Source organism: Somniosus microcephalus, unplaced genomic scaffold (genome assembly GCF_052327205.1).
Source record: "Somniosus microcephalus isolate GS21.2 unplaced genomic scaffold, FLI_Smic_1.0 unresolved_chr1, whole genome shotgun sequence".
NCBI lineage: Eukaryota > Metazoa > Chordata > Chondrichthyes > Squaliformes > Somniosidae > Somniosus > Somniosus microcephalus.
Window position 1 is genome coordinate 143169230 of NW_028225179.1, and position 143794 is coordinate 143313023.

At 50.6% G+C, this 143794-nt stretch overlaps 1 protein-coding gene across 1 annotated transcript; it reads left to right on the forward strand.

The window, feature by feature from the left end:
• Positions 1-32431: 32431 nt before the first annotated feature.
• Positions 32432-103034, forward strand: LOC147096121 (von Willebrand factor A domain-containing protein 7-like). The gene is made up of 18 exons (XM_085975025.1): positions 32432-32711; positions 51493-51615; positions 58372-58554; positions 60965-61040; positions 62709-62806; positions 70737-70901; positions 72549-72758; positions 73745-73883; positions 78292-78431; positions 80756-81037; positions 82088-82306; positions 88008-88180; positions 90895-91009; positions 91816-92017; positions 94149-94230; positions 98246-98475; positions 100620-100707; positions 102832-103034. The coding sequence occupies exons 1-18, from the start codon at positions 32462-32464 to the stop codon at positions 102949-102951; spliced, it is 2895 nt and encodes a 964-aa protein (XP_085831151.1). The 5' UTR covers positions 32432-32461; the 3' UTR covers positions 102952-103034.
• The last annotated feature ends 40760 nt before the right edge of the window (positions 103035-143794 follow it).

Below are 143794 nucleotides of genomic sequence, written 5' to 3' on the forward strand. Positions count from 1 at the left end.
TGTGTCCTGAAACTTACGTAGTTCCTCTTTAGAGTAACCGGGAAGTGTTGGTGTGTTACCCTGCAACTCACTACGCTCAGTACTTTCTTCTGCGTCCGAAACACGGATCTGTCTGACTTTACAGCACTTGACTCCTGCTGTCACTAAGTCTGGTCCTAGAGCTGTTCCCTTGTGAGTGACATTACATATGGCCACACAACCATCATAGTCTGCATCCCCACTGTCTGACTCGGGCTCCCCTGCTAACGGCTGCCTAGAGAGGGCATCTGCTGCTGCATTACAGCGGCCTGGGCGGTACTTGACGTCAAAGTCAAAAACAGCTAACTGAGCCACCCATCTTTGCTCAACAGCACCTAACTTAGCTGTAGAAAGGTGACACAGGGGGTTGTTATCTGTTATGACAGTGAACTTGGAACCTAGAAGGTAACCTCGAAATTTCTCTGAAACAGCCCATTTGAGGGCGAGGAGCTCTAGTTTCATACTGCTGTAGTTTCTGTCATTTCTTTCAGCATTCCGGAGCCTCCTACTGGCATATGCTATCACTCTCTTCCTATCTCCCTGCTGCTGGTGGAGGATGGCACCTAATCCTAGGTTACTGGCATCCGTCTCTACAATAAAAGGCTGAGTGAAATCTGCGTAACCTAACACTGGAGCACTGATCAGCTTTTCTTTCAGCTGTTCGAAAGCAGCTTGGCACGCAGCTGTCCATGAACCTTCAAACAACCGTTTTGCTTTTGCTGGGCTGTCTTCCCTAAGGCATGCATTGACTACGTCATGGAGAGGACCAGCTCGTTTAGAAAAATCCTCAATGAACCTCCTGTAATAACTACAGAAACCAAGAAATGACCTCAGATCTTTGACTGTACTGGGGACCGGCCACTTCTTTACGGCGGCAATTTTCTCTGGATCTGTCCCTATACCCTCCCCTGAAATTTGATGCCCAAGGAACCTGACTTCCTGCCGCAGGAAGTGACACTTTTCAAGCTTTACTTTCAAACCTGTCTCTTTCAGTCGTCTTAGAGCTGTCTCAAGCCTCTCTAAATGGTCCGGGAAGGTCTGAGAGAACACAAGGATGTCATCTAAATACACTAATAGGATGTGGAACACTAAGTCGCTCATAGTCGCTTGCATAAGTCGTTGAAAAGTCGCAGGTCCATTACAGACACCAAAAGGCATTCTGAGGTACTCAAAAAGGCCAAAAGGAGTTGTAAAAGCAGCCTTAGGCCTGTCACTTTCACGAACAGCAACCTGGTGGTACCCACTTGCAAGATCAATGGTCGAGAAGAACTTTGCACCATGAAGGGCATCAAAACTCTCGTCAATGCGGGGCAAAGGAAATGCGTCACGTCTGGTTTTTGAGTTTAGTTTCCTAAAGTCAACACATAGTCGTATGTCTCCATCAGTCTTACGAACTACCACTATGGGTGAAGCGTATGAACTATTGCTCTCCTGGATGACACGCTTTCTTAAAAGCTTAGTGATGTGGTCCCTCACCTCTTTGTACAGTGTAGGTGGGATACGACGGTATGGCTCTGTAACTGGTGCGTCATCTACCAAGTTAATCTCGTGCTCAACTTTATCAGTGTAGCCTAGGTCCTCATCCTTAAAAGCAAATACTTCCGAATACCTGGCTAAAAGTGCACCTAACTGCTTGTTGGCCCTGTGTGCCACCTATGTGTAGTTTGTCCAAAAGCAACTGAATGTCTTGGTCTGTCATCTGTCCTTCTTTTCTGCCAACAGTTACTTCCTCTGTCAGCGGAGATGCGTTGAAATCGCACCTCACAGGAGTCCTTGTCTACACACTCTGCCTGAGTTGGAATACCAAGCCTGGTCCTGGGGCTTAACCACACATCCTCCTCAGAGAAATTTACCACCTGCACTGGAAATAAATGTCCCTTTGATTCAACTAGAGTGGGGACAACTACCAGGCCACCTGGCAATGGTGTGTTACCTGGCTCCAACAGCATTTTAGTGCTGCCACCTGACTGAGTTTTAAGTCCCTTTACATAGACTGTAGCTATGGAAGACGCAGGCACATGTACAGCACCCCTACCAGCTACACGGACAGAAGATGACTTTGGAGTGATGTTACACTGTTGTACTTGCTGAAATGCTTCCCTCCAATCTGAATCCAACTTTCCCCCTAGAGTAGTGTCAAACTCAGCATGAACTAGTTGTCTGCATCGGCTGATGATGTTCATACCAATAAGACCTGGTGCTGCAGGCTGTGACTGCTGATGCTCTTTGACTACCAGGAAACCACATTCGGGTAAGGTTATGCCCATAGTTTCAACGTCTAACTCAAGGTAGCCCAAGTAGGGAATGTCCAACCCGTTGGCGGCAGTGATCTTAAGCCACCCGGTTGTAGGCAGCATATCCTCATCCCTCCCAAGTAAGTGCTCTCTGGAAAAAAAACTTCAGTAATAGTGCTGACTTGGCTCCCGGTATCCAGTAAACAGTTAGCAGTAACCCCCCCAATCTTGAGATCTACTACTGGACATTTACCTACTGCACGGTCAAGAAATCTGTCACGAATACCAGTACTGTTCTGAGAGCCTGCAGGTTTTCCTCGCATTGCCCGGCTCATGGCAATCGAGGGAGTTAGTTTTCCTGCACCCCAGCCAGCATTGGTGGATGTGTTTGCTACCTCGTGCTTCTGAGGACACTGTTTGGCAATGTGCCCCGCCCCGTTGCACTTAAAGCAAATAGGCTGACCTTCATCAGTGAACTTTGGCTTGGCTCTAGGTTTCCCAACCTTGTCATTACCCGTGTTTTCCTTCTGTAGAGCAAGACCCCGTACTGCCTCTGTTAGTTCCCCGATAGCTTTACCCTGTTCCGCCACCACTTTAAGAACATCCTGTAAAGTGACAGCCTGGCTGCCTGGTACCCCAATGGCAGAACACTGAAGATCCCTCCCCGTACTGTCACACACTACATTCTTGCTCTTTGCAACTTTAGTGCTACAGGGCTGGTCTTCTAAGGACCATAAGACAGCTTCCTCACGTACATCGAACAGGGTAGACTGGGGGTTGTCTCGTACAAACTTGCGCAACTCTCTCCGGAGTGAGGGATCTCTAACACCATCAACAAATCTGTTTCTGACAACCCGTTTTGTGTCCGGCACAGCATCAGGTGATTGCTTTACCAAAGTTCTAATAATCTGAGAGAGTGCATGTGAGTATTCTTGGAAACCTTCACCCTCTTCTTGCTTGCGTCCATAGAAAGTTTCTAACAGCTGGGACTCACTGTGTTTTTCGGTGAAAGCCCCCCTTAGGTAACTGAACAGGTCACTGGGCTGCTTAGACTCTCCACCCAACCGTAACCTAATTTCCTGTAGGGCTGCCCCCCTCAACAAAGATCGAATGAAATCTACCTGCTCTGCAGGAGTCTGATCTCTAGCTCGTAGTACACTTTCAACCTCTTCAATGAACTCATCAACTGAACGACTATCTTTGGATACCTCACCACTGAATGGTTGGACCTGACGCTCTCTGGGTACATACACATATGACTTGGTTGCCCCATTACCTAGAGTGGCAATAATTTCCATTGCTTGGTCATGGTTTTTTTTCAACTCTGAAATCTGTGCCTTGAGTTGATCTATCTGGTTGCCCTCACCCACACTAGAGGTACTGTCCTCACCATCCGAATTGTGAGCTCCACCCGCCTCCTCAGGAGGGTCTAACATTTTGACTCAGTTCACAAGTCCCTGACAGTCACTGAATGGGATGGCCGCTGCGACGATTCTTCTCCAATGGTGTCCCTCCTCGGTGCCTTGATGGGTCCTCTCCCAGATTGGTCCTGGCGCCCTCTGGATCCCGTCTGTCTGGTCTGGTCCTCCTTAGCAACCCCAGGCAGCACTCTCCGTCCGTCTCCAGGTCCACTTGGCACCACACCACTCTTCCCCAACTGCCGTATTTTATGTAACTTTCCCAAGCCTGAGAAACTCCAAGCTAACAGATCCCACTTTTGACACCAAAATGTGTAGCCTGGCGAAATGGAGCAGCACAGGACACGAACTTTCGTTTTTTGGGGTTTTTTATTCTGTATTAATAACTTGGGTCTAGGTTTAGGATGAAATTGTAAATACATAAAACACAGTTGATAAAATACGGCAGTGGCTTGCTGTAAAACAGAACATGAGGTAAACCACAGGTGCAGGTAGTTAATTAGCTAACAATCATTATACAAAACAAAACATATCATACCATACATTCGTATGTCCCGTTATCACTTGTTACCTCTTACAAGCAAACAGAAAGTATTAAACTCGTTCGAAACGTAGCCCCAAGGACTCAACAACAATTTTAACAAAGGTTAACACCAGCACATGGTGGGACAATCTGCAAGCATCCCCGTGATATCGAGTGATTTGGGAAACAATATCACTTTAAAATTATGTCTGGCTGCACAAATGCTGTTTTAGTTGTACTTTACGCAGACTAAGTTCATTTCAAAAGTCATATTCACCCCAACTCTCCTCAGAGCACATCCCTCACGCTGGATCTAGAAAATGGAGGCTGTGAAGAAAGGGGAGGTTCCTTTGGCATCACATGGCCCTACCCCTAATCCTGTTCTCCTTTTTTCAAATTCGAAAGGGGAAAATGAACCGCGCCATCTAGTGGACTTAAATATTCACTGCATTTTTCCACTTGGCTACATGTATGTAACTCTGATATACTAACAGAATAACAACACAAACTAAACAACCAGGCACTCAACTCTTCTAATTGATTTATTGCTGTAATAAGCTCTCCATTGCATAAACAGAAGTGAACTGATCCCTGACCTGATAGGCACATCGGTCAGCACTCTGATCTGTGGAGATACATTTTGCTTTAAAATCCCCTTGCCAATTTACAATCCATGCTCAGCAGAAAGCTGTTTTAACTTTTAACTCATTGTGTGCTGGTCTCACAGATGGCGCAGAAATAGCGAGGTACCCAAGTAGGGTGAACCCTCGTTTCCACACCTTGCACCGGAGCACATTGTGGTGTTATAAAGGCTCTGCCCCACCTCCAGCTAAATAGCTGTACACACAAGTTTCCTGCAATTGTGCTGGTTCAAAATGGGTGTAAAATTAAGCCCCTTTGAATGATTCAAAATATAAATTATCCTCACTGAGACCTGCACTGTGTTTTCTGTTTCTTTGAACAGATTTTTATGGTATCGGTGAAAGTCGCGTTAAAAAATGAAAAGCTTCCACGATTGCATGTCTTAAACATGCTGTACCTGATGTGCCCGAATGATAGTTCGATGGCTTGAAACTTTAATTTTCATAAGTTACACCTCACTTAGATCACCCTTCAATCTTCTATTTTCAAGGGACTACAAGCCTAATCTATGGAACCTGTCCTCATATTTAAACCCTTTTAGTCCTGGTATTATGCTGGTGAACCTGTGCTGCACCCCCTCCAAGGACCAGTGCATCCTTCCTGAGGCGCTGTGCACAGAACTGAATGCAATACTCCAGATGGGGTCTAACCAGAGCTAAAATGCTGGACATTAACCGTTTGTCAGCTGGCTTTAACTTCAAAAAGTTACATTGAGTCTACAGCACATAAACAGGCCATTCAGCCCAACTAGTACATGCCAGAATTTATGCTCCACACAAGCCTTCCCCCACCCCTCTTCATGTAACCCTATCAGCATGTCCTTCTATTCCTTTCTCCCTCATATGCTTATCCAGCTTCCCCTTAAAGGCATCTATACTATTCTCTTCAACCACTCCATCTGGTAGCGCCTTCCGCATTCTCCCCACTCTCAGGGTAAAGAAGCTTCCCCTGAATTCCCTATTACAAAAGCAAAATACTGCGGATGCTGGAAATCTGAAATAAAAACAGAAAACTCTAAATACTCAGCAGGTCAGGCGGCATCTGTGGAGACAGAAACAGAGTTAATGTTTCAGGTCGATGACCTTTCGTCAGAACTGGAAAAAGTTAGAGATGTAACAGATTTTAAGCAAGGGCATAGAAAGGGGGGGGAGGGGAGGGGAGGAAAGAACAAAACGGAAGGTGTGATTGGGTGGAAGGCAGGAGTGATTAAGTGAAAAAAGGTATGATGGTAAAAAGCAAAAGGAGATGGTAATGGGACAAGTAAAGAAACAAAAGATAAGTCTCTAAGAGGTGTCAATGGGAATGGCAGAATCATCAACAGCTGTCATGTGAAAAAAGAGGCAGAGGTTATGGCCTGAAATTGTTGAACTCGACGTTGAGTGCAGAAGGCTGTAAAGTACCTAATCGAAAGATGAGGTGCTGTTCCTTGAGCTTACATTGAACTTTGTTGGAACGGTGTTGGAGTGGAGTGGAGAATTAAAGTGACAGGCGATCGGAAGCTCGGGGTCACGCTTATGGACTGGATGGAGGTGTTCCGCAAAGCGGTCACCCAATCTGCGCTAGGTCTCCCCAATGTAGCGGCGACCCCATTGTGAGCAGCGAATAGAGCATACTAAATTGCAAGAAGGGCAAGTAGATCGCTGTTTCACCTTGGAAGGAGTGTTTGGGGGCCCTGGATGGTGAGAAGGGAGGAGGTAAACGGGCGGGCGTTGTGTCTCCTGCTCTTGCACGAGAAGGTGCCGCGGGAAGGGGGAAGTTGTGGGTGCTGGCGCGGGGGGGGGGGGGGAACAATCGAAGGAGTGGACATAGAAACATAGAAGATAGGAGCAGGAGTGGGCCATTCGGCCCCTCGAGCCTGCTCCGCCATTCAATGAGATCATGGCTGATCATCCAAATTCAGTACCCTGTCCCTGCCTTCTCTCCATAGCCCTTGATCCCTTTAGCCTTAAAAAATATATCTAACTCCTTCTTGAATATATTTAATAAGTTGGCCTCAACTGCCTTCTGTGGTAGAGAATTCCACAGCTTCACCACTCTCTTGGTGAAGAAATTCCTCCTCATCTCTGTCCTAAATGGCTTACCCCTTATCCTTAGACTGTCACCCCTGGTTCTGGACTCCCCTGTCATCGGGAACATCCTTCCTGCATCTAGTCTGTCCAGTCCTGTTGGAATTTTATAAGTTTCAATGAGATCCCCTCTCATTCTTCTAAACTCTAGCGAATATAAACCTATTCGACCTAATCTCTCTTCATACGACCCAATCCCTCGTCATACGAGTCGGGAGCCCGTTTCACATTTCTCCTGATTGACTTCAATGGAAATAAAACTCAGGAGAGATCACCCGTTACAAGTGACTGCACTTCAAAAGTACTGCATTGGCTGTAAAGCGTTGAGATGTCCGGTGGTCGTGAAAGGCGCTATAGAAATGCAAGTCTTTCTTTCTTTCAGATGGATCATTAGTAGCTAAATTGACATGTTATTGAGTGCACCAAATTTTGGCAAAGGATCATATCCATTCAGCAAGTTTGAACTTATCTGGAAACAACTGAGATGTATCCATACCATTCGAAACCTGCAAGCTCAAGAAGTACATTGAAGAATTAATTCTGCACTTTCAATGGAGTTTGTCACTTAATATGGAGTCCAATTTTTCACCCCACAGCTTCAACACCTCAGCCTTCGTTCAGCTGAAAGACTTGCATTTATATAGCGCTGTTCACGATCTCAGGACATCCCAAAGCGTTTTGCGACCAATGAAGTACTTTTTGAAATAACAACAGAAAATGCTGGAAAAACTCAGCAGGTCAGGCAACATCCGTGGAGAGAAATTTGAGTTGACGTTTCGGGTTTGACCCTTCTTCAAAACTGGAGAGAAAAGGAACTAGATCGAAGGCAGGGCTGCGATCGGACAAAAGAATAAAAGAACCAAAAGAAGTAAAAGAGATTAGAAGCTAGACGAGATGGTAATAGGCTGGGATTAGGTGTAAAGTGTACTGGCAGGGCAAAAGATAGCTGCCAGGTGTGAGAGAGAAACAAAAGGAAAGGGGGGGGGGGGAGGAAAGGAGTGGAAAAATATAAGTAAAAATGAAATAGGGGCCGAGGTTATGATCTGAAATTGTTGAACTCGATATTGAGACCGGAAGGCTGCAGAGTGCCTAATCGGAAGATGAGGTGCTGTTCCTCGAGTTTACGTTGAGCTTCCGTGGAACAGTACAAGAGTACTTTTTGAAGTGTGGTCACTGTTGTAATGTAGGAAACGCGCACCGCAAGCTCCCACAAACCACAAACGTGACAATGACCAGATAATCTGTTTTCGTTATGTTGATTGAGGGATAAATATTGGCCCAGGACAGTTGGTAGTACTCTAGCCTCTAAGTCAGGTTGTGGGTTCAAGCACCACTCCAGACTTGAGCACATAATCTAGGCTCACTCTCCAGTGCAGTACTGAGGGAGTGCTGCACTGTCGGGGGCGCCGTCTTTCAGATGAAATGCTTCCGTCTGCCCCCTTCAGGTGGACGCAAAGGATCCCACGGCCAACTATTTCGAAGAGCAGGGGGAAGTTCTCCCCGGTGTCCTGGGCTAATATTTGTCCCTCAGCCAACATCACTAAAACAGATGATCTGGTCATTATCACACTGCTGTTTGTGGGATCTTGCTGTGCGTAAATTGGCTGCTGCATTTCCCACATTACAACAGTGACTACCTTTTGAAAAAAACACAACTACCTGTAAAGTGCTTTGGGATGTCCTGAGGTCGTGAAAGGCGCTATATAAATGCAAGTTATTTTAAATATGTATAAATGTATGATTTTTGCCATTCCCATTTGCAACATTTTATCTTTCCTGCCTCTTACAAAAGTACAGGATGTTCTTTCAATTCCTTCCTCCCCTCCTAAACCCCTCCCCCCATCTCTGCACCTGCTTAATATGTTACATCTCCACCAGCTTTTTCCAGTTCTGATGAAGGGTCCCAGACCTGAAAAGTTAACTGTTTCTCCCTCCACAGATCCTCTTCCAGCATTTTCTGTTATTTCAGATTTCCAGCATCCGCAATATTCTGCTATTGTATATTAAATATATATTGTGTATTTCCAATTATCCAGTTTCCTGTGTTTGGCTGAATTAGCCCTTATTTTAATGAGCCTTTGAATTTGGGATTAGAGGTCTTTTTTCCCTCTCCTTCTGTGGGGGGGTGGGGGGGGCGGAGAAGAGAGAGAGAGGCGGGGTTCCTCTTGGCTTTGACGAAACGCCTGACGCCCTTGGCCCCCTTTATTCAATTTGACGTTTTTTTTCTTGCTCGGCCGCCTGGCATTCGCCCTTCTCGGGCTGCGGCTCGACGCTTCTCCTGGTCACTGATATACCTGGTCACTGATATACCTATCAATTCATCCAATGAAAAGCGACGAGTTAAGAAAGTAACTATAGGTTTTTATTGGCTAAATAACAGAGCCCACCCTCGTGGGTGATCGGATCCAACAAGGAGGAATACCAGCCAGTCGACCACCTTTATACCTGGGCAGGTAGGTGGAGCCATGGGCGGAGTCAGCAGTGGTCAGCCCAGGTATAACAGCGTGACAAGAGGCGACCTCGTGTAGTGATACAACAGTGTAAACAGTGATAACCATAGTGTAACGATAGTGAACGATAAAAGTGGTTTACCACATTCACCCCTTGTTTAGATTTGAGTCCGGCGGGGTGAAGTGTACTACCAGTTCGGGTATGTCAGTCTGTCCGGAGGCCTCGTAAGCCTTTCTGATCGTCGCAGCAGCGGCGGCGGTGATGCAGTATCCGACGTTAATGCTGGTGTCTGCATGGTCGGCGAAGGCTCATGGGGTTCCGGCATGCCGTCTACCTGGGCTGGATCTGGGGGAGTGGTGGGGGGTAATGGTGGTGTCTCAGGGGTGCCCGAGGGTGCAAGGTCTCGTAAGGAGACTGTGTCCTCCCGCCCGTCTGGGTATGCCACATAGGCGTACTGGGGGTTGGCGTGCAGGAGGCCCACCCTCTCGACCAGGAGGTCCGTTTTATGGGCCCTCACGTGCTTTCGCAGCAAGACGGGCCCCGGAGAGGTCAGCCAAGTAGGTAGCGTGGTTCCCGTAGTCGACTTCCTGGGGAAAACAAACATTCGTTCATGGGGGGTGGCGTTAATGGCAGTGCAAAGCAGTGACCGGATGGAGTGCAGTGCTGCCGGGAGGACTTCCTGCCAGCGAGAGGTTGGGAGGCCCTTAGACTTTAAGGCTAAGAGAACGGCCTTCCAGACAGTCGCGTTCTCTCTTTCCACCTGGCCGTTCCCCCGGGGGTTGTAGCTGGTGGTCCTGCTTGCAGCAATACCTCTCGCTAGTAGGAACTGGCGAAGTTCCTCGCTCATGAAGGAGGAGCCCCGGTCGCTATGTATATAGTTCGGGAACCCGAACAAGGCGAAGAGGTCGTTCAGGCATCTGATGACCGTGGTACTGGTCATGTCTGGGCAGGGGAAGGCAAAGGGGAAACGGGAGTACTCATCAATAATGTTGAGGAAGTACACATTACGGTCAGAGGACGGGAGGGGCCCCTTAAAATCGATGCTCAAGCGCTCGAAGGGGCGGGTGGCCTTGATCAGGCTTGCTCTGTCCGGCCTAAAGAAATGCGGTTTGCATTCGGCACAGGTTTGGCAGTTCCTGGTCATGGTCCTGACCTCCTCGATGGAGTAGGGCAGGTTGCGGGCCTTAATGAAGTGGTAAAGTCTGGTGACCCCGGGGTGGCAGAGGTCGTTGTGGAGGGTCTGCAGTCTATCACTTTGCACGCTGGCGCATGTACTTCATGATAGAGCATCTGGGGGTTCGTTCAGTTTACCAGGCCGGTACAAGATATCATAATCATAGGTGGAGAGCTCGATTCTCCACCTCAAGATCTTGTCGTTCTTGATTTTGCCCCTCAGCTTGTTGTTAAACATAAAGGCGACCGAACGTTGGTCGGTGAGGAGGGTAAATCGTTTGCCTGCCAGGTAATGCCTCCAGCGTCGTACAGCCTCCACGATCGCCTGGGCCTCCTTCTCGACCGAAGAGTGTCGGATCTCAGGGCCCTGGAGGGTCCTTGAGAAGAAGGCCACTGGTCTCCCCTCCTGGTTAAGGGTTGCGGCCAGGGCGAAGTCGGATGCATCGCTCTCCACTTGGAAAGGGATAGACTCATCCACCGCGTGCATTGTGGCCTTAGCAATGTCTCCCTTAATGAGGGAGAAGGCTGCGCACGCTTCTGCCGTCAGGGGGAAGGAGGTGGACTTCATGAGGGGTCTGGCTTTGTCCGCATAATTGGGCACCCATTGGGCATAGTAGGCGAAGAGCCCCAGGGTTCTCCTCAGCGCCTTTGGACAGTGGGGGAGGGGAAGCTCCATGAGGGGGCGCATTCTTTCGGGGTCGGGGCCGATGACTCCGTTCTCTACTACGCAGCCGAGGATGGCAAGGCGCGAGGTGTTAAACACACATTTCTCCTTATTGTAGGTGAGGTTCAGCCGCTGGGCCGTACGGAGGAATCTCTCCAGATTAGCATCGTGGTCCTGCCGGTCGCGGCCGCAGATGGTGACGTTATCTAGATAGGGGAACGTGGCTTGCAGCCCGTTCTGGTCAACCATCCGGTCCATCTCCCTTTGGAAGACCGAAACCCCGTTGGTGACGCCGAAGGGAACCCTCAGGAAGTGGTAGAGGTGGCCATTCGCCTCGAAGGCGGTATACTGGCGGTCCTCAGGGCGGATAGGGAGTTGGTGATAGGCCGACTTAAGGTCAATGGTAGAGAATACGCGGTACTGTGCAATCTGATTGACCATATCAGATATGCGGGGAAGGGGGTATGCGTCCAGCTGGGTGTACCGGTTTATGGTTTGGCTGTAGTCGATGACTAGGCGGTTTTTATCGCCGGTCTTGACGACTACGACCTGAGCGCGCCAGGGGCTGTTGCTCCTCTCGATGATGCCCTCCTTCAGGAGGCGCTGCACTTCAGAGCTAATAAAAGCTCTGCCCCCGGCGCTGTACCGCTTGCTCTTGGTGGCGACGGGTTTACAGTCGCGGGTGAGGTTGGCGAACAGGGAGGGAGGCGGGACCCTGAGGGTGGATAGGCCGCAGGTGGTACGCGGTGGGCGGTTTAAAGGCTGCTGGTTGTCGACTGAGTGGGGGGAGGGGTCCACCGTATGCTAGAGTGACACTTTGAAGGTGGGATTGGAAATCCAACCCTAGTAGGACGGCAGCGCAGAGTTGGGGCAGGACGAGAAGTTTAAAATTTTTATACTCCGTGCCCCTAACCGACAGGGTCACAACACAGTAGCCGCTGATGGCTGTAGAGTGGGACCTAGACGCCATCGAGACCCGGTTGCGCGTTGGCCAGACAGTGAGGGAGTAGTGGCTCACCGTGTCTGGATGGATGAAGCTCTCCGTGCTTCCGCTGTCGAACAGGCAGGTCGTGGCGTGGCCGTTTACTTCGATGTCCATCATGGACTTGGACAGGTGATGCGGGCGAGCTTGGTCCAGTGTGACGGAGGCTAGTGTATGGCTGAGCGAGCTGCTGTAGTCTGCGGGTGAGGCGGTGGTCGGGTCTGGAGGCGAGGTGGCGGTCGAGTGTGGTGGGTAAAATGGCGGCGCCCACGAGGTGGGGTAAGATGGCGGAGAAGATGGCTGCCCCCACAACTCACATGTGGCACTGCTGGTGTTGGTGGTCTTGATCAAAGATGGCCGCCCCCACGACTCACACGAGGGGATACTGGCATCTGTGGCCTTGATGAAAGATGGCCGCCCCCACAGCTCGCATGAGGCACTGCTGGTGTCTGTGGCTCTCCCTCTGCAGGCCTTAGCGAAGTGGCCTTCTGGCAACTGGAGCAAGTCGCGTTTCTCGCAGGGCAGCGCGACCTCGGGTGTTTCGCCTGGCCGCAGAAGAAGCAGCCGGCGGCCCGATCACGGGGGCCCGATGTCGCAGCCGGTACCTGGGGTGGCGGTCCCGATCGGGTCCGGGACGCCGACACTGAGGTGGGTCCGGGACGCCGACACTGAGGTAGGTCCCAGGGGCGGCGCTGCGAGGGGTATTGCGGTCGGGGTCGGTCCCGAGTCCCAGGGTCGCGAATTACAGTACCTGGAGTACGCCTCGAGGTCCCGATGGGCCACTTCTAGGGAGCGAGGGAGGGCTGCAGCTGTGTTCAGGTCGAGGTCCTTTGCTTCAAGCAGTCTTTGCCGTGAGTAGTCGGACCGCAGGCCTTTCACGAAGGCATCGCGGATATTATCTTCAGTATTTTCTGCTGCCGTTACCGCTTTAAAGTCACAGTCCCTGCCGAGTGTTTGTAGCGCCCGTAAAAATTCATCTACAGACTCTCCTGGCTGTTGCGGGCGGGATCTTAGGAGATGTCTGGCATACATGGAATTTACCGGGCTCCGGTACTGTTGTTTCAGTAGGTTGATGGCGGCCTCGTATGTAGTAAGGTCCCGGATGAGTGCGAATACTTTAGGGCTCACTTGGGCGGTCAGAACTCTTAGCTTGGATCTCTGAGGCACGCCGGATTCTCCCAGGTAGGATTCGAAACAGCTCAGCCAGTGTTCGAAGTCGAGGGCTGAGTTTGCTGCCTGTGGGTTTAGATCCAGGTACGGTGGTCGGAGGGCTCGCAGCCAGGCCGGCTGCTGTGGCTGTTGTAGCTGGGCGTCTGACTGGCCGTTTGGCTGCTCCGTTGACTGGTCGTTTGGCTGCTCAGGTAACGACATTTTAAAATTTAGCCAATAAAATTGATATACCTATCAATTCATCCAATGAAAAGCGACGAGTTAAGAAAGTAACTATAGGTTTTTATTGGCTAAATAACAGAGCCCACCCTCGTGGGTGATCGGATCCAACAAGGAGGAATACCAGCCAGTCGACCACCTTTATACCTGGGCAGGTAGGTGGAGCCATGGGCGGAGTCAGCAGTGGTCAGCCCAGGTATAACAGCGTGACAAGAGGCGACCTCGTGTAGTGATACAACAGTGTAAACAGTGATAACCATAGTGTAACGATAGTGAACGATAAAAGTGGTTTACCACAGTCACCCACCGCCCCGCTTGGCCATGTTGAAGGCCTGCCCGACCCGGGCGCTAATCCTGTCCACCTCGTAGCCGCCGGCCGAGCGGGCATTGCGGGCCGGGGCGGCTCCGACCCAGCCGGCGCGTCCGTGGCACCTTTCCCGTGGATGGTATTAGCTCTGCGGACAACCTGGTTTCTAACCCCCCCGACCCCGCTCTACCTCCACCCCAGCTCCCTGCATCTCGGCAAGCGGCGGAGAAGTGAACGGCTCAGCTGCCGGGAAGCGGCATTTATAGGCGCAAGGCGGACCGTGCAGGGCGAAGACCTCCGCCAGGTTCCAACTCCTCCAACCAATGGGCTTTCTCGGTTGCATCTGCCACGCTTCCTTTCCAAAAGCATGCGGTTTGAGCATTTCTTGTGTGTGCGGGGGGTGGGTTGCGGATTACTTCAACCTAGCTCGAGTGAGATTCGGTGCCTGGGTTCTAAACTCTGCAATTCCCTCCCTAAAACTCTCTCTCCTCCTTTTAAGGAGAAGTTAGATATATTGCTTAAGGCTACAGGGATCAAGGGATATGGGGAGAAGGCAGGGACAGGGTACTGAATTTGGATGATTAGCCATGATCTCGTTGAATGGCGGAGCAGGCTCGAGGGGCCGAATCTCCTGCTCCTATCTCCTATGTTTCTATGTTAAGACGCTCCTTAAACTCTTTGACCAAGCTTTTTGGATCACCTGCCCTAATTTCTCCTCATGTGACTCGGTGTTGAATTTGGTTTGATGATCGCTCCTGTGAAGCGCCTTGGGACGTTGCACTACATTAAAGGCGCTGTATAAATGCAAGTTGTTGTTGAGACCGCACAGTGAGTAGCAAGTGCCGTCCACTAGACTGAAGGGGGTACAGATAAATCACTGTCTCACCCGCAGTCTCCCACAGTGGGGCAGGGGTCACTCGGATGCCGCTGCTCGCAATTCGGGAGATCTCCGCGCTTTAAATTTCCTCTTTAACCAACCTTTTGGTCTCCTGTCCTAATATCTCCTTATGTGGTTCGGTGTCAAATTTTGCTTGATAATTGCAGTCTCCAACACAATGAATTTGGTTGCTTTACAAAATGATTTGAAGAAAATCTAGAGGAAATGTTTAAAGAGCTTTATTTGCATAAAATTTATAGTGATTTTAAAGAGTGTGTTTATGTCAGTAGAATACAGGCAGCATATTAAGCCAAGAGAGAGTCCATCCTCATCCTAATTTGAGTTTAAAAACTGAATTGCATTTCAAAAACAAGCAAAACCTCTAATTATTTCTGATTATCACCTGTGCTTATTAATAATAAGAAAAAATAAATATTCTAATTACTGACACCTATTCGACAGGGAGAGGGGCAGGGATATAGCCAGAGAGAGAGAGAGGCAGACACAGAGAGATACAGCAGAAGACAGGTTTGTAGATGCACTTTCAGGATCCAATCATAGAACAACAATTTATTGTCTGCAGAGATTGCCTACAAAGTTTCAAAGCAGTATAGCCAGACCTAAAATACCACCACCCCACCCCAATGCCACTTCACCCTTCCTCCTCCCCTCACTGCTGACAGACACTTGTGGAATCTACCCATGAAGCAAACCTAACATTCTGCCCATTAGTTCTGCCAAATCTCTGGTTCCTCCTCCACAACTTCACTGACCCACAGGCTCCTCCTCCAACAGTAATTTCATAGCAAAGTATCCCCAAACTGCAAAAACTCTTAGCAGCCCTACTATCAATCCCCAGGACCCCCAGACCAGATGTGCTAAAGCCCAGGACACACCATGTGCTACCAAAGCGTAAGGGGCACCCGGGTGCCATGAAGCTCCATTACTCCTACCAAGCAGCGCTTAATAGCAGCAACCTAACTCCAATTGCTCCACCTTGAGTCATTTGGTCACTATATCAGTACCTCGATGTTACCTCTACAATATACAAACATTCCTCGCTGCCTCGCACTGAGCAATGCCACGGGACATCGGCTAGTTTACATATAAATTCAAAGAGTTCATTGTGGATCATAGAATCATAGAAAGTTACAGCACGGAAGGAGGCCATTTCGATCCATCGTGTTCGCGCCGGCCAACAAAGAGCTATCCAGCCTAATCCCACGTCCCAGCTCTTGGTCCGTAGCCCTGCAGGTTGGAGCATCCCAAGTGCACGTCCAAGTACTTTTTAAATGTGGTTAGGGTTCCTGCCTCTACCACCCTGTCAGGCAGTGAGTTCCAGACCCCCACAACCCTCTGGGTGAAGAAATTTCCACTCAAATCCCCTCTAAACCTTCCCCCAATTACTTTAAATCTGTGCCCCCTGGTTATTGACCCCTCTGCTAAGGGAAATAGGTCCTTTCTATCCACTTTATCTAGGCCCCTCATAATTTTATACACCTCAATTAGGTCTCCCCTCAGCCTCCTCTGTTCCAAGGAAAACAGACCCAGCCTATCCAGTCTTTCCTCAGAGCTAAGATTCTCTACTCCCGGCAACATCTTTGTAAATCTCTTCTGTACCCTCTCTAGTGCAATCGCATCTTTCCTGTAATGTGGTGACCAGAACTGCACGCAGTACTCTAGCTGAGGCCTAACTAGTGTTTTATACAGTTGAAGCATAACCCCCCTGCTCTTGTATTCTATGCCACAGCTAATAAAGGCAAGCATTCCGTATGCCTTCTTAACCACCTTATCTACCTGGCCTGCTACCTTCAGGGATCTGTGGACATGCACTCCAAGGTCCTTTTGTTCCTCTACAGTACTCAGTGTCCTACCATTTAATGTGTATTCCCTTTCCTTGTTAGCCCTCCCCAAATGCATTACCTCACACTTCTCCGGATTGAATTCCATTTGTCACTGTTCTGCCCACCTGACCAATTCATTGATATATTCCTGCAGTCTACAGCTCCCTTCTTCAGTATCAACCACACAGCCGATTTTAGTATCATCTGAAACTTCTTAATCATACCCCCTATATTCAAGTCTAGATCATTATACCACAAAAAGCAAGGGACCTAGTACTGAGCCCTGCGGAACCCCACTGGAAACAGCCTTCAAGTCACAAAAACACCTATCAACCATTACCCTCTGCTTCCTGTCTCCGAGCCAGATTTGAATCCAACTTGACACTTTGCCCTGGATCCCATGAGCTTTTAACTTCGTGACCAGTCTGCCATGTGGAACCTTATCCAAAGCCTTGCTAAAGTCCATATACACTACATCAAATGCACTACCCTCCTTGTTACCTCCTCAAAAAATTCAATCAAGTTTGTCAGACACGACCTTCCCTTAACAAATCCGTGCTGACTATCCTTGATTAATCTGTGTCTTTCTAAATGAAGATTTATTCTGTCCTTCAGAATTCTTTCCAATAATTTTCCCACCACCGGGGTTAGGCTGACTGGCCTGTAACTACTCAGTCTGTCCTTTTCTCCCTTTTTAAACAAGGTTACCACATTGGCAGTCCTCCAGTCCTCCGGCACCACACCTGAAGCCAGAGAGGATTGAAAAATGATGGTCAGGGCCTCTGCTATTTCCTCTTTTGCTTCGCTTAACAGCCTGGGATACATTTCATCTCGGCCTGGGGATTTATCCACTTTTAAAGCTGCTAAATCCCTTAATACTTCTTCTCTCACTATGTTTATTTCATCTAATATTTCACACTACTCCCCCCTGATAGCAATGCCTGCTTCACCCTCTCCTTTGTGAAAACAGACGCAAAGTATTCATTAAGAACCCTACTGACGTCTCCTGCCTCCACACACAGATTACACTCATGATCTCTAATAGGCCCTACCCTTTCTTTAGTTATCCTCTTACTCTTAATATATTTATAAAACATTTTGGGGTTTTCCTTGATTTTACTTGCCAAGAATTTTTCATGCTCTGTCTTTGCTTTCCTAATATCCTTTTTAATGGCACCCCTGCACTTTCTGTACTCCTCTAAAGATTCTGGAGTATTTAGCCCTTGGTATCTGTCATACGCCTCCCTTTTTTTCTTTATCCTACCCTGTATGCCCCTAGACATCCAGGGGGCTCTAGATTTGTTAGTCCCACCTTTTTCTTTAAGGGCACATATTTGGTCTGCACCCCCTGGATCTCCTCCTTGAATGCCTCCCACTGCTCTGACACTGATTTACCTTCAAGTAGCTGTTTCCAGTCCACTATGGCTAAATCCCCTCTCAGCTTAGCAAAATTTGCTATGCCCCAATTTAGAATTTTTATTCCTGGTCTATCCTTGTCTTTTTCCATAATTACCTTAAATCTAACAGAATTATGGTCACTAGCACCAAAATGCTCCCCCACTGATACGCCTTCTACCTGCCCAGCTTCATTCCCTAAAACTAAGTCCAGAACCGTCCCCTCCCTTGTTGGGCAATACTTGTGATGGGTGGAGAAATAGAAACATAGAAGATAGGAGCAGGAGTAGGCCATTCGGCCCCTCGAGCCTGCTCTGCCATTCAATGCGATCATGGCTGATCATCTAAATTCAGTACCCTGTCCCTGCTCCCTCCCCATACCCCTTGATCCCTTTAGCCTTAAGAAATATATCCAACTCCTTCTTGAATATATTTAATGAATTGGCCTCTACTGCCTTCTGTGGTAGAGAATTCCACAGGTTCACCACTCTCTGGGTGAAGAAATTCCTCCTCATTTCTGTCCTAAATGGCTTATCCTTAGACTGTGACCCCTGGTTCTCAGACTCCCCGACCATCGGGAACATCCTTCCTGCGTCTAGTCTGTCTAGTTCTGTCAGAATTTTATAAGTTTCAATGAGATAGTGTATTTAAGTACTTCACTGTTGTAGGAATGTTCTGATCTAGAGTAAGGTTATTATTAATAATTTCACAATATATTAAATGATCAGAACTGAAAAAAATTGAGTTTTTCACCCAAGAAATAGATATGGTGGGGCTAACCCTTGATGTATTGAAGTTTAAAAATAGCCTACCCTTCCAAACCGCCTATCATTTCCTTACTGTGATTCTGGAACTAATAGCTGTTTATTCCTTTGTCACTTGATATTGTCTCGCATCAACTGTCCTGAATTCAATATGCAAATTCTACCTATTCATTTCATGTTAATTGTATTAATGTGCCAATAGTTACAAGGCATTTAAAAGTGCATCATTCGAATGAAAACATGCAGGCCTAGAAATTCATCTCGCAAAATGGGCGGTATCGGATCGGGCGGCTGTTATACACAGCAGTTCCAATTGCAGCCAATGGAACTGAATGTCAGGCGATGTGTATAACGGGCGGGCGATCCGGTACCGCCCTTTTTGCGAATTTCTGGGCCACATTACTTTGGAATCGGATACGTTAGCCACTTTAATTCTGCAACAAATGGGCTTGCCAATAACGTGATCAATATTACAGTTCTGGACTGCATGTAACAAAGCAATGAATGACATTTGAAATCAGTGGGTTATCTTACGGGACCCGCACCAATTGCTGAGTGATTTACCAAACTTTTTATTCAGCTCTAAAAATAGAAAATGCTGTAAACGCTCATCAGGTCAGGCAGCATCTGCGGAGGGAGAAATGTAGGGTCAACGTTTCAAGTCGACGGCCTTTCGTCAGCACTCAGTCATTGACCTAAAACGTTAACTCTGTTTATCTCTCTCCGCAGATGTTACCTGACCTGCTGAGTGTTTCCAGTATTTGTATTTTTATTTTCAGATTTCCAGTGTCTGCGTTATTTTTATTTTGTGCGACTTGTAACACTCTTTGGGCTATTTAAGATCATAGAACCAGAATTAGTTTGATATTAAAGCAGGAATTTTCCCCTTCGAAACGATAGACATTGTACAGTTGCAGGATAAGCAGGAAATAAGACCTGCTTCATAGAATGATGTAGCACAGAAGGAGGCCATTTGGCCCATAGTGCCTGTGGCCTCTGTTGCATTTTTTTAAAGTTCTATTTCTCTAGAAATGAACTCTGAGTAAATTTGTTTGCACTCTTTATGACCTTATCAAGACGTGTTAAGGATTTCTGTAGTGTCATTTGTTACTTCTAGACTTGACTATTCCAACGCACTCCTGGTTGGCCTCTGTTATGTATTGTGTTCTCCTCCCACCTGTGGTGGCGCTGTCACAGGAGATAAATGGTTGGGTGTTCTCTGTTAAGTTTTAGCTCTCTTTGTTCGGAACTTTCCAGAACTTCCTTTCCTTCCAATAAAGCACTTCATGTTTGAATCTGAGTTCTGAGTCCTAAATTGTGTCTAGGTAGAAAGGTACCGACACAACAAGTGGCAACGAGGAGCGGATGAATCTGCGTACGTTACGGGTGCAGTGAGTAAACAGAAAATTTAATTTGCAACGTGAGATGGCTACTATATTAGGAAACATCGGTGATTTTGATGAAAATGTGGAGCAATGGAGCGCATATACGGAACGTTTTGACTATTTTGTATTGGCGAATGCGGTGGCAAATGAAAAGGTCGTGCCTACCTTTTTGAGTGTAATCAGGCCGAAGACTTTCAATTTACTTCGCAGCCTCGTGCAGCCAGATAAGCCAGGAACTAAAACATATAAGCAACTAGTGGAAATTCTTGGAGCACATTTTTCACCAAAACCTCTGGTTATTGCTGAGAGATTTAGATTTCACAAACGGAATCAAGAGGAGGGGGAATCAGTGACGATGTTTATTGCTGCTTTAAAAAGGTTGTCGGAACACTGCCAGTTAAAGGAGGTGCTGAATGACACCATTAGAGACAGACTTGTGTGTGGTCTGCAAAATGCAGCCACACAGAAGTGCCTTCTTACTGAGGACAACCTTACTCTTGAAAAGGCCATTGAAGTTAGTGTCTCCATGGAGATGGCGGAAAAGGAGGCTCACCAGTTGAGTTCAACAGGGAGAGTTCACAAGGTGTCGTCTGAGCCTAAAGGTGCGCGGAACGGCACATGTTACCGTTGTGGGAAAACGGGCCATCACGCTAATGACTGCTGGTGTACGGAGCTGGAATGCCGAAATTGTGGCAAAAAGGGTCACATTGAACGCACCTGTAGAGGTAAAAAAAGAACAGACAGAGCTGGGAAGCATGGAAGCAAAATGTCTATTTGGACAAGAGAGGAAAAAGTGTTCATTCAGTGCAGTATGATGGAACAAGCAAAACAGGGGAGCGACACCTCTGAGGAGGAAGAGGTGCACATACTGACGGTTGCAGGTGGTTCAAATGGCTACTGGGTGTCACCACTGGTGGAGGGACAATCAGTGCGGATGGAGGTGGACACAGGCGCGGCTGTGTCCCTTGTTTCAGACACTGTCTACAACAAAATGCTAAAGCATCTTACCCTTCAGCCAACAAACATTGTGCTAAAGACGTATACCGGCGAACCTGTGGCCATGAGAGGCGTCATTGAGGTGACCGTTAAATTGAATGGACAGACTGCAAAACTGCCACTATATGTGGTAAAGGGAAATTACCCATCGTTACTGGGATGTGCATGGCTAGAGAAAATCACGCTGGACTGGCCTGCAGTCCGCATGATGTCAAAAGGGGAGTCAGGTCTGACTGCAGTGTTAGACAAACATGCAGAACTCTTCAATGGGGAACTTGGGAGCATGAAAAAGATCAGCGTGAGACTGGACATTAAACCTGACAGCAAGCCGAAGTTTCACAAAGCCCGACCTGTACCCTATGCAATTAGGCCAAAAGTTGAGGCTAACTTGGAGGCCTTAGTCGAGAATGGAGTCCTGGAGCCTGTGAGCGTGAGCAAATGGGCCACACCCATTGTTCCTGTCCTGAAAAAGGATGGATCTGTTCGAATCTGCGGGGATTTTAAAGTGACTATTAACCCGGTGCTGTCTGTGGAACAGTACCCTCTTCCCCTCATTGATGATCTTTTTACGGGCCTGGCCGGAGGGCAAATGTTCAGCAAAATAGACTTATGCCAGGCTTATCTACAAAAGCATATCGATGACAAATCAAAGGAGCTGCTGACAATTGTGACACACAAGGGGCTATACAGGTACTGCCGCCTTCCGTTTGGAATTACGTCGGCCCCTGCTCTATTCCAAAGGGCAATGGATCAGATTTTGAGTGGACTGCCAGGAGTCCAGTGCTACCTGGACGACATCCTTGTCACTGGGACAAATGAGGAGGATCATCTTCTGAACTTGGATGCGACACTACAACGACTGAAAGAGTACGGACTCAGAGTTCATAAGGACAAATGTGAATTCTTTCAGTCTTCAGTTGAGTACCTGGGGCATGTGATTGACGCTACTGGCCTGCATAAGGCGCCGCCAAAGGTCAAGGCGATCGTGGAGGCCCCAGCACCCCAGAATGTGAGCCAGTTATGTTCATTTCTGGGGCTACTTAACTACTATGGGAAGTTTATTCCAGACTTAGCAACATTGCTGAAGCCGTTACATCAGTTGCTATGTCAAGGCAAAACATGGAAATGGACTGAACTGTGCAACGAAGCTTTCGCCCAAGCAAAGAAAGCATTGCTGAAATCGGAGGTCCTGACACACTTCAACCCAAAGCTACCCGTGCAGCTAGCATGTGATTCATCACCATATAGTGTGGGAGCAGTCATATCCCACATCATGCCTTCGGGTGAAGAGAAACCTATCTCCTTCGCATCACGCACCTTGAACAAGGCCGAGAGTAACTATGCGCAGATCGAACGCGAGGCCTTGGGAATCGTTTTTGGAATTCGAAAATTTCATCAGTACCTGTTTGGGAGAAGGTTCACACTCCTGACGGACCACCGTCCATTGACTTCAATCTTCGGGCCCCACACCGGAATTCCATCTCTCGCTGCAAGCAGGATGCAAAGGTGGGCTTTACTGTTGTCAGGACACACATACGACATCAAATATCGCAAATCAGACTTGCACGGCAACGCAGACGGTCTCTCGAGGCTACCCTTGCCTGTTACTCCCCCAGAGCCTCGTCAGATAGACATCTTCTACTTTAGACAAGTGGAGGGAGCACCTGTCACTGCAGTTCAGGTGCGAAGGTACACCCACAACGATCCAGTCCTGTCTGAGGTAATGGACGATGTCATTCGAGGGAGAGCGATAGGAGATTCTCCTAGTTTGAAACCTTGCGTTTCAAAAAGAAATGAGCTCTCCGTCCAGGCAGGTTGTCTTCTTTGGGGATGCCGTGTCATCATTCCGCCACCCCTGAGGGAACCTATACTGCAACAACTTCATACAGGCCACAGTGGGATGGTTCGGATGAAGGAAATGGCAAGAAGCTACTTCTGGTGGCCAGGTCTCGATGGGAATATTGAGAAGAAAGCCAAAACATGTTCCCCATGTCAAAGGGTCTGGAATGTTCCACAGCTGGCAACCCGACACCCCTGGGATTGGACTGCAGAAGTGTGGCAGCGAGTACATGTGGACTTTGCCGGTCCTTTCGAAGGAAAGATGTTTATGGTGGTTGTGGACGCTCGTAGCAAGTGGCCGGAGGTCGCTGTGATGAGCTCTACCACGGCAGAGAAAACAATTGAGAAACTTGGTGAGATGTTCAGCCGTTATGGCTCACCAGAACAACTCGTAAGTGACAACGGTCCACAATTTGTATCACAGGAGTTTGCAACCTTCCTGCATGTGAATGGTGTCCAACACATCAGGTCTGCGCCCTATCATCCCTCTACTAACGGCCAGGTAGAAAGGTTTGAGCAAACTTTGAAGCACGCCTTGAAGGCATCGCAAGTCCACCAGCGTCTGAACAGCTTCCTGTTGTCCTACAGGAACGAGCCGCATGCCACAACCAAAACTTCCCCCGCTTCGCTCATGATGAAGAGGCAGTTGCGGACAAGTTTTGACTTACTCAAACCTCCAAGGGCAGAACAGGTTGTCCATTGTCAACAACAAGCTCAAGTTGAAAAGAGCCAAGGAGAGACGGTTTCATCCAGGAGAGCACGTCCTAGCTCGAAACTACAGCACTGGACCGAAATGGGTTCCTGTTACGGTGATCGCGCAGACGGGCCCTGTGTCTTACACGGTTGAGACTGCTGAGGACGTCGTCTGGAGAAGACACACAGATCAACTGTTGCTAGGAGCAGAGACAGCCACAGAGGCTCCAACGGTTGGTTGGCCTGAACTGTTTCCGGATGATACCGCAAACCAGCATCCTTTGCCACAGTGCTCTTCTCCAACACAGGAAGTCAGAGACTGTTCCACCTGTGCAAACTCCTGACTTTCAACTGACACAGGCACCTTCTCCATCCAGGCCTGTGTCAATGCCTACTGCTGTGGAAGCCAGCGATGACTGCCGGTATCCTGTCAGAGAGCGGCGGCCTCCAAGACGCTTGGATCTGTAGGCTTAGTGACTTACCCACAAGACTGGGGCAGAATAAACCCCAGGGTAAAGTCAGGGTTTGAGGCAGTCTACCTCTACCCTAGGTTTGTTGAGTGCATTGAAAGTAACTTACCTGTTGAGGAATAATGTGGACCTTCCATTTAAGAGGGGAGGAAATGTTATGTATTGTGTGTTCTCCTCCCACCTGTGGTGGCGCTGTCACAGGAGATAAATGGTTGGGTGTTCTCTGTTAAGTTTTAGCTCTCTTTGTTCGGAACCTTCCAGAACTTCCTTTCCTTCCAATAAAGCAGCTCATGTTTGAATCTCTGAGTTCTGAGTCCTAAATTGTGTCTAGGTAGAAAGGTACCGACACAACAGCCTCCCACGTTCTACCCTTCGTAAACTTGAGGTCATTCAAAACTCTGCTACCCGTGTCCTAACTCACACCACGTCCCATTCACCCATCGCCCCCTGTGCTTGCTGACTTCCTTTGGCTCCCGGTTAAGCAATGCCTCGATTTTAAACTTCTCATCCTTGTTTTCAAATCCCTCCATGGCTTCACCCCTCCTTATCTCTCTAATGTTCCCCAGCCCCACAACCCTCAGAGATATCTGCGCGCCTCAAATTCTGCCCTCTTGAGCATCCCGATTGTAATCACTCCAGCATTGGCGGCCGTGCCTTCAGCTGCCGAGGCCCTAAGCTCTGGAATTCCCTCCCTAAACCTCTCCGCCTCTCTCGCTCCTCCTTTCAGACGCTCCTTAAAACCTACTACTTTGACCAAGCTTTTGGGTCACCTGTCCTAATATCTCCTTATAACATTTATAAAACACTGGTTCGGCCTCAACTGGAGTATTGTCCAATTCCGGGCACCGCACTTTAGGAAGGATGTGACGGCTTTAAAGAGGGTGCAGAAAAGATTTACAAGAATGGTTCCAGGGATGAGGGACTTCAGTTATGTGGATAGACTGGAGAAGCTGGCTAACATGCAAGTGGGACCAGCCGAAGACACTTGCAAGAGAACCCCAGCTTCTCCAGTCTAGCCATGTAACTGAAGTCCCTTAATCCCTGGAACCATTCTTGTAAATCTTTTCTGCACCCTTCACATCCTTCCTAAAGTGCGGTGCCCAGAATTGGACACAATACTCCAAGTGAGGCCGAACCAGTGTTTTTATAAAGGCCTCCTTCTGTGCTGTAACTGTTCTATGTGGCCGGATGTCCAATTTTGTTTGATAATTACATTCCCCCCCCCCCCCCCAGGAGGTGAAGCGCCTTGGGGCGTGAAAGGCGCTGTGGAAATGCATGCTTTTGTTGTTGCTGTTGCTATCATTTGTAACAGAGAGGAGCGAGAGGGGGTGGGGCCAAGTGGCAGGTTCACTCGATCTCGTCCGCCTTCTGCCCTTATAAACAAAGTCGCCGCCGCGGCTCTGCCACAAGTTTGCGCGACGCCCGTTGGCGCGGACTTGCCCAATGGCCGAGACCATCCCTGTTCAAGCGGATGTCCCCGCACCCGCTCCTCCCGATGCCGCCGCCAAGAAGAAGGCCGCCTACCGGCAGCAGAAAGGAGGCGGCGCTGCCACGGTGGCCGAGCAGACCCTGGAGGCGGTGGCCACCACCAAAGAGCGCCAGGCGGCCCCCAAGCTGGGCGCCCTGAAGAAAACCATCTCGGCCTCCAGCTACGAGCCAGAGAAAGGCGCCGCCGTCCGGCCCAACCAGTCGGCCAGCACCTTGGCCAACAAGGGCTCGCCGGTGGAGAGCGGCGCCGGCACCTCCTTGGCCTCCCTGCACCCGGACCGGGAGGAGGAGGGCAAGGAAGGAGAGGCCGAGGACAGGGCCGAAGGAGGTGCCAAGAGGAAACCGGCCGCCAAGAAACCGGCCCACAAGAGGGCGGCGGCGGCCAAACCTGCTGCCCACAAACGCGCCAAGAAATCGGCGGCGGCCAAGAGCACCCGGAAGGCCAAGCCCAGAAAAGCCTCCAAGCGGCCCGCAGCCTCCCGGACTGCGGGGCCTAAGCGACGAGCCCCGAAGAGGAGGTAGACGGGGCAGGAGCAGCGAACCGTCTCAACACTAAATAAAAGGCTCTTTTCAGAGCCACTCACAGATTCACAAACTAAGGAGCTAAAGACCATTGTTGTCAAATAGGACTTTGTGCAATGTTGTAGAACGGGCAATAGCGGATCCGCAGCCCAATTATTTGCAACTCCGAAATTTAATTTCTATTAATTCAAATAGTAGTGTTGGTGAAAAATAAATTCACTCGCGTCTGTCTTAAAAAAAAAAAAAAAAGTACACAGTTTAATAACAGAACGCTCTGGGAGAAGGTCATAGACCCCGTGGTCTAGTGACACCCTTCTCGTTCTCTTTTGGTTGGTACAGCTTTTTCTATTTTCATCCAATCCCATTGTATTACAATAATCACCTGATCACATTGTATTACAATAATCACCTGATCACATATGGCTTATTTATTCTTTTCAGTATTAGTAAAGGTTAGTTACATCTTACTATGCCTTTGGTCATCTAACCCATATGTATATGTGTGGGTCTGGTTTCGTTCTCTCAGAAACGGCTTCCAGAACTTGCTGTGGGTTGAATTCACAAAGCTGTCTGAGGATTCGCAGGAACCATTTTAAAGTGTCCCAATAAGCTGGTCACGTGGTATGGCGGCCATTTTGTATGCCTCTTTTTCTGGGCTTCTTTAAAAACAGTCTTTAAAATCACGGCCTCTTCTGCCACTTGACCCTTATTAATACAAAGTCCAATTTTGCGAATCCTACAGAATGTAGTGCTAAGTAAACACGGAGACTGTCGGGGACATGGAGTTTGGTAATGTGATGGAAAAGAGGTAGGAGTTGGAGCCTTCATTTTAGAAACAGCAGAATAGACAAAACTGTTTAGAAAACACCTTAAGGATTTTCTGTAAAGTGAAGTTCTTAGATAAGGGTATCTTGTTATGCAAAGAAATAGGCTTAACAGAACTAACGAGGTCAGAAGATGATTGATAAGAAAAGGGGAGGGAATCTTGTGAAGGTCAGAATGGTGAGAAAGCCCAAGCAGTTGCAAGTTGCTATGTATTTCGACAGGAAAAAAAAGGTATAAAGGAACAGCTATTGAACACTGAAAGCAGTGCGAAACCAGAGGATGAGAAGCTTCAGTCAACAGAACACAGCAAGAGAATAAAGATACCACGCCACAGTCACTCGGAAGGAACGCCGGGGTTGAATGAACAGACTGTGACTATCTCCTTCTTAAGTATTACTTCTTTGTACTGGGTGTTTAATGCTTAATAAACCTGTTTTACTTCTACACAATATACCTGTACCCAGAGTAGTTTGTGTAGTCACGGACAAATTATTCTAAAGAGATTTTGAAAGCTACACCAACGTCCTAAAATGGGCACTGCCTGGAGAGGAAAATAAGAACATAAGAAATAGGAGCAGGAGTAGGCCAATCGGCCCCTCGAGCCTGCTCCGCCATTCAATAAGATCATGGCTGATCTGATCCTAACCGCCAATCTACTATCACAGAACCATCTCCTGAATCTAACAGAATTAGACACACGAAATAGGAGCAGGATCAGGCTACACGGCCCTTGGGCCCACTCCGCTACCTACAGGGCCATGTCCGATCCGAACCTAGACTCATGTCCAAATTCCTGCCCGCTCCCCGTAACCCTTAATTCCCTTTACTTCTAGGAAACTGTCTATTTCTGTTTTAAATTTATGTAATGATGTAGCTTCTACAGCTTTTTGGGGCAGCATATTCCATGGACCTACCACCCTCTGAGTGAAGTAGTTCCTCCTCATCTCAGTTTTGAAAGAGCAGCCCCTTATTCTAAGACTATGCCCCCTAGTTCTAGTTTCACCCATCATCGGGAACATCCTCCCCGCATCCACCCGATCAAGCCCCTTCACAATCTTATATGTTTCAATAAGATCGCCTCTCATTCTTCTGAACTCCAATGAGTCGAGTCCCAATCTACTCAACCTCTCCTCATATGTCCATCCCCGGGATTAACCGAGTGAACCTTCTTTGTACTGACTCGAGGGCAAGTATGTCTTTTCTTTTAAGTGTGGACACCAAAACTGTATGCATTATTCCAGGTGCGGTCTCACCAATACCTTGTACAACTGAAGCAATACCTCCCTATTTTTATACTCTATCCCCCTAGCAATGAAAGCCAACATTCCATTGGCCTTCTTAATCACTTGCTGCACCTGCATACTAACCTTTTGAGTTTCGTGCACCAGGACCCCCAGATCCCTTTGTACTTCAGTACTTTCCAGTTTCTTGCCATTAAGATAATAACTTGCTCTACGATTTTTCCTGCCAACGTGCATAACCTCACACTTTCCAGTATTGTATTCCATCTGCCAAATCTCTGCCCACTTACTTAGCCTGTCTATGTCCCCTTGCAGGTTTGTTATGTCCTCCTCACTCACTACTTTCCCTCCCATCTTAGTATCATCTGCAAACTTTGATATGTTACACTCGGTCCCCTCCTCCAAATCGTTAATATAGATTGTAAAGAGTTGGGGACCCAGCACTGACCCCTGTGGAACACCACTAGTTACTGATTGCCAGTCTGAGAATGAACCATTTATCCCAACTCTCTGCCTTCTGTTAGATAGCCAATCCTCTATCCATGCCAGAATATTACCCCCATCCCGTGATTTTTTAACTTAAGCAATAATCTTTTGTGTGGCACCTTGTCAAATGCCTTTTGGAAGTCCAAATACACTACGTCCACTGGTTCCCCTTTATCCACCCTATATGTTACTTCCTCAAAGAACTCCAGTCGCGGAAGGCCTCGAGCGTGCGGCGGACACCACGTGCTCCATCTCCAGCGCCCAACCCCCTCAGCCGCCCGCTGCCTGGACCTGTTTATGGCTACCTTCGCCAGGTACAGGAGCAGTCCTATGAGGTCCTCCGATCTGCCCACTCCCCTCCACATTGGGTGACCAAAGATCAGGAGCGTGAGACTGAAGTGCAGCCATAAATCGAGGAGCAGCCTCTTCAAATAGTGGAACAGGGGCTGCAACCTCTCACATTCCGTATAAATGTGGAACACGACTCTTCTTGGCCACAGAAAAGGCAGGCAGCCTGGGAGTCCATGAACCTGTTTAAAAGCTTATGGCATGGGACTGCTCCGTGCAACACCCTCCAGGCCAAGTCCCCAATAGATAAAGGGAGGACTCCCGCATAGAGAGACCCCATTGGGGATCTCCGCCTCTGCCGGATGGCAAGATGGCACGTGTCCGGACACGTGCCGACGAAGATGGCAAAGTGGCGAGTGTGCAGGAGCAGCCCGTACAGGAAACCCCTCCGTGTGGAGCTAAAAGGCACGGAGGGCATTTCCCCGAGACGGCTCAAGTTGTGAGGCGCCGGCTCCTGAGAGGGGTTTCGGGGCCGGGCACCGATGAAGAATTCTGTCCGAACGGGGGTCAGTTCGGACGGGATTGCCCCTCGTGTTTGAGCCTCCTCGATACACCTGTTGGAATAGGGACCCAGTGCCACTTTCGGTGACTCAATGGCTTTGGCCACGAGCTGGATGTTGGCCCAGGACAGACGCTGCGCCAGCTCCTCTGCCATCGAGCAGGTCCCCGACTCTGGTCACCGGCCGAGTGGTCTTGGTGGAATCCAAACTGGGCATCAGTGAGTACGTTATTGGTGAGTGCCGCTTGATAGCACTGTCGATGACACCTTCTATCACTTTGCTGATGATTGAGAGTAGACTGATGGGGCAGTAATTGGCCGGGTTGTATTTGTCCTGCGTTTTGTCGACAGGACACACCTGGGCAGTTTTCCACATTGTTGGATAGATGCCAGTGTTTTAGCTGTACTGGAACAGCATGGCTAGAGGCGTGACTAGTTCTAGAGCACAAGTCTTCAGCACGACAGCCGGGATGTTGTCAGAGAACTTCCCAATGTCTAATAATTAAAATCATAACTAAAATAAATCATAATTTATGGTACTTGGTTCCAAATCTGGTACTGATTTCTTCCAGTGAATCATCTTTAACCTACTACTCTATGAAACTTTACAGGGACAATGTAATCATAATGTGGGAATATTCTTTTAAAAAGTGAGTTTGGAATATTGGGCACTGCTGCAAGATTATTGACTTATAATCACGGGAAATTAACCCTTTTTGTTCAAATTTTCAAACATCCTCCAGCATGAAATGGATCCATTAAAAAAAATTTGTTCATCCCAGTTTGGCATAAAAATAAAACAAAAAAGGTGACTCAACCGTGGCTAACGAGGGAAATTAGGGATAGCATAAGATCCAAGGAGATGACATAAAAATTGGCCAGAAAAAGCAGTAAACCTGAGGATTGGGAGCAGTTTCAGATTCAACAAAGGAGGACAAAGGGATTAATTAAGAAAGGGAAAATAGAATATGAGAGTAAGCTTGCAGGAAACATAAAAACTGACTGCAAAAGCTTTTATAGATATGTGAAGAGAAAAAGATTGGTGAAGTCAAGCGTAGGTCCCTTGCAGTCAGAATCAGGGGAATTTATAATGGGGAACAAAGAAATGGGAGACCAATTAGTTCCAGCATAAGAGATTAGCGTGTAAAGCTAAGGCACATGGGATTGGGGGCAAGGTATTGACTTGGATAGAAAACTGGTTGGCAGACAGGAAGCAAAGAGTTGGAATAAATGGGTCTTTTTCCGAGTGGAAGGCAGTGACTAATGGGGTACCGCAGGGATCGGTGCTAGGACCCCAGTTATTCACAATATGTATTAATGATCTAGGCGAGGGAACTAGATGTTATATCTCCAAGTTTGCAGACAACACAAAGCTGGGTGGGTGTGTGTGCTGTGAGGAGGATGCAGAGAAACTCCAGTATGATTTGGACAGGTTGGGCGATATGGCAGATGCAGTATAATGTGAATAAATGCGAGGTTATCCACTTTGGTAGCAAAAACAGGAAGGCAGATTATTATCTGAACGGAAATAGATTGGGAAAAAGGGAAGTGCAACGAGACCTGGGTGTCCTTGTGCACCAGTCGCTGAAGGTAAGCATGCAGGTGCAGCAGGCGGTTAAGAAGGCAAATGGTATGCTGGCCTTCATAGCGAGAGGATTCGAGTACAGGAGCAAGAATGTCTTGCTGCAGCTGTACAGGGCCTTGGTGAGACCACACCTTGAGTATTGTGTGCAGTTTTGATCGCCTTATCTGAGGAAGGATGTTCTTGCAATGGAGGGAGTGCAGCGAAGATTCACCAGACTGATACCTGGGATGGCAGGAATGACGTATGAAGAGAGATTGGGTCGATTGGGCTTACATTCGCTTGAGTTTAGAAGAATGAGAGGGGATCTCTTTGAAACATATAAAATTCTAACAGGACTAGACAGACTAGATGCAGGAAGGCTGTTCCCGATGGCGGGGGAGTCCAGAACCAGGGGTCACAGTCTAATGATAAGGGGTAAGCCATTTAGGACTGAGATGAGGAGGAATTTCTTCACCCAGAGAGTGGTGAACCTGTGGAATTCCCTACCACAGAAGACAGTTGAGGCCAATTCACTAAATATATTCAAGAAGGAGTTAGATATATTTCTTAAGGCTAAAGGGATCAAGGGATATGGGGAGAAAGCAGGGACAGGGTACTGAATTTGGATGATCAGCCATGATCGCATTGAATGACGGAGCAGGCTCGAGGGGCCAAATGGCCTCCTCCTGCTCCTATCGTCTATGTTTCTATGTTAACATCTTACTATTTCTTACTCTAGTGCTCTCCGTCTCTCCCAATCCTTTGTGCCCTTTGTTTCTCCTTTCTAATGCTATATCCTGGTGCCCAACCCCTTGCCAACTTAGTACGGAGTGAGCGCTGCACTGTCGGAGGGGCTGTACTGAGGAAGTGCTGCACTCTCGGAGGTGCCGTCTTTCGGATGAGACTTTAAACCGAGGCCTCGCCTGCCCTCTCAGGTGGACAGAAAAGAAAACATGGCCACTCCCTCAAAGAAGAGCATGGGGAGCTCTCCCCGGTGTCCTGGCCAATATTTAGCCCGACACTAAAAACAGCTCCATCTGCACTGCCCCTCTGAGAGTGCAGTGCTCCCTCAGTATTATCACATTTCTCTTTGTTGACACAAATTGGCTGACTGCAGCAATAAGTACTTAATTGTCTGTAAGGCACTTTGGCACATCCTACGAGAGTTATATAAGTCTTGCTATCAAAAGGCAGTGAAAATCATGTGGTCTTACTGACGGATGACTCATGCAAATCATTTCAGCTCACACACCCTTCCTCTGTGGAGCTGAGTTAGCTGGAGCACTAATTGCCACTCAGGATTCCTGTATATATTTTCCCCTTTTTGTATCTGGCAGCCTCTCTCGACATCAGCGCAGATGCAGCTCTCAGTGTTGCTCTCACTCCTGATGGTCCCGCTGGCACGAGCTTTTTACCCAAACCCAGAATCTGGGGATCCGGGATGGAAAGACTACACGGACGCCGACATCACCAAGGCCGGCATCCTCCAGGCAGTGGCCACGTTCATGGAGAGGAAACTGCTGCATGGGAGACCGGCCGTGAGCCCCGGGCAGCTGCTGAACCTCACACCACTGACGCCGACCACTCTGTTCAAGGCATACTACGGAGGTAAGGGCTCTCCCTGCGCTGAATCTGCTCTCTTCCCTGTTGTAGAGTCATAGGGGGAGAAATTTGGTTGATAGCGCCACCGATTAACGCCTAAAGAGGCCGAGAAGTGGGGCGCTAGCCAATTTCCGGGTGGGCGCAAGGCGCCTAGCACATCGCCCCATATTGAGCATGCATTTAGCGCCGGCGCTAAATCTTAGCGCCCGCTCATGGGCGCAGGCTGATTATGACGTCATTTGAGCGTGCAACCCCTTTTGGGCGCCCCGGACCGGAAATTCAGTGGCACCCCCCTCCGTAGCGCCTGGCGCTAATAGTGACAGCTTACCTGGGCCTTACCAAGTCGCTCTCGGGCTAGAGGAGCGTTATTTAAAGGGGACTGGTGTGGTTTAAAAGCGGCAGCCATTTTTGGATCACAACTCCCTCGAGAGCTACAAAGAGTTGCTGAGCTGCACACTGAGAGCCATTTGACCACTGAGCCAGCGCAGGCAGACGATCTTCAGCCTTCTGGCCATCACCTTGCTGTTGGTGAGCCTTGATAACGGGGAACCTTCCTGTGGGCGCTTATTATGGGGGCTGCATTGGAGGGGAACGTCCTGCTGCTGAATCATCTGGAAAGGGCACTGAGATGCTGGGCGAGGGGGGCGGACATGGCCAGACAGAGGAGGGCCAACAGACGTCGCCACAGCAGACCTTACGCTGGCAGGGTTTTCCGACAGCAGTTTTCCTACATGAAGATGCCAGAGGAGCAGTGTGTCAGAAGGCTGCGATTTAGAAAGGAGGTGGTGACTGAGCTGTGCCAGCTGCTCCAGCCAGATCTGCAGCCTCAGATAAGGTGCAGGACATCTCTGTCGGCGGCTGAGAAGATGGCTGCTGGCCTGAACTTCTACGCGAGCGGCTCTTCTCAGGCTGCGCGTCAGAGGCTGATCAGAAGTAGCTTCTAGGCCCCTCTCACGGAATGCTTGCTGCCATTCCAAGAACAGGAATGGAACCGGTCTGATACCCCCAAGCCTGTGAAGGGCAAGATGCATGTAAATAGCAGGCATGGCCATTGTAAATGAAGAAAGTGTTTCATTACACAAAATGTGGTTCCTTCAATCATGAGAAAGCTATGGCAACAGAAAGCAAAACTAATACACTGACACATAACTGCCTCTCACACCCGGGAGACTGTCCAAAACATAAATCACATTCCGACCATCTTCCTTGGCCTTGATTGCACTGCGCCAACCAAAGCATCCAATGCCTCATCAGTGAGGCGTTCCGCCCTCTGCCTCACCCTTTTCATGTCTTGCTAGGCTGGTGCGCCACAGGTAGGCTCCCACCGCTTTGAAGGCCTACAAGGCAGTGAGTGTGTCTGGTGATACCAATTGACCTGCCCCTTTAAGAGCTGGCTGGCGCCACTGTGTCTCAGGGAAAGTGATTATTGACAGCACCCTCGCTGCGACCCGCCGCCGCGAAATTGGGTTGCGCCGCTGGGTTAGCGCCTTAAGAGTAGCATGCACCGCCTGATTTAGCGCCACAATCAACTTTAGGGGCGCTGCAACCCAATATCGCGCTAGGTGGCGCTAAATTGCGCCTGGCGCTAAACTTTGCGCATCGCCAGGACTAGCGCCCCAAACGCAGCTATGCCGAATTTCTAGGCCATAGAGTCATAGAGTTATACAGCACAGAAAGAGGTCCTTCGGCCCATCGTGTCTGTGCCGGCCATCAAGCCCTGTCTATTCTAATCTCATTTTCCAGCACTTGGTCCGTAGCCTTGTATGCTATGGCGTTTCAAGTGCCCATCTAAATGCTTCTTGAATGTTGTGAGGGTTCCTGCCTCTGCCACCCTTTCAGGCAGTGAGTTCCAGATTCCAACCACCGTCTGGGTGAAAAAGTTTTTCCTCAAATCCCCTCTAAACCTCATGTCCCTTACCTTGAAACTATGCCCCCTGGTTATTGACCCCTCTACTAAGGGGAAACGTTCTTTCTATCTACCCTATCTATGCCCCATATCATTTTGTACACCTCAATCAGGTCCCCCCTCAGCCTTCTCTGCTCGAAGGAAAACAACCCCAGCCTGTCCAGTCTCTCTTCATAGCTGAAACGCTCCAGGTAACATCCTGGTGAATCTCCTCTGCACCCTCTCCAATGCAGTTTCTTCTGCCTGCCATGGCTCAGTGCGGTAGCGCCCTCGCCTCTGAGTCAGAAGGTCGTGGGGTCCAGGTCCCCACTCCAAAGGCTTGAGCACAAAAAATCCAGGCCGAGCCTCCCCCAGTACGGAGAGGAGGTGCCGTCTTTCGGATGCGACGTTAAACCGAGGTCTCCTCTGGTCCTCGCAGGTGGCCGTAAAGGATCCCAGGGCCATCATTTCGAAGAAGAGCAGGGGGAGTTTCTCCCCACTGTCCTGGGCCAATATTTATCCTTCAACTAAAAAATCTGCTGATCTGGTCATTATCTCATGGCTGTTTGTGGGAGCTTGCTGTGCGCAAATTGGCTGCCGTGTTTCCCGACATTACAACAGCGACTGCACTTCGAAAAGTACTTTGTTGGCTGTAAAGCGCTTTGGAACGTCCTAAGGTCATGAAAGGCGTTGCGTAGAAACGCAAGTTCTTTCTTTTCATACCCCAAGGTTATTCACAGAACGGTGAGGCCAAATGAACACAGAGGCAAAGGAAAGATTAGGACGGGTGACCACAGCTCGGTCGGAGAGGTGGGTTTTAAAGGAAGGGCCGTAGAGGAAGAGCGAGGTGGACAGGCAGAGCGATTGGGAGGAAAATCATGGAATTTTTTTTTATTCATTCACAGGACGTGGGCGTCACCAGCAAGGCCGGCATTTATTGCCTGTCCCTACTTGCCCTCAAGAAGGTGGCGGTGAGCCGTCTTCTTGAATAAATGGCCTATTTGGCCATTTCAGAGGGCAGTTTAGGGTCAACCACATTTCTGTGGGCCTGGAATCACATATAGAAACATAGGAGCAGGAGTAGGCCATTCAGTATGATCATGGCTGATCCTCTATCTCAATACCATATTCCTGCTCTCTCCCCATACCCCTTGATGCCGTTTGTGTCCAGAGGACAGACCAGGTGAGGACATCAGTGAATCAGATAGGTTTTTATGCCAATCCAATAGTTTTATGGTCACCATTACTAATATGAGTTTTTTTATTCCAAAATTAGTGAATCAATTAGAATTTAAATTCCCCAGCTGCAGTGATGGGATTTGAACTCATATCTCACTGATCAGTGGTCTAGGATTATTAAACCAGTAGCATAGCCACTATTCTGTGTCCGCTTATGGACAGACAGTTGGACCTAGCTGTCTGAAAGCACACTGTCAATGCTGGGGTGGGGACTGAATGCATGAGGCCAGAGTAGGAGGAATGGAGATTTCGGGGGCGGGTGCAGGGTGGGAGGGTAGTTGTAGGGCTCGGGGAGGGTACAGAGATAGAGAGGAGGGCCGAGGCCATGGTGGGATTTAAGCAGAAGGAGGAGAGTTATAAATTTGAGGCGTTTGGGGACCGGCAGCACGGAGACTGACATGAATCAGTCATTTATGAAAGAAAGACTTATGAAATAATACTGAGTGGCCTGCGGGCATGGGCCCAGCTTGCGCAGGACATTCTTAACCGGAAACATAGAAGATAGGAGCAGGAGTAGACCATTCGGCCCCTCGAGCCTGCTCCGCCATTCAATGAGGTGATGGCTGATCATCCAAACTCAGTACCCTGTCCCTGCCTTCTCCCCATATCTCTTGATCCCTTTAGCCTTAAGAAATATATTTAACTCCTTCTTGAATATATTTAATGAATTGGCCTCAACTGCCTTCTGTGGTAGAGAATTCCACAGGTTCACCACTCTCTGGGTGAAGAAATTCCTCCTCATCTCTGTCCTAAATGGCTTACCCCTTATCTTTAGACTGTGACCCCTAGTTCTGGACTCCCCCGCCATCGGGAACATCCTTCCTGCATCTAGTCTGTCTAGTCCTGTTAGAATTCTATAAGTTTCAATGAGATCCCCTCTCATTCTTTTAAACTCCAGCGAGTATAAGCCCAGTCTACCCAATCTCTCCTCATACATCATTCCTACCATCCCAGGTATCAGTCTTATGAATCTTCGCTGCACTCCCTCCATGGTAAGAACATCCTTCCTCAGATAAGGCGACCAAAACTGCACACAATACTCAAGGTGTGGACTCACCAAGGCCCTGTACAACTGCAGAAAGACATGCTTGTTCCTGTACTCAAACCCTCTCACTACGAAGGCCAACATACCATTTGCCTTCTTAACCGCCTGCTGCACCTGCATGCTTACCTTCAGCGACTGGTGCACAAGGACACCCAGGTCTCATTGCACTTCCCCTTCTCCCAATCTATTGCCGTTCAGATAATAATCTGCCTTCCTGTTTTTGTCACCAAAGTGGATAACCTTGCATTTATCCACATTATACTGCATCTGCCATACACCTGCCCAATCACCCAACCTGTCCAAATCATACTGGAGTTTCTCGGCATCCTCCTCACAGCATACCCGCCCACCCAGCTTTGTGTCATCTGCAAACTTGGAGATATTACATCTAGTTCCCTCGTCTAGATGATTAATATATATTGTGAATAGCTGGGGTCCTAGGACCGATCCCTGCGGTTCCCCACTAGTCACTGCCTGCCACTCGGAAAAAGAGCCGTTTATTCCAATTCTTTGCTTTCTGTCTGCCAACCAGTTCTCTATCCAAGTCAGTACCTTGCCCCCAATCCCATGTGCCTTAACTTTACACGCTAATCTCTTATGCGGGACCTTATCAAAAGCCTTCTGAAAGTCCAAATACACCACATCCACTGGTTCTCCCTTATCTATTCTACCAGTTACAACCTCAGAAAATTCCAGGAACTAGTGAAGGACACAACTAGACCTCCATGTTGTAAAACAGTTGATTAAAGCTTTGATTAACGCTTAGACCAAGTGCCTAGTAGTTTTCTTTCGTCAGGGACGATGGGCGAACGGGACTTGGTGAGAGTTAGGATACGAGCAGCAGAGGTTTGGATGAGCTGGAGTTTATGGAGGGCGGAAGGTGGGAGGTTGACCAGGAGAGCGCTGGAATACTCGAGTCTGGAGGTGATAGAGGCCTGGATGAGGGCCATTCGACAGCAGATTGGGTGGCAATGCTGCCACATCCTTATTTTTGGTTGCCTTATACTAAGTAAAAAAATTAATATTTTCCGCGGTGAGGAGAGTGCTTCGTTTTGGAACGGTGTCTTTCGGAATTCAGGATGGGGTTTCGAAGGATGCGTCGATAGTTGCAGGTCCCCTTGCACAGAAAAGTTCAAAAGGCTCTGCTTCAATTCACAGAGGCCTGTGCTCTGGGTGATGCCTCCAACAGGTCTTCCAAACACTTTTCTATGTAATGCTATGTAACTTTTGGAAGTTATCTGGAACTTACACTGTCTCACCTTTCGGTTGCATTCCGTTCCCCAAATGAATTCCGGGTCCAAAGGTGATATTCAGGACAACTCTTATGCAAGGTTGACCCTTCATACAACATGCCTGTGAATGTACCATTGCATTCATGACCGCTTCATAAAAGTTTGCTGGCATCAATGTACAACGGTCTCATTAAATAATCGACTGGGAGACGTGTGGTTCGGGGGATGCTCGTTGCTGTAAATGTTAATGATGCGGAGCATAGTTCTGGGCCCCAATGAAAAAGACCGAGCCTGTGGGGGAAGCATTCGTCTGAAGTGGCCGCTGTGCTAAACTAGCTAAATGGGGGGGGGGGGGGCATGGTGGTAGGTGGCACAGCGCTAACCATAGGTGCAACGCTGTCCCGATGGCGTTGCGCGAGGGATCCGGGACCGATTTGTAGTCCCGGTGCGACGTGGCTGCTTCCCCCCCGAGACTCTATGTGCTAGGCTGCGAAGCTCGCAATGCATTGTGGGCAGCGGGGAGCTCTGAAATTTAAAGGGACCATGCAAGCAAGGGACAATGAAATGCACGGCTTCAGTACATTTTTCAACCCGTTCTGCCTTTTAACAAATAATCAACATTTAAAAGAAGTTCCAAATGTCGACATTCAGCTGTTAAAGCGGAATTACCTTCCTGAGCGCAACAAATAGGAAAACTGCCTCAGCACTACCACCAATGGCTCAGCAAGCCAGGGAAGGGGCACCCAGGGTCACGCACGCAGCACTCCAGCTTTGTGCAGGGGGTCAACACTGCAGGACTGGCCCTCTACCCACAGGGGCCAGGAGGCCCTCCAGAAAGAACGATGTGGGAGTACATCACAAAGGCCGTCATTGTCAGCAGTGTCGCCCCCACCACCTGGCTCTAGTGCCAAAAGAAGTTTCATGACTTCAGACCACTGGTCAAGGTCAGTGAATGCCTCTTCAAAAGCTGCCTCCTAACAACTGCACCACTAGCCTCACACACTGCTCAATGCACGACCCCCAGTCACTCACCTACCAACAATCTGCACCAATGATGAGGCACATCTCCCTTTCCTAGCCTCACCTCACCCCCTTGGAGGAGACGGTGCAGGCCATTCTTGGCAGGGGGCATGGTTGAGCCCTTGGCCAGCGGCAGGGCTGAAAGGATACAAGATGCGGGTATCCTTGTACGTTATCCTTGTTCTGGCATGCACCTCTAGGCTTCCCGCCCTCCCGTCAGCACAACTCTACACTTGTGCCTTCCTCATTCCACACACCCAAGAAATGCAGCCTGCCCAGCCAGTGGGTCAACAAGAAGAGGCAGCCTGCCCAGCCAGTGGGTCAACAAGAAGAGGCAGCCTGCCCAGCCAGTGGGTCAACAAGAAGAGGCAGCCTGCCCAGCCAGTGGGTCAACAAGAAGAGGCAGCCTGCCCAGCCAGTGGGTCAACAAGAAGAGGAAGCCTGCCCAGCCAGTGGGTCAACAAGAAGAGGCAGCCTGCCCAGCCAATGGGTCAACAAGAAGAGGCAGCCTGAAATAACAACAGAAAATGCTGGAAATACTCAGCAGGCCAGGCAGCATCCGTGGAGAGAGAAACAGAGTTAACGTTTCAGGTCTGGGACCCTTCGTCAGAACTGGAAAATGCTGGAGATGTAACAGATATTAAGCAGGTGCAGAGACCCGGGGGGGGGGTGGGTGTGGGGGGGTTAGGGGGGGGAGGAAGGAATAGAAAGAACACCCTGTGCTTTTGTAAGAGGCAGGAAAGATAAAATGTTGCAAATGGGAATGGCAAAAATCATACTGCATGAAAAATGGGGGCAGGGATAATTATCTGAAATTGTTGAGCTCAATGTTGAGTCCGGCAGGCTGCAAAGTGCCCAATCGAAAGATGAGGTGCTGTTCCTCAAGCATACGTTGAGCTTCATTGGAACAATGCAATAGCCCGAGGACAGAGAGATCAGAGTGGGAGTGAAGCGGTGAATTAAAGTGACAGGCGACCGGAAGCTCGGGGTCACCCTTACAGACTGAACGGAGGTGTTCCGCAAAGCAGTCACCCAATCTGCTTTTGGTCTCCCAATGTAGAGGAGACCGCATCGTGAGCAGCGAATACAGTATATTAAATTGCAAGAAGTAGAAGTAAATCGCTGTTTCACCTGGAAGGGGTGTTTGGGGCCCTGGACAGTGAGAAGGGAGGAGGTAAAAGGGCATGTGTTGCATCTCCTGCGCTTGCACGGGAAGGTGCCAGGCGAAGGAGCAGGGCTGTTGGGGGTGATTGAGAAGTGGACCAGGGTGTCGCGGAGGGAGCGGTCCCTTTGGAATGCTGAAAGGGGAGGTGAGGGGAAGATGTGTTTGGTGGTGGGATCACGTTGGAGATGGCAGAAATGGCGGAGGATGATCCGTTGAATGTGGAAGCTGGTGGGGTGAAAGGTGAGGACAAGGGGAACTCTAGCGTGGTTCCGGAAGGGAGGGGCAGGGGTGAGGGCAGAAGTGTGGGACATAGAACGGACACGGTCAAGGGCAGTGTCAACCACGGTAGAGGGGAATCCTCGGTTGAGAAAAAAGGAAGACATGTCAGAAGCACTAGTATGGAAGGTGGCATCGTCAGAACAGACGCGGCGGAGACGGAGAAACTGGGAGAATGGAATAGAGTCCTTACAGGAAGCGGGGTGGGAGGAAGTGTAGTCCAGGTAGCTGTGGGAGTCGTGGGCTTGTAGTGGATGTTTGTTGAAAGCCGACCGCCAGAAATGGAGACGGAGAAGTCAAGGAAGGGAAGAGTCGGAGATGGACCTTGTGAAGGTGAGGGAAGGGTGGAAATTGGAAGTAAAGTGAATGAACTTATCTAGTTCAGGGCGAGAGCAGGAAACGGCACCAATACAGTCATCGATGTACCAGAAAAAGAGGTGAGGGAGGGGACCTGAGTTGGACTGGAACAAAGAATGTTCCACATATCCCATGAACTGATGAAGGGTCCCAGACCTGAAACGTTAACTCTGTTTCTCTCGCCACGGATGCTGCCTGGCCTGCTGAGTATTTCCAGCATTTTCTGTTGTTATTTCAGATTTCCAGCATCCGCAGTATTTTGCTATTACAGAAGAGGCAGCCTGCTCAGCCAGTGGGCCAACAAGAAGAGGCAGCCTGCCCAGCCAGTGGGCCAACAAGAAGAGGCAGCCTGCCCAGCCAGTGGGCCAACAAGAAGAGGCAGCCTGCCCAGCCAGTGGGTCAACAAGAAGAGGCAGCCTGCCCAGCCAGTGGGTCAACAAGAAGAGGCAGCCTGCCCAGCCAGTGGGACTGCAGGCGGATGATTCCATCCGGATATTCCATCTGATTCCTCCTCTTCTGCGTTTTCCTCTTCCATCTGCAAGCAGATGCTGTAAATGTGAAATGACAGCATAAAATGCTGCAAATACTCAGTTGGTCCCACTCCCCTCTCTCCCTCCCTCCCCCTCCCCTCTCTCCAGCCCTTCCCTCTCTCCCCCCCTACCCCCGCTCTCCTCTCTCCCTGTCTCCCCCTCCCCTCTCCGCCCCCTCTCTCTCCCCCTCCCCTCTCTCCCTCCCTCCCCCTCCCCTCTCTCCAGCCCTTCCCTCTCTCCCCCCCTACCCCCACTCCCCTCTCTCCCTGTCTCCCCCTCCCCTCTCCGCCCCCTCTCTCTCCCCCTCCCCTCTCTCCCCCTCCCCTCTCTCCCCCTCCCCTCTCTCCACCCCTTCCCTCTCTCCGCCCCCTCTCTCTCCCCCTCCCCTCGCTCCCTCCCTCCCCCTCCCCTCTCTCCCCCCCTCTCCACCCCTTCCCTCTCTCCTCCCTCCCCTCTCTCCCTCCCTCCCCTTCCCCCCCCTCCACCCCTTCCCTCTCTCCCCCTCCCCTCCCTCCCCCTCCCCTCTCTCCATCCCTTCCCTCTCTCCACCCTCCCCCCACCCCTCTCTCCCCCCACCCCTCTCTCCCCCTCCTCTCTCTCCCCCTCCCCTCTCTCTCCCCCTCCCCTCTCTCCCCCTCCCCTCTCTCCCCCTCCCCTCTCTCCCCCTCCCTCTCCACCCCTTCCCTCTCTCCCTACTCCCCTGCCCTCTCTCCCCCTCCCTTCGCTCCCCCTCTCCTCTCTCCCTCCCCTCCCTTCTCTCCACCCCCTCCCTTCTCTCCACCCCTCCCCTCTCTCCACCCCTTCCCTCTCTCTCCCCCTCCCCTCTCTCCCTCCCTCCCCCTCCCCTCACCCCTTCCCTCTCTCCCCCACCTCTCTCTGCTTTTTTCCACCCTCTCCCCCTCACCTCTCTTTCCCCCTCCCTCTCTCCCCCTCCCCTCTCTCCCCCTCTTCCTCTCTATCCCCTCTCTCTCTCTCTCTCCTCCTCCCCTCTCCCCTCTCTCCCCCTCTCCCTCCTCCCTCCCCTCTCTCCCCCTCTCCCTCTGTATCCCCTCTCTCTCTCCCCCCTCTCTCTCTCTCTCTCTCCCCCTCTCTCTCTCTCTCTCCTCCTCTCTCTCTCTCTCTCTCTCTCCTCCCTCCCCTCTCCCCCCTGCCCTCTCTCCCCTCTCCCTCTCTATCTCCCCCTCTCCCTCTCCATCCCCCCTCTCTCTCTCCCCCTCTCTCTCTCTCCTCCCACCCCTCTCCCCTCCCCTCTCTCCCCCTCTTCCTCTCTATCCCCTCTCTCTCTCCTCCCTCCCTCTTGTATGCCAGTCCGGCACTAGCCTCTGTTTACTGAGCGATTACCAGTGCAGAGGTGGCTGATAGCATCCTGAATAAACAATGCGTTGTGTATGAGAACTTGGCAAAGTGACAGGCCTCACCACCTCCAGGGCCCTAGGGCAGGCTAATGTGAGACTCATCCGGCTGAAATCACCTCATTCGTGGGAAATAAGGCCCAGCTTTGATTTCTCCGAAAAGGTATTTAGCACCTGGTGTACGAAGTTAATAATTCAAAGAATGATTCACTCAGACTTGCTGTCCGGTTGACTTTTTAATTGTGTCATTACATCATTAACTATTCATTATTTTAGTAGAATACCCTGTTTGGGTTCTATTTGTAATATATTATTGAGGAACCAAGGTGAAGGCCCAAGGCCTGGTAGTACCTAGCAACGCCAAGGTTGACAAGAGTAGGAGGGACGACAAGGTAACTCAGTCAAGTGACACCAATTTACAGCTACAGGAGGTGGGGACCCGAGGGAGGTAAGCAAGGCCCCAGCTGGAGTATTGTGTCCAGTTCTGGGCACCACACTTTAGGAAGGACGGGAAGGCTTTGGAGAGGGTACAGAGGAGATTTACTAGAATGGGTCCAGGGATGAGGGATTGCAGTTACCTGGGTAGACTGGAGAAGCTGGGGTGGTTCTCCTTAGAGCAGAGAAGGCTAGGAAGAGATTTGATAGAGGTGTTTAAAATCACGAAGAGTTTAGATAAGAGTAAATAAAGAGAAACGGTCCCCAGTGGCTGAAGGGTCGGTAACCAGAGGGCACAGATTTAAGGTGATTGGCTAAAGAACCTGGGGCGACATGAGGAAAAACTTTTTACACAACGAGTGTTTAGGATTTGGAAGGCACTGCCTGATAGGGTGGTGGATACAGAGTCAATAGTAGCCTTCAAAAGGGAATTGGATAAATTGCAGGGATATGGGGAAAGAGCAGAGGGGGGAGAGGGACTAACTGGATTGTTCTTCAAAAGAGCCGGCGCAGACTCGATGGGCCGAATGGCCGCCTTCTGTGCTGTACTATTCTAAGGTACTGATCAGCCATGATTTATTTGAATAGCAGAACAGGTTCGAGGGGCTGAATGGCCTCCTCCTGTTTGCATGAGCTGGGCAAGGAAACGCAAGGTGTGGGGATAGAATCACAAGTCTTGGGACAGGCAATAGGGTTCCAAGGATGCACACCACTTTCTTGTACCTTGCCCAAGTGGTTGTTTTTTTATGTGTGCAGTTGGGCGGTAAGTATTAGCAGGCTATTTGACTGTAGGGTCATCACAAATGTTCACAATCTTGCCCTCCTTTGACATGCAATTGCCCGCACTTTCCAGCAGGGAATAGTTAATAAATAGTGATCAGGAATTGATGCCCTGGTTTAATTTTCCCTCCCTCATTCCTTCCTTCCTTATTCTAAAGGCAACTCATTAACTCAGTCTTGTTAAGATGGACTAATTCTGTTTCATCTGTGGCTCAGTGGGTAGCACCCTCACCTTTGAGACAGAAGGTTGTAGATTCAAGTTCCACTCCAGAGACTTGAGCACCAAACCCAAGCTGACACACCAGTCCAATACTGAGGGAGTGCTGCACTGTCAGAAGTGCCGTCTTTTCGATGAGTCATTAAACCAAGGCTCCATCTGCTCTCTCAGGTGGACGTATAAGATCCCATGGCTAAGGATATACTTGCCTTGGAGGCGGTGCAACGCAAGTTCACTAGATTGATTCCTGGGATGAGAGGGCTGTCCTATGATGAGAGATTGTGTAGAATGGGCCGATACTCTCTGGAGTTTAGAAAAATGAGAGGTGATCCCATTGAAACATACAAGATTCTGAAGGGGATTGACAGGGTAGATGCTGAGAGGTTGTTTCCTCTGGCTGGAGTGTCTATAACTCGGGGGCATAGACTCAGGTTAATGGGTAGGCCATTTAAGACTGAGATGAGGAGGAATTTCTTCACTCAGAGGGTTGTGAATCTTTGGAATTCTCTGCCCCAGAGGGCTGTGAATGCTGAGTCTTTGAGTATATTCAAGGCTGAGATCGATAGATTTTTGGACTCTAGGGGAATCAAGGGATATGGAGATCAGGCGGGAAAGTGGAGTTGAGGTCGATGATCAGCCATGATCTTATTGAATGGCAGAGCAGGCTCGAGGGGCCGTATGGCCGACTCCTGCTATTACTTGTTATGTTCTTATGTTCTTAAGGCACTATATTGAAGAAGAAGAGCAGGGGAGATATTCATGGAGTCCTGGCCAATGTTGATCCCTCAATTAACATCACGAAAACAGATTATCTGGTCATTATCACATTGCTGTTTGTGGGAGCTTGCTTTGCTCAAATTGGCTGCTGTGTTTCCGGCATTACAACAGCAACTACACTTCAAAAATACTTCATTGGCTGTGAATACTTTGGGATGTCCTGAGGTCATGAAAAACGTTATATAAATGCAAGTCTTTCTTTTCTTTTTATCAGCAAAGAGCCGGGATTGAACTACACTGGGCAGTGCATGTAAGGTCGCGCTTATTTCCAACACCAAATTTCTGATTGATCACCTTGGAGGACAAGAGCTGATTTCTGGTTGTTCCCCTTGGAGGACAAGACACACCCAGCAGTTTCTCTGGAATGGGTAATTAGATCCTGCCTGCCTAAGTAATCAATTACTTTGCAAAGTATAATTTGCGCCATTCTGATTTCCAGACTCCAGACAGAACAGAGCTGATATAGAACAGATAGGGCTCACCCTCACGGGTCAAGACCTTGTCCCACCTCCTAAACAAGTTCCTGCCCCCCCCAACAAGTTCCTAACATTCATCCCACCCCCCAAGTTTTGACCCTGACCGTTCCCCCTCAAGTTCCTGACATTCTCCCCCTGCCGAAGTGCCTGACCTGCCCCTCACCGAGTTTCTGACCTCCTCCCATTGAGCTCCTGACCTACCCCCCGCCGAAGTTCCTGACCTCCCCCAAGTTTCTGACCTCCTCCCAAAGAGTTGCTGACCTCCTCCTGTCCAAGTTCCTGACCTCCTCCCGCCGAAGTGTCTGACCACCTCACCCCCCCAAGTTCCTGACCTCCTCCCGCCAAAGCTCCTGACCTCCTCCTGTCCAAGTTCCTGACCTCCTCCTCCCGCCCAAGTTCCTGACCTCCTCCCGCCCAAGTTCCTGACCTCCTCCCGCCGAAGTGTCTGACCTCCTCCCGCTGAAGTGTCTGACCTCCTCCCGCTGAAGTGTCTGACCTCCTCACCCCCCCAAGTTCCTGACCTCCTCCCGCCGAAGTGTCTGACCTCCTCACCCCCCAAGTTCCAGACCTCCTCCCGCCGAAGTGTCTGACCTCCTCACCCCCCAAGTTCCAGACCTCCTCCCGCCGAAGTTTCTGACCTCCTCCCGCCCAAATGTCTGACCTCCTCCCCCGCCCAAATTCCTGACCACCTCCCGCCGAAGTTTCTGACCTCCTCACCCCCCAAGTTCCTGACCTCCTCCCGCCAAAGCTCCTGACCTCCTCCCGCCGAAGTTCCTGACCTCCTCACCCCCCAAGTTCCTGACCTCCTCCCGCCAAAGCTCCTGACCTCCTCCCGCCGAAGTTCCTGACCTCCTCCCGCCGAAGTTTCTGACCTCCTCACCCCCCAAGTTCCTGACCTCCTCCCATTGAGTTCCTGACCTCCTCACCCCCCAAGTTCCTGACCTCCTCCCATTGAGTTCCTGACTTCCTCCCATTGAGTTCCTGACCTCCTCGCCCCCTCCAAGTTCCTGACCTCCCCCCGCTGAATTTTCTGACCTCTTCCCTGCCCAAGTTCCTGAACTCCCCTCCACCCCCACCACACCTCCATGGATGGGGTATTGTGTGTGGGTCACGGATTGTTAACAAGATTATTGGGAATTAAATGAATAGTGATAGTGTTGTGACTTCCGGATTTCAGCCAGTCCAATGATATCACTTGCCACAGGCAGCACGGTGGCATAGTGGTTAGCACTGTTGCCTCACAGCGCCAGGGACCCGGGTTCGAATCCGGCCTCGGGTGACTGTCTGTGTGGAGTTTGCACATCCTCCCCGTGTTTGCGTGGGTTTTCTCCGGGTGCTCCGGTTTCCTCCCACAGTCCAAAGATGTGCGGGTTAGGTTGATTGGCTATGATAAATTGACCCTTAGTGTTAGGGGGATTAAATACGTGGGGTTACGGGGATAGGGTGGGATATGTGTTGGTGTAGGGGTTACCGGGATCGGGTGGGATATGTGTCGGTGCAGGCTCGATGGGCCGAAATGGCCTCTATCTGCACTGTGGGGTTTCTGTGATTCTGTGATACGCACCGAGCTACCCGAGAAATCAACCAGGCCCAGGGGGAGGAGAGGGAGAAGGTGGTGCGGGTGTAAAGGGGGTGGGGTTGGAAGAACGTGATCCGTTTTACCATCTAGATCATGTTCTCATCTCATTTCCCACCTCCCCAACTTTAGACTTGGAACGTGCTCTTCCACATTCCCACTGAGATCTCCGAGCTCTTTAACACCCCCAAGTTTCTGACCTCCTCTCCCCTCCCCTTTGATCCTCTCTCGCTCCCCTTTCAATCATCTCTCTCTCCCACTCAAAACACCCATCTCTCTCCCACTCCAAACACCCCTCTCTATCCATTCCTCCAATCCCCTCTCTCTCCATCCGTCTGAACCCCTCTCTCCCCACTCCGATCCATTCTCTCCCCCCTCCGATCCTCTCTCTCCCCTCTGATCCACTTTCTCTCCAACTCCGATCCCCACTCTCTTCCCCTCCGATAATCTCACTCCCCCTCCGATCCTCTCTCTCCCCCTACGATCCTCTCTCTCCCCCTCCGATCCTCTCTCACCCCCTCCAATCCTCTCCTTCCCCCTCCGATCCTCTCCTTCCACCTCCGATCCGATCCTCTCCCCCTCCGATCCTCTCACTCCCCCTCCGATCCTCTCTCTCCCCCTCCGATCCTCTGTCTCCCCCTCCGATCCTCTCACTCCCGCTCCGATCCTCTCTCTCCCCCTCCGATCCTCTGTCTCCCCCTCCGATCCTCTCTCTCCCCCTCCGATCCTCTCTCTCCCCCTCCGATCCTCTCTCTCCCCCTCCGATCCTCTCTCTCCCCCTCCGATCCTCTCTCCCCACTCTGATCCTCTCTCCCCCCGCTAACGACCCTTACCTCTCCCCCTCCGATCCCATCTCTCCTCCTCCGATCCTCTCTCACCCTCTCCGATCCTCTCTCTCCCCTCCGAACCTCTCTCCCCCCTCCGATCCTCTCTCCCCCCCCCCACCAACTCCTACCTCTCCCCCTCCAATCCCATCTCTCCTCCTCCGATCCTCTCTCTCCCTCTACGATCCTCTCTCTCCCCCTCCGATTCTCTCTCTCTACTCTCCAATCCTCTCTCTCCCCCTCCGATCCTCTCTCTCCCCCACACCCCCAACAAGCTCTGAATAGGCTTTCGACTCTGAGACGGGAGAAATATGTACTTATAGACGGCATGTGCTGGAATTGAGGCTCTACATAGTATTAAATAATATTATGATGGAGTAGTTACAGCACAGAAACTGGCCATTCATCCTTGCAGGTTTCTGGTGGTGTTTATGCTCCACAGGAGCTTCCTCCCTCCTTCATCTAACCCCTTCGCCATATCCTTCTATTCCCTTCTCCTCATGTGTTTGTCTCGCTTCTCCTTAAATGCATCTGTGCTATGTGGTCGCGAGTTCCACATTCTCACCACTGTCTGGGGAAAAAAGTTTCTCCTGAATTCCCTATTGGAATTATTAGTGACTATCTTGTATTTATGTCCCCTAGTTCTAGTCTCCCCTGACAAGTGGCCACATCTTCTCTACGTCTACCCTATCAAACCCCTTTCATAATCTTGAAGACCTCTGGCTGGTCACCTCTCATCTCTCACCTCTAGAGGAAAGAGCCTGTGTGACGTTCAGATTGGTTTGAACTTCTGTCTGACAGTTTATAGTGTTCAAACCCATGGAACAGACTACTCAAGACAAAGATTTCAGAGTAAACTATTCTTCACTCAAAATCAGCAAGAGGTTACAAGTAAGCACACACAATATGACATGACAACCCATCCTCTCTCCCTTACTGATTACAAGCACGCACAAATCTAAATCATTTACTTTAAGCTCAAGTGATCATAAGCAACCACATACGCACTAACACCAGTGAGAGGTCAATTCAGCGATGACTAGACGTATGACTTCAACTGGCAACTGGCCAAGTTGCTTTCGACTGCAGCTGCGAGTGGTCATTTTACAGCATCTTTATACCCCAAAACTTGGCAACTGGCCCACAGCATTCATGTCCCGAACTGTGTGAAGGGCCTTGTTTTCTCTCTCTTCTTTCCTATCTGTTTCCACGCTTGGTCGACCAAGGCCCAGTTCTGACGCAGGGTCTTCGACCTGAAACGTTAAATCTGTTTCTCTCTCTGCAGATGCTGCCTGAGCTGCTGAGCATTTCCAGCATTTTCTGTTTTTAGTTAAGGCTAGTTACTTCATGGTTGACTCCTTGTTCTCACAGAACTTTGGGCGAAAAATTGAGTCGCACCCCCTTTGGGGCGCTAACTTCGCCGGGGTGCTACTTTTAGCGCCCCCGAAAAATTAGCGCCCCCATGACAGAAATTGAGCGGTAGCGCCCCAAGAGGGAAGCAAGGCACCACTGGAAGCGCCCCGCCTCCCTCTTCGGGCTCTGTGAGGGAATATCGTGGCGCTACGTGCCATGATATTGCAGGCCTTCCTCCCCTTCTTAAAGGGGAGGGGCGTTGCGCAGCGCGACCCGGGGCCCAGCTGGGCCCCCGGGGATCGGGAGTGCCGGCAAAACAGCCTGGCACTCAAGAGAAGGGGGGGCGGGTATGGAGGCCGGGGAGGGCAGCGGAAGCAGGTGCTGCCAGGCAGCCAGCAACAAAAATGGCCGCCTGGCACCTCGCCTTTAAATAATGCTGCCCTGGCCGCAGGTAGGCCCCCCTGACCCCGTCGGGCATAGCGTCTGGCGGTAAGTCAGGGGGCGATACCGAAGATCGTGGCCGGGGCGCGAGCGGGGCGCTGCGTATGGCGATGACGTCATCGCCAGCAGCGCAGTGCCGCCGCTAACCTCCCGCTGAATTTTGCGGGAGGCGTTGGCAGCGCCCTCTTAGGGCGCTAACGGGAGGCACAAAGCAACCAAATTTTTCCCCCTTTATCTTTTGGAGAAAAAAACCCAGCTTGCAAGCACATCATTTATTTTATGAATGTTTAGTAAAGCAGTCTCTTGCCCTCAAAGCTTGTCAGTACATTAAATTTAGTCACTTTAGGTTCAGTCAAGTTTACCATGAATGGTGTATTCTTACAAGCCCTAGCCTGTTCAATCTTTCTTGATCGGTACAACCTCTCAGTTCTGGTATCATCCTTGTAAATCTTTTTTGTACCTTCTCCAGTGCCTCTATATCCTTTTTATAATACGGAGGACAGAGCTGTTCGCGGTGCTCCCAAGTGTGGTCTGTAACGTTTAACCCGCGGTCTTCTTTGTGACTCCGCTCTTCTTGTGCTTTCCTTCAGACGTCCAGTTATCCTCACATCAGGAACGCTGACGAGACTCTTTGGGGGTGGGAATCGGACACGGGCGGGGACTCAATACAGGCGGTTATCGCATCGGTCAACCATTATTCGCCTGGCCTGATGTTCAGTTGCGTTAACTTCGATAGAACTGAATGGTTCTTCAGGGGTGTGGCATAACGGACGTCAATTGCGTTTCCACCTGTTTTGTGTCTCAGCCAAGTCCAAACCCACCACGTCAACCCCTCACCCCGACCCCCACCCCACCCATGAGTTTCAATGGCGATACCTGACTAGCATAGCTTTATTTAGGCACGGTGGGCTGGATTTTCATTGGGCCGTGGAGTCAAGGTTGGAGGCGTGTGGGCCGTTTAAAATCCTGAAATCGGGGGTCCCGACACCATCCCGCCCCCAACCCGCTTCCATGCCAGTTTCAAAGGAGGCAGGTACCCGCCCCGCACTGGGACCCGCCTCCCCGAGGCGGGAAGGGGATTACTGCCAATTAACTGCCTGTTAACAGGTAGTTAACAGGCAGTTTTTAGCCTAATCCCTATTTTCATTGTTGAAATGTGGGATTCCCGGTGGCTCCAAACCATGCCAAGTTAGCGAGGCGGGCCGTCGGGATGAAGGGCTTGGAGGGGTTGAGATGTCCGGTGTTCAGGTGAGTGATGGGTGCATGAGTGCAGAGGTAAGTGTGTTTGGTCTGTGTAAAGTGTTTAAAGAAGTTCTACTAATCTTTACTTACCTTTACAGCCTTCCTTCCTTCAGGTCTCGGGAGTCCCTCATCTCACCGGCACAGAAAGCAGAATGGCCGCCAGCTGTCAAAATCTGCAGCCTCTGCTTTCTGTTCCGGGGAGATCTCTAAATCATCCTGAGAGGAAGGAATTAACCTGGAGTACAGATTGTCAGTGTTTGACAGCTTCAAACAGCTAAGAAACGCTGATATTTCATCTGTCAAAAGGTCTTGACAGATGAAATTTCAATCTGTGACGTCACCTGTTGCCGAGTGGCCCTTAATTGGCCTGCTGAGCTCGCCGGGCGGGCTCAACAAGGTCAATCAAGTCTAAATCACGTGGGTTGGCTAGAACTCAATGGAGGCTGGACTACAACCCCAAAAGTTGTAGTCCCGCCTCCTACCCGCCTCCTCAATGAAAATCCAGCCCGGTGTATCCAATGGAGTAGATGGTCACTAATTGCTCTTTATTGTGGTCCTTTGGCAGCCTCGGTGTCACCCTCCCGTTTCGTGCAAGCCATCCAGAAGGTCATTGAAGGAAACAATGAGGTGGAAATCTACAGCGCGAATCAGCCTTCTTATTACTTTTACTGTGAGGAAATCCAGCAGGGTAAGTGTGCAACCGGGCTGCTCAGCGATGACCATGACCCCCTAAACCTTTCGTTTCCAGTTGTGCCAGCTGCAGAAGCTGCCGGAAAAACCATCGGGCCCAGAAGCAAAATGGAAGCACGCCCAGCTATGGTAATGACTGGCTGAAGGTGGAGGGAGTTGGCTGAACCCTTACAGCTACCAGGATCTGGCCTGGGATCACCTCACTCTGCCGAGCCCCTGAAAACACCTCAGAAGGGGTGAGGGCAAGGGGGGCAAGAGCTGGCATCATGGCATCGACCCCGCCCTGATTTTCCCGCTGGTGCAGCCTCGCTGTGGGGTAAATTCACCAATCCCCGTGCTCCCACAGGAGAGGGGAGGGGACGATAGGGGGGGGTGGGGGGGGCCGTTTATGGATCGCCCAAGGGTAGCGCTGCAGGTGGAGCCCACGGCCATAAGGGAGCCTGCCCGACTTTCCATCTGTTCAAATTGATGGGCAGAAAAGATAAATCACAGAATCACAGAAACCCCACAGTGCAGATAGAGGCCATTTCGGCCCATCGAGCCTGCACCGACACATATCCCACCCGATCCCCGTAACCCCTTCACCAACACATATCCCATCCTATCCCCACGTATTTAATCCCCCTAACACTAAGGGTCAATTTATCATAGCCAATCAACCTAACCCGCACATCTTTGGACTGTGGGAGGAAACCGGAGCACCCGGAGAAAACCCACGCAAACACGGGGAGAATGTGCAAACTCCACACAGACAGTCACCCGAGGCCGGATTCGAACCCGGGTCCCTGGCGCTGTGAGGCAACAGTGCTAACCACTATGCCATCGCTCCGTTTCTTGTTTATTTTACGCTAATCGCTGAGCCCAGGGGAGTCAATATAGGGGGCAATTTTAACCTAACACGCCCCCGCCCCCCCCCCAAATTAGGCAACTAACGGGATCGGGTTCAACACTGGTTTTACATTCCTCCCGTTAAGCTGCATGGCCGGGCAGCGGTCTGGAGGCCCCGCACAATCTTTACAATGGAAAAACCGCGCATGTGCAGAAATCTGATAGGGCCACGCAGCCCGTTAAAGGGGTCGACCGTCCCCCCGCGCCAAAAAAACATTAGAGGAAACATCGACCCCGCCTTGATTTTACTCTCCTTTGAAGTCAATATCTGGCGAGGGTGTAAAACCGGCATTCCACCTGTAACATTTGCTTATTGAATTATCATTGGCCCGCAGGCATCTGTAAGGAATACCTATTATATTCACATGTGATCACATGCTGAGTTGTCTTTGGCCTGCAGGCATCTGTAAGGACTGCTATTGTTTTGGAAGACCCAGGCTAGGGGTCTTAACTCCATCTTGTCCCCACTGTGCTGTATGATTGAGTTCACAGGCCTGATGCTTCATAAAAGAGTTTAAACTGTAATACTCCGTTGTCCTGCAAGTTATTACTTTGTACAAAGTGTGCAAAACAAGACATCACCCAATCCCGTGGGATGCCCGCCCAGAGTGTTCAGTTCAAGTTAACCCCGGCCCCCCCACACAGGCTCAGGATGGTCCCGTCTGTCCCCAAAATATGCAAGCAAGGTTCGGCAGCACGGCATCTAACCTTACGATGGGGCCAAGTGTCATCACAGTTCAAGCGGACGAGGATAAATCCACCCAGCCCCTTGACTGACATTCCAGCGGCTGTGTGAGGGGAAAGGGTTCTTTCTCTTTGTAATACCTTCAGCTGTGAAGTGAGTTTCTGTCAGCAATGTTCAGTTAGTGAAAGGGATTCTCGCCTGTTTTTGCTGAGAAGGAGATTCAGCTGAGGCCACAGACTGTCTTTGTTTGCTCAGCCTTCGGGAGCTGCCAGAGATCTGGCAGCAGTGAGCTAGCTGTGGACATAGTTTGACTGTAGAGTCGAGCGTGTAAAATTATGAGGGGCCCAGATAGAGTGGATAGGAAGGAACTGTTTCCCTCAGCAGAGAGGTGAAGAACCAGGGGGCACAGATTTAAAGTAATTGGGGGAAGGTTTAGAGGGGAGTTGAGGAGACCTTTTTTCACCCAGAGGGTGGTGGGGGTCTGGAACTCACTGCCGGAAAGGGTGGTAGAGGCAGAAACCCTCATCATATTTAAAAAGTACTTGGATATGCACCTGAAGTGCTTTAACCTACAGGGCTATGGACCAAGAGCTGGAAAGTGGGATTAGGCTGGATAGCTCTTTGTCGGCCAGCACGGACACGATGGGCCGAATGGCCTCCTTTCTGTTCCTTAAATTTCAATGATTCTATGATTCAGAGAGTGACTCCTCTGAGGGCAGGTGCATAACGTTCCTGTCAAAGGCTTTTTCTTCCCTGTAACTATCTCAAGTTGAATGATTTGATTGACCGTTCAGTCAAGGTGAAGGCCTTTGGGGCTGGGTGGGGGCAGGGGGTTGGGAGGTGGGGGTGGGGGTGGGGGGTAGGGTGGGGGTTGGGAGGGGGGTGGAGGGGTGGAGGTGGGGGGTGCGATTCTTGTTAAAAATAATCTGAAGCTATTGCAGCCAATTGGATGAGGTAATGTCAGGAACATATGGATTCTCACATAGGGAAAGAAAGCTTTGAAGGGTAGATACTTCAGAATTCAATTAAGGTCAGACCTAAGCAATGGCTGTTTTTCAGACTGTGGTGTTCCCCAAGGGTCAGTGCTGGGGCCACTGCTATTTTTGATATATGTATAAATGACCTGGATATTGGAATACAAAGTAGAATTTCTAAATTTGCTGATGACACCAAGCTTGGGGGTTTGGCAAACAGTGAGGATTATATCACTCGACTGCAACAGGACATAGAGACCTAGAAAGGCTAGCAGAATGGGCAGACAAGTGGCAGATGGAATTTAATACAGAGAAGTGTGAGGTGATACATTTTGGCAGAAGGAACAGGGAGAGGCAATATACACTTAATGGCACAGTTTTAAAGAGTGTCCAGGTCATAGAGTCATAGAGTCATAGAGTAATACAGCACGGATAGAGGCCCTTCGGCCCATCGTGTCCGCGCCGGCCATCAAGCCCTGTCTAATCTAATCCCATATTCCAGCATTTGGCCCGTAGCCTTGTATGCTATGGCATTTCAAGTGCACATCCAAATGCTTCTTAAATGTTGTGAGGGTTTCTGCCTCCACAACCCTTTCAGGCAGTGAGTTCCAGACTCCAACCACCCTCTGGGTGAAAAAGTTCTTTCTCAAATCCCCTCTAAACCTCCCGCCCTTTACCTTGAATCTATGCCCCCTAGTTATCGACCCCTCTACTAAGGGAAAAAGCTCCTCAGCATCCATCCTATCTATGCCCCTCATAATTTTGTACACCTCAATCATGTCCCCCCTCAGCCTCCTCAGCTCCAAGGAAAACAAACCCAACCTGCCCAGTCTCTCTTCATAGCTGAAGCGCTCCAGCCCTGGTAACATCCTGGTGAACCTCCTCTGCACCCTCTCTAACGCGATCACATCCTTCCTGTAGTGTGGCGACCAGAACTGCACACAATATTCCAGCTGTGGCCTAACCAGTGTTTTATACAGCTCCATCATAACCTCCTTGCTCTTATATTCAATGCCTCGGCTAATGAAGGCAAGTATCCCATATGCCTTTTTTACCACCTTATCCACCTGTTCCGCCGCCTTCAGGGATCTGTGTACTTGCACACCCAGATCCCTCTGACCCTCCGTCTTGCCTAGGGTCTTTCCATTCATTGTGTATTCCTTTGCCTTGTTAGTCCCCCCAAAGTGCATCACCTCGCACTTTTCCGGGTTAAATTCCATTTGCCACTGTTCCGCCCATCTGACCAACCCATCTATATCGTCCTGCAGACTGAGGCTACCCTCCTCGCTATTTACCACCCTACCAATTTTTGTATCGTCCGCGAACTTACTGATCATACCCTTTACATTCATATCCAAGTCATTAATGTAGACCACAAACAGCAAGGGACCCAGCACCGATCCCTGTGGTACCCCACTGGCCACAGGCTTCCAGTCACAAAAACAACCTTCGACCATCACCCTCTGCCTTCTGCCACTAAGCCAGTTTTGTATCCAATGTGCCAAGGCACCCTGGATTCCATGGGCTCTTACCTTCTTGACCAGTCTCCTGTGCGGGACTTTATCGAAGGCCTTACTGAAATCCATGTATACCACATCCACTGCGTTACCCTCATCCACACACCTAGTCACCCCCTCAAAAAATTCAATCAAATTAGTCAGACATGATCTTCCCTTGACAAAGCCATGTTGACTATCCCTGATTAATCCTTGCCTCTCCAAGTGGAGACACATTTTGTCCCTCAGGATTTTTTCCAATAATTTTCCTACCACTGATGTTAGGCTCACTGGTCTGTAGTTCCCCGGTTTTTCCCTACTACCCTTCTTGAATAATGGTACTACATTAGCGGTTCTCCAGTCCTCTGGCACATCCCCTGTGGCCAGAGAGGTCCTGAATATATGTGTTAGAGCCCCCGCAATCTCCTCCTTTGCCTCACACAGCAGCCTGGGATACATTTCATCCGGGCCTGGGGATTTATCCATTTTTAGGCCAGATAAAACCGCCAATACCTCCCCCCGCTCGATGTTAATATGTTCGAGCATATCACAGTCCCCCCGCCCTATTTCTATGTCTACATCGTCCTTCTCCATAGTGAAAACAGACGCAAAAAATTCATTCAGAACCCCTCCTACATCTTCCGGCTCCACACACAGATTGCCACTTTTGTCCCTAATGGGCCCTATTTTTTCCCTAGTTATCCTCTTACCCTTAATATACTTATAAAACATCTTCGGATTTTCCTTTATTTTGCTTGCCAGTGTTATTTCATGGCCCCTCCTTGATCTCCTAATTTCTTTTTTAAGTATCCCCCTGCACTTTTTGTACTCCTCTAGGGCTTCCTCCGTCTTTAGCCTTTTGCATATTAACTCCCAGAGGGACCTGGGAGTTAATATGCATGGGTCCATGAAGGTGGCAGAACAAATTGCTAACAAAGCAGATGGGATCTTGGGCTTCATAAATAGAGGTATTGTGTACAAAAGTAGAGAAGTTATGCTGAAAATGTATAAAGCGCTGGTTAGGCCACAACTGGAGTATTGCATCCAGTTCTGGTCACTACACTTTAGGAAGGATGTGAAGGCCCTGGAGAGGGTGCAGAGGAGATTTACCAGAATGGTTCCGGGGGTGGGGGATCTTAGCTACGACAGGTTGGAGAAGCTGGATTTGTTTTCATTAGAGCAAAGGAGGTTGTGGGGTGATTTGATAGAGGTGTACAAGATTATGACGGGTTTGGATAGGCTAGACGGGGAAAGGCTGTTCCCACTAGTTGATGGTACAAGGACTAGGGGACACAGATTTAAGGTTTTGGGCAAGAGATACAGGGGTGACGTGAGGAAAAGCTTTTTTACGCAGTGAGTGGTGAGGACCTGGAACTCGCTGCCGATGGAAGTGATGGAAGCGGAGACACTCAATGTTTTCAAGGGGAGAGTGGATAGGCACTTGAAGGAAATAAACTTGCAGGGCTACGGGGATAGAGCGGGGCAATGGGACTGATAGGATTGCTCCACAGAGAGCCGGCACGGACTCGATGGGCCGAATGGCCTCCTTCTGTGCCGTTATGACTCTATGGGGGAAAAATTCAGTTGGTTTGTGCCTCCCGTTAGCACCTTAAGAGGGCGCTAATGGGGCGCAAAGCAACTAGTGCCCGTGCGCGGCGATGTTTGCGCTGCTCATGAAATTAACTAGACTTTTGCGGCGGCACTAAACACTACCGCCACGATCTCCTGCGCCGGCAGATCGTGACATCAGTCGAGTGTGCAACGCCCCGGTAGCACCCCAGACCGGATATTGAGTGGCGCCCCCTGCCTTACCGCCTGCCGCTAGCAATGACAGGTTGAGGGGAGCGTTTTGCAGTCAGGAAGGGACTGGGGGAGCACTATTTAAAGACGACCGCTTCCTGCCTTTTTTTGTTGGTGACATTTTTGCACCATGCATTCTGAGAGAGAGATAGAGAGAGACTTCTGGAGAGATTCAACACTGTGTGAAGGAGTTTTGGGTACTGAGCAGCACTTTGCAGGTTCATTTTGATTTGCCCTTCCTTGTATTGATTTAGAAGAGACTGTGGGGGCTGCACTCTGAGCTCTTTCCCTGGGCCTCTCCATTGTTCTTTCCAGCAGATTTGATGTACAGGACTCTCCAGGCCGAGATTCAAGGCTGCATTGAGCAGGATGTGGATGGAGAACAAGATCAACCCTCCCCTTTAAGAACTGGCTGGCGCCATTGTGTCTGTATTCCATTGCTGACTGACATCACATGAGCTTCGCCAGCGCTCTGAGGTAGCGCCTCACTCCTCGGCCGTTGCGCCTTAAGACAGTTGTGAAGCGCCTGATTTAGTGCTCCAATCACCTCCAGGGGCGATAAAAGCCAAGTTTGCAGTCGGAGGCGATAATTAGCGCCAGGCGCTAATCTTTGCGCCCGGCCGATAATTGTGCCCCAAATGGGGCAATACCGAATTTCTCCCCCTGTGACTCTAAGCAACTACACCGAGCTTGGAACCGTAGCGTGGGGAGTTCTCCAGTGATTTTGCGAGGTATAGCCTTGAGTGTGCTGTTAAGTATATGAGTCATTATTGCCACTTACTGCTCTGTAACCATCAACCGGAAATGCTTTTGAACCCCATTATTTTGAGGAGTAACGTATAAACTTCGAAGCAAGAGCATCCATTCCCCAACAGCTGCACCCTATCATTGATGTACATCTTCGCTTGCAGGGATGAAACAGATCGAAATCAATCAGCGTTCCATGTATTCTATCCTGAAGAAGCCGAACATTAATACGGCCTCTCTGGATACGGCCAGGATCTCTTCAGGAATTGCTTTGCACATCATTCAGAAATTTTACAGCAACAGCAACTGGGTGGAACTGGGATCCACCGAGCCCTACACACGTTTGGGTAAGGACAAGTGTGGAAATCTTTCCCTGTGGTGATGGCGTCAAGTCCCTGGGGGGGGGTGGGGAGTTTAAAGAGGGTAGTCAGGTGGTGCTCTTTCACCCTAAGGTGTCAGCTGCAGCTCAGTGGGTAGCACTCTTGCCTCTGAGTCAGAAGGTTGTGGGTTCAAGTCCCACTCCGGAGACTTGAGCACAAAATCTAGGCTGATGTTCCCAGTGCAGTAGTGAGGGAGCACTGCAATGTCGGAGGTGCCGTCTTTCGGATGAGACGTTAAATACAAGACCCCATCTGCCCTCTCAGGTGGACGTAAAAGATCTCACGGCCAGTATTTCGAAGACTAGCAGGGGAGTTTCTTCCTGGTGTTCTGGGACAATATTTATCCCTCAACCAACATCGCTAAAAAACAGATTATCTGGTCATTTATCACTTTGCTGTTTGCGGGAGCTTGCTGTGCGCAAATTGGCTGCCTCGTTTCCCACATTGCAACAGTGACTACACGTCAAAAGTACTTCATTGGCTGTAAAGCATTTTTGGACATCCTGAGGTGCATGAAAGATGTTGTATGAATTGCGAGTCTTTCTTTTATTATAACAGTTCTGGAATAAGTAACCGGGGAAGACCATTCTGGCCAACAGTAGAAATGGGTTAACGAGGCAATTAGAAGTGGCACATTGAAAATCCATCGCATCCTGGCTTGGAAGTATATTGGCCGTTCCTTCAACGTCGCTGGGTCAAAATCCTGGAACTCCCTCCCCAACAGCACTGTGGGAGTACCTTCCCCGCACGGACTGCAGTGGTTCAAGAAGGCGGCTCACCACCACCTTCTCAAGGGCAACTAGGGATGGGCAATAAATGCCGGCCTTGCCAGTGACGCCCATAGTCCCCAAATTAATTTTTTTTTAAATCTGATCATTTGGGACCTGAAACCAGAAGAAATGAAACCTGTTGCTTGGTTGTAAAAAAAAGCCCAATTGGATCACTAATGTCCTTCAGCGAAGGGAACCTGCTGCCCTTACCCAGTCTGACCCACACATGACTCCTGACCCGCGCTGCTTGGTTGACTCTTAAAGCCCTTACGGCAATTAGGGACTACCCATACCGTTGAATGCTTCCTCAGAAGGGTGTTATGCTTTCTGCAGTGAATCAGAGCTAGCATTGCCTGATTGGCCACACCTTGCAAGAAGCCACCACTCATTCTGATAGGCCTTGGCACACCTTCCTGGCAATAACCCATGGAGAAAACCATGGAGGCAGGAGCAGAGCTGTGCCATCTGCTGCAAGGAATGCCAGCAGCTAACACGCAGCACAGGACTGGCACCTGTAATGGCCAGCTGAAGTGTGACACTTGACTGCATGGCCTCGGTGCATGGCCTCGGTGCATGGTCTTGGTGTATAGCCTTAGTGCATAGCCTCAGTGCATGGCCTCGGTGCATGGTCTTGGTGTCTATCCTTAGTGCATGGACTTGGTGCATGGCCTCTGTGTATGGTCTCAGTGCATGGCCTTAGTGCATAGCCTTGGTGCATGGCCTTGGTGCATGGCCTCTGTGTATGGCCTCTGTGCAAGGCCTCGGTGCATGGTCTTAGTGCATGGATTTGGTGCTTACCTATGGGGATGATAAAGTAGAACATAGGAACCATTCAGCCCCTCGAGCCTGTTCTGCTATTCAATTAGATCACGGCTGAACTGTATCTCAACTCCATCTATCCGCCTTGGTTCCTTGTTCCTCAATACCCTCATCTAACAAAAATCTATCAATCTCAGTTTTGAAATTTTTAGTTGACCCCCAGCCTCAACAGATTTTTGGGGGAGAGAGTTTCAGATGTCCTTTGTGTAAATAAGCGCTTCCTGACATCACCCCTGAATGGCCCAGCTCTAATTTTAAGTATATGCCCCTCGGGAAGGTAGAGTTGAGGTAAAAGAACTGCCATGATCTCATTGAATGGCGGAGCAGGTTCAAGGGGCCGTATGGCCAACTCCTGCTCCAAATTCTTATGTTCTTATGTAATATTGGGCGGGGTGTAAATCCAACATTTCACCCAATCCTGTCAGTTTCCCGCCAGGCTACAATTGCCCCCACACTCACCCATTCCCACTTTACTACTGGTTCTGGATTTGCATCAATACTGAATCCCAATACAGCTTTAGTACAGCCTCCAGCTTTGTACTTAGTATTACTGGTTCCCAGTGCCAGTACTCTGCTACTTGCCCTTGTGCTACCATGTTTGTTTTGGGGGAGATTGTGGGAAGTATATGACTGTAAATGGGCCCAGAATACATTACATCGCGAGCGTCATCCTAAAGTGTTGCAGAGAACGCTACACACGGCCTTGGATCACACGAGTGCCAATCAGTGAGGACCTGCCACGGAGCAAAGACTGTTTAATCTGTGCTTTCTCATCTCTTCAAATGCAGTGGACTCCTCAAGCCTACCCTACCCAATCGCTTCCAGATCACAACCAACGTGCAAAGATTGTGAGAAAAATCCCAGGTAAACAGACAGGAAATCCACTGGAGCAACTGCTTGATGCTATTATGAACCTACGAAACTGACGCAGGCAAAGACCAGCTGGCCCATCAAGCCTGTCCCGTACCACGATGACCGGAGCATGGTGTCTAGACATTTCCACCCTCCCTCTCAACAGTCCCCTTCCTCCCATCCTTCCTCCCTTTTCCCCCCTCCCTCTCACCCACTCGCTCTCACCCTCACTTTCATCCACCCCCACACCTCACCACTCCCTCTAATACCCAAAGCCTCCCTCTCAGCCCATCCCACTCCCCTCACCAACACCCTCCCCCTCACCCACTCCACTCCCTGCCTCTCACCCACACCCTCCCACTCACCCACACCCTCCCCCTCACCCACACCCTCCATCTCACCCACTTCCCTCCCCCTCACCCACCCCCTCCCCCACTCCCCTCCCCACTCCCCTCCCCCACCCCTCCCCCTCACCTACACCCTCCCTCTCACCTACTCCCCACCCCCTCACCCACTCTCCTCCCCCTCACCCACCCCCCCTCACCCACTCCCCTCACCCTCCCTCTCACCCACTCCCCTCCCCCTCACACACACCCTCTCCCTCTCACCCACTCCCCTCACCCGCACCCTCTCCCACTCCCCTCCCCCTCATCCACACTCTCCCCCTCACCCACTCCCCTCCCCCTCACTCCCCTCCCCCTCACCCACACCCTCCCCCTCACCCACTCCCCTCCCTCTCACCCACTCCCCTCCCCCTCACCCACACCCTCTCCCACTCCCCTCCCCCTCATCCACTTCCCTCCCCCTCACTCCCCTCCCCCTCACCTACCCCCTCACCCACACCCTCCCCCTCACCCACTCCCCTCCCCCTTACCCACTCCCTCCCTCTCACCCACACCCTTCCCCTCATCCACACCCTCCCTCTCATCCACCCCCTCACCCAGACCCTCCCCCTCACCCACTCCCCTCCCCCTCACCCACTCCCCTCCCCCTCACCCACACCCTCCCCCTCACCCACACCCTCCCTCTCACCCACACCCTCCCCCTCACTCCCACCCTTCCTCCAACCCCTCTGAGTCTTGGCCTTTTGGGCCACGAATCTCGAAAGCGTCAGAGCTATGACAGATATAGCACTGAACCCCAAGCCATTTCCCAGTAATGCCTATGGACTGGTGAGAATGTGGAACACGTGGAGCGTTTGAGGGGAATAGCATAGATATATTTAAGGGAAAGCTGGATAAAACCCCGAGGGAGAATGGAATAGAAGGATATGCTGATAGTTAGATGGAGAGGGATGGTATGCGACTCGTGGGGAGCGTAAACACTGGCACGGACCAGTTGGGCTGAATATCCTGTTTCTGTGTTGTAAGTTCTATATATTCCTATTCTTACATAGTCCCCTGGTTCTCCCCAATCTGCTAAATAGCAATAATCTATCAATAGGGACACTATCCGACCCTTTCATTATTTTATAGACCTCTATCAAGTCTACGCTGCTGTAAAGTAAGTAGACAGTGGTCCTTGAGCCTGTCTGAGTAGCTGAGGTTCTTTGAGCCACGGATCGTTCTTGTAGCTCTCCTCTGGACCTCTTCCATGACCACTATATCATCCGCCAAATGTTCATCGCGCCACTTCCTCTTTGTTTTGACAAACGCTCCTCTTCCTTTTCTTCACTTGTAGCAGCAGTTCCTCCTTGTACAACTGTGAGGATAACATCATCGTCAACCAGTTACTAACCAGCGGATTTAAAAAAGGGCCATGCCAAAGACATTCACAAGGTAAGCAGATCGTGGCAGTGTGCTTGGGGCGCCATAGATCCAGTAACACTGCAAGCGGCCAACTTCGGTCCAGCTTTGGAGTGAGAGTATGGAGCGGTTAGACTGTGGAACTCGCTATCACGTGGAGTAAATGAGGTGAAAAGCATAGATGCATTTAAGGGGAGGGGAGGAGGGGCGGGAATGGAGGGGAAGGGTGGAGGGAGGAGGGGCAGGTGGAGAGAGGGGGGTGTGGGTGGAGGGAGGAGGGGGGTGGTGGAGGGAGGATGAGGGGTGGTGGAGGGAGGAGTGGCGGGTGGAGAGAGGAGGGGTGGGTGGGTGCAGGGATTGGGAGCAGTGGTTGAGATGGAGGGGGGTGGGCGGGTGCAGGGATGGGGAGGAGGGGTTGAGATGGAGGGGGCGGGCGGGTGCAGGGATGGGGAGGAGGGGTTGAGATGGAGGGGGCGGGCGGGTGCAGGGATGGGGAGGAGGGGTTGAGATGGAGGGGGGTGGGTGGGTGGGTGCAGGGATGGGGAGGAGGGGTTGAGATGGAGGGGGGTGGGTGGGTGCAGGGATGGGGAGGAGGGGTTGAGATGGAGGGGTGGGCGGGTGCAGGGATTGGGAGGAGGGGTTGAGATGGAGGGGGGTGGGTGGGTGCAGGGATGGGGAGGAGGGGTTGAGATGGAGGGGGGTGGGTGGGTGCAGGGATGGGGAGGAGGGGTTGAGATGGAGGGGGTGGGCGGGTGCAGGGATGGGGAGGAGGAGTTGAGATGGAGGGGGGTGGGCGGGTGCAGGGATGGGGAGGAGGGGTTGAGATGGAGGGGGGTGGGCGGGTGCAGGGATGGGGAGGAGGGGTTGAGATGGAGGGGGGTGGGCGGGTGCAGGGATGGGGAGGAAGGGTTGAGATGGAGGGGGCTGGGCGGGTGCAGGGATGGGGAGGAGGGGTTGAGATGGAGGGGGGTGGGCGGGTGCAGGGATGGGGAGGAGGGGTTGAGATGGAGGGGGGTGGGCGGGTGCAGGGATGGGGAGGAAGGGTTGAGATGGAGGGGGTGGGCGGGTGCAGGGATGGGGAGGAGGGGTTGAGATGGAGGGGGGTGGGCGGGTGCAGGGATGGGGAGGAGGAGTTGAGATGGAGGGGGGTGGGCGGGTGCAGGGATGGGGAGGAGGGGTGTGTGGAGTCGGGAGGAGCGGGTAGTGGAGGGAGGGGGAGGAGAAGGGGGATATGGAGAAGGGTTGCTTGTGCCTGACAGAGAGATTGTATGAAAAAGGAGCTGACTGGCAGATTCTCTTCCTCAGTGTCTGTGAGTAAGTGTCTGGCAATGTGAAAGTGTTTACAGGATACATTAGGAACAGGGGGAGGCCATTCAGTCCCTTGAGCCTGTTCCGCCAATCAATTAGATCCTGGCTGATCTGTATCTTAGCTCTGTTTACCCGTCCTGCTTCCATAATCCTTAATACCCTTGCCTAACAAAAATCTACCAATCAGATTATCCCAAATTTCGACACGATTCTCACAATTTTGTGTGTGAGAGTCTTGGGGCGCAATTATCGGCCGGGCGCTAAGTTTAGCGCCTGGCACTAATTATCTCATCTGACTGCAAACTTGGCTTCTATCGCCCCTGGAGGTGATTGGAGCGCTAAATCAGGCGCTACACACCTCTCTTAAGGCGCTAACGCCGAGGAGCGAGGCACTACCTCAGAGTGCGGGCGACGCTCAGGCAATGTCAGTCAGCAATGGAACACAGACACAATGGCGCCGGCCAGTTCTTAAAGGGGAGGGTCGATCTTGCTCTCCATCAACACCCTGCTGATTGCAGCCTTGAATCTTGGCCTGGAGAGACCTGTACATCAAATCTGCTGGAAAGAACAATGGAGGTGGTGAGGGAACAAGCTCAGAGTGCAGCCCCCACAAGTCTCTTTTAAATCGATGCAAGGAAGGGCAAATCAAAAAGAACCTACAAAGTGCTGCTCAGTGGCCAAAACTCCTTCACACAGCGTTGATTCTCACCAGAGGGCTCTCTCAGAATCTCTCGCTCTCTCTCTCTCTCTCTCTCAGACTGCGTGGTGCAAAAATGTCTCCCACAAAAAAGGCAGGAAGCGGTCGCCTTTAAATAGCGCTCCCCCAGTCCCTTCCCGACTGCAAAATGCTCCCCTCAACCTGTCGTTGCTAGCGGCAGGTGGAAAGGCAGGAGGCGCCACTCAATATCCGGTCCGGAGCGCTACCATGGCGTTGCGCACTCGACTGACGTCACGAGCTGCCGGCGCAGGAGATCGTGGCATTAGTGTTTAGCGCTGCCGCAAAAACTCTGGTCAATTTCACGAGCGGCGCAAACAGTGCTGCGCCCGGGCGCTAGTTGCTGCGCACTATTAGTGTCCTCTTAGGGCGCTAACAGTAGGCGCAAAGCAACCAAATTTTTCCCCCCACAGAGTCATAGGGTGAGAAATTCAGTATTGCCCCGTTTGGGGCACAATTATCGGCTGGGCGCAACGTTTAACGCCTAGTGCTAATTATCGCCTCCGACTGCAAACTTGGCTTCTATCGCCCCTGGAGGTGATTGGAGCGCTAAATCAGGCGCTGCACACCTCTCTTAAGGCGCTAACGCCGAGGAGCGAGGCGCTACCTCAGAACGCGGGTGAAGCTCAGGCGATGTCAGTCAGCAATGGAACACAGACACAATGTCGCCGACTGGTTCTTAAAGGGGAGGGTCAATCTTGCTCTCCATCCACATCCTGCTCATTGCAGCCTTGAATCTCGGCCTGGAGAGACCTGTACATCAAATCTGCTGGAAAGAACAATGGAGAGGCCCAGGGAAAGAGCTCAGAGTGCAGCCCCCGAGTCTCTTCTAAATCGATGCAAGGAAGGTCAAATCAAAGTGAACCGGCAAAGCGCTGCTCAGTACCCAAAACTCCTCAACACAGCGTTGAATCTCTCCAGAAGTCTCTCTCGCTCTCAGAATGCGTGGTGCAAAAATGTCGCCGACAAAAAAAGGCAGAAAGCGGTCGCCTTTAAATAGCGCTCCCCCAGTCCCTTCCCGACTGCAAAACGCTCATCTCAACCGGTCATTGCTAGCAACAGGCGGTAAGGCAGGGGGCGCCACTCAATATCCGGTCTGGGGCACTACCAGGGCATTGCACGCGTGACTGACGTCACAATCTGCCGGCGCAGGAGATTGTGGCGGTAGTGCTTAGCACCACCGCAAAATGTCTGGTCAATTTCGCGAGCGGCACAATCATCGCTGCGCCCGGGCGCTAGTTGCTTTGCGCCCTATTAGTGCCCTCTTAAGACGCTAATGGGAGGCACAAAGCAACTGAATTTTTCCCCCACAGAGTCATAAAGGCACAGAAGGAGGCCATTCAGCCCATCGAGTCCATGCCGGCTCTCTGTGGAGCAATCCAGTCAGTCCCATTCCCCCGCGATATCCCCATAGTCCTGCAAGTTTATTTCCTTCAAGTGCCTATCCACTCTCCCCTTGAAAACATTGAGTGTCTCCACTCCCACCACTTCCGTCAGCAGCGAGTTCCAGGTCCTCACCACTCGCTGCATAAAAACATTTTTCCTCACATCCCCCCTGTATCTCTTGCCTAAAACCTTAAATCTGTGTCCCCTAGTCCTTGTACCATCAACTAGTGGGAACAGCCTTTCCCCGTCTAGCCTATCCAAACCTGTCATAATCTTGTACACCTCTATCAAATCACCCCTCAACCTCCTTTGCTCTAATGAAAACAAATCCAGCTCCTCCAACCTGTCCTTGTAGCTGAGATCCCCCATCCCCGGAACTATTCTGGTAAATCTCCTCTGCACCCTCTCAAGGGACTTCACATCCAGAACTGGACGCAAAGCCAGCGCCTTATAAAATTTCAGCATAACTTCTCTACTTTTGTACTCAATACCTCTATTTATGAAGCCCAAGATCCCATATGCTTTGCTAACCACTCTCTCAATATGTCCTGCCACCTTCATGGACCTATGCACATTAACTCCCAGGTTCCTCTGTCCCTGCACACTCTTTAAAACTGTGCCATTAAGTGTATATTCAAATTCAAATTCAAATCGCTTTATTGGCATGATAAGGTACATCTTATGTTGCCAAAGCATCAAAATACATTTATGGTTGAACACATAAACGCAGTTCTATTCATACAGTGTATAAACAGGTATATCCCTGAGTGTATAAATATACATTCGCATTGTTTATATATACTCTTTTCTTAGTTTACTGGTTGTCTCTCTGTTCATGGCAAGCTGTAACATAGTGTGCCGCCAGTGTTACACAGCTTCTCTCCTCCCCCAGTAGGAATGGGAGTTTTTGGTTGTCATTCAGATTTCTGAATTCAGGGCATATTTGTGAGAATTTTTGGTAGAAATTCTCCCTGATGCCCTGATATTTTCCACAGGCTGTGAGGAAGTGCATCTCTGTCTCCACTACTCCCTGACTGCAGTGAGAGCATATCCTGTCTTCTCTTGGCAGCCTGGTCTGCCTGTGTCTGCCTTTTTCGATCGCTAGGCTATGTTCGCTAAGTCTGTACCTTGTCAAGGTTCTTCTCAGTTTGTTATCCTTTACCATGGTCAGGTAATCAGCTATGTTGTATTGTCTGTTTAGGGCCAAGTAGCAATTGAGTTTGCTTTGGGTTTTTGTTGTTTCTGCCCAATATGTCAGATATTTTTCCTTTTGCTTAGCGACGATTGTGTTGGGTCGAATTCTTTGTGTTACCCTGTCACTGTCCTGGGGCTGGTTATTGTTAGTATTGTTAGTAGTTACTTCACTGAGTCCCAGGACTAGTTGACTGAGGGTATTCTTCTTTATGGTCAGCTCTTGGCATTTCAGGGCGTCGTAGTGATAGCATTGGGGGTTGCTCATTTGTAGGTGATTCCAAAATTTGGTGGCTCTTTTTTGGATAGTGATTATTAATGGATATTGGCCTAGTTCCGCCCTGCATGCATTGTTTACTGTTTTCCTTTGAGTCCGGAGGATACTTTTACAGAATTCTGCATGTAGGATCTCAATTGGGTGTTTGTCCCATTTTGCAAATTCTTGTTGTGTTAGCGGTCCCCATACCTCACTGCCATAGAGCGCAATTGGTTCAATTACTGATTTGAAAATTTTGAGCCAAATGCTAATTGGGATTTCTATTTGGATTGATTTTTTGATGGCATAGAAAGCCCTTCTTGCTTTCTCTTTCAGTTCATTCACAGCCAGTTTGAAGTTTCCCGTAGAACTGATTTTTAAGCCCAAGTATGTGTAGTTAGTGGTTTGTTCAATTTTGATTGTTCCTAGTGTGAAATTTATTTTGGGTCCCTGATGTTTGGATCTTTGCTGGAACACAAGGACTTTGGTTTTTTGGGGATTTATTGTCAGGGCCCAAGTCTGGCAGTACGACTCCAGCAGGTCCAGGTTCTGCTGTAGACCCTCCTTAGTTGGTGACAGCAGAACCAGGTCGTCTGCATAGAGGAGGAATTTAACCTTGGATTCATATAGGGTGAGGCCGGGTGCTGTAGATTGTTCAAGTAGCTTTGCCAATCCATTTATGTAAATATTAAAGAGTGTCGGTGAGATTGGCGAGCCCTGCGTCACCCCCCGCCCCTGTGGGAAGTATTTTGTTTGTTTGTCTCCAATTTTAACTGCACATTTATTGTTTGTATACATTGATTTAATTACATCATATGTTTTCCCTCCTACCCCGCTTTCGATAAGTTTCAGGAATAAACCGTCATGCCAGATGGAGTCGAAAGCCTTCTGGAAATCTACAAAGCATGCGTAGATTTTGCTTTTGTTATGGTGAACGTGTTTGTCAATTAGGGTCTGTAGGGTGAAGATATGATCGGATGTTCTATAGTTTGGCAGGAATCCAATTTGGCTTTTACTCAAGACATTGTGCTCCTCAAGGAAGTTTATAAGTCTTTTGTTTATGATGCTACAGAATACCTTCCCCAGGTTACTGTTTACACAGATGCCTCGATAGTTGTTTGGGTCGATTTTGTCCCCACTTTTGTATATGGGCGTTATCACAGAATCACAGAAACCCCACAGTGCAGATAGAGGCCATTTCGGCCCATCGAGCCTGCACCGACACATATCCCACCCGATCCTCATAACCCCTACACCAACACATATCCCACCCGATCCCCGTAACCCCACGTATTTAATCCCCCTGACACAAAGGGTCAATTTATCATAGCTAATCAACCTAACCCGCACATCTTTGGACTGTGGGAGGAAACCGGAGCACCCGGAGGAAACCCACGCAAACACGGGGAGAATGTGCAAACTCCACACAGACAGTCACCCGAGGCTGGATTCGAACCCGGGTCCCTGGCGCTGTGAGGCAACAGTGCTAACCACTATGCCACCGTGCTGAGTCCTTTGTTCCAGATATCAGGGAAATAGCCGACACTCAGAACCAAGTTGAAGAGTTTTAGGATAGCCAGTTTTATTTTGTCGTCTGTGTGTTTAATCATCTCATTTAGTATGCCGTCTGTCCCGCAAGCTTTTCCTGGTCGCAGGTCCTTGAGTTTTTCAAGAAGTTCTTTTTCTGTTTTTATGGCATCTAGCGGGTTTTGGTTATCTTTTATGGCCATTTCTAGCTTTTCCAGTTTTTTGCATATTTGGTGTTGCTCTGGTCTTAGTGTGTTTTTCTGGTATAATTTTTCAAAGTGGTTTACCCATGTGTCCCCATTTTGAATGGCCAAATCGTCGTGTTGTTTTTTGTGTAGTGTATTCAAGTTGTCCCAGAAACAATTGGAATCAATGGATTCCTCCATGGAGCTGAGTGTATTCTTAATATATTGCTCTTTTTTGGTTCTGAGTGTGTTTCTGTATTGTGTTAGTGTCTGACAATAAGTAAGGCGTAGTCCCTCGTTTTCTGGGTGTCTGTGTTTTTGGTTTGATATTTTTCTAAGTTTTTTCCTCATGTTATGGCAATCTGGGTCAAACCATTTTTCATAGTTTTTTGTTTTGGGTTTGTTCTTGCGAGCTTTCAAGTTTGCACTTGTTGCCAAATTATCAAAAATATTGTTTAGGTTCTTCTTCTTGTTCTTCTTGTTCCTTCTGCCAAAATGCATTACCTCACACTTCTCTGTATTAAATTCCATCTGCCACTTGTCTGCCAATTCTGCTAGTCTTTTTATGTCCTGTTGCAGTCAATTGGTATCATCCTCACTGTTTGACAACCCCCCAGGTTTGGTGTGATCGGCAAATTTAGAAATTCTACTCTGTATTCCAATATCCAGGTCATTCATATATATATCAAAAAAAGCAGTGGCCCCAGCACTGACCCTTGGGGAACACCACAGTCCACCATCCTCCAGTCTGAAAAACAGCCATTTACCACAACTCGCTGTTTTCTGTCCTTAAGCCAATTCCTTATCCAAGCTGCCACTGACCCACCTATTCCATGTACCTCAATTTTGTTAACCAGCCTTCTATGTGGTACTTTGTCAAACGCCTTCTGAAAATCCATGTAGACAACATCCATTGCATTCCCTTGATCAATCCTCCCTGTTACTTCATCAAAAAATTCAATTAGATTAGTCAAACATGGTCTGTCCTTTACAAATCCGTGTTGGCTCTCCTTAATTAGCTTAACATTATGAGAAATTATGTGTGACAGAGAGAGAAAGGGAGTGAGCGAGAGATAGCAATAGAAAGAGATAGACTGAGATAGAGAGAGAGAAAGAGAAAGGGAGTGAGCGAGGGATAGCAATAGAAAGAGATAGATTGATAGAGAGAGCGAGAGAGAGAGAGAGAGAAATAGATAGAGAGAAAGGGAGAGAGCGTGAGATAGGGAGAGAAAGAGACAGAAAGAGAGAGATAGAGAAACGGCCACAGGCTGGCCCTCTGTCTGTCGTGAACCCCTCTTGTTTACAAAGCCGGAACAAACCACAGAAAAGTGATTAGAAATCTATCAGAGTATTTTTCTTCTCGTGAAAGTCTGTGACATTTCTTTCCCGACTCAGGGAAATGCAGACACGGAGGCCAAAGCGATCCAGGGCAGAATGATCCCCCCACTGGAGGAATCAACAAAGAGACGTCCAGTCCTGCCCGCTCCCCTCATCACAAGCTGCACCAGAAGGCGGCGCATCTCGCCATAAGGGCGACGGTGGATTTCTTCATCGGCCCCGGTGAGTAAACACGGATAAAGACGTTGGCGTAAGTGCGCCTCCGTCACTGTCGCGGCGTTGAGAGAATCTCAGTGTCATTTATGTTAAAAGTGCTACAACAGTTCACCACCGCCACTTGAAACATCCACGTCACTTATATCGGCCAGAAAGACAAGAAAAAACATTAACCATTTGCATTAACGTCACTTTTCAAAGCTGCCGATTGCAGCGTCTTAAACACGCCGTTTATTTCGGGCTGTGCTTTCTCACCAGTTCACACCTCGTTAAGATGCGCTGAATGATGCAAGGAAGAAACATAAGTATAGAGCATGCTAAGTAAAACACCTTGTTACGGTCCAATTAGCTTTTGTGTACTTTAAACCCTTCTAATTTCTTATAAATTGCATGTGGTTACACTTGGTACTAAGCGCAGACTGTAGCAGCAAATACGGCTTCAATAATGATGTCATGAATCTTATCATTCATGAAGAAATGACTCATGAAATAACACTGGGCGGCCAGCTGGTGGCACCATCCAAGGAGTATAAATACTCGGGCGTGGGCCCAGCATGCCCAGGAAGTTTTTGTAATCAGGAACTAGTGATGTAACTAGAATCTCATGGTTGTGAAACAGTTGATTTAAAGCCTTGTTTTATACTCAACCAAGTGCTTAGTGAGTTTTCTTACGTCAAGTGATACACAGTGTACAGTAGAGTACTGTCATAGCGTTGCCCTGTTATACCTGCCATTGCGTATCGTGGGCAAATAGCTTAAGCTGGCTGCACCTGCCAACCATATTGCAGGCAGAGCCACACCTATCTGCTGATGACTCTGGGGAACTAGCTTCCCAGGGTCCAGATCGATAGACAACCAGGTGCAAGAGCTAGGCCAACTGTTGGACTGCTTTCTTGTTCTTTATCATCTTGTTACTTTAAGTGCCAGATTACACACACGCTCAGTTGTAGCAATGGCGGACCAGGACCTTATTGAATCCTCATACCATCCACAACCCGTCTGAGCTGCTATTGAGACATCACACTTCAAGATTCCAGCGTGAGCTCACAGGTCTTTTCATACTTCACAAAAAAACAGCTGGTCTTCGACCTCATCTCCACCTTCCCGCCCGATCCCCATATCCATTGATTCCCCTAGTATCCAAAAATCTATCGATCTCAGTCTTGAATATACTCAACGACTGAGCCTCCACAGCCCTCTGGGGTAGAGAATTCCAAAGATTCACTGCCCTCTGAGTGAAGAAATTTCTCCTCAGCTCAGTCCTAAATAGAGTCAGAGTTATACAGCACAGAAAGAGGCCCTTCAGCCCATCGTGTCCGCGCCGGCCATCAAGCCCTATCCTAATCCCATTTTCCAGCACTTGGTCTGTAGCCTTGTATGCTATGGCGTTTCAAGTGCTCATCTAAATGCTTCTTGAATGTTGTGAGGGTTCCTGCCTCTACCACCCTTTCAGGCAGTGAGTCCCAGATTCCAACCACCCTCTGGGTGAAAAAGCTTTTCCTCAAAATAGGCCGACCCCTTATTCTGAGACTGTGACCCCTGGTTCTAGACTCCCCAGCCAGGGGGAAATATCCTCCCAGCATCTACCCTGTCAAGCCCTGCAAGAACTTTATATGTTTCAATATGGATTAGAGGAGGGTTTTATTGTTACAGGTTATGGATTATTGGATCAATTGGGACCAGATACATTCAGGAAGTTCTTTAACCTGGAGGGATACACCTTGGCCTTTGTCATTGATGTCAGTGGAAGTATGGGTGGTGAAATAAATGATGTAAAGACAATATGCATCGATCTGCTTAAAAAGTACCAAGACTCCCCCGATGCGCCATACAATTATGTCCTAATGCCATTCAATGACCCAGGTATGTGCCCTCCCCTCAGCTTTTCGTTACTTTCTGTCTATCTCTTTCCCTTTCTCTCTCCTTCTCACTTTCATTCTCTCTCTCTCTCTCGCTTCATTGCATCCTTCTCATTTTCCATTAATTTTCTTTCTGCCTTCCCTCCCACCCTCCCATGCTCTCCCACTCTGTCTAGCTGACACCCCATGCACCCTGTCCCTCTCACTTTTTCTCCCTCTCTTCCCTTCCTCCTCCACTCCTCTCCCACTTCTTGTGCGCTCTCTTGCGCCCACTGTCTCCTTTTTGCACTCTTTCTGTCCTCTCCCTCTCAATTCTCTGTCTTTCGCCCTCTCTTCTATTTTGTCTCTCCCCCTTCTTCTGCTTCGCATTTTCTCTCCCTCCCTCCAGACTTTCTCATCTCTGCTCTCGTCTTTTTTCTTTTGCTTTCTCTCCTTCATTTCTCCTCCTCCTTCCCCTACCTCTTGTGCGCTCTGATCTTTTCCGTCTTTTCTTTTTTGCGCTCTTTCTTTGCTTCCTCACTGTTCTCTCTCTCGCACTCTCTCCTCCCTTTCAATCTCTTCCCCCATTCCTCTACCCCTCATTTTCTTTCTCTGCCACTCTCCCCCTCTTGCCTTTCCCCTCTCACTTCCTCTTTCTCTTGTTTGCGATCTCTCTCCACTAATCTCTCTTTCTGTCCCTGCCTCTTGATCAATCTTTCACTCCTCTTCCCTTTTCATTGTTCTCACTCTCTGCACCCCTGTCTGGCTTTCTCTCTCCTTTGCTCTTCCTCAACTCCCTATTGCTTTCCACTCCCCCCTCCCTCTTTCTTTCAAACCCTCATGCTCACTTTATTTTCTCCCTTTTCCCTCCCTCTCTCTCCCTCTCTTTCTTACTCCTCATTTTCTCTTTCCCAGCCTCTCTCTCTCTTTCTCTACCCTCTTCCTCATTAGCTGGGAATGTTCATCAGAATGTCACTGATAACTCGCTCACATTATATCGCATTCTCTCAGATTATGGACCAGTGGAAATTACGCAGAATATTGACGAATTACGGAGTATGATTTCCAAACTTAGGGCCAATGGTGGAGGAGACTGTCCAGAATTGGCTTTGACTGGGCTTGAACAGGCTCTTCTGAACAGCATGCCAAGGTAGGGCTCATTTATAATAGGTAGCTTACCCATTATTTCCCTTCTTAATTGGTCCTACTACCAGTCTTCAACCCTCACCAAATGGATAAGGTCTGACCAGTTCGATACAATTTACCTGAATTTTCAGACAGCATTTGTCAAAGTTCCACATGAGAGGCTTCGAAAGAACACTGAGGCTCAAGGCATTAATGTCAAAATGAGACGACGGGATTGAAAACTGTATTGCCAATGGGGAGCGCAGGATGAATACAAAGAGAAAAAGGAGTTCAGCAGCTAATAGAGTTCTGGGCTCCCGGGTGCTCCCATTACTTATAAATGACTCGAAGGGAAGCATTTATAATATTACCAACCCTGAATTCAACCTAACCCGCTTGGTGGGAACGGGATGGGTTCCAGTCGGGCACTCATTTCACACCCTGCCCGATTTTACTCTATTCGGGAGTAAATGAGACAAATATTTGGACGTAAATATAAAGGGGCTAAACAATGCTCCAAATTCAATTAATTCAATGGGCTAGGGAATGGTAGCTGGATTTTTTTTATTCATTCCTGGGATGTGGGCGTCGCTGGCAAGGCCAGCATTTATTGCCCATCCGTAATTGCCCTTGAGAAGGTGGTGGTGAGCCGCCTTCTTGAACCGCTGCTGTCATTATGGTGAAGGTGCTCCCACAGTGCTGTTAGGTAGGGAGTTCCAGGATTTTGGCCCAGCGACAATGAAGGATCATTGATATATTTCCAAGTCAGGATGATGTGTGACTTGGAGGGGAACTTGGAGCTGGTGGTGTTCCCATGTGCCTGCTGCCCTTGTCCTTCTAGGTGGAAGAGGTCGTGGGTTTGGGAGGTGCTGCCGAAGAAGCCTTGGCGAGTTGCTGCAGTGCATCTTGTAGATGGTACACACTGCAGCCACGGTACGCCTGTGGTGGAGGGAGTGAATGTTTAAGGTGGTGGATGGGGTGCCAATCAAGCGGGCTGCTTTGTCCTGGATGTTGTCGAGCTTCTTGAGTGTTGTTGGAGCTGCACTCATCCAGGCAAGTGGAGAGTATTCCATAACACTCCTGACTTGTGCGTTGTAGATGGTGGCAAAGCTTTGGGGAGTCAAGAAGTGAGACACTTGCTGCAGAATACCCAGCCTCTGACTCGCTCTTGTTCCCACAGTATTTATGTGACTGGTCCAGTTAAGTTTCTGGTCAATGGTGACCCCCAAGATGTTGATGGTGGGGGATTCGGCGATGGGAATGCTGTTGAATGTCAAGGGGAGGTGGTTAGACTCTTGCTTGTTGGAGATAGTCATTACCTGGCACTTGTGTGGCACGAATGTTACCTGCCACTTATCAGCCCAAGCCTGAATGTTGTCCAGCTCTTGTTGCATGCGGTCATGGAGTACTTCATTTTCTAAGGAGGAGAGAATGGAACTGAACACTGTGCAATCATCAGCGAACATCCCCACTTCAGACCTTATGTTGGAGGGAAGGTCGTTGATGAAGCAGCTGAAGATGGTTGGGCCTAGGACACTGCCCTGAGGAACTCCTGCAGCGATGTCCTGGGGCTGGGATGATTGACCTCCAACCATCACAAGCATCTTCTTTTGTGCTAGGTTGACTCCAGCCAGTGGGCAAATGTAGGCAAATGCAAGATTGAACAAGCTGATGCACTTTTTTGTGGTAAAGTGAAAGCTGAGGGGTAACCTGACTGAGATCTTTAAGCTTATGAAAAGATTTGATAGGGTGAACGTAGAGAAGGTGTTTCTGCTTGCTGGGGAGGGGGGGGGCGGTGCTGGCAGGGTGGGGGAAACCAAAACGATAGCAACAACAATAACAACTTTCATTTATATAGCGCCTTTAATGTAGTAAAACTTCCCAAGGCGCTTCACAGGAGTGATTACCAAAACCAAATTTGACACCGAGCCACAAAGAGATATTAGTTATTAGGTGACCAAAAGCTTGGTAAAAGAGATAAGGAATGTCTTAAAGAAGGAGAGAGAGATGGAGAGGTGGAGTGGTTAAGGGAGGGAATTCCAGAGCTTAGGCCCCAGGCAGCTCAAGACACGGCCGCCAATGGTGGAGCGATTAAAATCGAGGATGCTCAAGAGGTCAGAATTGTAGGAGTGCAGAGATCTCGGAGGGTTGTAGGGCTGGAGGAGGGTGACAGAGATAGGGAGGGGGCGAGGCCATGGAGGGATTTGAAACAAGGATGAGAATTTTAAAATCGAGGCGCTGCCGGCCTGGGAGCCAACGTAGGTCAGCGAGCACAGGGGCTGATGGGTGAACGGGACCCGGTACGAGTTAGGATACGGGCGGCAAGAGTATTGGTTAAGCTCCGGTTTATGGAGGATGGAACCTATGCGGCCAGCCAGGAGCAGATTCAAATAGCTGGGTCCCGAGGTAACAAAGGCATGGAAGAGCTTTTCAGCAGCAGGAGAGCTGAAGCAGAGGCAGAGGCGGGCGATGTTACGGAGGTGGAAGTAGGCGGTTTTCATGATGGAGAGAGTATAGGGTCGGATGCTCAGCTGAGGGTCATAAATATAAAATAGTCCCGAATAAATCCAATACGGAATTCAGGAGCAACCTCTTTACTCGGAGAGCGGTTAGAATGTGGAACTCACTACCACAAGGATTAGTTGAGAAAAATAGCATAGATGTGAATAAGGGGAAGCTGGATAAACATATGAGGGAGAAAGGAATAGAAGGCTATGTTGATAGGGTGAGATGAAGAGAGATGGGAGGAGGCTCGTGTGGAGCATAGACACCAACACAAACCAGATGCGCTGAATGGCCTGTTTCTGTGCTGTACATTCTCTGTAGTGATATATATTGAACAGGTAGAGGGATTCTGTATCTAAACCGTGCTGTAAATGTCCTGGGAGTGTTTGATGGGACAGTGTAAAGGGAGCTTTACTCTGTATCTAACCTCCTGTACCTGCCTTGGGAGTTTTTGATGGGACAGTGCAGAGGGAGCTTTACTCTGTATCTAACCCGTGCTGTACCTGCCCTGGGAGTGTTTGATGGGGCAGTGTAGAGGGAGATTTACTCTGTATCTAACCCGTGCTGTACCAGCCCTGGGAGTGTTTGATGGGGACAGTGTGGAGGGAGTTAACTCTGTATCTAACCCCCTGTACCTGCCCTGGGAGTGTTTGGTGGGACAGTGATGAGGAAGCTTTACTCTGTATCTAACCCATGCTGTACCTGCCCTGGGAGTGTTTTATGGGGCAGTGTAGAGGGAGCTTTACTCTGTATCTACCCTGTACTACCTGCCCTGGGAGTGTTTGATGGGACAGTGTAGAGTGAGCTTTACTCTGTATTTACCCTGTACTACCTGCCCTAGGAGTGTTTGATGGGACAGTGTAGAGGGAGCTTTACTCTGTATCTAACCCGTGCTGTATCTGCCCTAGGAGTGTTTGATGGGACAGTGTAGGGGGAGCTTTCCTCTGTATCTAACCCATGCTGTACCTGTCCTGGGAGTGTTTGATGGGACAGTGATGAGGGAGCTTTACTCTGTATCTAACCCCATGCTGTACCTGCCCTGGGAGTGTTTGATGGGACAGTGATGAGGGAGCTTTACTCTGTATCTAACCCGTGCTGTACCTGCCCTGGGAGTGTTTTATGGGACAGTGATGAGGGAGCTTTACTCTGTACCTAACCCCATGCTGTACCTGCCCTGGGAGTGTTTGATGGGACAGTGTAGAGTGAGCTTTACTCTGTATCTAACCCATGCTGCACCTGCCCTGGGAGTGTTTTATGGGACAGTGATGAGGGAGCTTTACTCTGTATCTAACCCATGCTGTACCTACCCTGGGAGTGTTTTATGGGACAGTGATGAGGGAGCTTTACTCTGTATCTAACCCATGCTGTACCTGCCCTGGGAGTGTTTGGTGGGACAGTGTAGAGGGAGCTTTACTCTGTATCTAACCCCATGCTGTACCTGCCCTGGGAGATTAAACTGCTTGGCCTAGACCAAAAGCAATCTCCCTGGACGACTGTTGCCAACACTGGCTGGACATATTCCTGGAGGTGTCATCACATGACCGCCGGCCTCCAACTTCCCCATCCCCATTCGTCGCCCGACAGGACCATCCTCGCGGTGCATCACCTTCCCAGCCAATCGGAATTCGAATAGACTCTTCCTTACCCTATCAGATGATCCTTGACTGCAACAAACAGCTTTATTTCCCCCCCATGTACGATATATTTAGAACTAATTGTTAAAAAAAAGCACAACTATTTAACGTCCCAGATGGTTTTGCTCCTGGCTGTTCTCCCCGCAGTGTCCCTGAGATTAAACTTCAATTCCCAGAGACACCAGGACAATCCTGGAGGGGTTGGCAATTCTACCCCTGGAGCTGCCAAAGAGTTTTATAGTTAATGGAATTCATTAGCAGGTTAACACACAGAATGACTTCTTCTCCTCCTAGGTCTCAGATCTTTTTTTTCTCCGATGCTGGTGCGAAGGATTATCAGAAGGAGGATCAAGTAAAACTCCTGATCGAGTCAACAAAAAGTAAAATGAATTTCTTACTGACAGGATACTGCGAAAACAGGAGGTCAAAGAGGAGTAAGTTTTCTACTGCCGCAATTAGCATTGGCAGATTAGAATACGCCTTTTCAAAAATTCATTCTGGGGATGTGGGCGCCGCTACTAAACCCGACAATTATTGCCCGTCCCTAGTTGCCCATGAGGAGGTGGTGATGAGCCGCCATCTTGACCCACGGCAGTCCCGTTTGTTGAAGGTGCTCCCACAGTGATGTAAGGTAGGTTGATCCAGGACTTAGATCCAGTGACGCTGAAGGAACCCGTGCTTAACCTGCCCCGGGGGTGTTTGATGGGACACTGTAGAGGGAGCTTTACTCTGCATCTAACCCATGCTGTACCTGCCCTGGGTGTGTTTGATGGGACAGTGCAGAGGGAGCTTTACTCTGTATCTAACCTGTGCTGTACCTGCCCTGGGAGTGTTTGATGGGACAATGTAGAGGGAGCTTTACTCTGTATCTAACCTGTGCTGTACCTGCTCTAGGAGTGTTTGATGGGGCAGTGTAGAGGGAGCTTTACTTTGTATCTAACCTGTGCTGTACTTGCCCTGGGAGTGTTTGATGGGAAAGTGTAGAGGGAGCTCTATTCTGTATCTAACCCGTGCTGTACCTGCCCTGGGAGTGTTTGATGGGACAGTGTAGAGGGAGCTTTACTCTGTATCTAACTCATGCTGTACCTGCCCTGGGAGTGTTTGATGGGACAGTGTAGAGGGAGCTTTACTCTCTATCTAACCCGTGCTGTACCTGCCCTGAGAGTGTTTGATGGGACAGTATAGAGGGAGCTTTAGTCTCTATTTAACCCATGCTGTACCTGCCCTGGGAGTGTTTGATGGGACAGTGTAGAGGGAGCTTTATTCTCTATCTAACCCATGCTGTACCTGCCCTGGGAGTGTTTGATGGGACAGTGTAGAGGGAGCTTTACTCTGTATCTAACTCATGCTGTACCTGCCCTGGGAGTGTTTGATGGGGCAGTGTAGAGGGAGTTTTACTCTGTATCTAACCTGTGCTGCACCTGCCCTGGGAGTGTTTGATGGGACAATGTAGAGGAGCTTTACTCTGTATCTAACCTGTGCTGTACCTGCTCTAGGAGTGTTTGATGGGGCAGTGTAGAGGGAGCTTTACTTTGTATCTAACCTGTGCTGTACTTGCCCTGGGAGTGTTTGATGGAGCAGTGTAGAGGGAGTTTTATTCTGTATGTAACCCATGCTGTACCTGCCCTGGGAGTGTTTGATGGGGACAGTGTGGAGGGAGCTTTACTCTCTATCTAACCCCCTGTACCTGCCCTGGGAGTGTTTGATGGGACAGTGATGAGGAAGCTTTGCTCTGTATCTAACCCGTGCTGTACCTGCCCTGGGAATGTTTGTTGGGGCAGAGTGGAGGGAGCTTTACTCTGTATCTAACCCGTGCTGTACCTGCCCTGGGAGTGTTTGATGGGACAGTGTAGAGGGAGCTTTACTCTGTATCTAACCCATGCTGTACCTGCCCTGGGAGTGTTTGATTGGACAGTGTAGAGGGAGCTTTACTCTGTATCTAACCCATGCTGTACCTGCCCTGGGAGTGTTTGATGGGACAGTGTAGAGGAGCTTTACTCTGTATCTAGCCCGTGCTGTACCTGCCCTGGGTGTGTTTGATGGGGCAGTGTAGAGGGAGCGTTACTCTGTATCTAGCCTATGCTGTACCTGCCCTGGGAATGATGATTGGGTCATGTAATGCGAGCTTTTAGTTGTATGTACCAATAACCTTGTTCCTATCAGGGTTTCTGATGAGGGGCAGTGGGCTGTTGGGGGGATAATTTGAACCTAATCTGCCTGGCGGGATTCTGACCAGTTTGGTCCGGCCACATGTTTTACCAGTTGCTCGATTCCAGGGAGTGTATAATGTGCAGCCGAAACACACTGGTCTGTTTGCTGCCAGGCAGGAGAGGTTAAGATTACCCCTGAGGAGTTGTACTATTATGGGTAGAGCAGTATTTACAGGCAATGCATTCAACAGATTCGCATCTGCCGACAAATGCCAGAGACTTGAAATGATGGAAGAAGTCTTTCACTCAGCAACATCAACAACTTCCACTGACATAGCATTTTAAATGTAGCAAAAGGTCCCAAGGCGCTTTGCAGGTGCGATTATCAGACACAAATTGCCACTCGGATGAGGTCAAGTTTACGGGGGTTGCAAGGTGGGAAGTCCGGGCAGGACACCTTTGGAATAGTTGAGTTAAAGGTAACAAAGGCAAGGTTGAGGGTTTCAGCAACAGACAAGCCGAGGCCAGGGGCGGAGACGGGCGACGTTACGGTTTCGCATCTTGGAAACAATCTCATCCCCCGTCTTCTCGATTCTAATCTTGGCCAGGTTATCCATTGACTTCCCGGACGCGGCGCAGCTCCACCAAGAACATTTTCAAGGAACTAGCTGAGTTCTCCGGAGGCTTCTACGCACGTACCTACAAAGGGGGATTGCAGCACCTCCTGGGGTTGATGGAGATGGCGCTCAATGCCGCACCCGTCAAGATCTTCACCACACAAACAAAGGCTCAAGAAATCTCCTTTCCCGTCGACGACTTGCTTGTGGAGTTCTCAGTCTCCGTCAAGTCCGCCACATCACCGTTTAGTTTAGCTGTACTGCAGCCATCCGGTGAGTTACTGAGCACATCGAGATTGTTCTCCTTAGAGCTGAGAAGGCCCAGGTGGAGCTTGAATAGAGGTGTTCAACATTATGAAGGGCTTTGAGAGGGTAAGTAAGGAGAAACTGTTTCCACTGGCTGGAGCGTCGGTAGCCAGAGGACACAGATTGAAGGTAATTGGGCAAAAGAGCCAGAGGGGCAGATGAGATTATTTTTTACGCAGCGAGTTGTGATCTGGAATGTGCTGCCTGAAAGGGCGGTGGAAGCAGATTCAATAGTCACTGTCAAAAGGCAATTGGATAAATACTTGAAGGGGAAAAATTTGCAGAGCTATAGGGAAAAAGCAGTGGGGAGTGGCACTAATTGGGCTGCTCTTTCAAAGAGCCGGCACAGGCACAATGGGCCGAATGGCCTCCTTCTGTGCTGTATGACTCTATGATATCCAGGTATTGAATTTGGGGCCCATCTTAATCTGGTAGCTCCAGTACTGGGTGTTATCCCTGCCCCACCGATGACTGGCACGACAGGCCTTCCACGGTGGCTGCCCCCTGGAACTTGATTTCCCCAGGTATCAGTTGGCTGCTGGATGTAGCCCACAGTCGGTAAGCCCTCCAGATCTGAGGAAGAAGAACCAGCAGTGGACCCACTGCAAACACTGAGCAATAAGCAGAAATATGCTCCTACCTGGAACATCCGCATATGCCCCTAGTGGGTAGTTTTCTACCGCAAGGGCGATTTAGTGGGAGGAAAGAAATGTGGTTGGCGGGGAGGGGGGTGCATTTTTAACCTAAGCCACTCATAGGAAAACTGACAGGTTCGGGTGCGATGCTGGCTTTACATCGAAGTCAACGGAGGGTAATATCGGGCGGGGGTCTAAATCTGGCATTCCATATGATCCCGTGGGATTGCCGCCCGGCGAGTTTGGCTAAAGCGACCCGCCGTGGTATCAATGCAAAAAACCTGTTCATCTGGAGGCTTGGGTGCGGAAAGGGTTCAGGCGCGATGTTACCTCGATGTCGGATTATTTCCGTGATGTGCGCGTGTGCCTTGTGCATCTGCAGGGACTGCGGCAAGTGTCAAGAGCCTGATTGACACAGAAAAACACAAGGCCGTGAAGATCTCTTCGATTGCTGAAAGGGGAGCGTGGAAGCTCGAGATTAAACCCGGACCAGATACCTATGTCATTGACATTAACGGAAAAAGTCTCCTGGACTTCTCCTATCAAGTTATGAAAGAAGAAAATGGGTACACCCTTCCAATCCAGGGGAAGCCCGTGAAAGGTGAGGCACTTTTAAATGGCGGTTACAGTAGGAATATATAGAAGTAGGACATTCAGCCCCTTGAGCCTGCTCTGCCATTCAGTTAGAACATGGCTGATCTGCATCTCAACTCCATTTGCCCGCCTCAGCTACATATCCCTCGTTCACCTTACCCAACAAAAATCTATCGATCTCAGCCTTGAAAGCTCCAAATATCCCCTCAGCATCTACAGCCTTCTGGGACAGAGGGTTCCAAATTTCTACTACCATCTGTGTGAAAAAGTGCCTCCCGATTTCCCTCTTAAACAGCCTGGCTCTAGTTTCAAGATTGTGTCCCCTCGTTCTTGATTTGTTCCACCAGAGGAAATAGATTCTCCGTATCTACCCTATCGAGTCCTTCTAACACTTTAAACCACTCACTCAGCTCACCCCCTCAATCTTCTTATACTCAAGGGAATACAAGCCAAGTTTATGCACCCTGTCCTCACAATTTAACCCCCTGGTATGAAGTAGAAATGGAAAGGGAAGCACTGACCAACAGGAAAAGATGAGGGAACTGTTCTGTGATAAGCAGACTAAAAAGACAGGATTGGAGGTATTGGCCCAGAAATTCAGGTTGGGGGCTTCCCGCGGGTGCAAGCCCCCGACCTGCACGTACCTTGCGCGCCGGCCGTTGTGCTGTGGGCCCGCATGGGATTCCGATCCTGGGCCTCCTCCAACTGCCGGCGCGCAGTGCTTGCGTATCCCAGGGGCGCAGTTAGTTCGAAGCGTCCCCTGGGATCATGTGGGCCATGGGGAGCTAATGGTAGCAGGGAAATGCCCATTCATAAAATTGACAGGAAGAGCTGTCAAAACTATAAATACTATAAGCCCCAAAACATAACTAAAACTTCAAATACATTTTTTTTTAAATCACATTTTTAAAATAACTATAAATTACATAATGACTATTTTAAACAATAATTTAATTTTTTGAAAAACTTATATACATTTTCTAACAGGGCTAAAAATAAACTTACCTTTCTTTAAAGTATTTAAAAATAATAAACCTGTGGAAAAAATGTTTTAATTTTAATTAATTCACCACTTACCTTGTTAAAAGCAGGCCTTGTGCCTGCTTTTTAAAAGTGTAACTGCTGGAGACTTACCCTCCCGGAGAAACCTGCAAAAAAAATGGAAGTTCCAGGCGTACGCGCTGCCTCTCCGGCGCACCCGTTCGACCTCTGAACCCCTTCCTTTAAGGGAACGGAAGTTCCGGTTTCCCGCGCATGCGCAGTGCATGCACGAAACCGGCACTTTCGTTGGGCCTACGGGTGAGTACCCAACGTGTACTCACCCGTGGGGACCCGAATTTCTGGGCCATTTATTAAGGGACCTTGGTGGAGGGACAAAGTGCACGGTGCAGGAGACCATCAGGGTTGAGAAGAATAAGAGAGAAGATGAGCTAAGGCAAGAGGAGGTCCTCAGGTTACACGCCAGCCCCCTTTAATGCAGAACAGTGTAACATAGGTTTTGGTACTGGACTAGCAACACAGTGGTTCTGAGCTTCCAACTGTTGGACATAGAGTCATATAATCCTAGAATCCTAGAATAGTACAGCACACAGGGAAGCCATTCAGCCCATCGAGCCTGTGTTGGCTCTTTCGAAGAGCAATCCAGTTAGTCCCACTCCCCCCGCTCGTTCCCCATATCCCTGCAATTTTTTCTCCTTCAAGTATTTATCTAATTCCCTTTTGAAAGCTACTATTGAATCTGTCCCTCCACCACTGTATCAGGCAGTGCATTCCAAATCCTGACCACTTGATGCGTCAAAAGGTTTTTCCTCATGTCCAGGCAAGTGGAGAGGATTCCATCACACTCCTGACTTGTGCCTTGTAGCTGGTGGAAAGGCGCCTCCATGGTGGGCAGTGTCCTAGGCCCAACCATCTTCAGCCCAACCATCTTCAGCTTCTTCATCAATGACCTTCCCTCCATCATAAGGTCAGAGGTGGGGATGTTCGCTGATGACTGCACAGTGTTCAGTGCCATTCGCGACTCCTCAGATAATGAAGCAGTCCATGCCTGCATGCAGCAAGACCTGGACGACATGGGCTGATAAGTGGCAGGTAACATTCGCGCCACACAAGTGCCAGGCAATGACTATCTCCAACAAGTGAGAGTCTAACCACCACCCCTTGACATTCAACGGCATTACCATCGCCGAATCCCCCACCATCAACATCCTGGGGGTCACCATTGGCCAGAAACTTAACTGGACCAGCCACATAAATACTATGGCAACAAGAGCAGGTCAGAGGCTGGGTATTCTGCAGCGAGTGTCTCACCTCCTGACTCCCCAAAACCTTTCCACCATCTACAAGGCACAAGTCAGGAGTGTGATGGAGTACTCTCAACTTGCCTGGACAAGTGCAGCTCTAACAACACTCAAGGAGCTCGACACCATCCAGGACAAAGCAGCCCGCTTGATTGGCACCCCATCCACCACCTTAAACAGTCACTCCCTCCACCATCGGCGCACCGTGGCTGCAGTGTGTACCATCTACAAGATGCAGTGCAGCAATTCGCCAAGGTTTCTTCGGCAGCACCTCCGAAACCCGTGACCTCTACCACCTAGAAGGACAAGGGCAGCAGGCGCATGGGAACACCACCACCTCCAAGTTCCCCTCCAAGTCACACACCATCCTGACTTAGAAGTGTATCGCCAATCATTCATTGCCACTGGGTCAAAATCCTGGAACTCCCTCGGACTGCAGTGGTTCAAGAAGGGAGCTCACCACCACCTTCTCAAGGGCAACTGGGGATGGGCAGTAAATGCTGGCCTTGCCAGCGATGCCCACATCCCATGAACAAATAAAAAAAAAATGTTAACATCCTGGAGAGTTGAGGGTTAATAACCGAACTTACTTGTATCTCGGAACAATAGGCTTTCCAATATAAACAAGATAGATTTGGGCTGCCAGAAGAGAAAGCTAATCTTCTGCTTTTGATGTCTGAGTATTATCTACTCAAATTACTTGTGCAAATAAATAAGTGACTGGGAAGACATCCACCATGAGTGATTGAAGCATGACTTTAGTGGCTGTTGTTATAAACATAGGCAAAGGGATAGTGTAGGTGTCTTCACACTACTACGAAAATACTGAGGTTGAAACTGACAGTTAAACAAACGTGGTTTAATGTACTGAAACAGTTACAAACAAAAGAACGCAGGAGAAACTCCACACAGGTCTGTACACTAGCTGGATCCACAAGAACTCCAGAAACGCCCTACCCCCCTGACACCATGACGTCATCACGTTTCCCGCCGTTGGGAACGTCACATGACCCGCGTGATGACGTCATCGCGTCAGATCGCGATTTGATCGATCCCGCGCTGTTTGAACAGAGCAAACACTTAAAGGTAACAACTATGATTAAAGACAATTATAAACGTTACTGCAAGAGTCTCTTGATGGCTTTGCCACAATAGTATATTATAGTATATAATAAAACTACTCGTCAAAGAATTCAAGAACCGTTAAGGCAGGGAGAGTTGTTTGAGAAAAGTATCTCTGAAGTAAACAACTACGAATGTTTACGTGAATAGACGGTGTTCAAAGCATTCGAGAACAGATACGTCATGAGGCCTTATCTGTGACATGTACCTTTGATGTAGGCAAAATAAGATGTATAAAGGAGCATTGTTTTCAACAGTGCTTTGGAGGGCTCGAAAGGTACAGAAACCGAAAGCCACTCTTTGCGTACAGTACAGATCGATCAGCTGTGCTATACATGAATCAAGCCTGTTCCGAACACTCCACCATCAACTGTCTCGAGCTTACTCGAAGCGTGTCGTTGTGGATCATAGCAGGAAGGAGGTTAACTAACAGTTGAATGTTAACACCAACTTTGCAACGCACTGAAACATAAGAACATAAGAATTAGGAGCAGAAGTCGGCCATTCGGCCCCTCAAGCCATTCAATAAGACCATGGCTGATCTTCGACCTCAACTCCACTTTCCCACCCGATCCCCATATCCTTTGATTCCCCGAGAGTCCAAAAATCATTCTATCTCAGCCTTGAATATACACAACGACTGAGCATCCACAGCCCTCTCGGGGAGAGAATTCCAAAGATTCACCACCCTCTGAGTGAAGAAATTTCTCCTCATCACAGTCCTAAATGGCCGACCCCTTATCCTGACTAGTTCTAGACTTTCCAGCCTGGAGAAACAACCTCTCAGCATCTACCCTGCCAATCCCTCTAAGAATATTATATGTTTCAATGAGCTCACCTCTCATTCTTCTAAACTCGAGAATATAGGCCCATTCTACTCATTCTCTCCTCATAGGACCATCCCTCATCCCAGGAATCAATCTAGTGAACCTTCATTGCATTCCCTCTATGGCAAGAATATCCTTCCTTAGGTAAGAAGACCAAAACTGTACACAATACTCCAGGTGTGGTCTCACCAAAGCTCTATATATTTGCAGCAAGACTTCCTTACTCATATACTCCAACCCTTTGCAATAAAGGCCAACATACCATTTGCCTTCATAATTTCTTGCTGAACCTGCATGTTAGCTTTCTGTGATCTGTCTACAAGGACACCCAGGTCCTTCTGCCTGCCTTAGTGTCGTATTTGACCCCAAGATGAGCTTCTGACCACATATCCGTGCCATCACCAAGACTGCTTTCTTCCACCTCCGTAACATTGGCTGACTCGGCCCCTGCCTCAGCTGATCTGCTGCTGCAACCCTCATCCTTTGTTACCTCTAGACTTGACTGTTCCAAACCGCTCCTGGCTGGCCTCCCATCTTTTACCCTCCGTAAACCTGAGCTCATCCAAAACTCTGCTGCCCGTGTCCGAACTCGCACCAAGTCCCGTTCACCCAGCACCCCGGTGCTCGCTGACCTACATTGGCTCCCGGTCTGTCAACGCCTCAATTTTAAAATTCTCAATCTCATGTTCAAATCCCTCCATGGCCTCACATCCTCCCTATCTCTGTAACCTACTCCAGTCCTGCAACCCTCTGAGATCTCTGCCCTCCTCCAATTCTGGCCTCTTGCGCATCCTCCGATTTTAATCGCTCCACCACTGGCGGCCATGCCTTCAGCTGCCCAGGCCCTAAGCTCTGGAATTCCCTCCCTAAACCTCTCCGCCTCTCTACCTGTCTCTCTTCCTTTAAGACGTCCCTTTTAGAACTGGGATGAGGAGGAATTTCTTCTCTCAGAGGGTCATAAATCTGTGGAATTCTCTGCCCCAGAGAGCTGTGGAGGCTGGGTCATTAAATATATTTAAGGTGGAGATAGACAGGTTTTTACAAGATAAGGGAGTGAAGGCTTATGGGGAGCGGGCAGGGAAGTGGCCTTGAGCCCAAGATCAGCCATGAACTTATTGAATGGCGGAGCAGGCTCGAGGGGCCAAGTGGCCTATTCCTGCTCCTATTTCTTATGTTCTTATGTCCTTATGTTAAAACCTACCTCTTTGACCAAACTTTTGGCCATCTGCCCATATATCTCATTGTGTGGCTCGGTGTGAAATGTTGTCTGATAATCGCTCCTGTGAAGCGCCAAGGGACGTTTTTACTACGTTAAAGGTGCTATATAAATGCAAGTTGTTTTTGTTGCCAACATTTACTAGTCTTACCGTTTAAAAAAGATTTTGCTTTTCTATTCTTCCTACCAAAGTAGGAAGGATAATTACACAAATGATCTTTCCTTTGTAAATCCTGAATCTAGGAATGAACTACACTGTCTCCATCTGGGTGCTGGGCGAGACGGAAAACATTACCGTTGAAAAGCTGTTGATCTTCGATGTAAATGGTCAGCTGCAGCTCGACAAGAAATGCCAGCAAACTAGCAACGTGGGCGGCAGATTGATGGCAACGGTGAAGGTGGTATTTCCCCTCACGGTGAGTGTCGGACAGCAGGGGGACCAGAGCCCACCTCTGTCAGGACTCTTAATGCGATGGGAATAAAGATACGCTTCGGAAGAATCATAGAATCATAGAAATTTACGGCATGGAAGGAGGCCATTCGGCCCATCGTGTCTGTGCCGGCCGACAAAGAGCTATCCAGCCTAATCCCACTTTCCAGCACGTGGTCCGTAGGTTGCGGCACCTCAAGTGCATATCCAAGCACTTTTTAAATGTGGTGAGGGTTTCTGCCTCTACCACCCTTTGAGACAGTGAGTTCCAGACCCCACCACCCCCTGGGTGAAAAAAATTCCCTCTAATCCTCTTACCAATTATTTTAAATCTGTGCCCCCTGGTTGTTGACCCCTCTGATAAGGGAAATAGGTCCTTCCTATCCACTCTAGGCCTCTCTTAATTTTACACACCTCAATAAGGTCTCCCCTCAGCCTCCTCTGTTCCAAAGAAAACATCCCCAGCCTATCCAATCTTTCCTCATAGCTAAAATTCTCCAGTCCTGGCAACACCCTCGTAAATCTCCTCTGCACCTTCTCTAGTGCAATCAAATCCTTCCTGTAATGTGATGACCAGAACTGTACGCAGTACTCTAGCTGTGGCCTAACTAGTGTTTTATACAGTTCAAGCATAAACTTCCTGCTCTTGTATTCTATGCCTCGGCTAATAAAGGCAAGTATCCCAAATGCCTTCTTAGCCTCCTTATCTACCTGTCCTGCTACCTTCAGGGATCTGTGGACATGCACTCCAAGGTCCCCCTGGTCCTCTGCACTTCTCAGTGTCCTACCATTTATTGCGTATTCCTTTGCCTGTTGGCCCTCCCCAAATGCATTACCTCACACTTCTCCGGATTGAATTCCATTTGCCACTGTTCTGCCCACCTGACCAGTCCATTGATATTTTCCTGCAGTCTACAGCTTCCTTCTTCAGTATCAACCACACGGCCGATTTTAGTGTCATCTGCAAACTTCTTGATCATACCCCCTACATTCAAGTCTAGATCGTTGATATATACCACAAAAAGCAGGGGACCTAGTACTGAGCCCTGCGGAACCCCACTGGAAACAGCCTTCCAGTCACAAAAACACCCATCAACCATTACCCTCTGTTTCCTGTCTCCGAGCCAGTTTTGGATCGGTTGCGTATGTTGTAGCTTCTCCATGTCGCAGCCAGTAAATCCACTTCCTGGGCTAGTGATCGCACAGGATTTGATTCCCAGTCTCCGCAAGGCTGGCAGGGAGAAAATTCCCCATGGTGGAGGTGGGGGCTGAGGTACCATGGCAGTATCACCATAGCTGCGGTGCCTGCCCCAGGAAATTATTAGGAGATATTGAGCCGGCCGAGAAGAAACGTGTCCAAGCAATTTGCTGCTTCCCACCCACCCCCGCCCCCCACCGCCCCCACCCATAGGCCCAGTTTCCGCTGCATTGCGATCGATCCCGTGGGGAGTCATTGGCCTGCGCCAATTCAGCGGCCTCTGGTGCCCTTAGCAATGTTGGGGCTCAGGGGACGGCCCGTGCCCTTGGGTGTCGGCCGTGGTTCAGTGGGTAGCGCTCTTGCCTCTGAGACAGAAGGTTGTGGGTTCAAGTCCCCGCTCCAGAGACTTGAGCGCATAACCCAGGCTGACTCTCCCGGTGCCAGTACTGCAGGAGTGCTGCACTGGCGGAGCTTCCCTCTCAGGTGGATGCCTGAGATTGTATGGCCACTATTTCGAAGAAGAGCAGGGGGGAGTTCTCCCCGGTGTCCTGGGACCAATGTTTATCCCTCAACCAACATCACTAGAAACAGATGATCTGGTCATTATCACATTGCGGTTTGTGGGACCTTGCTGTGCGCAAATGGGCTGCCGCGTTTCCCACATTACAACAGTTCAAAAGGACGTCATTGGCTGTAAAATGCTTTGAGAAGTCGAAATAGTGCCATGGGATCTTTTATTCCAAAGGTGGCATATTCCTTGATCGTAAGCTGGGTTTCGTTCCCCACGCCCCCTCTGTCACTAAGACCGCCTTCTTGCACTTTCACAATATGCACCACCTCTGCTGTACCTTTCCCCCACTGTTGCTGAGACTCCAACCAATGCCATTATCAGCTCATTGCTCCCCACCGCTCTCCTAGCTAGGCACCCTCCAAAAGCTGTGCCTCATTCGGAAAGCTGGTTGCCACGTCCTTGTTTACTCGAAGCCCCGCACTTCCGTCACCGGGCTCCACGGGTCGCCTTTACCCTTATGAATCAACTTTCATGGCCCTTGCATTACCTTCAAATGGTCTTGCCCCACCCAGTTTAAGGACCTCTTTCAGGTCCATCCGCTGACCAATCAACTCCTCGTTCCCCATCGTTTTCACTCCACTATTGGTAGAAGCCATTTCAGCTACCATGGCCTTCCTTCTGGAAAGGCTCATCCAAAATCCCCTTCTCCTTGCCTCTTCTCTTTCTTTTTTCTTTTTTAAAGAAACCCGCTAAAGGTTTTTCTCTTCAATTCCTCTTTCAGCCCTGCCCATGACTCCATTCTCTCCCCTTTTCCTTCCGCCCAGCTTGGCTCCAATTGACTTCCCCGTGATGAGAGCTCTTGTGACTGAAGCAGAGCTAGATGTTTGCAGGAGGTGACCGGTGGAATGTAAAAGTGGGGCTGGACCAAGAGCGTCCTCTGATAGTAGGTGATCAGACCATGTTGAGATGACCTGTGTCATTGTCCTTTCAGCCTTCAAGGCTAGGAATCAGTGGGAGGACAGGAGGAGGCCTGAACTTCTGGAGAGTGCACTCGGACCTGATCACCACGGAGGCAGTTCAGGTGTTGAGGAAAGACGGTGAAAGCGGTGAGGACCTTGCTGGTTTTAGCAACCCCAGAACTTCATATTGATTCTTTTTTTCATCAGTGTTGTGCGCATCAAGGTCAGCAACCCAGTGTCCCATCAAACACTCCCAGGGCAGGTACAGCACGGGATTAGATACAGAGTAAAGCTCCCGCTGCACTGTCCCATCAAACACTCCCAGGGCAGGTACAGCATGGGTCAGATACAGAGTAAAGCTCCCTCTGCACTGTCCCATCAAACACTCCCAGGGCAGGTACAGCACGGGTTAGATACAGAGTAAAGCTCCCTCTACACTGTCCCATCAAACACTCCCAGGGCAGATACAGCACGGGTTAGATACAGAGTAAAGCTCACTCTACACTGTCCCACCAAACATCCCCAGGGCAGGTACAGCACAGGTTAGATACAGAGTAATGCTCCCTCTACACTGTCCCATCAAACACTCCCAGGGCAGGTACAGCACAGGTTATATACAGAGTAAAGTTCTGTTGTAGTGTTTGATGGGACAGTGTAGAGGGAATTTACTCTGTATCTAACTTGCGATGTTACTGATCTGGAATTGTTTGATGGGACCGTGTAGAGGAGCTTTACTCTGTATCTAACCTGCGCTGTTACTGGTCTGGGAGTGTTTGATGGGACAGTGTAGAGGGAGTTTACTCTGTATCTAACCTATGCTGTTACTGATCTGGAAGTGTTTGATGGTGACAATGGGTGCCTGATGTAAGGCAATTCTGTTACTTCCCAGAACTGACGGAATGTCCGCCCGAAGAAGTGTCTATTCAAACGACTATTTGTCTCTATTTCACCAGGCGTCTTGGTTCCTGGAGGAAACACATCAGTATCAGTTCTTGTTGTTAATGAGGGGAATGGAATGGATTTTACCTTTGAGGTGAAGGATGAACTTGGTCTTCTAAAGGAATTCAATCCCAAAAACCTGCATCTAAATCAAGGTCAGAACATCACAGTGGCAGCCTTGTTCGATGCTGGAGGAATAAACGAGACCGCATCCAGGTAGGTCAGCATTGTGCAGTGTAAATGGCAACAGACACACCATAGACACTGGACCACTAGTGAGAGAGAAGGAAGAAAGACAGACAGACAGACAGACATTCCATGCCCTTTGAGCACACGCGTTACGTAATAACCTTGTCCCAACCTTCTATTCATTCACTGCACAGTCAAACTGGTGCCCGTTTGTAAGGGCTGCCCCTTGCTCCATTCCCGCACTCTGTACTTCCAGTTCAAATTCCGGACCCAATTTCAGTTGGCGCTCAGCGACCTTTAAGCCCAACCTCTTGGTTTCTTCCTGGCACCAGGGCAATCCTTGGCTCCCTTACACAGCCATTAGTTCCCATTTGGTGTTTGTTTCCAAGCTTGAGCCAAGTTTGTTTGCAAGCCTAATCCAGCGCTCTGCTGCTAGAGAGACAGGGCAACATTGCCACCTACTGTCGCAGGGATGCCACATCGTCCGGATAACGCTGAGGTGCGGTGTGTGCAAACGACAACAACTTGCCTTTAACGCAGTAAAACGTCCCCAAGGAACTTCACAGGAGCGATTACCAGACAAGGTTTGATGCCGAGCCACATAAGGAGATAGTTGGACAGACGACCCAAAAGCTTGGCCAAAGAGGTAGGTTTTAAAGAGCGCTTTAAAGGTGAGAGGGAGGCGGAGAGGTTTAGGGAGGGAATTCCAGAGCTTAAGGCCCAGGCAGCTGAAGACACGGCTGCCAACAGTGGAGCGATCCAAATTGGGCGATGCGCAAGAGGCCAGAATTTGAGGAGCGAAGAGATCTCGGAGGGTTGTAGTCAATGTTCCCTTTAATTTTTTTTTTGGTGTGAGCGGTCCCTTAAAGGCGTTGCACAGCCCATTCAAAAGTCCGTGCAGGCGCGATTTTTCCTAGTTAAAAGCTGGCGAGCCGGCCGCACAGCTTGAAGGGAATATCGGTTGTAGGGCTGGGGGAGGTAAGAGATCTAACACCAGTTATACTCTCGCTGACGATGCTTTTACTTTCCACGGCCGCTCTGCGGTTGGCAGTGTGTGCGGGGGTCACACTCTCTCCTGGCTTCTGCCGATGCGGCTGTGAAAATGAGCTGATGGAAGGGTGTGCGAGACAGAGTGCCCAGTGATAACTCGCCCTCTGAGTTTTCTATTCTACCCTGGGGTAAACACACGGGGCGGGGGTGATATCGGACATTGGGTGGGGGAGATCAAACAGGCGGAATGGATCTTGCCGCCTGTTACACCGCACGCCCGATAGTCCATTAGTCATAGAGTCATAGAGTTATACAGCACAGAATGAGGCCCTTCGGCCCGCCATGTCCGCGCTGGCCATCAAGCCCTGTCTATTCTAATCCCATTTTCCAGCACTATTGAAAGAAAAAAGAAAGACTTTCACGACCTCAGGACGTCCCAAAGTGCTTTACAGCCAATGAAATACATTTTGGAGTATGGTCACTGTTGTAATGGAGGAAACGCGGCAGCCAATTTGTGCACAGCAAGCTCCCACAAACAGCAATGTGATAATGGCTGGATAATCCATTTCAGCGATGTTGATTGAGGGATAAACATTGGCCCAGAACACCAGGGATAACTCACCCCTGCTCTTCTTCGAAATAGTGCCGTGGGATCTTTTACGTCCACCTGAGAGAGGATTAACGTTTCATCTGAAAGACGGCACCTCCGACAGGGCAGCACTCCCTCAGTACTGCAATGGGAGAGTCGGCCTGGATTTTACTGCTCAAGTCTCTGGAGTGGGAATATGAACCTACGACCTTCTGACTCAGAGGCGAGAGTGCTACCAACTGAGCCTCGGCTGACACACAAACCAATATTGAAGTAAAGGGGACCGAATATGGGGCGTGTGGTATAACGGGTGACAGGTGCGAATTCCTGCCCATTTTACCCCCCACCCAATTTCCAATTTCACCCCCACGAGTCTTCATTCAGTGCTTGAGGCTGGGAGCTCAACGTGGCGGCGAATCATAGAGTAGGGTCCTACTTCTCCATGTGGAACTGTGTCGGAGCTCCGATAGATGGCCAGAAGTAATGGCCTTAAGATACAGGAGTGGGAGATAGAGGTGGTGCTCTACACCCTGCTGTGTAAGTTCTAACACGATCCATATTCATTCCTTGTCTCTGCAGCATGGCGACATTTACAGCGAAAGGCCTGACAGCCTATAACTATGTGAGGGTCCCAATCAATGTGATACAAGAGGATATCTTGGTCAGTATCTCAATAAAGAACATGAACCTGGGAAATAGCCTGTGCTCTAATCTAATGTTGCTGAGAATATTTAAGAGTGTTGACATTGGGGACCAGCAAACCTTTTGGAGATTGGACGGTGCAGTGGGTCGGACACTGTCCTTTCCCCCTCTGGGTCTGGGTGATGCAGTGGATTCAGACACTGTCATTTCACCCTCTGGGACTGGGTGGTGCAGTGGGTCAGACACTGTCCTTTCACCCTCTGGGACTGGGTGGTGCGTTGGGTCAGACACCGTCCTTTCCCCCCCTGGGAATGGGTGGTGTGTTGGGTCAGACACTGTCCTTTCCACCTCTGGGAGTGGGTGGTACAGTGGGTCAGACACTGTCCTTTCCCCCTCTGGGACTGGGGGGTGCAGTGGGTCAGACACTGTCCTTTCCCTCTCTGGGACAGGGTGGTGCAGTGGGTCAGACACTGTCCTTTTCCCCTCTGGGACTGGGTGGTGCAGTGGGTCAGACACTGTCCTTTCCCCCTCTGGGACTGGGCGGTGCAGTGGGTCAGACACTGTCCTTTTCCCCCTCTGGGACTGTGTGGTGCGGTGGGTCAGACACTGTCCTAGGGTACTTAAGGAAGTGGCCCTAGAAATAATAGATGCATTGCTGATCATCTTCCAACATTCGATGGAATCTGGAACAGTACCCATGGATTGGAGGGTAGCTAATGTTACCCCACTATTCAAAAAAGGTGGTAGAGAAAAAACGGGGAATTACAGACCGGTAAGCCTGACATCGGTAGTGGGGAAAATGCTAGAGTCCATCATAAAAGATGTAATAGCAGTGCACTTGGAAAACAGTGACAGGATCAGACAAAGTCAACATGGATTTACAGAAGGTAAATCGTGCTTGACTAATCTACTGGAATTTTTTGAGGATGTAACTGGTAAAATAGATAAGGGAGAACCAGTGGATGTGGTGTATTTGGACTTTCAGAAGGCTTTCGATAAGGTCCCGCATAAGAGATTAGCGTGTAAAATTAAGGCACATGGGATTGGGGGCAAGGTATTGACTTGGATAGAGAACTGGTTGGCAGACAGAAAGCAAAGAGTTGGAATAAACGGGTCTTTTTCCGAGTGGCAGGCAGTGACTAGTGGGGTACCGCAGGGATCGGTCCTTGGACCCCAGCTATTCACAATATATATTAATGATCTAGACAAGGGAACAAGATGTAATATCTCCAAATTTGCAGATGACACAAAGTTGGCTGGGCGTGTGTGCTGTGAGGAAGATGTTGAGAAATTCCAGGATGATTTAGACAGGTTGGGTGATTGGGCAAAAGCATGGCAGATGCAATATAACGTGGATAAATGTGAGGTTATCCACTTTGGTGGCAAAAACAGGAAGGCAGATTATTATTTGAATGGCAATAGATTGGGAGAAGGGGAAGTGCAACGAGACCTGTGTGTCCTTGTGCACCAGTCGCTGAAGGTAAGCATGCAGGTGCAGCAGGCGGTTAAGAAGGCAAATGGCATGTTGGCCTTCGTAGCGAGAGGGTTTGAGTACAGAAACAAGGATGTCTTGCTGCAGTTATACAGGGCCTTGGTGAGACCATATCTTGAGTATTGTGTGCAGTTTTGGTCACCTTATCTGAGGAAGGATGTTCTTGCCATGGAAGGAGTTCAGCGAAGATTCACCAGGCTGATACCTGGGATGGCAGGAATGACGTATGAGGAGAGATTGGGTTGATTGGGCTTGTACTCGCTGGCGTTTAGAAGAATGAGAAGGGATCTCATTGAAACTTATAAAACTCTGACAGGACTGGACAGACTAGATGCAGGAAGGATGTTCCCGATGGTCGGGGAGTCTGGAACCAGGGGTCACAGTCTAAGGATAAGGGGTAGGCCATTTAGGACAGAAATTAGGAGGAATTTCTTCACCCAGAGAGTGGTGAACCTGTGGAATTCTCTACCACAGAAGGCAGTAGAGGCCAATACATTAAATATATTCAAGAAGGAGTTGGATATATTTCTTAAGGCTAAAGGGATCAAGGGGTATGGGGAGAAAGCAGGGACCGGGTACTGAATTTGGATGATCAGCCATGATCTCATTGAATGGCGGAGCAGGCTCAAGGGGCCAAATGGCCTACTCCTGCTCCTATCTTCTATGTTTCTATGTTTCTCCCTCTGGGACTGGGTGGTGCAATGCATCAGACACTGTCCTTTCCCCCTCTGGGACTGGGCGGTGCGGTGGGTCAGACTGTCCTTTCCCCCTCTGGGACTGGGCAGTGCGGTGGGTCAGACTCTGTCCTTTGAGGTCCTGAGAAAGGCTCAGTTAGAGTAGAAGTCAACAGGGATGAGCCTTGACATGCACACCATGGGGGGAAGAAAATGTAGAAGAGCATCTGGTGCTTAGAGAGGAACAATAACGACAATAAAGAGACAAGAAAGATAGTGAAAGAGCAAGGAGAGATATGAGGTTGGAGTGCATCTATCAGAGAACCAGCTTTTCCTTTTATCCTGTCAGGGAGCGAGACAGAATTGTTGGAAAAGGCTTCACCATGAAGAGAGCATCCGTCAGGTGCACTTTGGATTAGTAGAGAGTTATGTTTTTTTTTGAAGAGTAGCAAAGAGTTTGATAAGGAAATGGGAAATCGAATAAAATAGAGAAGCCAATGAAACGGTTCAGATATTCTGCTGCAGGGTTGCAGTACATAACTTCCTAGTTTATGCTGCTTCTTCTCCCTCTCCCTCTCTTTCTGATTTCTTTTTTTCCCTTCCTTCTCTCTTTCTACTTATTATTAGAGCGGATTTTCCCCGTTCCTGCTCCTGGGATTAATAGATTCCCGAGCGCACTGAATAGGTGAAAATCGGTCGACCCTGATGGAGCCCGTCCAATAGAATCAAAGAATCGTACAGCGCAGACGAAGGTCATTCGGCCCATCGTGCCTTTGCTGTCTCTTTTGAAAGAGCTAGCCAATTAGTCCCACTCCCCTCGCTCTGTCCCCATAGCTCTGCAAGGAATGGACGGAATTTCGGACCTGGCTCCGTTAGGGCGGTGCGCTCCGCCTGTCCCAATTTTCCAATATTGGCTGCACCCAATGATCCCCGGTGTAGGAATGGGACAGTCTGCACCATCGTCCTTCCCAAAAATCCTCCACTCTGGCTGGTCAAGATGGTTAAAGGATTTGAAAATGTAGCTAGAGAGAAGCTTTTCCCTTTAGTGGGGGTGGGGGGGTGGTGGGGGTGGGGGTGGGGAGTCCAGAACAAGAACAATTCGAGCTCGGCCCTTCAGGGTGATGTCAGGATGCACTTCTTCACACAAGGGGTAGTAGAAATCTGGAATTCGCGCTTCTCAAAAAGCTGTTGAGTCTGGGGGGTCAATTGAAAATTTCAAAACGGAGACTGATAGATTTTTGTTAGGCAAGGGTATTAAGGGTTACGGAATGAAGGCGGGTAGATGTAGTTAAGATACAGATCAATCATGATCTAATTGAATGGTGGAACAGGCTCGAGGGACTGAACATAAGAACATAAGAAATAGGAGCAGGAATAGGCCACTTGGCCCCTCGAGCCTGCTCCGCCATTCAATAAGATCATGGCTGATCTTGGGCTCAAAGCCACTTCCCAGCCCGCTCCCCATAACCCTTCACTCCCTTATCTTGCAAAAATCTGTCTATCTCCTTTATGTCTAATGTATTTAAATGACCCAGCCTCCACGGCTCTCTGGGGCAGAGAATTACACAGATTTACGACCGTCTGAGAGAAGAAATTCCTCCTTATCTCAGTTCTAAAAGGGCGACCCTTTATTCTGAAACTATGCCCCCGAGTTCTAGATTTCCCCACGAGGGGAAACATCCTCTCAGCCTCTACCCCATCAAGCCCCCCTCAGTGTCTTATATGTTTCAATAAGATCACCTCTCATTCTTCTAAACTCCAATGAGTATAGGCCCAGCCTGCTCAACCTTTCCTCATAAGTCAACCCCTCATCTCTGGAATTAACTGAGTGAATGACCTCCTCCTGTTTGTGTATTCCTATGTTCCAGATAACGGATGAAATACCGCCACAGTACAACATCACGATGTACATTGGCAATTGTAGTGCCGATCAGCAACACAGTCCAGACTGCAGCACTCACGACTGGGGGATCGACTTCATCGCGTGGGATGAAGGTCCGACGGGATCTTTAACTGTCCGAGCTCCAGACACTGACCACCAGCCCCTTTGTTCGATGGTAACGGTCACTGGTGTCAAACAGTACAACTGCTCCATCCGGTAAGTGCACTGCCTGCTTGCCTCACTCTCCTGATGTTAATCTATTGCAAAGTGATGGTATTAGGTTAACAAGAATGATTCCAAGGATGAGGGACTTCAGTTATGTGGATAGACTGGAGAAGCTGGGGTGGTTCTCCTCAGAGCAGAGAAGGTTAAGAGGAGAGTTGATGGAGGTGTTCAAAATCATGATGGGTCTAGACAGAATAGATAGAGAGACGCTGTTCCCATTGGCGGAAGGGTCGAGAACCAGAGGACACAGATTTAAGGTGATTGGCAGAAGATCCAAAGGCGACATGAAGAAATAAAATTTTACGCAGCGAGTGGTTATGATCTGGAATGCACTGCCTGAAAGGGTGGTGGAGGCAGACTCGACCATGGCTTTCAAAAGGGAATTGGATAAGTACCTACTGAAAAAAAAATTGCAGGGACACGGAGAAAGGACGGGGGAGTGGGACCAGCTGAGGTGCTCTTGCAGCGAGCCGGCACGGGCTCGACGGGCCGAATGGCCTCCTTCTGTGCTGTAGCCATTCTATGATTCTATGATCATAGAGGCGCGGTAAGTATGTGTGTTCTTACTGGTAAGTTACTCCTCAAATCAACAGGGTTTGCAAGATTGAATGTCAGATGTCACAGGGTTATTAAGTATGCAATAATTAAACATAGACTAAATAGCAGTACATATGGCAAAACTGTGCCAGTTTTAGCTGGAGAACTTAAATGTGTTACAATTCAGAGCTGCAGACCATCGAATCCTAAGTCTCTGTTCCAACGCCCAGTTTATGTACCTTTTGTGGGAAATTCCACACATTTCTGCAGCACCTCATACAAGTCCATAGAAGGTTTAATTTTAAGCAGCTGCTTCCCTTGTCCCTTATCGATAACTTTAGTTTAAACCAGTTCTTTTTGTTTTCGATAGACCGGTACAGCTCCCCAACTTTGTTATCTACACTCTTGATTATACCCAGTGCAACTTCTCGTTATAAATCTGTACCGTTCTGTACCAATCTCCTGCCTGGGAAAAGGGCGATCTATTCACAGATGCTCCCTTCTACAGAACTTGTCCTCAACTAACTAAAGTTCTCCGAAGTATATGCCTTTTAATTAGGTTTTAATATCCAAACTGACCATTTAAGGTCAGCCTTAATTCAAACCATTCGGTGGACACTGCATCTAAGATGACTTATACTTCTTCACTAAACAGGCAAAAGCTGACGGTTACTATTACTACAAGATCAAGAGAAAACAATAGCGCTCTAACGTTAGCAGACCTCAGGACAGTCTGATTAACCCTTTACTTACAATGTGGTGCTGTGTCACTACAGAGGAAAAAGGTCTCTGTTTCAAATTCCCAGTTCTGAGCTAATAGATCTGAGCCGGTAAGAACATAAGAAGTAGGAGCAGGAGTCGGCCCTTCGAGCCTACTCCGCCATTCAATAAGATCATGGCTGATCTTCTACCTCATCCCCACTTTCCTGCACTATCCCCATATCCCTTGATTCCCTTAATATTCAAAATCTATCCATCTCTGTCTTGAAAATACTCAACGACTGAGCCTCCGCAGCCTTCTGGGGTAGAGAATTCCAAAGATTCACCACCCTCTGAGTGAAGAAATTTCTCCTCCTCCCAGTCCTAAATGGCCAACCCCTTATTCTGAGACTGTGACCCCCCTGGTTCAAGACTCCCCAGAGGTAGGGGGTCCTGATTTCTCTCATTACCTCCGGACAGAAAGGAGGAAAGATTAGCCAGTGCTCCCACTCCTGATCACTATCTAGTGACCCCCCCACCCCGTCTAGACGCTCAGGATTTTACAGGACAGAAGGAGGCCATTCGGCCCATCGCCATTCCTGCGTGTCCCCGGCTGCGGCCTCCTGCCGTCCAACTCCCTGCTCCCGCCCAGGTAGTCGGTCAAATGAGGCCCGGCCGATAAGATCCGCAGACTCCCCTGGTGCACCGCCCGCTTTGGGGGGGCGGTCGCACCCACTGTACCCGCGCCCCCCCCCAATTAAAATCAGAGTTACTGATTGGAAGGACCACCTTCTGCTCCCCACTTTACGGGCAGAAGTCCAAGGAAATCGTCCACCACAAGGAGACCACGTCACGTGAGGTTAGCATGAGCCGAATCTCAATGGGCTTTTTCTCCGCAGATTGGACTGCTGTTCCGCATCCGTCCGCCTTCTGATAATGGACGAGTTTGGGAATTCCAAGGAGCTTCTTGTAGACTTCACACAACCTGTAAGTCTTCCTTATCGTTTCAAAAGTACCATTCAATGTTACGCACATGCCGATCCCCCACATTACAATAGTGGCTACTCTTCGAAAAGGACTTCATTGGCCTGAGAGCGCTTTGGGACGTCCTGAGGGGCTGAAAGTCCATTTGCAAGTTCCTTACGTTCTTTCTTCTTGGGGAAGCTCCCCTGAAGGCTCATTGGATTGATGCTGAGCCCATATGGATCAGAAGGTCCAGAGGTTCAAAATCCCTGGTCTCTGTCCGAGTTAGCTGATCTGAGTCAGGGTGGCAGTGAGGGTGTTACCATTGGCCTTCTTGGCCATGGGTGAGGGAGGAAGGGGTAGTGGGGTTGGGGTGGGTGGGGGGGGAAGGCAGCCAGATTTCTTGCTTTTTAAAAATTCATTCATGGGATGTGGGCATCGCTGGCAAGGCCAGTATTTATTGCCCATCCCTAATTGCCCTTGAGAAGGTGGTGGTGAGCTGCCTTCTTGAACCGCTGCAGTCCGTGTGGTGAAGGTGCTCCCACAGTGCTGTTAGGGAGGGAGTTCCAGGCTTTTGACCCAGCGACAATGAAGGAACGGCTGATATATTTCTAAGTCCCAATGGTGTGTGACTTGGAGGGGAACTTGGAGGTGATGTGGTTCCCATGGGCCTGCTGCCCTTGTCCTTCTGGGCAGTAGAGGTCGGGGGTTTGGGAGGTGCAGTCGAAGAAGCCTTGGCGAGTTGCTGCTGTGCATCTTGTAGATAGTACACACTGCAGTCACGGTACGCCGGTGGTGGAGGGAGTGAATGTTTAAGGCGGTGGATGGGCTGCCAAACAAACGGGCTGATTTGTCCTGGATGGTGTCGACTTTCGTGAGTGTTGTTGGAGCTGCACTCATCCAGGCAAGTGGAGAATATTCCTTCACACTCCTGGGGGAAAAACCTACTTGACCGTGTCATCAGCAATCTACCTGTTGTAGATGCATCTGTCCATGACACATCAGCTGTCATGCTCACTCGCCAATGACCCCGACGGAAAGTGTGCACGTGTATGTGTGTGGGTGACAACGGGATTGAACTTGACTGTGATTCCCTTCCCTCAGGGTCACTAGCCTTCCAGCATTCATTGTCAAGACTCACGTATAAAGAGTGGCAATGGAACAGTATCCCAGGGTGAGTTAGTGCTTGCAGGAGAGGAGAGGAGAGAATTGGAGTTTAGTTCATAGGAAATTGAGATTATTAAGGTAACTTCAAGATAATAAGTGTGAGGCGGTACATTTTGGTAGAAAGAATGAGGAGGCCACATACTCGTTGAAAAATAAGCATCTAAATGGGGTAGAGGAACAGAGAGATCTGGTGGCACAGATACACAGATCACTAAAAGTAGCCATGTAGGTTAATAAGTTAATTTAAAAAAGTAAACCAAGCACTGGGGTTCATTTCTAGAGGGATAGAATCAAAAAGCAGAGACGTGATGTTAAATGTGTATCGAACCTTGATTGGACCACACTTGGAGTTCCGTGAACAGTTCTGGTCTCCGTATTATAAAAAAGACATAGAGGCACGGGAGAAGGTGCAAAAAAGATTTACAAGGATGATACCAGGACTGAGAGATTGTACCAATCAGGAAAGAGTGAACAGGCTGGGGCTCTTTTCTCTAGAAAAGAGAAGACTTGGGGGTGACCTGATGGAGGTCTTTAAGATTATGAAAGGGTTTGATAGGGTAGAGAGGATGTTTCCACTTGTGGGGGGAGACCAGAACTAGGGGCCATAAATATAAGATAGTCACAAATAAACCAATAGAGAATTCGGGAGAAACTCCTTTACCCAGAGAGTGGTGAGAATGTGGAACTCACTACCACAGGGAGTGGTTGAGGTGAATAGCACAGATGCATTTAAGGGGAAGCTGGATAGGCACATGAGGGAGAAAGGAATAGAAGGATATGTTGATGGGGTGAGAGGAAGAGGGGTGGGAGGAGGCTCGTGTGGAGCATAAACAGCAGCATAGACCAGTTGGGCCGGGTGGGCAGTTTCTGTAACTGTTACTGAGTGAGTTTTCAGGTTTTGTTTAGTACCGTCCCCTTTCTTTCTCTCTCTCTCTCTCTCTCTCCCTCTCATCACACACCTCTCTTCTTGTGTTTTATCAGATTACAAACAGAGTCAACATCACGGCAGTGATCTGCGCAGTGGCGACAATTATAGTGCTGATCCTCGCCATCGCCTGCGCCGTGCTTTGCTGCCTGAGGAGAAAAGATGAAGTTGTGTAGACCCGGGGTGGGCGAAACCCGTGTCCATCCCGTTTCCCGGAGTGCGGTCAGGACCCCGCCCGCCCGCCCCTCCCCAGCCTTTCAACACTCGCTGGCAGGGAGCTTATTGTCGCAGCAGCTCCCTCTCCATTATTGCCAAAGAGTTCTGAAATTACAATGTTTTTTTTTCAATCTTATCATCCCTTCGCACAGGAGCTACCTTGCACTAAAACATTGCATGGGGAAGGAGGGGGGGGTGCGCGGGGTGGGGGGGAGCATTTTCTTAACTGTTAAGATTTTGTGGGACTTGGAAAATAACTAAAATGATCTCCAAGGTTGAAGAATCCGTCAGCAGGTGGGAAGCAAAGTGAAAGCAGAAGGTACATTTCTTGGCACTGGGCCGTGGGTGCAGGTCCAGCGCAAATTTAACCTAACCCCCCACCCCCCAACCCACAGGAAATTGCACACCTGCCCCACACCCTCAGCCCTTAATTTTAACTCCATTCATTTTAAGGGATATAAAATGACTCATGCAATTTCACAATATACGCTCCATATACCGAGGGATGGGCGATAATTGCCGGCCTTCCCGGTGATGCCCACACCCCGAGAATGAAGACATTTTTTTGGTGTGTCGTTCCCGCTTTCAGACACTGCAGCTTCTTTCATTGATTCCACTTTTCCTTCGCTCTCTAGTATTTGGATGCACTTATTATACACCCATTTAAATAGTAAATTGATCTGTGGACATTAAATAACTGGATGCATTTTTGTCATTTCTTTGAGTTAAAAAGCAACCCACGAGGTCAAAATCTGAATGAACACATAAGATGCAATGAGTTGTGCTTCAGACTCCCAGCTGTAATGAAAATACAGTGTAAGGGCAAGAAAATGCAAATCTGACAAACCAAATGTGGTTGCAACATAATTGTGTTTGACCAGGTCCACACACGCACAATGTTGTGTCAGCCAGTGGCTCAGTTGGTAGCACCCTCACCTTTGAGTTTAGAAGGTTGGTGGGTTCAAGTCTCCCACTCTCAGAGACTAGAGGACAAAAATCTAGAACTGACAGATAAGAACATAAGAAATAGGAGCAGGAGTAAGGCCATTCGGCCCTTCGAGCCTGCTCCGCCATTCAATGAAATCATGGCTGATCTTCTGCCTCAACTCCATTCACCGGCCATATCCCTTGATGCCCTTACTAGTCAGAAATCTATTGACTTCTGTTTTGAACATACCCAATGACTGAGCCTCCACAGCCCCCTGAGGTAGAGAATTCCAAAGATTCACCACCCTCTGTGTGAAGAAATTTCTTCTCATCTCAGTCCTGAATGGCCGACCCTTTATCCTGAGGCTGTGGCCCCTGGTTCTAGAATCCTCAGCCAAGGGAAACATTCTCCCAGCATCCACCCTATCAAGCCCTGTAATAATTTTGTATGCTTCAATGAGATTCCCCTCTCATTCTTCTGAATTCAAGAGAAGACAGGCCTAGTTTACTCAATCTCTTCTCATACGACAGTCCCGCCATCGCAGGAATCCATCTCGTGAACCTTCGTGAACCCCGGTGCTGCACTGTCGGAGGTGCCATCTTTTGGATGTAGATGTTAAACTGAGGCCCCTCTGCTCTCTCAGGTGGATGCAAGAGATCCTGTGGCACTATTTCGAAGAAAGAGCAGGGGAGTTCTCCCCAGACTCCTGGACAATATTTATCCCTCAACTCAAACATCACGAAAAACATCAGATTATTGGGCCAACATCACATTGCTCGTTTGTGGGAGCTTGCTGTGTGCTGCCATGTTTCCTGCATTACAACAATAACTGTACTTCAAAAAAGTATTTTGCTGATTTGCACGTTGGGACATCCTGAGGTCATGACCGATTCTATATGAATGCAATTTCTTTATGAGGAAGAATAGGCATGTGTACAAATATGCTGCACCTACCTTGCAGCTCTCCTGGTGCCACCGAACTTTTTCCATATTTACGCCCAGGTACAGCAGCCCTGGTCGCTCGGCAACCTCCACCTTTGCAACTGGCACCTGGGCATTTACAGGCCCAAAGCCCTTGGGCACAAAACAGGCCATCCTCCTTCACCCACACTTCCTGCACCAACACCCCCAAAAGAGTCCGCAAGCTGGAGCCTAGGGCAGGACACTCGCCGCACACACACTTATTGCAAATGTGTTGCTCCCTGGAGGGAAATTACGGCCAGCTCCCCTTTAAGTGGAAGCAGCAACCCTTTATGGATTTGCTGGTTTGCCCAATTTATCAGAGTTTCAAACAAAAATCTATCCGGCCTGCGTCTCTTTACCTAAGGAAGGATATACTTACCATAGAGGGAGTGCAACGAAGGTTCACCAGACTGGTTCCTGGGATGGGGGGATTGTCCTATGAGGAGAGATTGATTAGACTAGGCCTATATTCTCTAGAGTCTAGAGTTTAGAAGAATGAGAGGTGATCTCATTGAAACATACACAATTCTTACAGGGCTTGACAGGGTAGATGCAGGGAGGATGTTTCCCCCTGGCTGGGGAGTCTAGAACCAGGGCTCACAGTCTCCGAATAAGGGGTCGGCCATTTAGAACTGCGATGAGGAGAAATTTCTTCACTCACAGGATGGTGAATCTTTGGAATTCTCTACCCCAGAGGCCTGTGGAGGCTCAGTCAAGATAGAGATCGATAGGTTTTTGAATATTAAGGGGACCAAGGGATATGGGGATCATGCAGGAAAGTGAAGTTGAGGTAGAAGATCAGCCATGATCTCATTGAATGGCAGAGCAGGCTCGAAGGGCCAAATGGCCGACTCCTGCTCCAATTTCTTATGTTCTCCGAATACATTTTTCAGGTGCAAGGAATCAGAACATTGAGTGAGGCGAGGCCTCCACACCTACAATGTAACTGAAGGGATAATTACTAGTCCTAGCCCCTTTAGGGCTACCCCGGATCAGGCGTATTCCCCAGATGTTCACTTTCAACTAAGGTTTGAGGTAGCCGAATCCTAAAGATGCTTAATTGGGTCAAAAGGTCCAGACTATCTCTCCCTGAAGGAAAGGAACAACCTGAAAATGTTACCATCCTCCAGATAGCACTTTTAATAAGTTTAGCTAGACTGTAACGTTTCGGATATTATGAGGGTCTGGAAAACTCCCCCAGAATTCTGCAACTCCTCACCAAAGAGTGTACAGAGATTGAGTTTGTGAGTTTTTGATACAGAATTCTTATGTGAGACAATTCTAAAAATATATAGATCTATTAAAGAACTGACATGCAGTTTACAGTTGGTGAGCCAATCACATCATTAACAGTTCCAAAAAGAGAAAACTTACAATCCTATTATCAGAGAACCTTACTTTCAAATCTTAACTTCGCTACAGTCTTACAGTTCTTAAAGTTCTATTTAGGATATCCACCAAAATCAAATGCCTTTGATCCCTGAGGTACAAAGAGTTGGAGGCTTACAGAGCTGCCTCTAAAGCCGAGAAACGCTTTGCCCGATTAAAGCGAGTCTGTTATCCCACTTGAGAGTTCAATATTTATACCCTTTTCCAGTGATATTTCCTTTAAGGTTTTCTGCTGATGTAAGCTAATTATCTCTAGCCATTTTTCTGCCGACCCCTGCAATTCTTACAATCACCTCAGCTGGTAGCATTACAGAATTATGTCTCCTCTCTAGGTGTTCGAAGTTTACCATAAAAACCGTGTGACGGCAGGTGTGTTTTTTACTTGATGTCATTTTTACGAAGGCAGATGTTTGTGCTTCTTTACAAGGTGTAAATTAGAACACCTTATCCAGGGTGAACCATTGTTTCATTCCCAAAGGTCAGCCTGTCGGGAGCCTTTAACCTTCTGTTTCAATAAGGTTATTGATTCAGGGTCACCTTATCTCAATAGCCAGGATGCTTTCACAACTTTCTCTCAATAGCCAGGATGCTTCCACAGCTATTTCAGAGCTCGGTTTCTAGATTTCCAAACCCAGTTTGTCATGTTTCAATAAGGCCAAAATTCTTTCATAAGAGAGTGGGGGAGAACTTGGGTGGAGCCGCAAACGGGGCGCCAAGCTCGCCTGGGCGCCGGATTTAGCGCAGCGTTTGGAGCAGTAGCGACCGCCGGAAATTCAGCTTGAGCGCCCCAAGAGGGACACGGGGCGAGGCTCGAGGTGCTCTGCATCCCTCTTAGGGCGCTGAATCTGAATATCGCAGCACAACGTGCCGCAGCACCACACGCTGCAGCACGGCGCGCTGCGGTACTGCAGGCCTTCCTCCCATTCTTAAGGGGGCGGGGCCTGCACCAGCGCGATCACAGATCGTGAGTGCCGGCAAAAGAGCCCGGCACCGAGGAGAAGTGCCGGGCTCTCAGAAAACAGCCGGCAATGCTGCGGGGGGCGATCAGGAGGCCGGGGATGGAGGTGCTGGCAGGCGGCCGCCGGACAAAACAGCCGCCCCGCACCTCCACCTTAATTTGCGCCACTGCCGCCACAGGAAGGCCCCGTGAACCGGGCACCATTTGTGAATGGCGCTACAGAGGCGGTCGCTGCCAAATATCAAAATCGGGGCGCTGCGCACACTGATGACATCATCGGAGGTGGCGCCGCGCAACAGGTTAACGCTGCCATTAGCGCCCCAGCTAAATATCGCGGGAGGCGTGGCCAGTGGCGCTAAAGCCACTGAGTGCCCTCTTTAGGCGCTAACTGGTGGCGCAGCCCACCGAATTTCTAGGCCAGTGTATTTTTCTGAATAGGTTATATGGCTTATTCCTTCACAACTGCACCGCAGGTAAGCACATCCCTGTTTTTACTGGAGTCGGAAAATCTGGGCTTACGTGTTTGGGTGCAACCGGAACCGTTCAGTGAATCATAGAAACTTACAGCACAGAAGGAGGCCATTCGGCCCATCGCGCCTGCTCTTTGAAAGAGCAGTCATGCTCAGTCCCAAACCTCCTACTTTTTGTCCGTAACCCTGCAAGTTCCTCATTCTCAAGTCCCGGACAACTCCCATTTTAAATTATTTGTGGAATGAGCTGCCACCACCTTTTCAGGTCAAGCGTTCCAGATCCCGACAACTTGCTGAGTGAAAAAAATGTCTCCTCATCTCCCCTCTAGATCATTTGCCAATGATTTTAAATCTATGACCTTTGGTTATTGACCCACTCGCCAGAGGGGACAGCCCTTCTCTATCTACTTTATCAAAACCTCTCATCATCTTGAAACATAGAAAACATAGAAAAATAGGAGCAGGAGTCGGCCATTCGGCCTTTTGAGCCTGCTCCACCATTCAATGTGATCATGGCTGATCCTCTATCTCAATATCATATTCCTGCTCTCTCCCCATCCCCCTTGATGCTTTTTGTGCCTAGAAATCTATATCTCCTCCTTAAATATATTCAGTGACTTGGCCTCCACAGCCTTCTGTGGTAGAGAATTCCATAGGTTCACTACCCTCTGAGTGAAGAAATTTCTCCTCATCTCAGTCTTCAATGTCCTACCCCATATCCTGAGATTGTGACCCCTCGTTCTAGACCCCCCAGCCAAGGGAAACATCCTCCGTGCAGCCAGTCTGTCTAGCCCTGTCAGAATTTTATACGTTTGATTGAGATCCCCTTTCATTCTTCTAAACTCTAGTGAATATAGGCCTAGTCGACCCAATCTCTCCTCATATGACAGTCCTGCCATCTCGGGAATCAGTCTGTCCTGCCATCTCGGGAATCAGTCTGGTGAACCTTCGCTGCACTCCCTCTATGGCAATTATATCCTTTCTTAGGTAAGGTGACCAAAACTGCTCACAGTACTCCAGGTGTGGTCTCACCAAGGCCCTGTATAACTGTAGTAAGACATCCTTGCTCCTGTACTCAAATCCTCTTGCAATGAAGGCCAACATACCATTTGCCTTCCTAACTGCTTGCTGCACCTGCATGTTTGCTTTCAGTGACTGGTGTACAAGGATACCCAGGTCCCTCTGTCCATCAACATTTCCCAATCTATCATCATTTAAATAATATACTGCCTTTTTGAAAACCTCTGTTAGGTCGCCTCTTAACCTTCTCTTTTCCAAAGAGAACAGTCCAAACTTTTCCAATCTCTCCTCATAATTGAAGTCCCTTGTCCCTGGTGAAATCCTGTTAAAACTTCTCTGTACCCTTTCTAAGGCTTTGACATCTTTATAGAATCGACTGGTGCAACATTGTCCCCTTCCGAGCATTTCATGTGCGGGTAGGCTATGGCCTTAGTAGAAGGGGCAGCCAGTTCGAAGTAGCACAAAGGTAATGGGTCAACAACTTGAACCATTCAGAAGATCCACCAGAGGTCATTCTGACCAAGCTCAAGAGCACAGACACTCACTTGCCCTGGGAACTAGAGCAGTGCTTTTCAAATTAGTGTGCAGAGAGCCCCTGCAAAACATTGACACACTCCCTGTGCTGCTTTCCAAAAGTCAGATACCTAAGAGTATTGCAATTGCAGAATATGTAAACAGCAACAAAACCAACATGCCGGTCAGTCAACTAATAGGCAATAATTCTGATATCTGATAATTTTGCAGACTTCTCCTAGAATCCAAGGGCCTCTGATTTGAAAATGCAAGTTACCAGAAACCTGGCTGTTCCTCAATTGCATTTTTTTTATTTGTTCCTGGGATGTGGGCGTCGCTGGCAAGGCCAGCATTTATTGCCCATCCCTAGTTGCCCTTCAGAAGGTGGTGGTGAGCCACCTTCTTGAACTGCTGCAGTCCGTGTGGTGAAGGTGCTCCCACAGTGCTGTTAGGGAGGGAGTTCCAGGATTTTGACCCAGTGACGATGAAGGATCGGCCGATATACTTCTGAGTCAGGATGGTGTGTGGCTTGGAGGTAGTCACGGGTTTGGGAGGTGTTGTCGAAGAAGCCTTGGTGAGTTGCTGCACTGCATCTTGTAGATGGTACACACTGCAGCCACGGTGCGCCGGTGGTGGAGGGAGTGAATGTTTAAGGTGGTGGATGTATTGGGGAGTCTCAAGTCTATGTAGGAAAGAGATAAGATCATAGAATGGTTATAGCACACAGAGGCCATTCGGCCCATCCCGGCTCTCTGCAAGAGCACTTCAGCTGGTCCCACTCCCCGGCCCTTTCCCCGCAGCCCTGCAAACTTTTTTCTTTCAGGTACTTATTCAATTCCCTTTTGAAAGCCATGATTCAGTCTGCCTCCACCACCCTCTCAGGCAGTGCATTCCAGATCCTAACCACTCGCTGTGTAAAAAGTTTTTCCTCATGTCACCTTTGGTTCTTTTGCCAATCACCTTACATCTGTGTCCTCTGGTTCTTGACCCTTCCACCAACAGGAACAGTTTCTCTTTATCTACACTGTCCAGGCCCCTCATGGTTTTGAACACCTCGATCAAATCTCTCAACCTTCTTTGCTCTAAGGAGAACCACCCCTGGTTCTCCAGTCTATCCACGTAACTGAAGTCCCTCATCCCTGGAATCATTCTCGTAAATCTTTTCTGCACCCTCTCTAAGGCCTTCATATCCTTCCTAAAGTGCAGTGCCCAGAATTGGACAAAATAGTCCAGTTGAGGCCGAACCAGTGATTTATGAAAAAGGTTCAGCATAACTTTCTTGGATAGGATAGGGTTAAAACGCCATTGTACATTGATTACTGTTTGTAAACAGCAGTGGGCCAGGGAAGTGGAGTGGTGGTAATAGTGCTTCTGCACTCCCAGCACCCATCACAGGTTTTCACAACTGAAGCTCTCTCTTATGCGCCCATTGAATTAATGGACAGAAAATCACAAGACAGCCGTGCACAATTTCATGCTATGCGCTTCTGGCCTGGACCAGTGGAATTTTCACCCCAGCTATTTGAGCAATTTGGAAATTGCAGGTCAGACAATTAACAAGGAGTCCTATGGGAAACCGAACATGAGCTAATGCTCGAGACACCAAGCGAACGAGCACACCCGCAGGTGTTGAGCAGAGAGGTGGGGAAGATGCTGGATTTCAGACCATCCAGATCAAAAGAAGAATTCAACCAGAAACAGATTTTCGACAAATAAATTTTATTTACAGAAGGCTAGAATATAATTAGGTGAGGATTATTCATATAATAAGGGATTCATCAACTTGGTGTGCATTCTCACTTTGAGAGACTAGGTGGGGAATCTCTCCGTCACCAGTTAGATATTCGAGTGTATCATTAAGATCTTCTTCACCCAGCCTGGCATGGTTTTCCTTGGTAGCAGAGACCTGAGGAGACAGTAGTCATTTTAACATATCGATATGTGCACCATATCGGACCTGCATGGTGGCTGTACCTACCTGCACCATCAGCCAAACAAAATAGCCAGGCTCGCTTATAAGTATTACAAAGCGCTGGTTAGGCCACAACTGCAGTATTGCGTCCAGTTCTGATCATCACACTTTAGGAAGGATGTGAAGGCCCTCGAGGGTGCAGAGGAGATTTAGCAGAATGGTTCTGGGGAATTAGCTACAAGGACACGTTGGAGAAGCTGGATTTGTTTTCATTAGAGCAAAGGAGGTTGAGGGGTGATTTGATAGCGGTGTAGAAGATTATGACGGGTTTGGACAGGCTAGACAGGGAAAGGCTGTTCCCACTAGTTGATGGTACAAGGACTGGGGGACAGAGATTTAAGGTTTTGGGCAAGAGATACAGGGGGGAATGTGAGGAAAAACTTGTTTTTATGCAGCGAGTGGCGAGGACCTGGAACTCACTGCTGACGGAAGTGGTGGAAGCGGAGACACTCTGTTTTCAAGAGGAGACTGGATAGGCACTTGAGGGAAATAAACTTGCAGGGCTACAGGGATAGAGCGGGGGAATGGGACTGACTGGATTGCTCTGCAGAGAGCCGGCATGGACTCGATGGGCCAAATAACCTCCCTTCTGTGCCTTTATGACTATGATCGAGAGTGAGCGAAAAAGCGAGAGCACGAAAGAAATATAGTGAGAGAGTGAAAGAAAGAGAAAAAGCGAGAGATAAAAGAAAGTTGCCATGTCTCTTGACAAGGGTGACTAATGATGGTGTCCTTGAAGGAACAACAAAAAAGGCAAGTGTTGAGGAGTCTGATGAAAAAAAAATGACACACTGGAGGTACATGGCTCAGAAGGCATGAGGAACATTGTTACAATCTGAGAAAGTGAACGGTCATAGATCAAGTAACAGGTAAAGAATGTGACTAGAAGTAATGATGGAACGGACAGGTGTAACATTAAGGGCTGTCACCATCTACCTGTGTAGAGGCTATGAAGGGTGCAGTGCACTGGTTAGCAACCTCCAGAGCAACAGTTAGTTAATAGCATTTTTACATTTGAAAGATGGGCCAAGTTTTAAAGCCAAAATGTGAAGGCTATGCAGGAGACAATGCTGGCAATTATCCCACATGAATGGCAAGAGAAATTTAGGGTTCAATTGCCCCCTCAATAGGAGAATGCCGTTCTCTTCCTCCAGTTATCTTCTTGTATGGTCTTCCCATGGAATGTCCCACCTATGGCCAAAGGGGCAAGTGTCTCTTTCCAATGCTGCTCTCAACTTGGCTGTTGAGGTGTGAGCAGAGCGGAGTGATTGCTCCATTTCCTTGCTTGGAAGAGCAGAGGTCTCCACTCAGTGGCCATCAGACAGCAGCGAGCGTCAAATCCAAATAGGACGACTTTTTTTTTTTTTGGAGATGGTAACAGTCACGTGGATCAATGGCTGCTTAGCAACAAAAGCTACAGATTGGTTTTCATACAAAATTGGATAAATACCTCATCATCATCATCATCTTCTCTGTGGATTTCTTTCCAATCTCCAAAATGAGCCCAAAGGTCCTAGATGGACACAAAGGAAGTTGTGGGTATATTGACAGGCATGTTATCGGCCTGGAACATTTCTTCTCGTGAGTTTTGAGCTCAGAGGTATGCTATTGCTGGGACATATATACCAAGTCACATAACCGTCCCACATGGTCACCATCTAGGGTCAGAGTTGCAGATTGGGCAAAGAACTGAAGGGAATCCAATACACATGGAACTGCACCCAATGATGGGAGAAAATTAAAAGGGGAACACACACACAAATTACGTTGTGTTTTGTTTAAAAAAGAGAGACTTGATCACTTGGAGTTTGACTGGAACAGTCCAAACAAAATTTGAATGTTAGATCTGTACCAGATGGCAGAGATAGAGGATCTGCAACTGAACAAAAGGCAAATGCATACTTTGATCTTCCTAGTTCACTGCAGACAAAAGTCAGGGGCTTGTGTTAGCTTTCCCATCCTTGGAAGGTGGGCTCAAAATCCCTACAAGACTGCAAGGCTTTCTCTGCCCACTTAAAATGACACAGGAACCAACCTAGAGCTTAAATAAAGCTACATTGTAATATGACTACAGGAAACTCTCGTTTAAACGGCGCCTAAATATCAGGAATTCTCTATTAACCGGCAAAATAAAACAACACCTCAATAACCGGAAATGTTGCCGAGTCCGAGTCTGCCGCAGTGACTAAGTTAGTCACTGGGGGTAGTTCTCCAAACTGCCACTACTCTGCTTCTTGGAGCTGTCGGAAATCTGAGTAATCAGTAACAGGAGTCTGACTCTCCTGCGCTGTATATAGTTGTTAACAGTAAAACAAAACTTATACAGTAAAGTAATTAAAGAGTTATGGATTACCCTCAACTGGCAGTACTGTACTTAATCAAGCATCTTCCACCATCCATTTAACAACATTCTGTAGGTGAGTACCCAATTACTGTATACTGCACATCTTGATTTTTAAAATTTTTGTTTGTTAAAAATAGCCTCGGTAGATAAACCTCTCCGTCATCTGGAATTTTTAATCAATCGGCACAATCCCGGTCCCGTCAGTGCCGGATACCAAAGAGTTTCCTGTACTACCATTGGGGTTGGTCCGCATACAGAAGTTAAAACAGAGCGAGGAACTCACCAGGGCACAGAGTGTTTTGGACCCACTGTTGAAATCTGCCACTTGGTGCCTCCCAGACTGATCACCCACATGATTGATGTTCTTCAGGTTTTCCTGTAGAGAGGAGGAACTGTATATATTGGAAACCAATAAAACTAGAAGAGGTTTGCCACTGACCATCTTGGTCCACTTAGAGGGCATGGTACCAGTTGACTGAGGCATTTACTAGTCATGATCATGGATACCTTATGGCTTGGACGCCACTGAAGGAGAAGAGTACTTCAGAATGGTTACAGCACAGTAGGAGGTCATCCAGCCCATCAAGCCCACACCAGCTCTCTGCAAGAGCACCTCAGCGAATCCCACTGCCCTGCCCTTTTCCCTGTAGCCCTGCAATTGTTTCCCCCCCTTCAGGTACTTATCCAATTCCCTTTTGAATCTGCCTCCACCACCCTCTCGGGCAGGGCATTCCAGATCCTAAACACTCGTTGCGTAAAAAAAAAGTTATCCCCTCGTGGCGCCTTTGGTTCTTCTGTCAATCACCTTAAATCTGTGTCCTCTGTTCCCATTGGCAGAAGGGTCAAGAACCAGTTTCTCTCCACCTACTCTTGTCTAGACCTCCCATTTATAGTGGGTTGCACTGTTCATACAATCACACCATTAGCAAATACACCCCCCCCCCCCCAAGCTCAAATATAAGACTCCGAGCTTGATTATTCCAATAATAACCCACTGCAGATTGAATTGTGGTAATACCAGATTGATTAGGTCAGAAATAATACCTCTCCAGCAGAGGGCAGCAGCAGAAATAAAGAAAGAACTTGTATTTACATACAGCACCTTTTACAACCAAAACACTTTGCAGCCAATGAAGTACTTCTGAAGTATAGTCACTGTTGTAATGTAGGAAACACAGCAGCCAATTGAGGGCAGACTTGGTTTAACATCTTTTCCAAATTAAACAGCACCTCCAACAGTGCAGCACTCCCTCAATACTGCACTGAAGGGTCAGCCTAGATTATGCACTCAAATCTCTGGAGTGGGGCTTGAACCAACAACCTTCTGAGTCAAAGGCTACCACTGAGCCAACACCATCACCTAGTGGTAATTGTAGTGTATGTGCCTTTAAGACAGAACTACTTTTGCAGCTCCTGTATACTGTAGTACCGGCAGTGACCACACCTGTATATAAGCCTTGCGAAACCTCTGTACCCCCAGTCTTGAGACTGCCCTCCTCCAGTAAATACCTGTTTATCGTGAAGTTACAGCATCCGTGTGGTTATTGAAAAACAGCATAACTCTCAGAATCACGGATCTAACAGAGGCGACGAGTGTCGATTCGAATCTACCTGCAACTCTGCATTTCCCTTCGAGGATTCACTCCGGGAGGGCGGAGTAACAAAAAAAAAAAAAAAGTCGAGGTCAGGAACACGGGCGTCGACCACGAGCAACCGCCCAGTCGTCCGGCAGAGAGTGAACATCGCAGGGGAGGCTGTGGAGAGCCGGGCTTGGTTCCCCAGCCACGACGATCAGCAAGAGACTGACGACAGGTCCAGCGCAGACCCTTCCCAGACAGCAGCGGCTGGAGCCGACCGATGGCAGAGAGAAAGCCGAGCAGCGTCGACGGGGTAAGACAGAGAGAGGGTGAAGTGCACAGGGCGCAGCCGGGGGTTGAAAACCGAGCGGCGGCGAGAGAAAAAAAAACAAACCAGAGAGAGAGAGAGAGAGAGAGAGGGAGAGGGGGGGGGGAGGGTAAAGCAACAGCCGGGTTCAGGACCGAGCGGCATCGAGAAAAAAAAACAAAAAAAAACGCGCAGAGCACAGCCAGGGCTCAAGGGCTGAACAGTGTTCGCGGGGAGAAGAAGGGAGAGCACGGGAGACACCATTGAGAAGGAGGAAGAGCGCGGGAGACGCCATTTTTAGAAGCCGCAGCGGAGAAGAAGGGCGAGCACGGGAAGGAAGGAAAGCGCGGGAGACGCCATTTTGTGCCAGCGGAGAAGAAGGGGAAGCGCGGGAGATGCCATTTTTGACAGTTAAATCACACCCAGGGATGCCGAAGAGCGGCAGTATCTCTACGTTCGACAATGAAGTCGAAGATTGGGTGACATATGTGGAACGTATTGAGGTGTACTGCAGGGCGAATGAAGTGCCAAATGCTAGTAAAGCACTGGTTTTGTTAAATTCCATGGGTGCAAAAACTTATGGGTTACTGCAAAATCTAATAACCCCAGAGAAGAATTTCGAAAGCATAGTAGAAATCCTACAGGACCACTTAAACCCCACACCGCTGCTGATAGCAGAACAATTTAAGTTCCATAAAAGGAACCAACACAAAGACGAAAGCAATGCTGAGTACCTAACGGAACTGCGCAAGCTATCGAAACACTGCCAGTTTGGAGCGGGACCAGCAGATACACTAAGGGACAAGTTTGTGTGTGGGCTACAAAGTGAAGGAACCCAGAAACTGCTTCTATCAGAAAAGGATCTGACGCTGGACAAGGCTTTCAGTATGGCAGTATCACATGAAGCAGCCGCAAGGGGAGCTGCAGAGATACAACGGAGACCGCAAGAATATGGCACCAACGAAATGACCTATGGAACAGGGAAGTGCTACCGCTGCGGCAGAACAACACATGACCAGAAAGATTGTTGGTTCAAGGACCAAGTGTGCAGACAGTGTGGAAAAGCAGGACACATAGCAAGAGTCTGCAGGTCTGGGAAGACAACCAACAGTAAGAAATCTCCACAGGAGAAGTACAAAAAGGTACACTAGGTGATGGACAGTGGTTCAGACGAACAGAAAAGTGACACAGACTCCGGAAGCAAGGAGCTGGGTTGTCTGAAACTACATAAGGTAACCAAAATGGAGGATCACCAGACTATCTGGGTTACACTCAAGATAGACGGAGTCCAAGTGAAAATGGAAATGGACACAGGATCAGCCCATCAGTCATAAACCAAAGGGACTGCAAGCGGCTATTTTCACATATACCCTTGAGAGCTACAGAGATTGTCTTGAAGACGTATACGGGGCAAAAAGTCTACCCCAAAGGAAAAATAAGGATGAAAGTGATATATAAAGGCCAGGAAATACCTAAAATGGATATATATGTATTGCCAGATGGAGGACCACCACTGCTAGGATGTGAATGGATCCGGAAGATACAATTAGATTGGCATTCCATACAGGCACTGAAGGTTGAGGCCAAAAAGGATGACGACGTCACACCTGGACGACTGTCAAAAATGCTAACTGATGCACAAGAAGTGTTCCAGGAGGGACTCGGAACACAAAGTCATAACAGCAATAATTAAAATAGAGGAAAATGCAAGCCCAAAGTTTCTTAATGCCAGACCAGTGCCTTATGCAATCAGACCAGCTGTCAAAGCAGAGCTGGAAGGGTTGGAACGTTCAGGAGTACTGTCCAAAGCGGACTGGAGCGAGTGGGCTACACCCATCATTCCTGTAATGAAGAGCTTGTTGAGTAATACGCCCGGGGAACCAAAGAAGGTCGGCATCTGTGGGGATTTTAAGGTGACAGTGAACCCAGTCCTTCACATGGTACAATATCCGCTTCCACGAATGGACGATATTTTCGCCTCGCTATCTGGAGGTAAACGCTTCACCAAAATTGATCTAGCCCAGGCGTACTTGCAAATGGAAATAGAAGAAGCTTCGAAACAATACCTTACGATTAACACTCAAAAATGTCTCTATCAATACAACCGGCTGGTGTTCGGGGTAGCCTCGGCTCCGGCTATCTGGCAAAGGGCAATGGATCAAGTCCTGCAAGGGATTCCAGGGACCCAGTGTTATTTGGATGACATCTTGGTCATGGGCGAAAATGACAGTGATCACCTCGCCAACTTGGAGAAGGTGCTAACCAGATTAAAGGAGTATGGGCTACGAGCTAATCGCCACAAGTGCGAGTTTTTCCAGAAACAGATCTCGTATTGCGGCCACGTCATCAATGAAGAGGGGTTACATAAGTCCCCTGAAAAGATTGAGGCAGTAGTCAAGGCTCCAGCACCGGAAAATGTGTCACAACTGAGGTCGATCCTCGGGCTGGTAAACTATTACCACAAGTTCTTACCAAATTTGTCCACGGTATTACACCCACTGAACACCCTACTGCAAACAGGGGTACCATGGAAGTGGGATGACGAACGTAGACGAGCTTTCCTGAAGTGTAAAGAATTGATCACATCAAAAGAGGTGTTGGCCCATTTCAACCCAGCGCTACCAATTCGTTAGGCATGTGATGCATCACCCTATGGTATTGGAGCGGTGCTGTCGCACAAATTCCCAGATGGGTTGGAGAGGCCAGTAGCCTTTGCGTCTCGGTCACTAACCTCAGCCGAGTGCAACTACGCCCAGATTGACAGGGAGGCCCTCAGCCTAGTATGGGGAGTAAAAAAATTCAACCACTATCTGCATGGGCAGAAGTTCACCTTGCTGACTGACCACCAACCACTTGTCTCCATCTTTAATCCTAAGAAGGGCGTTCCAGTGATGACTGCACAACGGTTACAAAGATGGTCCCTGTTTCTAGGGGCGAATCAATATGAAATAGAATATAAAGGCATGAAACAGCATGAGAATGCTGATGGGCTATCGCGCCTGCCACTGCCTACTGTGGAGGAAGCACCAGCAGTGGACCCTATCGAGATATTTTATTCGTCAATAATGGAACGATTGCCAGTAACGAACGCGGATATAGAGAAGGAGACCCGCAATGATCCGACGCTGTCTCGGGTATATGATTTGACGGTGAGGGGATGGCCAACACATGGCGACTCACTGTTGCCAGCATTCTCATCCAGAAGAGAACAGCTGTCAGTATGCCAGGGGACAGTGATGTGTGGATCCAGAGTGGTGATTCCACCCAAGTTAAGGGACAGAGTGCTAAATGAGCTACATGAAGGTCATCTGGGGGGAGTGAAAATGAAAAGCCTTGCTAGGGCTTATGTGTGGTGGCTGGGAATCGATCAACAAATCGAAGACCTAACTAAGAGCTGCTTAGGATGCCAGAAGGTCCAAAATGCACCACCACATGCCCCTCTACACCCATGGGAGTGGCCCTCCTCTCCATGGCAATGGGTGCATATTGATTTCGCTGGTCCATTCATGGACTCAATGTTCTTAATAGCAGTGGATGCTCAAAGTGGCCCGAGGTGATAAAAATGTCCTCAACCACTACAGAGAAAACAATTGCAGTCCTACGGACCATATTTGCCAGAAACGGTTTGCCAGAGCAGATTTGCTCTGATAATGGACCATAGTTTGTGTCCGAAGAGTTTCAAAAATTTATGAGAAGGAATGGGGAAAGGCATTACACATCCACCCCGTATCATCCAGCCACAAATGGATTGGCTGAGAGGTGCGTACAAACCTTTAAGAAGGCGATAAAGGCCACGTGCGACGATGAAATTCCACTACAGCATAAGATGGACAATTTCTTATTAGCCTACCGAAACGCGACACATGCAGTTACCAACCAGACCCCGGCCATGATGTTCTTTAATCGAAGGTTGAGATCTCGTCTGGACTTTCTCAGACCAAATGTGTGAAGAAATGTTGAGGACAAACAATTCCAGCACATCAATGAGAAGCCGACAAGGAGCTTCAATGTAGGACAACCAGTCTTGGCCCGTGACTATCGAACAGAGGAATGGCAACCCGGAACGATATGCACAAGGCAGGGGCCATTAATGTACACAGTGGATGTCAGGGAGAACATTGTGAGACGCCACGTCAATCAGATCTTAGCATCACAGGAACGCATCAACCCCATGTCTCGAGTACCTGGGGATGAACCCGACATGCCGGTAGCATCTACCTCAGAACCAGTAGCAGTGGAACCCGATGAACTACCCGATGAAAAGGGGTCAGAATCGTCTCTGCACCAAGAACAAGAACCTCAGGAAAGGCGCTATCCCGAAAGGGTCAGGAAGCCGCCCCAAAGACTGAATCTATAAATGGACTATTGTTGTTTAATGTGTTAATTTTTATTTGAATATTAGGGGTACTACTAATCTAAGGGGAGGAATTGTAGTGTATGTGCCTTTAAGACAGAACTACTTTTACAGCTCCTGTATACTGTAGTACCGGCAGTGACCACACCTGTATATAAGCCTTGCACATGCCTCTGTACCCCCAGTCTTGAGACTACCCTCCTCCAGTAAATATCTGTTTATCGTTAAGTTACAGCATCCGTGTGGTTATTGAAAAACAGCATACTCTCAGAATCACGGACCTAACAGTAATATAGCAATGATGTCAAGGTAATAACCTCTCCCCAAGGGGCTTCATCAGAAACCAAATGAGTGGAGCATCCTGGTTAGTATCAGCCATGACACCTGCAAGAGAAATCTATAGTGACAGATGGTAAACAATAGCACCATGGATAACATCTGAAGTCACAAGAGAAGAAGCTCAATAGTTATCATTTGAATCCCAACAAATCTGAGAGCTACTTGCTGGGATTGCTCCAGAGAAGTAGTCAATACTGTTTTAAGAAATAGGAACAAGAGGAGGCCATTCAGCCCCTCTACCCTGTTCCACCATTCAAGGAGCTTATGGCTGATCTGTGACCAAACTCCATTTGTCCCATATTCCTTAATACCTTCGGTTAATAAAAATTTAAATCAATCTCAAGATTTAAAATCAACAATTGAACCTGCATTAATTGCCTTTTGAGAAAGAGAGTTCCAAAATGTCTGCCACTTGAATCAATCAAGTGCAGCTTAAGTTATTCTTGGATCCTCAACACACCTACAACCTGATTGCTTAAAGCTTGCTTGCAGAATTGAACAAATGTTTCACCACAGTAACAAAAAGACACTATTGCACTTGACCTTCTTACCAGCACCATGTTACAAAACTGATCCAAAAAAGCCAATAGAAATCTGTGGTTTTATCCGAGATCCATTTCATTTTCATTGGCTGCAAGCACCCCACCTGATAATCTCTTGTGTGAGTCAGAGACTGTCTTAAAGAAGTAATCATCTCATTTGATGTTGTGAGGAATTATTATTTTCAAGTCAGCGCACAAACTGGAAAGGGGTTTTACCTCGCGTGAGGCTTTCCGCGGCCGGTGTGCACCAGAGGGACTGGAGGGCAATGTCGATCCAGGAAAGATTACGATTTGGGTGTTTATTGTTTGTGCCCCTTTAAAAAGGGGGAACATTTCTTCAATTACTTTGATTGGGTTGATGAGACTGGGGCAGCCCAGTGTCCTCCTAATTGGCAATTAAGAAGAGTAGAAATGCTTTCTCTGGTCTCATTGTTAAAGGTTCCAGGCCCTGAAATTCTAGGACTTGGCAGAAGCTTGGTTCTTAATCTTTTATTTAAATCTGGTAATACTTATTACAATACATCAACTTCATAATAAATCCATTACATTCATTAACCACAATAAGGCTAACTTTAACAAAAATCAACTTTAAGATTAACAGTACAAATAAAATAATACATTTTAAGCTGGGTTCTTTGGGTATGGGGACGAGGGGGTTGGGCTGGAATTGGGGGAGGGGCCTGGTTCCATCAGACCTTTTATTCATTTATGGGATGTGGGCATCGCTGGCAAGGCCAGCATTTATTGCCCATCCCCAGTTGCCCTTGAGAAGGTGGTGGTGAGCCGCCTTCTTGAACCGCTGCAATCCGTGTGGTGAAGGTACTCCCACAGTGCTGTTAGGGAGGGAGTTCTAGGATTTTGACCCAGTGACAATGAAGGAACGGCCTATATATTTCCAAGTCAGGATGGTGTGTGACTTGGAGGGGAACTTGGAGGTGGTGGTGTTCCCATGCGCCTGCTGCCCTTGTCCTTCTAGGTGGAAGAGGTCGCGGGTTTGGGAGGTGCTGCCGAAGAAGCCTTGGCGAGTTACTGCAGTGCATCTTGTAGATAGTACACGCTGCAGCCACAATACGCCAGTGGTGGAGGGAGTGAATGTTTAAGGTGGTGGATGGGGCGTCAATCAAGTGGCCTGCTTTGTCCTGGTGTCGAGCTTCTTGAGTGTTGTTGGAGCTTCACTCATCCACCTTTGTGAAGTTGGGGAATTCTGTTGGGTGTGGGCGCGGTGCACTTCTTGTGGCTCTCATCCTTCTGTCCCTGAAGCCATTGGGAGAGGTGGGACTGACAAGGTGGCATCCTCCACTAGAAATCGCGCCAGTCCCGTGTTTACTGTGAGCGCGAATCAGGCATAGTTACAGCGCCAATATGGCGGTGAGGATCCAATGTGGGTTTCCCGGCAGGTGCCACTCTGATATACCTGGCCCGCATGATGCCCTGGGAACGCCCACCTTGCGTGTGTTCATGACACTGTTTCTGGGACGCGTGCTGGTGTCAGTGCTAGGCTCAGGTGGTGAGTGGAAGTCCCTGCCCAGCTGTCTTTCTGGGGGTGGAGTGGGGCTTAAGGAATTTCAGCCTCTTGATGGTTTGTCTTGCAGTCGTGGCCTGTAATACCCATGATGTGTGCTGAGCATTGAACTCACATTCTACTGGTTCTGCTCAAGAAGGAGTTAGATGTATTTCTTAAGGCTAAAGGGATCAATAGGAGAAAGCAGCGGCAGGGTACTGAATTTGGATGTTCAGTCATGATCTCATTAAATGGCGGAACAGGCTTGAGGGTCCGAATGGCCTACTCCTGCTCCTATCTTCTATGTTTCTATGTAATTAGCACTGGTACTAAATAAAAACAATGAACTTCTCATGCTTAACAGGTCCAGCTAGTTACACATTGCAAAGCAAGAGGCATCAGGCTCTTTCACTGTATTAGTAGTCACCAACAACAACTTGCATTTATCTAGCGCCTTTAACATCCAAAGGCGCTTCAGCTGTGTTTTTGATTCCTAAGTCTAAATCGTCAATGTAAATTGTGAACAGCAGTGGTCCCAGCGCTGATCCTTGTGGAACACCACCAACCATCTTCCACCACTGTGAATAGCTACCCTTTACTCCCACTCTCTGCTTTCTGTCCTGAGGCCAGCCAGCAATCCACTCTGTTACTTGTCCCCTGACTCCGCATTCTCTGACCTTGTTCGTCAAAATATGGCTGAGATTTTCTGTTGAGTCTGTGGTTTCAATTGCAGTTATACTGAATAACAGGACACAGACTACAGAAGTAAGTAAACAGGTCTTTAGTGATTGAGGGTCCTCTTTTTGTTTGAACCCAAAAAACCTAATTGGACTGTAAGTAAACAGAAGTTCAACTAAATCTTAACAAATCAAATTAAAATTTGGTTTTCCGAGTTGATGATGCACTCCAGTCCCCGCGGCGCCCACCGGTCGCGGAAATAATCAAGCGCACCGGCGGACACCACGTGCTCCATCTCCAGGGCAACCCGGGCGCGAACATGGCCGCGGAAGAGAGGCAGGCAATCCGGCTGGACGACCCCCTCGACCGCCCGCTGCCTGGACCAATTGATTGCTCTTTTAGCCAGGCCCAGGAGCAGGCAAACAAGGAGGTCCCCCAGCCTGTCCGCTCCCCTCCGCACTGGGTGACCGTAGATCAAGAGCGTGGGACTGAAGTGCAACCAAAAATCGAGGAGCAGCCCCTTCAAGTAGTGAAAGAGGGGCTGCAACCTCTCACACTCCATATAAACGTGAAACACGGACTCCTCCAGGCCGCAAAAAATACAGGCGGCCTGGGAGTCCATGACTCTACTTAAAACCTTATTGCACGGGACCGCTCCGTGCAACACCCTCCAGGCCAAGTCCCCGATGGAACAATGGAGGACTCCCGCGTAGAGAGCCCTCCATTGGGGACCTCTGCCACCGCCAGTCGGCAAGATGCCACGCCAAGGCATGTCCGGATGGTAGACGAAGATGGCAAAGTGGAGAGTATGCAGGAGCAGCCCGTACAGGAAACCCCTCCGCGCGGAATGAAAAGGCACGGAGGGTATTTCCTCGAGACGGCTCAAGTTGTAAGGCGCCGGCTCCTGAGGGGAGTTTCGGGGCTGGGCGCCGATGAGGAATTCCGTCCGGATGGGGGTAAGCTCGGACGGGATCGCCCCACGTGCTTGAGCCGCCTCGATACACTGATGCGCTATCAATAACTCAAAAGACTGAGATTAAGCGAGTAACTAACAGGCTTTTATTAACAAGAGAATGAAGGTGTGCCTCGAGTGGTCGACCGGTCCAGAATACAGAGGGACTGTGCAGCAGTCACCTTTATACCTGGACTCGTGGGAGGAGTCAGCCGAGACATGTACAGGCATGTACACAGTGGAATACAAACAGTGGTTTACCACATTCACCCCTTGTTTAAAAATGACTCCGGCGGGGTGAAGTGTATTAAAAGTTAGTGTATTGGAGTCTCTCTGGAGGTCTTGTCTGCCGCTGTGATCGACGTGGCGACGGCAGGGGTAGTGAAGCTTCCGGCGTCGAGTCCCGCGTAGGCTGGGGCACTGGTGTGTAGTCCTCGTAGGTGTTGAGCGGGTCGCAGGGCCCAGGCCCGCCGTCTGCTGGGGCTGGATATCGGGTTGTTGGGGGGGGGGTGGTAGTGGGTAGTGGGTTACTGCGGCCCCCGAGGGTGCGAGGTCTCGTATGGAGACTGTGTCCTCCCGCCCGTCCGGGTACGCAATGTAAGCATACTGGGGGTTGGCGTGGAGGAGGTCGACCCTCTCGACCAGGGGGTCCGTTTTATGGGTCCTCACGTGTCTTCTCAGTAGGACCGGCCCTGGGGACGTCAGCCATGGCGGTAGCGATGTCCCCGATGTGGACTTCCTTGGGAAGACAAACATTTTCTCATGAGGGGTGGAGTTAGTGGCAGTGCAGAGCAGTGACCGAATAGAGTGGAGCGCATCAGGGAGCACATCCTGCCAGCGGGAGGTCGGAAGGCCCCTAGACTTTAAGGTTAGCAGGGCGGCCTTCCAAACTGTCGCATTCTCTCTTTCCACCTGTCCGTTCCCCCGGGGGTTTAACTGGTGGTCCTGCTTGTGGCAATACCCCTAGCGAGCAGGTACTGACGGAGTTCGTCACTCATAAACGATGAGCCCCGGTCGCTATGGATATAGCTGGGGAAACCGAACAGGGTGAAGTGGTCGTTCAGACATTTAATGACCGTGGCACTGGTCATGTCCGGGCAGGGGATGGCGAACGGGAAACGGGAGTACTCATCAATAATGTTGAGGAAGTACACATTGCGGTCGGAGGAGGGGAGAGGCCCTTTAAAATCAATGCTCAGGCGCTCGAAGGGGCGAGTGGCTTTTATCAGGTGAGCCCTGTCTGGTCTATAAAAGTGCGGTTTGCACTCAGCGCAGACTTGGCAGTTCCTGGTCATGGTCCTGACCTCCTCAATGGAGTAAGGCAGGTTGCGGGCCTTGATGAAGTGGAAGAACCTGGTGACCCCCGGGTGGCAGAGGTCATTGTGGAGGGCCCGCAGTCTATCGATCTGCGCGCTGGCGCAGGTGCCACGCGATAGAGCATCTGGGGGTTCATTGAGCTTCCCGGGCCGGTACAAGATCTCGTAATTGTAGGTGGAAAGTTCGATTCTCCACCTCAAGATCTTGTCATTTTTGATTTTGCCCCTCTGCTTGTTGTTAAACATAAAAGCAACTGAACGCTGGTCAGTGAGCAGGGTAAATCGTTTTCCGGCCAGGTAGTGGCTCCAATGACGCACAGCCTCCACAATCGCCTGGGCCTCCTTCTCAGCAGCGGGGTGTCTGGTCTCCGGGCCCTGGAGGGTTCGTGAAAAGAAGGCCACGGGTCTCCCCGCCTGATTGAGGGTAGCGGCCAGGGCAAAGTCGGACGCATCGCTTTCCACCTGGAAGGGGATGGATTCGTCCACTGCATGCATGGTGGCTTTGGCAATGTCTTCCTTGATACGGTGGAAGGCTAAGCGGGCCTCTGCCGTCACGGGAAAAGAGGTGGACTTGATCAGCGGACGGGCCTTGTCCGCATAGTAGGGGACCCACTGGGCGTAATAAGAGAAAAACCCTAGGCACCTCTTCAGGGCCTTGAGGCAGTGGGGCAGTGGGAGTTCCATAAGGGGACGCATCCGGTCGGGGTCGGGACCGATGACTCCGTGTTCCACAACACAGCCAAGGATGGCAAGGCGGGTTGTGCGGAATATGCACTTCTCCTTGTTATACGTCAGGTTGAGGAGTTTGGCGGTGCAGAGGAATTTTTCGAGGTTTGCGTCATGGTCCTGCAAGTCATGGCCGTAGATGGTCACATTGTCCAGATATGGGAAAGTGGCCTGCAACGCATTTTGATCGATCATCTGGTCCATCTCCCTTTGGAAGACGGAGACCCCGTTGGTGACGCCAAAGGGAACCCTAAGGAAGTGATAGAGGCAGCCGTTTGCCTCAAAGGCAGTATACTGGCGGTCCTCAGGGCGGATAGGGAGCTGGTGGTACGCTGATTTCAGGTCAATGGTCGAGAAGACGCGGTACTGCGCGATCTGGTTGACCATATCAGCTATACGGGGGAGTGGGTAAGCGTCCAGCAGGGTGTAGCGATTTATTGTCTGGCTGTAGTCGATGACCAGGCACTGCTTCTCGCCGATCTTAACGACCACAACCTGGGCTCGCCAGGGGCTGGTGCTGCCCTCAATAATCCCCTCCTTCAGGAGCCGCTCCACTTCGGTTTAATGAAAACCCTGTCCCCGGCACTGTATCGCCTGCTCTTTGTGGCGATGGGCTTACAGTCGGGGGTGAGGTTAGCAAACAGTGGGGGTGCAGTGAATCTGAGTGTAGAGAGGTTGCACCTGGTGCGCAGCGGGCAATTTGGAAGCTGCTGGCTGCGAACTGTGAGTGGGGGGAGGGGTCCACCGTACGCCATCGTAACACTTTTAAGGTGGCACTGAAAATCTAACCCCAGTAGAACGGCAGCGCAGAGGTGGGGCAGGACCAGAAGTTTAAAATTATCATACACAGTCCTGTCTACTACGAGTGTCACACGCAGTAGGCGCCAATGTCCGCCGACTGGGACTCAGAGGCCATAGAAATCCGCTGGTGCGCAGGCAGGACTGGGAGAGAGCAACGCCGCACCGTGTCGGGGTGGATGAAGCTCTCCGTGCTCCCAGAGTCAAAAAGGCAGATTGTTTCGTGACCATTTACCTTAATGTCCATTGTGGACCGGGCCAGCTGGTGCGGCCTCGCTTGGTCCAGCGTAACGGAGGCCAGCGTAGGGGTCGGTGTGTCGCTGCGGGTATCAGATGAGGCGGTGTTGGGGGCCTGCTGCGTCCCGGCTGCCGTCCAAGATGGCGGCGTCCATGATCCCCATGTGGCTGGAGGCGTCCAAAATGGCTGCTGTTCCGGTGGTTCGCACATGGCTGGGGAGGCCCAAGATGGCGGCCCGCACGGCCCACACGTGGCGCTGCTGGGGTTTGGGGTGGCTTTGGCCCTGAAGACGCTGGCGTAGTGTCCTTTCTTCCCGCAGCCCGAGCAGATCGCATTTTTCGCCGGGCAGCGCGCTCTGGGGTGTTTGGCCTGGCCACAGAAGTAGCATTTCTGGCCTTGGGGCACTGCTGTCTGGCCTTGGGACACTGCTGCGGTAGTTGGGCCGTTGCTGGGATGTGGCTGGGGTGGCACGGCGCTATGAGACGGTCCTACCGTGTCCCAGGCTGTCGTTCCCCGCGGCGTCCACGGTGCAGAGGAGTAGGCGTCCATGCCCCGGTAGGCTGCGTCCAATGATAGTGCGAGTTCAGAGGCCTTGTTGAGATCGAGGTCACTCTGCTCCAACAGTTGCTGTCGGGTGTAATTGGACCTGTGGCCCGCTACAAAAGCATCCCGGATAAGTTCCTCTGTGTACACGGCGGCCTTTACATCCTTACAACCACAGGCCCGGCCAAGCACAGACAGTGCCTGAAGGTATTCCTCGGTCGATTCCCCAGGTTGTTGTTTACGACTCCCTAGGAGGTGCCTAGCGTACACCTCATTCACTGGGCACGTGTACTGGTCCTTGAGGAGCTTGATAGCATCCGCGTACGAGGTCGTGTTCTGGATGACCGAGTACACTCGGTGGTTCACTTTGGAGGTCAGGACATCCAGTTTGTCCTCGTCCGATTTGACCGTTTCAGCGGAGGCGATCAGGAATTTTTCAAAACACCTAAGCCAGTGAGTAAACTTGGTGGATGAGTCCGCCTCCCGATGATCTAAGTCCAGGCATGCTGGTGTGAGGATCTTCTCCATTACAAAAATCTTGTTAATAAATTTGATGCGCTATCAATAACTCAAAAGACTGAGATTAAGCGAGTAACTAACAGGCTTTTATTAACAAGAGAATGAAGGTGTGCCTCGAGTGGTCGACCGGTCCAGAATACAGAGGGACTGTGGAGCAGTCACCTTTATACCTGGACTCGTGGGAGGAGTCAGCCGAGACATGTACAGGCATGTACACAGTGGAATACAAACAGTGGTTTACCACATACACCTAGTGGAGTCGGGGCACAGTGCCGCTTTCACCGATTCGATGGCTTCGGCTGTGAGCCGGACGTTGGCCCAGGACAGGCGCCACGCCAGCTCAACTGGCGCCATCCAGCCCGCTCCTCCGACATCGAGCAGGTCCTCGACTCTGGTCACCTTGCCAGGCACAGCCCTGCCCTCCGCCAGCCGCCCGAAATCACGTTCGTGGAGGTGCGGATTCCTGAGCAGCGGCTCCCGAAGGAGAGCCGCCGCTCCTGACAGGGGAGAGCTCCGCCTGCAAGCGACGTAGTTCCAAACCCATAGTAGTTCCTGGTAGAAGACAGGCAGCTGCCACAGGGCGGCACGCCTGCCGCCCACTTTCACAAACAGGAGCTGCGTGTCGTAATTGAGGCCATGCAGCTGACGGAAGAAAAACGTCGCCAGCGCACACCATCTCGGAGGATTCTCGACGTACAGGTATCTCTGCAGCGTCTGAAGACGGAAAGTCGCACCCTGGGTGCAAAGGCACACCAGCGCCTGACCGCCCTCCCTAAGCGGGAGACACAGAACTGCGGCAGAGACCCAGTGCTTCCTTTTGTCCCAGAAGAAGTCGATGAGCTTCTTCTGCATTTTGGCGACAAACGCAGGGGGAGGAATCAAAGTGACCAACATGGTGGCCACCAGCTGGTTTATGACCAGCGCTCGACCCCTGTAGGACAACAATCGGAGCAGTCCTGTCCAGCGTCCTAGGCGAGCGGTGACTTTGGCCTCCAGCTCTTGCCAGTTCGCCGGCCAGGCGTCCTCGGCAGGGCTAAGGTAGACTCCCAAATAGAGGAGGTCCGTGCTGCTCCAGGCAAAAGGCCTGAACTCCTCCGGCAGGGAGTCCACCCGCCACTGATCCACCAGGAGTCCGGAACATTTCTGCCAGTTGATCTTGGCGGAGGATGCGTCCGAGTAAATCTGCTGGCATACCCGCATCCTCCGCAAGTCAGCGAGATCCGTGACCATGAGGAGCACATCATCGGCGTAAGCCGAGAGGTCCACCTCCACGCCCGGCCCTTGCAGAACCAGTCCCATTATCCTCTTCCGCAAGAGGCGCAGGAATGGCACCACGCAAATGGCATATGACTGACCGGACATGGGGCATCCCTGATGCACCCCCCTCCCGAAGCGAAGGGGCGCCGTCAAGGACCCGTTAACTTTAATCAGACACTCTGCGGCGGCGTACAGAAGTCGGATCCGGGCGATAAAATGCGTCCCGAACCCGAATGCGCGCAGAGTCCCGAAGAGATACTCGTGATCCACCCTGTCGAACGCCTTCTCCTGATCCAGGGAGAGGAAGGCGACCGACAGACCAGCCCTTTGGGAGTGGTGGACCAGGTCCCGGACCAGATGGATGTTATCGTGGATGGTCCGGCCCGGGACCAAGTAGGACTGGTCGGGGTGGATCATGTGGGCCAGCACGGTGCCAAGATGAGCAGACATGGCCCTGGCAAAGATTTTATAGTCCGTGCTGAGGAGGGAGACCGGGCGCCAGTTCTTAAGGAGGCGGAGATCGCCCTTATTAGGCAGCAGGACAATGACCGCCCTGCGCCAAGAGAGGGACATCTCCCCGGTCGCCAAACTTTCCCCCAGGACCCACGCGTAGTCACCCCCCAAGACATCCCAGAACAACCTGTGGAACTCCACGGTCAGCCCGTGCAGCCCCGGGGACTTTCCCCTAGAGAGCTGGTGGGGGGCGCCGGTCAGCTCCGCCAGGCTTAGCGGAGCGTCAAATTTTTCGGCGCCCTCCGGACTGACCTTCGGCAGTTCCTCCCACAAAACTCTGCGCGCATCCTCGCTGGACGGATCCGGAGAGAACAGAGCCCCGTAGTAGGCGCGGGTCTCCGCGCTTATTCCCTCCGGATCCGAGACCAGAGATCCGTCGTCGGCCAGCATCCCCAAGTGCTGCTTACGGACCCCCCGTCTTTTTCCAGCGAGTAGAAGAAGGGGGAGCCGCGGTCCAGATCCCGCAGGAGCTGGATCCGTGACCTCACGTACGCGCCTCGGGACCCGACGAGCTGCAGGTCCTTCAGCGCGCCCTTCTTCTCTTCGTACACCTTCCGCAGGGCCGGGTCCTGGACGACTTGACCGAGACGGGACTCCAGGTCGAGCACCTCCTTCTCCAACCACCCGAACCGGGCCTCTCGCCTCTTGGTCGACCCCTTCGCGTACTCCTGACAGAAGAGACGGACGTGAGCCTTGCCCACGTCCCACCATAGCCTCAAGGAGGGGAAGCCCCCCTGCTTCCTTCTCCAGTCAGCCCAGAACCGACGAAACAAATCCCGGAACTGCGCGTCCTACAGCAGCAGGTTGTTAAAGTGCCAGTACGCGGACACCCCCCGCGCGCTCAGCGGAACGAGCTCCGCCCACACCAGGTGGTGGTCCGTGCACGGCACCGGCCGCATGGAAGCCGCCGGAACGCAGGAGACGTACACCCAGGAAATGTAGAGGCGGTCGATTCTAGACCCTCCTCCTCCAGACCTCACGCTAGTGGAGGCGCTGGAGTCAGGATGAAGATTTTCCCAGACGTCCGCCAAGTCGAAGGACCCGACCAGGTCCCTCAACTTCTCCATCACCGCCGGGCATCGCGGGGGACCCGAACGGTCCCTCGCCTCGAGGGTGCAGTTAATATCCCCCCCGAGGATGACACACTCGCCCACGTCGATGGAGCCCAGAAGAGCAGACACTTCTTCAAAGAAGCGCACTTGCTGCGCACCGGCCTGAGGGGCGTACACGTTCACTAGATGGAGCGGCATCCCCCCCAGGCGAACAGTGACCTGGAGCAATCGGCCCGGCACGTCCTCCTTGACCCCCAAGATCTCCGGCTGAAAATGCGGGGCCAGCAAGATAGCCACCCCACTGGAATTGTTGGAGAGGTGATTCATGCTGACCCCTCCTTGCCACTCCAGGAGCCACGTGGCTTCGTCTCCCGGAACGGTGTGGGTTTCTTGCAGGAAGCACACCGCATACTTCCCGTCCCGAAGGACCGAGAAGTTATTGAATCTGCGGCGCGCCTCCCTGCTGCTGTTGATGTTGAGGCTGGCTATGGTTATCTTCATGTCAGAAGCAGAGTGCAACCTCTACCTACACCTAACGGGGGGAGGAAGCGCAGCTGCTGGTCAGCCGCCACTTCCTCAGCAGCCCAGTGAGAAACATTCTGAGCCGACGCAGCTCGAGTGGGTTCACACCCTCGTCCGCGCCCATGATCTTAACGGCGGCGCGGACGGATACAATGAGCAGCGCCAGCTCCGACCACCTGTCGAGGGCCAGCCGGACCTTACTGCGCCGACCCAGGCACGTGGCCATAAAATCCCGGATTTCCCTTACGGGAATGAGGGGAGACTCGGCAAGGGGCACGAGGTCATCCATCGCCTCGTCGGCGCTGGAGTCCGATTCGTCCTCCGTGCCCATCACCGAGTCCCCATCCTCCTCCAGGGGGTCGTCATCAGCGGCCGACCCGTCCACCGCACAGTGCGCAGCGAACGGCTCGGCCGCACCAGCCAGACCCACCTCCGCCCGGATCCCACCCCCAGGATCGGCGGCAGAGGATTCCTCCCTGGGCTCCTCTAGGGATGCTGGGCCAGAAGACAGCGGCGGTTCAGAGCTCCCCTCCACCCCAGACGCCAGAACGACCGGAGAAACCGGGGAGAGAACAATTCCCAGCTCCTCCAGTACGTCCGGCACCAGAGACGCAGCCAGGGGGCCATCCTCCTCCCCGCCACCAACCTCCGACCCAGCGGATGGGGTGTTTTGAATTAAAACCTCTACCAGGTCGAGCAGCCCCTGGGAGATGTCCGGGTCGCATTGGGCGAGCTCATTATCATCGAACGGCGGTTGCGACCACAGGCTCGGGCACGAGGCCCCTCCTACTCATGTCCGCCCCGATCAACTCCGCGAGGAGCGCGGGTGTAAGGGGCTCAAGGGGCAAGGGCTGGCCCTCCATGGGGGGACCCGCCCTAAGGTGTTTTGATTTTATCCGCGCCTTCTTTCCGGCTGGACGTGCTCCCTCCCCCCTGCCGGAGGCCTTGGTGGCATCGGCCCCCGAAGTCAACCGCGCATCAGATGTTCTCGACGCGCGGGCAGATCCGGGGGAGGAGCGGCGGCGGCGCCAGCCTCGGCCGCACGAGATGATCCAGCGGCCTTGGAGGCGGGGCAGTTTTTCCTGATGTGCCCCACCTCCTTGCAGGCGTGGCACCGCACACCGTCCGACGTCCAAAAGACGCGATAGGCAGTCCCCTCGTGGAGGACGACGAACGCCCCGTCGGTGTCCCCCTCCCGCGCCAGCTGGATAAACAGCTGGCACCGGAAGGAGAATACGTGGCAAAGGCTGGCCTCCCGGAAGCCGAGTGGGATGGGTGTGATCCCCGACCTCACCTCCCCAAGTTGACGTAAATGGGGAAGGAGGAGCTCACCAGGAACATAGGGCGGGACGTTGGAAATGACGATCCTCTGCGCGGTGGCCTCGAGAGGGTCCACCGGCAGGAAGGTCCCGCCCACGGTGAGCCCCTTGGTGATGGCCAGGGACACCACCCGCTCCGACCCCAGGAAGAACACAGCCTTCCCATACATTTTTGAGGCCGCGACGATGGCTGAGGGGCCGAAAACCCCAGCCATGGCTTTAACGCAGGCCTCAATGGTCATAGTGGGGTGAGTGTAGCTCTTCACCCCAAGCTTTTTCGTTATAAGTTTAAAGGGTGACGGGGCAGCAGAAGTAGCGGGAACAGCTGTGGCTGTGGCTGCCACTCCCGCATAAGTCCTGGCTTGCCACGCCACTGGTGAAGATGCTGTCGCCATTACGGGGTGCTTTTATAAGGGCTACACTCACCCTAAGTCACAGGCCTGAAGGTTAAAATGGCCTCAGGTATTTTTTGGTCCTCTATTGAGCAGAGGGAGCTGATTAAAATGAAGACACACCTCTCCCCTTATTGATTGAAATTGGGAGAGGGGCCTTCTCCCCTCTGCTCAATAGGCAATTAATAAGAAGAGATGAAAAATGAGGTGCCTCAGAGAAACAGGCAGAGAGAGACAAAGAGAGTGAGAGAGGGGGTGGGAAGGAGGGAGGCCGCAAGGGCAGTGTTGCCACTCAGGATGGTGGGTGGGTGTTGGCAGGGTGCACTCTCCGATGGGATTTAAAAGTCTTTGGTGGTGGTGGTCTTCTGGCAGGGGGAGAAGATGTCTTCACTTGGGAAAGCTGGAGATGCCCAGGCTCAGTCCTGCAGCAGGTCTTAACGATGCAATTAATGGAATTAAAGACTTCACCTGGGCACCTCCAGCTGCCCCAGGCCAGGCAATAAGAAGGGATGCTTATTAGTGGTGTGCATGGCCTAGCTTTTAACAGGAGCCACACACACACACACAGACACCCCTTGATGATCCGGCCTTGTTTCTTCTTTTCTCCCCCCAACTAAAATACAAAGTCATTGGGAGAGTGCCCCAAATAACACCCACCTGTAGATGTTCAGAAGAGATGATTTTGTTCTTCCCTCCTTCCAAACAGTTGGTGGTTGTGGGTTGTTTCTCTCCCCTCTCTCCCTCTCCTGAAGTGGAGGCCAATTTGGGGAGGCAGTAATGGAAAGGCCTCTCCCCTGGTTGGTGTTGTTGCTGGCCTCCATTCTCCTTCTCCTTCTCCTTCTCCTCCTCTGTCCTATCTCTCCAGGCACCTCAGTTGCTGTGATGATGGTGGAGGAGGTGGAGGTGGTGGTCTATCTTTCTCCTCCTCTTCCTGGTCAGGAGACCACCACTTTCCACTCTCCACTCACTTGGTTTGGCTGCTCCTTCTCCTCCTGCTGACTGAGGCAGCTGCACAGCCAGAAATGCACTGAAGACTCTTAGTGATTGAGGGTCCTCTTTTTGTTTGAACCCAAAAAACCCAATTGGACTTTAAATAAACAGAAGTTCAACTAAATCTTAACAAATCAAATTAAAATTTGGTTTTCCGAGTTGATGATGCACTCCAGTCCCCACGGCGCCCACCGGTCGCGGAAATACTCAAGCTCACCGGCGGACACCGCGTGCTCCATCTCCAGGGCCACCCGGGCGCGAACATGGCCGCAGAAGAGAAGCAGTCAATCCGGCTGGACGACCCCCTCGACCGCCCGCTGCCTGGACCAATTGATTGCTCTTTTAGCCAGGCCCAGGAGCAGGCCCACAAGGAGGTCCTCCAGCCTGTCCGCTCCCCTCCGCACCGGGTGACCGTAGATCAAGAACGTGGGACTGAAGTGCAACCAAAAATCGAGGAGCAGCCCCTTCAAGTAGTGAAAGGGGGCTGCAACCTCTCACACTCCATATAAACGTGAAACACGGACTCCTCCAGGCCGCAAAAAATGCAGGCGGCCTGGGAGACCGTGAACCTACTTAAAACCTTATTGCACGGGACCGCTCCGTGCAACACCCTTCAGGCCAAGTCCCCGATGGAACAAGGGAGGACTCCCGCGTAGAGAGCCCTCCATTGGGGACCTCCGCCACCGCCAGTCGACAAGATGCCACGCCAGGCATGTCCGGATGGTAGACGAAGATGGCAAAGTGGAGAGTATGCAGGAGCAGCCCGTACAGGAAACCCCTCCGCGCGGAATGAAAAGGCACGGAGGGTATTTCCTCGAGACGGCTCAAGTTGTGAGGCGTCGGCTCCCGAGGGGAGTTTCGGGGCTGGGCGCCGATGAGGAATTCCGTCCGGATGGGGGTATGCTCGGACGGGATCGCCCCACGTGCTTGAGCCGCCTCGATACACCTAGTGGAGTCGGGGCCCAGTGCCGCTTTCACCGATTCGATGGCTTCGGCCGCGAGCCGGACGTTGGCCCAGGAGAGCCACCATGCCAGCTCCTCTGGCGCCATCCAGCCCACTCCTCCGACATCGAGCAGGTCCCCGACTCTGGTCACCTTGCCAGGCACAGCCCTGCCCTCCGCCAGCCGCCCGAACCCGCGTTCATGGAGGTGCGGATTCCTGAGCAGCGGCTCCCGAAGGAGAGCCGCCGCTCCTGATGAGGGAGAGCTCGGCCTGGAAGCAACGTAGTTCCAAACCCATAGTAGTTCCTGGTAGAAGACAGGCAGCTCCCGCAGGTCGGCACGCCTGCCGCCCACTTTCACAAACAGGAGCTGCATGTCGTAATTGAGGCCGTGCAGCTGGCGGAAGAAAAATGTCGCCAGCACACACCATCTCGGAGGATTCTCGACGTACAAGTATCTCTGCAGCGTCTGAAGATGGAAAGTCGCAGCCTGGGTGCGAAGGCACACCAGCGCCTGACCGCCCTCCCTAAGTGGGAGACACAGAACCGCGGCAGAGCCCAATGCTTCCTTTTGTCCCAGAAGAAGTCGATGAGCTTCTTCTGCATCTTGGCGACAAACGTAGGGGGAGGGATCAAAGTGACCAACCGGTACCACAACATGGCGGCCACCAGCTGGTTTATGACCAGCGCTCTACCCCTGTAGGACAACACTCGGAGCAGTCCTGTCCAGCGTCCTAGGCGAGCGGTGACTTTGGCCTCCAGCTCTTGCCAGTTCGCCGGCCAGGCGTCCTCGGCAGGGCTAAGGTAGACTCCCAAATAGAGGAGGTCCGTGCTGCTCCAGGCGAAAGGCCTGAACTCCTCCGGCAGGGAGTCCACCCACCACTGACCCACCAGGAGTCCGGAACATTTCTGCCAGTTGATCTTGGCGGAGGATGCATCCGAGTAAATCTGCTGGCATTCCCGCATCCTCCGCAAGTCAGCGAGATCCGTGACCATGAGGAGCACATCATCGGCACAAGCCGAGAGGACCACCTCCACGCCCGGCCCTTGCAGAACCAGTCCCGTTATCCTCTTCCGCAAGAGGCGCAGGAATGGCACCACGCAAATGGCATATGACTGACCGGACAAGGGACATCCCTGATACAGCCCCCTCCCGAAGCGAAGGGGCGCTGTCAAGGACCCATTAACTTTAATCAGACACTCTGCGGCGGCGTACAGAAGTCGGATGTGGGCGACGAAATGCGTCCCGAACCCGAATGCGCACAGAGTCCCGAAGAGATACTCGTGATCCCACTGTCGAACGCCTTCTCCTGATCCAGGGAGAGGAAGGCGACCGACAGACCAGCCCTCTGGGAGTGGTGGACCAGGTCCCAGACCAGATGGATGTTATCATGGATGGTCCGGCCTGGGACCGTGTAGGACTGGTCGGGGTGGATCATGTGGGCCAGCACGGTGTCAAGGCGAGCAGACATGGCCCTGGCAAAGATTTTATAGTCCGTGCTGAGGAGGGAGACCGGGCACCAGTTCTTAAGGAGGCGGAGTTCGCCCTTCTTAGGCTGCAGGACAATGACCGCCCTGCGCCAAGAGAGGGGCATCTCCCCGGTCGCCAAACTTTCCCCCAGGACCCGCGCATTGTCGCCCCCCAAGATGTCCCAGAACGTCCTGTGGAACTCCACGGTCAGCCCGTGCAGCCCCGGGGACTTTCCCCTAGAGAGCTGGCGGAGGGCGCCGGTCAGCTCCGCCAGGCTTAGCGGAGCGTCCAATTTTTTGGCGCCCTCCGGACTGACCTTCGGCAGTTCCTCCCACAAAACTCTGCGCGCATCCTCGCTGGACGGATCTGGAGAGAACAGAGCCCCGTAGTAGGCGTGGGTCTCCGCGCTGACTCCCTCCGGATCTGTGACCAGAGATCCGTCATCGGCCAGCAGCCCCATGAGCTGCTTACGGAGCCCCCGTCTTTTTTCCAGCGAGTTGTAGAAGGGGGAGCCGCGGTCCAGGTCCCGCAGGAGCTGGATCCGCGACCTCACGCACGCGCCTCGGGACCCGACGAGCTGCAGGTCCTTCAGCGCGCCCTTCTTCTCTTTGTACACCTTCCGCAGGGCCAGGTCCTCGACGACTTGACCGAGACGGGACTCCAGGTCGAGCACCTCCTTCTCCAACCGCCCGACCCGGGCCTCTCGCCTCTTGGTCGACCCCTTCGCGTACTCCTGACAGAAGAGATGGACGTGAGCCTTGCCCACGTCCCACCATAGCCTCAAGGATGGGAAGCCCCCCTGCTTCCTTCTTCAGTCGGCCCAGAACCGATGAAACGAATCCCGGAACCGCGCGTCCTCCAGCAGCAGGTTGTTAAAGTGCCAGTACGCGGACCCCCCTCGCGCGCGCAGCGGAACGAGCTCCGCCCACACCAGGTGATGGTCCGTGCATGGCACTGGCCGCATGGAAGATGCCGGAATGCAGGAGACGTACGCCCGGGAAATGTAGAGGCGGTCGATTCTGGACCCTCCTCCTCCAGACCTCACGCTAGTGAAGGCGCTGGAGTCGGGATGAAGATTTCGCCAGACGTCCACCAAGTCGAAGGACCCGACCAGGTCCCTCAACTTCTCCATCGCCGCCGGGCATCGCGGGGGACCCGGATGGTCCCTCGCCTCGAGGGTGCAGTTTAAATCTCCCCCGAGGATGACGCACTCGCCCACGTCAATGGAGCCCAGATGAGCGGACACTTCTTCAAAGAAGCGCACTTGCTGCACACCGGCCTGAGGGGCATACACGTTCACTAGATGGAGCGGCATGCCCCCCAGGCAAACAGTGACCTGGAGCCAGCGGCCCGGCACGTGCTCCTTGACCCCCAAGATCTTCGGCTGAAAATGCGGGGCCAGCAAGATAGCCACCCCGCTGGAATTGTTGGAGAGGTGACTCATGCTGACCCCTCCTTGCCACTCCAGGAGCCACGTGGCTTTGTCTCCCGGAACGGTGTGGGTTTCTTGCAGGAAGCACACCGCATACTTCCCGTCCCGAAGGACCGAGAAGTTATTGAATCTGCGGCGCGCCTCCCTGCTGCCGTTGATGTTGAGGCTGGCTATAGTTATCTTCATGTCAGAAGCATAGTGCAACCTCTACCTACACCTAATGGGGGGAGGAAGCGCAGCCGCTGGTCAGCCGCCACTTCCTCACCAGCCCAGTGAGAAACGTTCTGAGCCGACGCAGCTCGAGCGGGTTCACACCCTCGTCCGCGCCCATGATCTTAATGGCGGCGCGGACGGATACGATGAGCAGCGCCAGCTCTGACCACCTGTCGAGGGCCAGCCGGACCTTATTGCGCCGACCCAGGCACATGGCTATAAAATCCCGGAGTTCCCTTACGGGAATGAGGGGAGACTCGGCAAGGGGCACGAGGTCATCCATCGCCTCATCGGCGCTGGAGACCGAATCGTCCTCCGTGCCCATCACCGAGTCCCCATCCACCTCCAGGGGGTTGTCACCAGCGGCCGACCTGTCCGCCGTGCAGTGCGCAGCAAACGGCTCGGCCGCACCAGCCGGCCCCGCCGCTGCCCGGATCCCGCCCCCAGGATCAGCGGCAGAGGATTCCTCCCTGGGCTCCTCTAGAAGTGCTGGGCCAGAAGACGGCGGCGGTTCAGAGCTCCCCTCCGCCCCAGACGCCGGAACGACCGGAGAAACCAGGGAGAGAACAACTCCCAGCTGCTCCAGTATGTCCGGCACCAGAGACGCAGCCAGGGGGCCATCCTCCTCCCCGCCACCAACCTCCGACCCAGCGGATGGGGTGTTTTGAATTAAAACCTCTACCAGGTCGAGCAGCCCCTGGGAGATGTCCGGGTTGCATTGGGCGAGCTCATTATCCTCGAGCTAGCCCGACCCAGACCCCAGGCTGCCCGACCCGGCGAGGGGTAACGGCACCGATAGAATGTCAATTTCTGCCGCGGGTTGTTCCGCGACCCCCCCCCATGGGCAGGGTCTCGTCCCCATCCCCGGGAGGCACGCATCTGCCTCAGCCTCCCGAGGGACAGGCGAGCCCTGCCGATCGCTAGAGATGACGACAGCGGTGGGGGGGGGGGCGCAGTACCCGCGGCGGGCGACGACTCCCCCTGCTCGGAGGGACCTTCCTCCTCCCAGTCCTCCTCCTCTTCCAGGGGGTCGCGCCTTCTTTTTAGCATGGAGGGAGCGAGGGAGACCTCCATGTCTGCAAAGGTTTCCTCCTCAGCGCCCTCCGGCAGAGCAGGTTTGTCGGGTTCCTCGGGCCCGAGCCCGGCCGCAGGTATTGGCGTTACCGCTGCGGCGGTTGCGGCCACAGGCTCGGGCACGAGGCCCCTCCCGCTCGCGTCTGCCCCGATTAACTCCGCGAGGAGCGTGGGTGTAAGGGGCGCAAGGGGCAAGGGCTGGCCATCCATGGGGGGACCCGCCCTAAGGTGTTTATTTATTCCCCACGCCATCTTTCCGGCCGGACACGCTCACTCCGCACCGCCGGACGCCTTGGTGGCATTGGCCCACGACGTCAACCGCGCATCAGATATTCTCGATGCGCGGGCAGATCCGGGGGGAGGAGCGGCGGCAGCGCCAGCCTCGGCCGCACGAGATGATCCGGCGGCCTTGGAGGCGGGGCAGTTTTTCCTTGCATGCATGGCACCGCACACCGTCTGACGTCCAAAAGACGCGATAGGTGGTCCCCTCATGGAGGACGACGAACGCCCCGTCGGTGTCCTCCTCCCGCGCCAGCTGGATAAACAGCTGGCGCCGGAAGGAGAAGATGTGGCGAAGACCGGCCTCCCGGAAGCCGAGTGGGATGGGTGTGATCCCTGACCGCACCTCCCCAAGTTGACGTAAATGGGGAAGGAAGAGCTCACCAGGAACATAGGGCGGGACGTTGGAAATGATGATCCTCTGCGCGGTGGCCTCTAGAGGATCCACCGGCAGGAAGGTCCCGCCCACGGTGAGCCCCTTGGCGACGGCCAGGGACACAGCCCGCTCCGACCCCAGGAAGAACACAGCCTTCCCATACATTTTTGAGGCCGCGATGATGGCTGAGGGGCCGACAACCCCAGCCATGGCTTTAACGCAGGCCTCAATTGTCATAGTGGGGTGAGTGTAGCTCTTCACCCCAAGCTTTTTTGTTATTAATCTGAATGGTGACGGGGCAGCAGAAGCAGCGGGAGCAGCTGTGGCTGTGGCTGCCACTCCCGCATAAGTCCTGGCTTGCCCCGCCACCGGCGAAGATGCAGTCGCCATTCTGGGGTGCTTTTATAAGGGCTACACTCACCCCAAGTCACAGGCCTGAATGTTTTAATGGCCTCAGGTATTTTTTTGGTCCTCTATTGAGCAGACGGAGCTGTTTAAATTGAAGGCACACCTCTCCCCCTTATTGATTGTAATTGGGAGAGGGGCCTTCTCCCCTCTGCTCAATAGGCAATTAATAAGAAGAGATGAAAAATGAGGTGCCTCAGAGAAACAGGCAGAGAGAGACAAAGAGAGTGAGAGAGGGGGTGGGAAGGAGGGAGGCCGCAAGGGCAGTGTTGCCACTCAGGATGGTGGGTGGGTGTTGGCAGGGTGCACTCTCCGATGGGATTTAAAAGTCTTTGGTGGTGGTGGTCTTCTGGCAGGGGGAGAAGATGTCTTCACTTGGGAAAGCTGGAGATGCCCAGGCTCAGTCCTGCAGCAGGTCTTAACGATGCAATTAATGGAATTAAAGACTTCACCTGGGCACCTCCAGCTGCCCCAGGCCAGGCAATAAGAAGGGATGCTTATTAGTGGTGTGCATGGCCTAGCTTTTAACAGGAGCCACACACACACACACAGACACCCCTTGATGATCCGGCCTTGTTTCTTCTTTTCTCCCCCCAACTAAAATACAAAGTCATTGGGAGAGTGCCCCAAATAACACCCACCTGTAGATGTTCAGAAGAGATGATTTTGTTCTTCCCTCCTTCCAAACAGTTGGTGGTTGTGGGTTGTTTCTCTCCCCTCTCTCCCTCTCCTGAAGTGGAGGCCAATTTGGGGAGGCAGTAATGGAAAGGCCTCTCCCCTGGTTGGTGTTGTTGCTGGCCTCCATTCTCCTTCTCCTTCTCCTTCTCCTCCTCTGTCCTATCTCTCCAGGCACCTCAGTTGCTGTGATGATGGTGGAGGAGGTGGAGGTGGTGGTCTATCTTTCTCCTCCTCTTCCTGGTCAGGAGACCACCACTTTCCACTCTCCACTCACTTGGTTTGGCTGCTCCTTCTCCTCCTGCTGACTGAGGCAGCTGCACAGCCAGAAATGCACTGAAGACTCTTAGTGATTGAGGGTCCTCTTTTTGTTTGAACCCAAAAAACCCAATTGGACTTTAAATAAACAGAAGTTCAACTCAATCTTAACAAATCAAATTAAAATTTGGTTTTCCGAGTTGATGATGCACTCCAGTCCCCACGGCGCCCACCGGTCGCGGAAATACTCAAGCTCACCGGCGGACACCGCGTGCTCCATCTCCAGGGCCACCCGGGCGCGAACATGGCCGCAGAAGAGAAGCAGTCAATCCGGCTGGACGACCCCCTCGACCGCCCGCTGCCTGGACCAATTGATTGCTCTTTTAGCCAGGCCCAGGAGCAGGCCCACAAGGAGGTCCTCCAGCCTGTCCGCTCCCCTCCGCACCGGGTGACCGTAGATCAAGAACGTGGGACTGAAGTGCAACCAAAAATCGAGGAGCAGCCCCTTCAAGTAGTGAAAGGGGGCTGCAACCTCTCACACTCCATATAAACGTGAAACACGGACTCCTCCAGGCCGCAAAAAATGCAGGCGGCCTGGGAGACCGTGAACCTACTTAAAACCTTATTGCACGGGACCGCTCCGTGCAACACCCTTCAGGCCAAGTCCCCGATGGAACAAGGGAGGACTCCCGCGTAGAGAGCCCTCCATTGGGGACCTCCGCCACCGCCAGTCGACAAGATGCCAAGCCAGGCATGTCCGGATGGTAGACGAAGATGGCAAAGTGGAGAGTATGCAGGAGCAGCCCGTACAGGAAACCCCTCCGCGCGGAATGAAAAGGCACGGAGGGTATTTCCTCGAGACGGCTCAAGTTGTGAGGCGTCGGCTCCCGAGGGGAGTTTCGGGGCTGGGCGCCGATGAGGAATTCCGTCCGGATGGGGGTATGCTCGGACGGGATCGCCCCACGTGCTTGAGCCGCCTCGATACACCTAGTGGAGTCGGGGCCCAGTGCCGCTTTCACCGATTCGATGGCTTCGGCCGCGAGCCGGACGTTGGCCCAGGAGAGCCACCATGCCAGCTCCTCTGGCGCCATCCAGCCCACTCCTCCGACATCGAGCAGGTCCCCGACTCTGGTCACCTTGCCAGGCACAGCCCTGCCCTCCGCCAGCCGCCCGAACCCGCGTTCATGGAGGTGCGGATTCCTGAGCAGCGGCTCCCGAAGGAGAGCCGCCGCTCCTGATGAGGGAGAGCTCGGCCTGGAAGCAACGTAGTTCCAAACCCATAGTAGTTCCTGGTAGAAGACAGGCAGCTCCCGCAGGTCGGCACGCCTGCCGCCCACTTTCACAAACAGGAGCTGCATGTCGTAATTGAGGCCGTGCAGCTGGCGGAAGAAAAATGTCGCCAGCACACACCATCTCGGAGGATTCTCGACGTACAAGTATCTCTGCAGCGTCTGAAGATGGAAAGTCGCAGCCTGGGTGCGAAGGCACACCAGCGCCTGACCGCCCTCCCTAAGTGGGAGACACAGAACCGCGGCAGAGCCCAATGCTTCCTTTTGTCCCAGAAGAAGTCGATGAGCTTCTTCTGCATCTTGGCGACAAACGTAGGGGGAGGGATCAAAGTGACCAACCGGTACCACAACATGGCGGCCACCAGCTGGTTTATGACCAGCGCTCTACCCCTGTAGGACAACACTCGGAGCAGTCCTGTCCAGCGTCCTAGGCGAGCGGTGACTTTGGCCTCCAGCTCTTGCCAGTTCGCCGGCCAGGCGTCCTCGGCAGGGCTAAGGTAGACTCCCAAATAGAGGAGGTCCGTGCTGCTCCAGGCGAAAGGCCTGAACTCCTCCGGCAGGGAGTCCACCCACCACTGACCCACCAGGAGTCCGGAACATTTCTGCCAGTTGATCTTGGCGGAGGATGCATCCGAGTAAATCTGCTGGCATTCCCGCATCCTCCGCAAGTCAGCGAGATCCGTGACCATGAGGAGCACATCATCGGCACAAGCCGAGAGGACCACCTCCATGCCCGGCCCTTGCAGAACCAGTCCCGTTATCCTCTTCCGCAAGAGGCGCAGGAATGGCACCACGCAAATGGCATATGACTGACCGGACAAGGGACATCCCTGATACAGCCCCCTCCCGAAGCGAAGGGGCGCTGTCAAGGACCCATTAACTTTAATCAGACACTCTGCGGCGGCGTACAGAAGTCGGATGTGGGCGACGAAATGCGTCCCGAACCCGAATGCGCACAGAGTCCCGAAGAGATACTCGTGATCCCACTGTCGAACGCCTTCTCCTGATCCAGGGAGAGGAAGGCGACCGACAGACCAGCCCTCTGGGAGTGGTGGACCAGGTCCCAGACCAGATGGATGTTATCATGGATGGTCCGGCCTGGGACCGTGTAGGACTGGTCGGGGTGGATCATGTGGGCCAGCACGGTGTCAAGGCGAGCAGACATGGCCCTGGCAAAGATTTTATAGTCCGTGCTGAGGAGGGAGACCGGGCACCAGTTCTTAAGGAGGCGGAGTTCGCCCTTCTTAGGCTGCAGGACAATGACCGCCCTGCGCCAAGAGAGGGGCATCTCCCCGGTCGCCAAACTTTCCCCCAGGACCCGCGCATTGTCGCCCCCCAAGATGTCCCAGAACGTCCTGTGGAACTCCACGGTCAGCCCGTGCAGCCCCGGGGACTTTC

Excerpts from the sequence above, each read along its gene's own strand:
- LOC147096121 (XM_085975025.1), top strand. The coding sequence starts at position 32,462 with ATGCAGCTCTCAGTGTTGCTCTCACTCCTGATGGTCCCGCTGGCACGA. Across the intron at positions 78,432-80,755 it reads AAACAGGAGGTCAAAGAGGA|GTTATCCATTGACTTCCCGG; the intron begins GTAAGTTTTCTA and ends AATCTTGGCCAG. Across the intron at positions 94,231-98,245 it reads TGATACAAGAGGATATCTTG|ATAACGGATGAAATACCGCC; the intron begins GTCAGTATCTCA and ends CCTATGTTCCAG.